This window comes from Anser anser, assembly GCF_964211835.1.
Source record: "Anser anser genome assembly, chromosome: 5".
Classification (NCBI taxonomy): domain Eukaryota; kingdom Metazoa; phylum Chordata; class Aves; order Anseriformes; family Anatidae; genus Anser; species Anser anser.
The window spans coordinates 28,761,948-28,883,843 of NC_139725.1; the positions used below are offsets into that span (position 1 = coordinate 28,761,948).

At 39.0% G+C, this 121,896-nt stretch overlaps 6 protein-coding genes across 41 annotated transcripts in view; 5 read left to right on the top strand and 1 right to left on the bottom strand.

Annotated features, from left to right (window-relative positions):
- The window catches only part of GPHN (gephyrin), a 284,811-nt gene extending 277,959 nt beyond the window's left edge, over window positions 1-6,852 (top strand). For 30 of the 32 annotated variants that reach the window (XM_083837922.1, XM_083837947.1, XM_083837946.1 and 27 more), the window contains 5 exons: window positions 654-727; window positions 1,955-2,019; window positions 3,243-3,346; window positions 4,563-4,659; window positions 5,847-6,852. In XM_083837922.1, the coding sequence (XP_083694048.1) occupies window positions 654-727; window positions 1,955-2,019; window positions 3,243-3,346; window positions 4,563-4,659; window positions 5,847-5,980 (474 nt within the window). In that variant the 3' untranslated portion in view covers window positions 5,981-6,852. Of the gene's footprint in view, window positions 1-653; window positions 728-1,954; window positions 2,020-3,242; window positions 3,347-4,562; window positions 4,660-5,846 lie in introns of those variants that run through there. The other 2 variants (XR_014584952.1, XR_014584953.1) reach the window with 1 other exon arrangement.
- Window positions 6,853-15,592: 8,740 nt separating this feature from the next.
- On the top strand, window positions 15,593-24,677 carry GARIN2 (golgi associated RAB2 interactor family member 2). Of its 3 annotated transcripts, none has more exons than XM_083837961.1 (8): window positions 15,593-16,822; window positions 17,033-17,211; window positions 17,954-18,097; window positions 19,596-19,798; window positions 20,380-20,644; window positions 21,270-21,511; window positions 21,924-21,970; window positions 23,769-24,677. In XM_083837961.1, exons 3-8 carry the CDS (start codon window positions 17,963-17,965, stop codon window positions 23,813-23,815), a joined length of 939 nt encoding a protein of 312 aa, XP_083694087.1. In that variant the 5' UTR covers window positions 15,593-16,822; window positions 17,033-17,211; window positions 17,954-17,962; the 3' UTR covers window positions 23,816-24,677. The 3 variants fall into 3 exon arrangements, with proteins under 3 accessions (XP_083694087.1, XP_083694088.1, XP_083694086.1); XM_083837962.1 differs by having other exon boundaries at window positions 15,593-16,635; XM_083837960.1 differs by having other exon boundaries at window positions 15,594-17,211.
- An 8,695-nt stretch (window positions 24,678-33,372) lies between these two features.
- PALS1 (protein associated with LIN7 1, MAGUK p55 family member) lies at window positions 33,373-84,634 on the top strand. The gene is made up of 14 exons (XM_083838803.1): window positions 33,373-33,502; window positions 58,806-59,316; window positions 63,412-63,620; window positions 70,007-70,084; window positions 70,432-70,578; window positions 71,199-71,360; window positions 73,733-73,810; window positions 74,695-74,878; window positions 76,464-76,535; window positions 76,967-77,038; window positions 77,720-77,887; window positions 78,620-78,822; window positions 80,116-80,226; window positions 81,575-84,634. The coding sequence occupies exons 2-14, from the start codon at window positions 58,950-58,952 to the stop codon at window positions 81,749-81,751; spliced, it is 2,028 nt and encodes a 675-aa protein (XP_083694929.1). The 5' UTR covers window positions 33,373-33,502; window positions 58,806-58,949; the 3' UTR covers window positions 81,752-84,634.
- A 1,993-nt stretch (window positions 84,635-86,627) lies between these two features.
- On the bottom strand, window positions 86,628-95,795 carry ATP6V1D (ATPase H+ transporting V1 subunit D). The gene is made up of 9 exons (XM_083838800.1): window positions 95,635-95,795; window positions 93,573-93,690; window positions 92,340-92,419; window positions 90,897-90,964; window positions 90,156-90,200; window positions 89,575-89,678; window positions 89,072-89,138; window positions 88,036-88,114; window positions 86,628-87,394 (listed from the first exon to the last, which is right to left on the bottom strand). Exons 1-9 carry the CDS (start codon window positions 95,673-95,675, stop codon window positions 87,253-87,255), a joined length of 744 nt encoding a protein of 247 aa, XP_083694926.1. The 5' UTR covers window positions 95,676-95,795; the 3' UTR covers window positions 86,628-87,252.
- EIF2S1 (eukaryotic translation initiation factor 2 subunit alpha) lies at window positions 95,788-106,501 on the top strand. The gene is made up of 8 exons (XM_083838797.1): window positions 95,788-95,934; window positions 97,683-97,924; window positions 98,837-98,916; window positions 99,709-99,860; window positions 102,594-102,700; window positions 104,508-104,605; window positions 105,480-105,623; window positions 105,960-106,501. Exons 2-8 carry the CDS (start codon window positions 97,684-97,686, stop codon window positions 106,083-106,085), a joined length of 948 nt encoding a protein of 315 aa, XP_083694923.1. The 5' UTR covers window positions 95,788-95,934; window position 97,683; the 3' UTR covers window positions 106,086-106,501.
- A 1,656-nt stretch (window positions 106,502-108,157) lies between these two features.
- On the top strand, window positions 108,158-121,446 carry PLEK2 (pleckstrin 2). 3 transcript variants are annotated; one of them, XR_014585256.1, is made up of 10 exons: window positions 108,158-111,569; window positions 114,120-114,284; window positions 115,265-115,446; window positions 116,168-116,259; window positions 116,593-116,780; window positions 117,182-117,283; window positions 118,204-118,287; window positions 118,390-118,451; window positions 119,525-119,603; window positions 120,379-120,516. XR_014585256.1 is itself a non-coding variant. In XM_083838793.1 (10 exons), exons 2-10 carry the CDS (start codon window positions 111,522-111,524, stop codon window positions 120,504-120,506), a joined length of 1,068 nt encoding a protein of 355 aa, XP_083694919.1. In that variant the 5' UTR covers window positions 108,158-110,451; window positions 111,369-111,521; the 3' UTR covers window positions 120,507-121,446. The 3 variants fall into 3 exon arrangements, 2 of the variants coding, with proteins under 2 accessions (XP_083694919.1, XP_083694918.1); XM_083838793.1 differs by lacking the exon at window positions 118,390-118,451 and having other exon boundaries at window positions 108,158-110,451; window positions 111,369-111,569; window positions 120,379-121,446; XM_083838792.1 differs by lacking the exon at window positions 118,390-118,451 and having other exon boundaries at window positions 120,379-121,446.
- Window positions 121,447-121,896: the final 450 nt, after the last annotated feature.

Sequence of the window (121,896 nt, forward strand, 5' to 3'; positions counted from 1 at the left end):
CAGTAAAGACTGAACAAGTAATTCCAATTTTTGTAATAACTGGATCGATTGTGTTTATGCAGAAGTGTTTAACTTGAACTAATGCACAAGCCACCTACAGTTTTTCTTTTCTAAGAAACTTAGGACCGTTAAACCTGAACACTGTGAATTAGACCATGTCCCCAAGAAATTACAATAATTACAGTATCCTGAAAAACTATGATTTCTACAGTCTTGATTTCAAAAGTACTAGGAGATCTCTAACTCTGCCTCTAGATAGCTTCTGTGGCAAAAGTTAAATAGCTTGATGATTTGAAGGCTTAACTTTGAATCGTAAAGGTTGTTTTTTTTCCTATCTTTTACATAAAGAATGTTCTAGTAATAGGTATTTGTGGGGTCCTCTTAAGATTCCGATGCTGCAGCTGACTTTTAAGTAAATATATTAGTATGTCTTTGTGGAGTCAGGTTTGGCACCTAAAATCAGTTTGTTCTTCACCCCTTCTTTTTGAAAATACTTTCTTTCAAATACTGGAAATTCCCCATTGGACCATAGCACTTTCAGGATATAACAAGTCTTTCATCTTCACTTGATATTAATTAATTGCTTTGAACACTTAGATGATATAAGCCACTTTGATGTTACTTAATTGATTTTCTTTTTTTAATTTAAACAGGACTATCTTAAACAGGTGCTGGATATTGATCTGCATGCACAGATTCACTTTGGCAGAGTTTTTATGAAACCAGGGTAAGAAATCTCTTTAATGAGGTAGCATGGATTGAGGCTATATTTGGCCAAATATCAGTGCTATCTAAGTGCTTCAGTAGATTCCAGTTTTCCAAATACATTATAAACCACATGGAAGACACATATGGGAAAAAAGCAAAGTCCATCCTATTCATATTAGTTATCATGTTTATAGGTAAAATTAAACAGAGAGATTACTTTTTATCACTAACAGATATTTCTCAACAACTGCTGCAAATCAGGTGTTTGTGGAGGAACTAACATACTTTAAGCATGTCCATAATCTTCACTGTGATCACAGCTAAGATGCTGACATTTGTATGAAATACCTGGGAAATACAGGGACATTTAAATGCTGTTTTGTTTAACAACCATCTCACTGCACTTCAAAATTTACATAGGTCATACCACTATAAGCAAACAATTTATTGAGAAAGATGAAATGGCAACTAATTTAGAAAGTTTTATCTATTATAGTATGGATTTGGAGGTCTGGCACACAGTTCCTGTTAAAACAAAAACATCAAACACCAAGATCCCCTGGTAAAATATGATACTGATTAGTCCTAGCAGATAGAAAATTAGGCAGTAATGATCAAAGTGTGGCAAATCTTCCAGGTACTGCTGACTAGATGGTAGTTGTTAGCTCAAGATGAAGCCAAGGAACTCAACCTAATCATTGCTCCTATGATGTATCATCTCTAATGTTTGAAAGGATTATATTAACATAAGTATATAGAAAACTTTTAACGAGTCCCTTTTCTTTGCTAGCCACAGTCTTGAATCATCACATTTCTGTCGTATTTATATAACTGTAACAGCCCCAATAACGAGTCACAAAAGTCTGAATTTGTTCATCTGCAGACTATATAGCATTTGCTGCTCTGAAGTACTGCTCCATTGTCAGTAAAGCTCCATTGTCAATACTGCTGTAGACACGGGAGTAAAGGGAACTAATCACTAATCTTACCAAAAAAAATGGAGAGCCATCTATAGAAAGCAAATACAGCTCTGTTACTGTTTAATTTTGGTGTTACTTCTTTGTTATTTGGTTTCGTGCATGAAGACAGAATGTAGATTTTTGTTTATTAATTCAGCTACTTTTTGGTGGTTTGTCACCAGAAGCAAAATCATCATTTGTTTTATTTTCTAAATAGTAAAAATAACAGCATAATAAGGTTCAGTCAAAGTCCAGTGCAGATCATAAATAGCTTTCCTTTTCCGTAGCCTGCCAACAACTTTTGCAACTCTGGATATTGATGGCGTAAGAAAAATAATCTTTGCGCTCCCAGGTAAGATGTTTTGTGGATTACTTTTGTTGCTGTGCACAGCTGACAAGATGTGAAACAATACCATGTCTGGTGTTCCTGCTTCCGTCCTCAGAATGTGCTGGTGTACAGACCTCACAATTTTTTCCATCCAACAATTTCTTTGGGTTTTGTAAATACACTGTGCAGGGGTGTTTTTTTTTTTTCCCATAGCTCCCTTCACCTTCCCAATAGAGATTCTGTGCACGTAAGTCAGTGCATCCACTCTGAAGTACTGAAAGTTAAGACAAGACCTACAGAGGGCCAAGGAACACAACATCACTGTGAAGGTTGTTTTGTCATCCTTGTACTTTGGAACCAAAAGAGGGCAGCATTGCTTCACCTCCTGCGTGCTGGGTTGCCATGGGAAAGTTCAGAATAAATTATTTCTTTGGGAATCTAGCTATAAATCTGTCCTCCTAAGTTAGGAGGAATGTATTTTATTCTTACTGCTCTGGCTTTGCATGGATTTCTGACAACAAGGAATCCTGTTCTTAATAAGCTAGTGGTGTTCAGAACTCTTCAACTTTTTTCTCTCATTTCTCTCTCTTGCTGCAGTACAGGGTTGGGGTTTTTTTGTTTGATTGTTTGTTTTTCCAGGAGAGACATAATGGAGTATCTGTTGTCACATTTTATATTTTATAATTGTCATATAAGGGAGGCCAGATGTGTAAGACAAGTAGTGTTTGACAGAAGTTGGTCAAACACCTCTTTTGTGTGTCAACAGAAACCATGTAAGTCAGTAGAATTCTCCTCAGCAGCTGTACTAAAGCTTTTTGCCATCTGTTAGGTAATAGAAAGATATTTAATATTACCTATTCTTCCGTAGGTCATGGAAACCCTAATCATGAATCAAGCACCAGATCAGCTTGGACCTATGCCTTTGCACAATAAACATTGCCCCTGCCGCATACAAAACTATATGTAAGAAGAAAGGCAGCAGAGGAATAGAAGCAAATGGCAGGGCCTGAGGAACATGGGGCAGTAGTGCTCAGAGCAGGATTTAGCACTACATTAGCCAGAGAGTGTAGCTTTGAGCAGTTTTACTTGCCACATGCTGCTGCAGACTTAAGTGGAAAGTTTCCTGTACATAGCATGAAAAGCTCCTTGGAATCCTTTAGGGTGCAATTGCTATAAAAATAGGAGATTGCCTTCACAGAGTAAGTCAAGAAAAAGGGTGTCACTACCAGCTGTTCTTTGTCCTACAGGCAATCCTGTGTCAGCTGTTGTCACCTGCAATCTCTTCGTTGTTCCTGCACTGAGGAAAATGCAGGGTATCCTGGATCCTCGGCCCACCATTATCAAAGCCAGGGTAAGAAGCTTGTCCTGTATCTAAAAAGTCTCTCAAGTTGTTGAAACACATCTCTTTGAGCTCTGAAAGACTGTCTTGTTTGGGGAATCAGAACACTAGGCTAATTCTGAAAAGTTGAAGGAAGTTCACAGAAAACAGAGGTTCATATTCAGTCCCATAATTCGTAAGAGTGAGATGGCCATGTAATGGAGCAAGATGTACACAGGCAGCCATTTGCCAGTCAGGCAGGAAGGACATTCTGCTGTATAAAAAGTACATTTGTGATGTACCTCTGATAAAAAATGTAGAGTAATCTGGAAATACCAGAGTTAGGTATATTTTGTATTGCCAATAGAAAATGCAAATTTGAAAGCCTTTCTGTTCTTGAATTATTTATATAAGTAATCTACATGATCCCCACTCTAAGTAATGTAAGTCCTTTAAACTATTCGTGCCACTCTTATAAGAAATTTTGGATATAGTAACTCTGTTTAACATAGATTCAAGGCATATTATTATAATGTGTTATTCTACTATTTTTGCTTTAAAGAAGGTATCAGAGAACAGATTACCTTTTATAGTTTTCCTAGTCTTCCTGTCTATGCACAGACATTTCTCTTGCAGGGTATCCCTTGTGTCTCTCTTACATGCTTCCTCAGCAGTCCGTTTTTTCCTTTATCTCATGTCTAAAGTATTGGAAAACAGACAGAAATTTGTAGCATTCCAGTTTTGAGGAACATGATCCTCAAACACAACACTCACTTTTGCATGCCTTTTCCGATACGCTTCAATTAAATTGCATTGTGAGTGATACCTTGTGTGTCTTTTCGTTTCAAGGACTGGTCATTTCCCTTTTGTCAGGGCTAGCAGGTTTTTGAATGTGAATACAAGTTTTAGCTTTACACAATGTAAGCCAGAGACCAGAAGTGATAAAGCTTTTTTCCAGAGAGATAGTATCTTTGAATTCCTGTAAAAGAACAGCTTTGCAATATTTCACTTAATGCTTGCAGACTCCATCATACTCTTTGGTATTATAATATCATAGTTGTATTTCCCTTAAATACTGCAGTCTTTACATCCTACGGCTTTTGATGTTGCACTAGACAGCATGTGGCCTGGAAATGCAAGTTTTTAAAAGACTATTATTAAGGGAAAAGATTGAACAGATTATTCCATTATCTTAGACAGTGATATCTTAATGCATGATATTTTCATCCTTTCTTTGCTGCTTCTACAGTTATCATGTGATGTGAAATTGGACCCCCGCCCAGAATATCATCGGTGCATACTGACTTGGCATCACCAAGAACCACTACCTTGGGCACAGAGTACAGGTTAGTGCCCAGCCACACAGACTGACAGACATACTCACAGGTCCCGTCATTCCTTCATGCATGTTTAAAAACAACCAAGCACATGCACATGTATTTTCATATAACCTTTCTTACACAGACTGACTTGCTCACGTGAACATGCATGTTCAGTCATTTAATTCATTCATGGTAGTGAAATTCAGCCGTGGTATGACTCACCAACTTAAAGTTAAAACCTTTATCAGAATAAGCTGCCTTTATACATACACAAAACATACTTGTATGTTTGCATATATGCGCACATTCCTTTTTGTAAATACTCATCCATGCTCGCTTGTACTCACAGGCACATTACTCTTTGTGCATGTACTAAACAAACACGGCTTGGGGCAGAGTTAGAAACATTTCATATAAAAGATGTGTGATTCTAGCTGAACTGGAGAAGTAGAAGAAACATCAGTGGCAGTATATGTTCTCTTATAGCAGACTAAGACTTTTATTAGTCTTGTTTGCCATCTAGGGATGCTTCTGGATACTCAGCTGCGGTTGAGGTAAATAGTACATTTGAATGCTTTTTCTGTTTTGTTATGTGCCACTTCTTTCCTTATGCAAGGAGACTGTCTGGAATGATTTCTCTGTCAATCCAAATGTTTGAAAACCAATAAATTAATGGGCATGAGTTCCTACTGCATTTTAATTTTTTTGTCACTACAACCAATACTATACTGTTTATCTCCAGGGTATATTGTATAGCTCAGTGTCCTGAAGAAACCCATTCTTTTGAGTTGGTATATTAAAAACATTCTAGACTGTGCTGGTTTTGGTCTCTACAATCTGAACTATATACACAAATAGAAAAATAAAGTAATTTTGATAGAAGTAGAAATTCCAACAGAAAAGCAATTAGCAATTTACTACAACAAGATATGAAGTACAGATAAAGACGTAAGGGGAAAAAATGTGGAAGGCTGGATAGGAAAGTAATCAGCAAGGGAATGAGTGTTTTGAGAACCAGAACGATGGGATGCTGACTATTTCTCTACATAGTTCTCTGTTCCTTTCTACCTTTGAGCAGCTAAATCTCAGCTCTGTGAATAAGTTAGTAACATGAGTATCTGTAAGAACAGCTCTTGTTTCCTGCCTGGTGTGTTGCAGCATTTGAAACTAACTGAAAAACTAATTGAGCTTTTTCTCTGACTCTTCTGTAGGGAATCAGATGAGCAGTCGTCTGATGAGTATGCGCAGTGCCAATGGACTGTTGATGCTACCTCCAAAGACAGAGCAGTATGTGGAGCTTCACAAGGGGGAGGTGGTGGATGTCATGGTCATTGGAAGGCTATGATGTCACCAGCAGGAGCGAAGCTTTGATGCATGTCCACATATCATTGACTGTATCCTGTAATATGCAACGGCACAGCTAGTTTTTCTGATTTGGATAAAAGTTGATCAGTATAGTCAACATCTTGAATTATATTTCAAATGGAATTTAAATAAATACCTTTTAAAAAAATCTTTAAAAAGAAATCTTAATGAAGAAATTTATTCTGATTATATCAAAGCAACTTTTTCCTTTCCTTGCAATTGCTTTGTGTGTTCAATGCTAGTTCTAATAGCGGTAGCTTTTAGTAGACAGCAGTAGGTGCCTGCAGAACTTGTGTTTTTTCTCATCTTTAAGATACAACTACTTATGCTCTTAAAACAAGGCTGTCTGCTTATTTATACTAGCGTAGACAACACTTGGATTTCCCTTATCAGTATGCTTCATAACCGCTTCACAGAGAGCTTCTGCTTGTTCTTTATCTTGTATCTCGTGTTGATGTGCACAGTGCCAAAAGCGGAGTGGCTGCACTGGGAACCCAATGAAGCCCCGAGGTTTCCTCACCTCGCTGCGCGTTCAGGGATCTCTCTTGTCCCGGCAGCCACCCAGCTCAGTACTCTTGGGCAGTAACTGGATACCTTTTATTTCAACAAACAAAAAATTGCTTCCTTAAGTGCTGACAGCCTTTTTAACCAATACATTTAAAAATGTACAGAACTAAAAACTAAAAAAAATCAAAGACTGATCTTGTACAGATATTAGTGTTACCAGCATTCGTGTGGAAATTAAATGAGCAAAGAAATAAAACTAATGTTAAACAACTCTGTACCATAACATTTTCTGTAATGATATTGAAACTTAAATGAATAAAAAAAATCCTCAATCATTATTTAAAATTTCACCTGTTTAGCCTTGTTGTTTGAACAAAAAATAAAAAGTGTTTTAAGAGGGTATTTGGGATGGGGGAAGAGGAGAGGAAGGAAGGGAAATAGTAAACAGAATCTAGAGCCTTCCCTAATGTACAGTATATCACAGGCAAACTGAAAATACAGAGTGAGCTCTCTCAAACTCATCTCCCAGGGGACAAAATGGAAGCAGCATTTGGAGGGTTTTACAATTGGACCAGTCAAAGCTGGAAAATACTTTTTTTTCCTGTTTAAATTGTGTAGCAGTTGCAAACAGCTCTTGTGCTGCTTTGTGTGGAATTTGATAGAGCTTTCAGTTTCTTTTTCTGAGGTTCTCCTTTTGATACTGGGACTGTTCAGCCCTTGCCAGATTTCATGTTTCATCTGTGATTAAAATCATATCAGTGCCATATTGCACCTTGCTTCGTGAAGTTCTTGGGTCAAATGCTGTCCCATCAACTCCATTCACGAAGTCAAAACTTTTGTGTATAGTATTGTTGGAGGACTTAGCCAGGAACAAGGACACAGAAAATTGTGTTTAAGTCCTGACAGCCACAGTGGATCAGAGTTGTAGTTCTACAATAACTGGAGAAGGCATCCCCGAGGCTGGTTTTAAGACCTAACTCTTTGCCTTGCAACAGCCTGAATACTCCCTGCACAGGCCTTTACAAAGGTAGAAAGCGGGTAGGTGGGCATACACCATGGTCAAAGGTACTCCAGGGAATGATCTTTCAGAAAAATATTAATATAACTTGCTGATCATATTTCTTTGTTCTGGACTACATGTCCACACTTGTTGTCTCTCTATATAGCGGCAGGATGGCATCAAGTTAAATTCATGAATGCCTGTATTTACTGTTCCAATATTGTAAACCACAGCAATAGCGGGAGAGGAAAGTTTAACTCATCTCTGAGAAATAATGTACAACATGGCCTATTTTAAGCAAAAGGATTATTACATAGCTCAGGGTTATTACAGGCCAATAGTAGGCAGCATATACAGTGAAAAATCGGAAGTTTATAGAGGACATCAGTAACAATAATATGAGAGATTGTTCATACAATTGGAAATGCTAGAGAAAGATAAAAGAGAGATGTGAGGAAACCTATCTGCAATATCTTGGGTCTGGCTGACATTAAAACCATTACTCAATACAAATGTGGCTGAGAAGAATTGGCAGTATGCTGTGTATGATGCATGGCTCCATTTAAACCATATCTTGGCATCATAACACCCACCATTGTAACAAATAAAGCATTTAGAGGTTAAAACAATCAAGATTTTTTTTTCAAATCACTGCTAATATAAACTGTTTTAGCCACCCTGCTGTGTTTTGTAATGCTCTTTGCCCAGTGTTCAAGGTTTTATGCAAGAAAATGAACTTTGCAGTTTCTGAGAGACACACAGATAGAGCAAAGCCTTCATTAACACTGAAAGCAATAGAAGTATGTTGGAGAGGTAACTCTGGGAGCAGTTTAAATCATTATTACAATTATGTCTCAGTTATCAAGCCTAACATCTAAAGAATTTGGCTTAATTGTTGTAATAAAAATGAATACAAATGTGACAGATAAATTGGAATCACTTTTACTTTTAACATTCCAAAATCGCTGTTGGTCGGCAGCTTCCAAAAAGACATCAAGGACAAAAGGGTCTTCAAATATGTGGGTACTTTGATTCAAGGACTAAGACTTGCAAATGGAAACATTTAAGGAGTATTTTCTCTATTTTTACTTCTCTAGATAAGGCTTTAGCATTGTCAAAGTAGCAACGTATCTTAATGAGAAGCGATGCCAGCAAAGACTGAAGGCTGGTATTCCAACATTTGTAGTTTTCTTCTTTTCACATAATTTTCTTCAGCACCCATACATGGGAATGATCTTGGGTAGAAACATATAGTGGGTCTTCTGAGTCCCATTCATCCAGCTGGGGGAATCCTACAATGACCTACAAATAACTTTTGTGTCCTGGCCAGCTGATAGCAAAACTTTGACTGTACACTTGGATGTGAAACACCATACAAAAAATTGGCTGTATTTGATCAGATAAATAGAAGCATACAGTGGCCTTTTCTAAATACTAATTTCAAGACCTTAATTACAGAAATTACAACATTAATTCTATCTTGATATTAAAATATGCTAGACATGAAATGTCTTTGATCTCTGGGTAGTTATTAGAGAGCTGCATGACTCCAGAGATTACTAATTAACATGGAATCTTTAGCCTTTTTGATTCTGAAGCTGAAGGGTTGCACTTAAAAGATATTACAACATGGGTTATACTTAAGGACAACATAAAACTGGAATAGCTTTGCAATTCTGTCTTTGCCCTCCCCACCCTGCTGCTCTGCGCTGAGTGCTGAAGCTTGTCTCTTTTGACACGTCTCAGTCCAGAAGTGCTACTTGCCTCGTGGCCAGTAAAGATGGTCTCCAGGCCACAGACAGCCTGCACAGAAGTTCCCAGTGAAGTGACTGGATCCACCTTTTCCACCCAGTTCCCTTGGTTCAACATCTGTCACTGTTATAATGGTGCGTGCCTGCCTTGTTGCCTTGGTTTGGCAGCAATGCTAAGGGCCTGCCTGATCTGTGCTTGGGAAAGTTCCTCAGGTTTCCTTCTGCCAGCACTTGCCAGGCAGGAACTACATCTGGGAGCTGAGACTTGACAGTAAGACATCCTATTTTGGAGATCAGGTACCAGACTAAGATGATGCAGCACTTCATTATGTTCTAATACTTAGCTTCTCAAAACCAGCACTGTCACCTGAGCAGTTTGTGAGGTTTTATGTTGGATAAGAAAAATATACACTAACACAAAACAAAAGAAACACCACAGCTGTGTTTTCTTACATCACAACAGCACTGAGATGTTTCCAGGTACCTGTATTTACAGTTCACAAAGAAGATAATCAAAGGGAATGGTCGGATACCAAAAAGCAAGAAGTACTGGTTAGTGCTGATGGCACATTTCTCAGGAAGTGCATAAAGCAGTGAAGTGAATAGGTGGTTTAAAGGTAGAGTCTACATCTTGGATGCTTTTTTTGGCATATTTGCATATACAGCTTTGTGCTTCCCATGACTAGGTGGGACAGCATTAAATGAGGAGTCAGACACCAGTTCAGGCTATGTTATCAAGCAATACATTGGTCTGGCATGTAATAATCCTTATAGTCTTCCTCTTATCTGAAGGGAAAATAAGAATAGGAAAGAAGAGGGTAGATGTTGAAATTTCGTGCACAAAACTTGCCAAAAAAATCTATTTTTTTACTTTGCATGAAATTTGAAACTAGTTTTTAATACCAGACGAGAAGCGTGAAGATTGTCTGTCATTTGTGCTGACACTTTCAAAAAAAATCTGGTATACTTTTATCCCAAATAGATTCAGAAATATATCCCCAAACTAATATTCCTTTTGTGAGGTTATTTTAAGCATTTCCCAACATTCCTGGGCAGAAACTCTGCTTAGGTGCCTTATATCTATGGCAGTCTCTTTGCTGAAGCTAGTTAATTGGTCTTATTCCCATGAAGAAGCTAAAGAAAACTTTAGTACTGCAGGTTAGATGGGCAAGCACATTTCTGGATGTAGTCTAAGAAAGCAGAGACGTTTCTAGGAGAGGGGGATAACAAAGTGGTCAAATTCACAGCCACAAAAAGAAAGTAAAAGAGGTTGTAGCGGGGAGAACCACAGCAGCCGATAGTTAAGGCAGCAATCTGTGTTGAGAAGTGGCAAGGCATAATTTCCCACAGCAGTATTTGGTCAGTATGTTGCAATTAAGCACCGTAACCTCATGATGAAGAACATGATCTCTACTAACTGTAACTACAGAATGGTCTGGCAACCTCTTCACCTTTCCAAAGCCAGCCAGTTTCCACAGAAAAAAAAAACCATAGTATTCGCTGTGCCTTCAACACAGTACTGTCAGCAGCTTCATTTCTGTTTGCTCAAAGTGAAAAAACAACATTGTTGTTTCTTCTGCTTTTATTTATTTATTTATTTATTTATTTATTTTCTCTTGTGGATTCTTCAGCCTTGATCTTTGTTTTCTAGTAAGTATATCCCAGCCTCCACCCAGAAAGGTGAGTCTCTGCGCTGGATTTAGACTGTGTATTGAAATGCAGGCACTTCCTGGATAATTCATGGGGAGAAAAAGCCTGTGGGTTTTGGAAATGTTACAACCTCCTGACGTGCTGCTAGCTGCATGTTTTCTGAAAGGGCTTAGTGACTCACATTCAGCGTTAGAGTAAGACTTGCCCTGTGCATTCATGCCATATTGCACCCAAGCTGACAAAGCTCTTGGAATAAAAAGCTTCAGAGGGCAATGCACAGATGCTCAGTGGCTCTAGCTGTCAGACTGGTCTGGCTGGGATTACTAGTTCATCACAGCACTGCATGGTGACTTTCAGCGTGCTTTATCTCTCTGCAAGAACTTCTGCATTTGCATGGACCCGGCTTGGGTTTAAAAATACAGAGAGCAAACTTAATTCTTGCAGAGGTGATTACAAGCAAACCTGAGAACTGGTTGTGTGCCAGTAACTCTACACAAACATAGTAGAGAAAGTAAATGCACTAGCATGAGCCTGATAACCAGTGACTTGAAACTAGAATTAAAGTAACTTCAAGAAGAGTGTAAGAGGAGAGTTTTCCAGAAGAAAAGTATATAGCTATGCAAAAACTACCTTAAAAACAGCAGCAGAGGAGGACTCCAAAATCCTGATTTACTCTTTTTGTCAGTACGGGATAGTGCCAGATTATAACAATCATATCCTGATGCATTTCTATCTATAAAAAGAAATCATACTTGTCCAAGAGCTAGATGAAATGTGAAAATGTCTTAAAATAGTGGATTGGGCCTAAGAGAAATTGGATCAAGATGAAATAATCTGAACACAAATTATAAATCCAGTGAAGCCACCAACACAAACAATACTGAAGTGTTTCCAGACAGTGGAATAGCAAAAGAACTGTCCCACCCAACTGAGAAGAAAGCATGCAAAGTACCCTTCATCAGTACCTGACTTTCTCCTTGTGGATTTTATTGTGACCTGAGATGGTCTGAAGGGATGCCATTATCAAACACACATCTAAAAGATCAGCAGGGCAAATGAGAGCTAGCACATAAGGATGCAAAGCTTTTCAAGAGCAGCACAGTATTACCAACCGGTCTGACAGGAGCATTTACTAACCAGATGTTTGTCTGTGGTGGCAAAGTGAACGATCACTTCATCATTTTGAAACGTTGTGCTGTTTGGACCACCAAATGGGACCCAACTCTGCAGTGATGTGCAGACCAGGCACTGGGCCAGGAGAAGCCACTCTATAATGTTTGCAAACAACTTTCTACACTGGTAATGGCTGTTTCAAGCAGAGAAGGCAGCTTTTGTGGAACCACTCAAGAAACTGCCAAGAGAGAGGCAACAGAATGCCAGAAATCCCTGTGCTGTGCAGTCTGTGAGATTTCAGGGGGGGGAAAAAAAAGCCTTCCCCCTGAAAAAAAAAAAAAAGTGGTTAATAGCTCATATCTCAGGGAGAGTATAAATTAATGGCAAGCAGATGATACAGCTCCCAAATACTCCTCCAGCACCCACAGTGTTTGCTACAAGAATTCCCACAGTTTAACAGTGTGAAGCATTATCTCCTCTATTCTGTTCTGCATCTGCCGCCTCCTAGTTTCATTTGATGCCTGTTAGTTTTCATGCTGGACCAAGCAACAAGAAGCCACCCTCACATTGCCACCCACAGATTTGTAAACGGCTCTCATCTGGATTAAGAATCCTAATCTACATGTCTGCCCTTTGTGTGTGGTCATGCTCCATCTCAAAGGGCCCATAAATTGGATCATCCCTGCTGCATGTCTTTGCACCCTCTTCAGTTTTACTGTAATCTTTCTGAGACAAGGAGACCAGAACTGCATGCAGTAGTAAAAGGCATAACTGTCTTTTATAACAGCGTAATAATGACTTCTAGTCTCCTCTGTTTCCTAATATTAATTGTTGTTTTTCAGTGCTTCTGACCAATGTGTTTTTATAGCTCTTAAAATTCAGATAACCTTGAAGTCTCACTCTTAATTGGTTGTGGTCAACCCAGAAACAGTAATTTTAGATGACAGTTCAGGAAAATGTTTTCCTCGTATGCATCATTTGACTTTTAGCAGTGTTGAATTTCCTCAGCTGAATTTTCCTCAGCTTTAACACATTTTCACTCAATTTTGAGCAATCTGTCTGCTGTTCTTTGTAGGGGTCTTTGTCTTTAAAAATATATTAAAATATATTAGAAAAGGGATGAATGGTGAACTGACAGAGCCTGTTGACAATACTAAGTTATTTGTAGTATTAAATATCTTCATTAGCTGAAATCTTCTGGATTGTTTCCCCAAGGAACTTCTGTACCCCAAGAAAAAGGCTTTTGAAGGGGGTATGAGGAGGTGGGACAACAGATATTTTAATCCATGTTTGCTATTCTTAATCTTTCACTCTATCAGGGGAGATAGGAGCTCAGGAAAACTTATGGCAACCCTAACATCTTTACAAAAGGACATTCATAAATATCCGTGTTACCCTAGAGTCCATACAAGCAGCTACCATGCTGCTGTTGCACTATGCTGGAGAGCTGCCAGCTGATCTAATAAATCCTACCTAAGGCAATACCACTCTCATCCACAAATAGAAAAGTTGCAGTGAAAAAAAAAAAAAAAAAAGAAAAAAAGAAAAAAAAACGGGGCTTAGTATTTTCCCATAGCTGTCCTGTATTCGGATGAGGTTCCTGGACCAGGCAGGTCCACAGTAAATCCTGGTGGGAAACCTGTTGGGATGTGGCTCTGTGGAGCCCGCTGGCAGGTGAGCGTGCTGTGCCTGGGGGAGATTTGTGCACAGGGACTTGGCGAGACCTGGAGCCAGCTGGTTGTGGCGCACTGTGCCTTTCTGAAAGCATAACCTGCCGGGGCTTTTGGGTCAGCACAACATAGCTGGTCGTCACTAAAGGTGTCAAATAATTAAAATGAATGGCCCGAGAGCTACTAATCCACCAGTCTTTCAAGGGGGAGATGGTCACATGGAGATGCAATACTATTTGAACCCATCCAAATAAAAGATGTTTAGCTGGCACTGTACATCCATGAGTGGCTTTCTGTAATTTTCTGCTGGCCAAATCCAATCAATTTGCCCAATGTGCTATAAAAAAACAGCGACCAAAGCAGAAGACAGGATTTAGTATGCTGTTGGCAGCCTGTGTTGCTAGGGAGCCACGCAGCTGCCTTCTCATTACCTGGTGTTTTTTCTAAGAGGTGGTGTCTAGGGTTAGATTAAAACAAAAATAACAAAAATGTTAGGGTGTGTGTTGAAAAGCACACAGACAAAGGAGAACAGAGAAGATGGCAGGTGGGAGAACCTAAATAACACCGTGCACCAGCTACTCTCAGGTCCATCACAGGAGCCTTCAGCATGTCAAAGGTTCATTTCCGCAAGCCCAGAGGACCACAGGGGCAAAATGGCAAGTGGGAACCCAAATTACGGACAGGAGGGCTGTCACGGGAGAGCCTCAGCCCCTGCCCAAGTGTGAAACCCATCAACTTGAGGCAATGGGAGGGCTCTCACAATCAGTTTTCAGACAATCTGGAGACTACACCTGCACCTAGGGGTGTAGGACATGTTAAAGGAAGCAGGGAAGAACTTTTTAGGATTGCACAAGATTTTTGGTATGTTTAGGGGAGGAACAAGCGGTGGTGAAAAGGGTGGGTGTAGTGGTTTGGGGGAGGAACAAATGTAGGAAAATAGAGGGATAAAGGGATAAAAAAAAGCCAGTCAAGTATAAACAGGCACACCTGTTTGGCCTTGCCCAGTCACCACACTCTGTCATGTCTTATTCAATGTCATTTCTTTTCCTGGGTGAGGAAGAGGTGAGACCATGCCAGGAGCTAGCTACTGCAGGAGCAGGGGAATCCCAGTTGGAGAGACCATGGGGTCTGTGGGACAAGTGAGACCCATTTCAGGGGCATGGGGGAGCTGAGTGAGGGGTCTGTACCAACATGAGTGGGGCTGCATCCTCAGGGCCTCATATGTCCAGCTGCCAGCAACTGAGGAGACCGGGATCCAGGGGTCAGCTACGGGGCAAGCTGGGTGTCTGCGCCCTGCCACTGGAGGAATCAATACCGCACATATGTCTGTATTTCCCAGTACCAGCCTTCATACCGATCAGCTAGAGAGGGGCACTGGGTGAGGCCATTGGCACTGCCTGTGTGTGACTGCTCTATATATACGTGCTGTATATGTGAGTTTGTATTTCACCTGTTGGGAATATATGCGTGGCCTTACTGTTGGTGGAAGCAAGGGGCATGGAGCTGCAGCAGTCTCGCTTCTATCAGGCTAGCAGATTCACTCCACACTCCATTCCCTAAACTATGATACAAAATTTGTCTTGAAAAACTGATGGCAATATCTTTTTTAATAGCCAGTAAACCAATGGCTAAAGAACTGGGAGTGAAAATCCATGTCGACACACTAGAGCAAGGCATGATGCAGTCACCTGAGCTAGCTAGCACTGTGCCAGCACACACACCTGGCACAACAGAGCATCATATGGCAATACTGTCTTAGGTCTAAAAGTGTTGTCATCCTGCATTACAAGAGTTCTCGTAGCTCTGTTGCTTCCTAACACAGTCTTAGCTCAGACTCTCCTTCCTCTGGTATCTTCAAACCACATATGCATAGTCCAAAAAAGTGCCACGTGTACGTGTGTATTTGGAGTAGGTGGGCAAGACTTGAACCTCCCCTGGTTTAGGCAAGAGCTGTGAGCACTTGACTGTGGAATCAGTGGCCTCCAGCTCAGTTGCTCACCTGTGGTGGTGTTTAGAATTACATTTCTATTGTCTAGAGATGGAAAGGCAATTCAGTTTTGGAAAAATGTTTTCTTCTTTTTGTTGTTGATAGAGCAACAATTTATCTTTCTCTGTCCTTGTAAAATCCAGCCAGTAAGGCAAAGCATCATTGTTTTCCACACTGGAGCAGAGCTGTTTTGTATAGCAGAGAGAACAGAAAGCATTTGTGCTGGACACTGCTGTGTCAGTGCATAGTACTACCAGACAGTCAGGAAACTGCCCTGGTGGGTCTTACCTAGGCAAACGGTAGATGTGTACCTACACAAAGGAGGCTGCAAAGACAATTGCACAATAGTTCCTCAAACTGACAGACAGCATAGTTCTCATTTTGCAACATCAATACTGCTTCAACCAGCCTGGTGTTTAATCATGGCCTGAACCCCCTTGTCCAAGCACCAGGCTCAGTTGGAAGCAAAAGTGTTATCACACAGGGTTTAAAAAAAAAAAAAAAAAAAGTAGATAGTGTCATAGGTTGATTGGAACATCTTCTGACTGAACAAAAAGGTTACTCCAGCAAAAGAATGTATATAGAGAAGCTAAAACCTACAAACACCATTTTACATTGGCTCATTAACACTCTGGGCTTGTGCCAGGGCCCTGAGCACACCAACAGGCCTTAATTGCTCTGACCAGCCTCAGCTGGCACCTCCACCCCACACCCCATGCCCATGGGTCTGAGAGCTACACTTAAGCCTTGGCCTGAGCCCCCTAGTCCTTCTCAGAGCTAGGCTATAGCTATCTACAGAGTTAGGCACATCTATCTACAGAGCTGACTCTGGGGTGGACTTCTTTGGGCACCGATTACAGTCCTGTCTCCAGTTCGTCTTCCTCCTGCTGACTGGACTCCTGGGACAGAAGAGATGTGATGTGTGAATGCTCAGCCTGTTCTCTTCGGATCCTGCAGGTTTGGAGGACTGAGCCCTGGCTGTTGAGGGCAATGCCTCTGCTGAGGTTATCATTGGCTCCCAGCTTATCATCATCCCTCATAGAGCAGCCCCAGTCTTGCTGTTCCCTGGCAGCCTGCACTGAGCAGACTATATCCACGCAAAAATCTCTGCAGCTCTCATGTACTCAACTTGTTCATGTTGAAGGTGAATCCACACTACCTGTTACCACTATGCCCTGATTCAACCAAGAAATGGAATTGCCGCCAAGACTAGTGAGAGCCCAAAACAAGTGATGTATTGTGATGCCAGCAGTGATGGAGCTGAGTTCTTCCCATCCAACCTGCCTGCTTATTATGACAAAACTTGCTGGCTCGTGTACAGGCATTCATGTGTCACATCTCTTCGTATCATCAGGCATTGAAGAAACTCAAGAAGGGAAACTGTGTCATCAAGACTGTGCCTGATGCTGCCAATCGTGGGTTTCTAGAGCTGGGAGAATTCTAGCAGGCTCCGCAGAAGGGACTAACACGTGTCTTCTCTTTCCATGGACGTTCTCCTCTAGCTATGTAATGAATTTTCCTAAGTGAAAAAAGGTATGAATGGGAAGTAGAAGTCTACTACTGGATTTTAAAAAGACAGGGGCAGGATATTTCTAGTCTTTTTGGCATTCTGCCACTCACTGAGCAGTCTTGAACAAATCATTTAACTTTTGTATGTACTAGCTATTAGCTTATTATCTGTCCATTAAATATTTGTGAAACATAATTAATGACTAGCCTTGACTTTTTTTTCACCGTGAGTCAATTAATATTATGTTAGTCTCCAGCTTTTGTGTTAAAGTCTGCCTGGTCAGCTGCTGGAGACTTTCTGCTTCACAGCAGCTCCGAAGTCCTGCCATCTTCTTGACTCCGTGAAAACACATATGTGATCCAAGAGGCACAAAGACAGAAGTCACCATCCCAGACTAGTACTGAGAACAGCCCAAGGGTTTCTATCGTTATTTGCAAAGCATGTCACTATACTCATGTTAAAAAAAAAAAAAAAAAAGGAAAACCAAAACAAAACACTTTCTTTTCTTTTTTTTTTTCTTGTTATTGTTTGTTTGTTTAAAAAGAGGATTCCAGAACTGTGAAAAAGCCCTACTAAGTTCCCCTTTGCACTTGAGATTGCATGGTCTTAAAAATGTGTGTGTTGAGGATAAAGGTTCTGCTCTGTAGTAGTATAATGAAAGCTGTCAGAAAATATGTATTTTTTTCATAATCTCAAATTTTTTCAACGTATAAGCATTCTTATATTTTCCTTTTAATGTGTAATTATTTTTGTTTTGTTTTGTAGATAGGCAAAATGAGTACTGAGTTTGATTTTCTGACCATCATTTCAAGTCAGACATCCATCATGGGTGACCTTCAGCGACTTCTTAGCCAAGGAGAATATGCTCCTTTAACGTCTGCTCCCATGTTTGAAAGCAAGTTTGTTCAGGTAAAAAGTCATTCAAATGAAATTAGTTTGCATGCTTAAGATAAAATTGATCAAATAGATTACCTTTTTTTCCTCTCGCGGCTAAAGAGTTATTCATTCATTCATTCCCACCATCCTTATTCTTGTTTAATACACACATGGGTGTTTCCCTCCCCATACAGACTTATTTTGGTCTCACTTTACAGACAATGGTCCAGCAACAGCAATGCTGAAAATTTGAAGAGGGCAAAGAGTGATGTTTTTGCCCTTCTTTGTTAGTCCCTTATGTCTTCCTGTAGCAACAGTTAAGACTATTCACCTATTTTCTGATTCTGTGCTAGTTCATTAAGGTTGTTTAGCCATTAACTTTAGTTCCGCCTAACATAAATGGCAGCTACCCTTCCTCAAGCACCTCCTTCCTTTCAGTACCTGTGTAGGTGATCTCACAACCTTGCCCATCACTTACCCTAAGCACCGGCCAAAGAACCCTGCCTGACTCCAACAACAGTCTAAACACCTACAATATTACATTCACAGTGTGTCTAAAATGTGAATTCTACTTGCATGATGGACCTCAACAGAGATTTTCATAGGATTTTATTACCTCACTGTAATAATTGCAATATCCTTTGCTCTTGCCTTGATTAATTCAATCTTGCATTGTTGATACACATGCAGAATGCTAATTAGCTGCTACTCCCTATTTTCAAGGTACTTGATTGATCTGCTTTATTTATCAAGCCCCATTTACTATCAAGGAGTCTGCTGCCTTAAACATGCAGCCTGAGAAAACAGCTTCAACACTGACTCACTCACATTCAAATGTAAAATTTTTTGCCTTTGATCTTTTTTTTTTACATTCTGTCTCTCACACTGAAGAGAGTTTCTACTAGATATCCACTAAGTACATGCACTGTTGTCCCTCAAACTCCTTCTTAGAACACACTTTTTTCTGCTGCCTACCAAAGCCAAACCCTGACAGCAGTAGATAACGTGATTTGATCATGTTATCTTATCATTTTACTTCCTTGAATTTTCTCATGTATCTTTTTCTGTAATTTCATGTCTTATACAGAAGTTATCTGGGATCTTTTTCCATCCTGTGTTTTTACAGCACCTAGCAGGATCCTGTTTCAGAATGAGGTCTCATTAATATCACAGTAACACTGACAAAGACAATGAATCATCAGGACAGTGCCTCTTCCATCATGTTTACACTAAGTGAAATTAAAGTTAATGGTACTCAGGACTTTTCTTACCTCAGCAGTCAGATACACAATAATGGGGACTACACAAGTACCAGTGATTTCCAGTCCTTCTTTATCCATGTTTAACTTCCTTCCTCTCTTTTCATTCATACGTATTCCTGTTTCATTATTTCACATTCCCCTCTCTCCTCACTACTCCATTACATAAGTTCTAGGACTCCCAGGCCAAAGCACCATGAAATATACTGCTTATATGCTGTCTGAGAGGTCTTGTGACAAATGTCAGTGTTGAACTTGTTGTTATTGTTCAGGTTAACAGAAGAGGGGAGACGATGAATATCCACAAGCAGCCCACCTGCGTCACCATCGGCATCTGTGCTACCAATCCCAGTTCACCGATGCCCAGTGGGATGCTGCTAGCACACACAGTGCATGTATCCCCACAGGAAATTATGACAAATTTCCAGAAATTCTCAGAGCGATCATCCCAATTGGAACAGTTAGCACTTAGCAGGTGAGCGAGCACTAAGCCTTTGAAGAGTAAATAAAAACATGAATGTATTTCTCCTTTCTCTACGGTGTTTTCCTTCTTTTACAAGTCAGATTATTAACAGACCTCACATTTGCACCCTTTCTCCCAGCGCAAACACAGTGAAGTTAGGAGGATCACTGAAGTTGAAGTACACACCTTTAGGCCCCACTCTAGTCATCATTTCAGGCCAATGCTACCACACAGACAGATGATGAATGGCAATACCTAATAAACCTTTTTCTAAATCCATCAAAAGCTGAAAATTGATGGGAAGATTGGAGGTGCAGCATTGTCAGGGAACAAGGCAGTAGAATAAAGGCATTGTAAAGAAGCTGATATCCTTTGCCTCCATTTTGTGCATTTCTGCTCAGCATTTCTTCCATAGTCAGATAGAGCCACTTAAAGAAGAGTGTCTAGATCCACTCTGCAGATTTTTCCTGCTCCAGTCTCTCACTTGCAATCTTACCCTATATTTAGGCTTAACAAACACAGCATCTTCTTTGGGAGGAGTTGTTACTTGTGCTTGATGATGAGTTTCCTTTTTTTTTTTTTTTTCCTTACAGGTTCTTGCCCTTGAAGTTTGTGGAACTCTCTGTCCACAGCACAGACAAGCACCAACTCATGTTAAAATTAGTAAATGGACGTTCCTACTATCTAGAGCTCTGTGCCCCACCAGACCAGCAACACCACCTATTCCAGCACTGGTTGCAGCTCATCTCTCTCCTGAAACCTCTGAAAAATCCTAGCAATACCAACATTAACATAAGGTGCGAGGCTTCTGGCACAAGTCACGAGAAAGCTCCCAGCCCAAACAATGCATCAGAAAATGTGAGTCTTTGGCAAATAGATATCAAACCTTCAAGCTGAACAGTTAGGAAGTATAATCTGTGCCAATATCGTTTACTATTGCTCAAGCCAAAGCTTTTGTGTGCTTTGAGGGATCTACAGTTCTGTTTATCAAAATAGCTGTCTTGTTGTAAATTACCTACAGAATTCAGGGCAAAAATAGTGACAATACTGGGTGCACCATAACTCCGATACAATTTTAAGAATTAATTAATAGCATACTACATATTGTTCAGTGTTTAGTTTTTCCTCACAGTCATTGGTACGTTCTTAAATGGATCTTTGGAGCTGAATTCCACAACCCACTGAAAAAAACGCAGAGAAGGATGGACATGGCACAGCTGAGACCCATGCAGGGACAGATAAATAATGAGCAAAGAAGGCAAGGACATTTTATCCATTCAAAGTACAGAAAGAAAAAATTATTAAAGGAAATGCTACAGTGGACTGCCAGATGAAGGCAGCTATTTGCTGAATATTCAGTGTATAGGGGATTAATGTATAGGAAATTATCACAAAGTTCCAGATGTGCTGATCAGCTCTGTGCAAAGTATTTTTAATGTCTGTTGCTACTGTGCCTGTTAATCTTTCCTTTTTTTTCTTCTAGAGGGGCAACCCACAAGATTTGACTAACCCCAAAACAGAGGAAGAAGTTGTTCCCAAACCAACCACCTCCAACCAAGTTCCCTTCTCAGGTAGCATGGATCCCACAGAAAAGAGCGGAAGGGAAGGGGTAGCAGCCTTTGCCAGCCCCCTGGAAGCAACCAGGCAAGAAACCACCATGCAGTCAAAGAATATAGACCCTCTGGATACAATAAAGATCAAAAGCAAAGAGAAGAGGAAAAGTAGGTAGGTGTGGCTGGGAAATGATTCTGATGTACTTGGTTTCTGCTGCTGAACTTTGCAAAGTAAAATGTGTTGTTTTGTCTTCAGAAAATACATTAGTGCAACACCTTCACAGAGTTACTGGGGATTTTCCTTATGTTTTTAAATAGACTGGAAAGCTGAAGAATACAGGGTGGGGTTTCCAAGTATCCAGACTTTGGCTTCTCAAATGTTCAGGATCTTTCAAAAGTCTGTTCCTGTGTGCCTGCACTTCAAAGCAAGGCTTACTACCTCATTTAGCAATGCATATTTCAAACAGAGTTTAAAATAGCATCTATTTGAAACTGGTACATAATGAGATTGTTAGGATGAGGCTTTTTTTGAGTTTGTTGGCAATAGCATCACGTTTTTTTCCTGACTTTTTTTTTTTTTTTAGGGTAGACAAAACAAAGCCAAAAAAAGAAAAAAAATCACAACCTTCAGGTATGACAATTTTTCCAATATTTACTCACTTCTCCATTACTAGTCCTACTTCACAATAGATGAGAGAAGCTGAAACTTCATGAACTGGGAGCTGTGTTGAACAAATGTTCCTATGCTCATGTTAGCTCAGCACTTGTACAGACATATTTTTAGAAAGTACCTTGTGCTCAGTCCCTGTTCTGATCACACCTCACCTTGCAGGGTTCAGTGTCAGATTTCTTCTAGAAATGCCTTGACACTTGACTTATTTGGCTGATGTTATCTGTGCAATATCACTGCAAAAATCAGATGAAATACAGCATGGTGGAAAGGGTCAGAAAGCTGCATGCCTAGGCATCGCAAAGAGATAGTGTTGGCCCATACTTCCTCTTTTGGTGTACTGTAAGGCTTCCCAAAAGCCCATAGCTGAGCATAAATTTACTTCCAGACAGTGTGTCTGCAGTGTCTTCAACCATGAGGTCTGGTCCCATGTTCCTAGCAAAATGGACACTCTCCACAATGTCATAGGGGATTAGCATTAGCATCCTTTTTTATATCCTGCATTTCTGCACATAGCTCTACAGAACATCCATCTGGGACAAGCAAGCATCTGAAAGGCAGTCTATATTACTGCTCACAGCTCCCTGTATTCAAAGTTCTCTGTTTCTTGTCAGTGATTAAGCACTGTTTCCTATGCCTGCCAAGGCACAACAAAAAATGGAGCCGCTTAGCTTACTGATGCCCCTTACCTTGTGTCTAAACTCATAATCAATCTGCATGTGAGTGAATCACTCTCTTGAACAAAACTTTTTATGGCCTTCCTCTATGTACTTCTCCATTTTACTAAGTCACAAAAGTTTGAATGATCTTTTGTCTAATCAACCTCATTTTTTGTGTGTGAACATGATGCTACCACATACTCCTCTTTGTAGCTGGCTGGTGGGCTGCATGCAATTCCTTGTCCTAGCCAAATGCAATTCCCATTGTTCTCTCTTTTCTTTGAGTTACCGTTTTTGTTTCTTCTCTTGTTTTAACTGTTTCTTTTCCTCAGCCATGCGCATCTTTTCAGCTTTCCCCTCAATTCCTGTTCCTTCTCTCTAGCTCTAATTACCCTTCTCTCACTTTCCAAGTTCTTTTCACCCTGTTCAGTGCCTCTTAAATTGTACCTTTCTCCAAAGATGCGTTCCTCCTCTGTGGAATTGTCTCCCCTCTTTTTCGTTTTCTGGTCATGCATCTCCCAGTCTGCATTCTACTACCTGTTCCTGGATTTGCCCTGTTGAGGCAAAGGCAGAGTCCGGTCTCCCTGAGTTTACCAAGTCCTGCAGACTCTGTTCATTCTCAACCTGCTGATCAGCTTTCAGTAGGGAATGGAAATGATCTTCACGTACCGCCAGGCAGCTGAGAAGTATGCCAATATCATGTCAACTGATACCAGCTATGCACAGACTTTTTACACCTCTCAGGTGTTCTGCAAGGACTAAATATTATTTCTGCTTTGAGGTGAGTAGGTGATAAGTAGTTTGTAGAAATGACTGAAGGAGAACAGCATGGGAGAGACTGGGAAAAGGCCAGTTTGGAATACAGAGCAGAAATTCTAGTAAATCCCATCATTTGTAGACTGAAAAGAGAAGTAGTGAGAAAAGCTGAAAATCAGTTGCCTCTGGTCAGTCTTTCTTCCTTTGTGGTTCTTGGTGTATGTTTATGTTCTCTGTCCTTTTCTCTCGTTTGAGTCCTGTTTCTTTTTCTCTTTCATCTTCTGCTTTCCTGCGCTGTTCTGAGCACATCCTCATTGTGTTTGTTTTTGTTTTTGTTTTTCCAGGAAATAGAAAGAGCGGCATTATGTCAAGTCTTGGCTGCTTCAAGTAATAATTCAGGTGATTTGTCAGTAAGAAGGAATAAATAAAATAAAGCAAAGCATCCTGTATCAGATGCAGTTGGAATAGGGGCAAGATGTGCATATATAAAACAAACAAACAAACAAAAACACTGCTGTAGAGTTCAATTCTCTTCATAATCATTTGCTATTGCAAAACTAACAATAACTAAAACATGAACACTGCATTTCTCTGTATTAATTCACAACTAGCAGCAACAAATGCATTTTGATCATTGACACTGGAATCAGTACAGTAAGTACACTGTACAGTACACTGGAATCTACAATAAGATGTAGATTTTACTGTAACTGAGGCCATTTTTCAAGGAGAAGACTCTGTAATGTGCAGCAGAAGACAAAGAAATAGACACTTGAATTAACAGTAATGCTTGAATATAACTTTTATATAGGATTGGGAAAGCTTCTCATGCAAGCAATTTTCAGAACACTGCAGGGGAACAACTGAGAGACAGCAATACCATGTCACGGCCACAAAATCATATTATCACAATTTTCATTTCTGTGAGCTTCTAGAGGAATGTGAGCAAATCACTTATCCTCTTTGTTCCTCAGCTTCATTTGTAGAATGAGGATAGCCAGACCTCTTTTGAAAATCGCCATGTGATGTACTAATGAGAACCATTATATAAGAATTAGGTATTGCTGTTACTATTATTATCACTTAGACATTATATATATTGCTATCCTTTTGGAATACTGAGCAGCAGCTTTTATAGGTCATACTTGCTGCACTACTAAGCATTTGGCATTATGCCAGATAAATATCTTACTTTCTGTGACTGTATTCACTATAAAGGTAAAGGCAGAGACCTACAGTAATGAACACATCTACGCTGCATTTATGGGGCACTGCCTAGCTCTAATCCATAGTACACAGGACCGCTCCATCAGTCTTGGTATGACAGAAAGGCTGCCACCACCTGAATTACCAGTATTCCTTCAGGCAGTACCCAAGAGTTGATGGGAGGTATCCCACTGAGAGATCAATTTACCTTATTCTAAAAGCTAAGTTAGCAGCCAACATGGCATGAGTTGTTCATATTTAAATTTCTCCTTTCAATTTAGAATGTAGTTGAACTTTTTTTGTCTTAAAAAGTAAAAAAATAGACCTGTTCCAATCTATCCAGCGACCATTCATTCTTTTCTTCCTTCCTCACCTCAGTGATTATCACGCATTTCAGACCTTTCCAGAACTACTCAAAATTCACAGTTGTTAGTACAAGAACTTTTTCTACAATTCTGCAACAATGCAGCTGTCTTCCATCTCTCTGCCCACCACACAAAGAAACATCTGAGGCTTTACATCATTTACCAATTGATGAAATAACAGATAGTGACCAAAACGACAGGTGAATTCCCCTGACTCAGGAATATTTGTGTAATTTACAGCACGTAAACTTTATACGTAATCATAGGTAAGCATGAGAGATGGAAGTAGGCTTTTCTCCAAGTGAGCACAGAGGATATACATAATTCATAGCTTTCACAGAGACAAATGCCAATCTAAAGTTCCTTAAGAATATAAATTAACTGAATACTCTTTGGGGGCAGCCTACGTGTAATCAGATTCCTGCCTAGGATGTCATAAGAAACAAGTAATGGTAAATGCAAATTCTAGTTATCACCAAAAACATGAACAAGGGTGAAATACCAGTCAGTATACTTGGAAATTCCAATGTTATTTTCCATGGTGAAAAAACTTTCTGGATTTTTGTTTAGTGAATGAACAAAGTTGCATTTACTGACAAGGAAGAAACTTTTAGGCAGTCCCTGAGAAAGTCGTTGTACGGCCTATTTTCTGCTTGAGGGATAGTGAGTGTTTGAATGATACATGATTTATGAAGTGCCATTGTCCACTCCATGAACAAACATAAAATACCGCAAGAACAAGGATCAGTAACAGTATCTTCACTATCATACACAGAGAGACTGGCTGCAGATGTTTACTATCAGTGACTTCACACAAGACAAAATTAAAATTGTAGAACACTGGAAAACTCACAATACATATTTTGAATATTTTTAAGTAAAGCATACTGCATTCAGAAGGTCTTTTGCATTAATCAGAAACAATTGTTTTGCTAGCACAGAGGTAATAACTATGACTGATTTCATATCAAGATATACAGAATATACTAGGTAACACAGAATGGAATGCAATAAATTAAAAATTTAACTAGCAATACCTCCCTCATAAGCTAAGTACCATGTCTGGGAAGTGTCACACATTACCTATGATGATAAAGAGAAAATTAGTTTGCTTCCAAACAACCTGCCAATGTGTAAGACCAGCACAGATAACCTATTCCTAAGGGAAAAGTTAAAATCTGCTAAAGCAAAGTGATCAGATGTTCAAGTGCATTTTGAGAAGAGTGCCTTTCAGTTGGGAAACAACATAGAGGTTTTACACTTTCTTGAAATCACAGAGCTAAACTGTTGTGAGTAAATATACTTGCTCCAATTATGTGTATTTAAATGTCATAACAGAAGACAAGCTGATGAGCCAGGATGGAAGAACTGACAAAACACTTCCACAGATACTTAGGTTATGTTGTGGTAAGTGGGACAAAGATGTCCACTAAAGCTTGTGACAGTTGTTCTGAAGTCATTAATGTAGCAACGTGACACTTACTAGAATAATTCCAACTCTTGAGCACTGTGTTTCTCTTCACTGACTGAAGATGTAGATATAGTCCTTCACCTGCAGAAACCAGGGTCAGTCTCAGAACAGTACCTTGTGTTGCCAAAAATAGCCACTTCTACACACAGAGTACCCTAACCTGGGGGTACGTTAGCAAACCTTGAAGAGACACAAAAGACTGCCGCACTATGCAAATGGTACTGTTCAGCCTCAGTTCACTGGAATACAATCTAAAACGCTCTCAGTCAATGCTGAAAAGAATAAGCTACTTCAGACTATTGTGTTTCCCAGACTGCAATGCTGCGAAGAAGGTTGAATTGCTTGCATTGCAAATGCAATAAAAAAAAATACTGTTAATTGCTAGGCCTGGAGGAAAGAAAAATAAATCAGCACAGATGCTTGCTGGGTTACATACCAGAACAGTCTTATACTGAGCTGATTCAGTAGACTGGTATGCAGCATTGGCTTAACAAGCCGATGCAGTCTATCAGCTCCTCTAAAAGAAAAAAAAAAAAAAAAACTGCTGGGAGAAAGACAGTCACTGAAGATCCTGCAAGCCAGCAGAGCTACCAAGCATAATGTGTTTGACTACACTTTTTAGGAAATACTGCAAAGTAGAGTGGTGTTCATGTAATGCATTCCAAAACAGTTTTCAGTTTGAATGAATTTTATTTCCTCTGCAACTTTCTGTCAAGACACAGATTTATGAGAATGGTTTAGCATTTATCCTGTACCTCACAGATTTATCCAAGGATGATGAAGGCTGTCCGTATAGCTCCACATAGTTACGTGGAAATGATTATTCTATTGGTATCAAAACAATGCCTTCCTTAGAGATGACTGTGAAGCTGCTATTGCTTTCTTGGGAATGGTAGTTAAGCATACTGGCTTTGCTTATGGCAACATATGAAAAGTGATTTGGTGTTGTCCCTTATAACCACACATTTTCACACAGTAAGCATCTGAAACGTGCCTCTGTTGCCCAAGAAGCAGCAATGGAAACCTACTGGCATCTTATGTCTGTACAGAAGGCATTATGCTGAGATCAGCATGGGTATTTACAAAGAGACTGGATGCCAGTCCGGAATTTCCTGTGCCATGACACTCCAGATTTATGCATATGATGAAACACATGAAAGATTTTTTTCTGACTGTACACAAGCAATACACCCAGCACCCACCCAGATGCCCATATTCATTTCAAAAGTTATGGAGTCTTGGCTGAGACTGGATTTCTTAATTCCAGGTCATCATGCACTTGAGGGTACAGAAAATTAAGAAACCCAGACTTCAAGAGGAATAACATATTTTGGTTTCAAATCAAGAGCTCTCAGTAAGTGCTGGTTAACTGGCCAGAAATGACCTATACATGTGAGGATTAGAGGGAAGTGATATAAAACTATGCATGCTCGCAAACCTAAACAACTTTAAACTAGAGTAATTTGTTATGTCCACATCAATAGCATTACTTATTACCTGTATTAGTGGGTTTCAAGGTATGCCTCAGAAGTCACTATCTATCATTTCTAGGGTCATACATAGAGCACATTATTTTCTACTAGCATGTTTCTCAAAGAAGAAAATGTCAGCCTCTCTTAATTTTAGTTTCAGAATATTCCCAATAAAACTTACGCAGTTATGCAGATGTTTAGTTTTCAAATAAAATAGTTTTTAAGCATTGCTTTAAATGCTGGGGAACTACAGACATCCTGGCTGGTAGTTAGCTGCTCCAGACGTTGTTTATAATCTGCTGAAAGCAAGCTCAAAAACCAACAGAAAAATCAAACGAAAGTTTTAAGAATAATAATTCTGAAAGTGATTCTTCCTCAGAGAAATTTTCTATATAGACACTCATGTAAAGCTGCAGTACAGAATAGCCACAATTGTTTTTGCATTGGTAATTAAAGTATAATAGAGATGCACAAGCTGAAAACCTACACTAAACACCAGAAACATAGCATACGAGATTATTTCAGTGAAGATTCAGAAAAAGGAAACAGGAAGCAGAATTTTGGTGTTCTTTATGTAAATTTTACAGTATTTTACAGCTGTCTTACTGTACATGTAACTTGCTTTCAGGAGAAAGATTTATTGCATTTCTGGTTTATGCAATATATATGAACAATATACTGTAGTGTCTTACTTTTGACAAATACATAAAGCTTAAGCTTACAATGAAGCATTATCAAACAGGTGGGTCTCATCATTGGTATAATTACTACTAATAAGCTGCTTTTCAGGAAAGATGATTGTACCTGGGGAGAATCTAAAAACCACAAATGTCTTATTTCATTAGGATTTACTACTTAAGCAGTTTCCTTAGGTGGTGGTGTGGTTTAACCCCAGCAGGCAGCTCAGCACCAGAAGGCTGCTCGCTCACTCTCCCTAGGTGAGATGGGGGAGAGAGTCAGAAAGGTAAAAGCACAATGGGCTGAAATAAGTAAGCTTGCTAGGTAAAGCAGAAGCTGCTTGCACAAGCCAAGCAAAACAAGGAATTCCTTCACTACCTCCCATCGGCAGGCAGACGTTCACCCTTCTCCAGAAAAGCAGGGCTCATCACACATTACGGTTTCTTGGGAAGCCAAACACCATCACTCCTAATGCCCCTCCCCGACCCCCACTACTTCTTCCCCCCCAGCTTTTAGTCCTGAGCATATGCCATATGGTACAGAATATCACTTTGGCCAGTCTGGGCCAGCTGTCCTGGCCGTGTCCCCTCCCAGCCTCTTGTGCACCCCCAGATTCCTCACCAGCAGGGCAGCACAAGAAATATAAAAGTTCTTGGTTCTGTGTAAGCACTGCTCTGCAAGAGCGAAACCATCAGTGTGCTATCACCACGATTTTCATTCAAAAACACAAAACACAGCATCATACAAACCTCTATGAAGACAAGTAATTCTATCCCAGCCAAAATGTGGACAGGGGATATGAACTGTTGAAACTTTTGTTGGTTCTTGCTCTATTCTGTCATAGATCTGTGAGTTATCTCATGGGTTTTATTTCTTTACAAATACATTTACATACATTTACGAGTATAAGAAAAGAATCTACACAGAGTAAAATGAGTAGAAATGAAAAATAGCTTTTGTTCTCTATTCACGGATTAAAACAAAGTAATCAAACTGCCAGATAAACCCAGCAAAAAAAGCATGTGCAAGCTGACAGTAAGGCAGGGTAGCACTAAATGATAAATAAAATTCTGTCTTGACTTTGGGCTTTAGGATACATCCAGACTCGAAATGGCAAGTCAGGGAAGACCAGTATGTATTTTGTTGCAAACTGATAATTGTTATAAATGGCATGGCAGGAGACTGTTTTCCAGAGAGTATGTACTTTGGGTCCTTATAGATTTATTCAAGATCATCCCAAAAATGGAGAGTTGCACTGAGGAAGGCACACAGATGACTGAAACAATATCAGAAAGACAGACACGTATAAGAGTAACATATAAACTACTCACAGAAGATCAAGAAGCAGCAAACAGATGTAAAAAGCCAAATGAAGTAATCACTAATTTGAGTATAACCATATAGGGAAAGAGAAAACAGTGGCAAGAAAAGATCATTTTTACTGCCTATTATCTTTCTGGACTAAACATAGTGCCCCAAATTGTTCCATTAACAACCCCACTTCCAGTTTTACTTTGGAGCACCCATCTTCTGGGAATGATTCCTACTTCTGGGCTTAAGACCTGTCATTGAGAGATGAGTAATACTCCCAGAATCAAGACCTCTCTTCTGGAGATTAACCTTTTTCTACAGCTGAGCTTCTGTTGGGTTTATGACCTCATTTGTAAACACTGTGATCTTATTTGGAGTTGTGCAATTTTAGATCTGAAGGATTAAGGGATAGCAGAGGATACTAAAAGCCAGAGAGGAAGATGTTTCAGCCATACAGATGAACAAGAATAACAAGAATGAAAATGTAGTTACTGGATAGAAAGGAAGGAACAGTTCTAGATGCTATCAAGGATTAGAATATGACCATATTTTAACCCTTAGTATTTGTTGTCATTGCTGAAGGAAGGCTGAAATGACACTGAATTGCTGTATTAATTTCAAATTAGCATTTGGACTTTTGTATTTTGCACTCTTCTTTGAAATACTAAATATCAGACACAGCAAGCCCTACAGGTGGACTAGTTCTTTCTGATGGTTGGTTCTTGTGTCCTACTTAGGGTTAAAGCAGTCACCAGATTTGTAGTCAGGAGACATCATATTGCTATAAATCAAACTGGAAAGACTGTTGCTAGAGATCATCTTTTCCCCTGCAAGTCAGGGACAACATGCAGGGAAAGTCTGAGCAGGAAGCAGCTTTCATTCATATTCAGTTAGAGATGACATTTAAATGTGATCAGCCACAATACTGTCAATATCTGAAGGCCAGGGGAAAACCCCTGTGAAGTTCTCGGAGACAGGAAAAAAAAAGAGCCTATTTAAATTGATGCCAGACATGAAATTAGAGAGCTAAAAATAAGAGAAGACAATTTCTCAAAACCTTGCAAGAATAAAAGATCAAGAATGAAAGGGTGCTCAAGATAATAAAAACAGCAGAAAGGTTAAGAAAGAGGATGGAATATAGACTCTGACATCAGACAGGCAAGAATTCTTTAGGGATTGCATAAAAAATTATTTTGGCAGATAAACGGGGATGACAACAGCTTGGAAAGGATCCAAGATGAAGTTGGAAGAGAAAGTACATCTGTTGTAGAATAGATGCTCAGTGAGTTTAGCGATAAAGAGTTTAGAGATAAAGGGGAGGAGAGTAATGGGGCAGACAGATGGGGATTAGCTCTCCTCCAGCCTTCACCGACAATAAGCACTGTGGCCGCTGTGGGTCTTCTGACAGAGCATTCCTTTTTGCATCAGTAAAACATAAATTCAGTTACGCAGCGACATAAAAGGGAATTTTTATCTAATCCTTCTGTGATTTTTCATTCCCCCTCCAGAGGGCAATGGTTTCAAAGAAAACATTTTGTCCTGTGTTTGGATGATGTCACAGATTGTCAGAAGCATTTTCCCCCCCAACTGATTACAATCAGCCAGATTTAGACTGATCAGCGGTTATATCAGCATCTTGTTGGCCAACGTGTAAAATTCAGTTCACTGAAGGTAAATATATTCTTTATTTAAAAAAAAAAAAAAAAGTTTGTGGAATGAATGAATGCATCAACCTTAGAAAGAAGATTCTTCTTCAACAATAAGTTAAGTTGTCTAAATACATTGGTTCTGTAGCTCCGAGAATGCTTTAATGATCCCATAACCACTGATAATAAAATGACACATCTAAAATCAAGGTGTTCTAAGATCCAAACTCACAAAATGTCTCACTTGCATATTTCTTTTTTGTTCATTCCTGCTTAATCATTGAAAACTTTGAAGAAGAGATGGAATGGCTTGTTTATAGTTGTATAGTACTTTGGTAAGTAATTTTCTAACTTCCTTTAAGAGCTGTCTTAGTAGATCCTCATATGAAAGATTAGTCAGGTAACACGAAACAAATTACAAAAATTTTGATTTCCCAAATCAGTCAACCATTGTCCTTCCTCATCCTCCCATATGCCTTCTCTCTCTGCACCCATTGTTTCTAATTTGAATATTTTGTTAAATTTAAATGTTGATTTTCTCACAGCAATTTTTGTGTGTTCAGCATCCAACAAACAGCACCCACAAAGCAAAATGAACCAGCAAACCTGTCCATTTAAATTGCTAACAGAATGATTTAAAAGACAGAGGTTATCTGAATGTTTACAAATACTGCTGCTGATCCTGTGCTCTGTTGTGAAACATTTTCAGGTATGACAACTTCATAGCCTGACGGAATATTTTAATCTGTTGGATAAAATTATCCAAGCACACCTAATTCAAGCATCTTATGAATGGATTTGCCAGCTGAGCAAAGGCTAATATTAGGGTTTGTGAAAGCCAGAGGGAGGAGATTGGTTACCAAAGAAACACACAGATCCTTAAGCAGATCTATCCAAGAGATATCCCAAGCTCAGCCTTAACCTGGTCTGGCAACCCATTCTGGCAAAAGATGAAAATTTCAGCTACACGTACAAGAAAACAAAGGAGGGAAAGAGGAACTCTAAAGCTAGTGTGAATGCTTCTTTGCTTTATGACAAATTGCACAACATACTGAAGAAAACTCCCTTACCTTGGTATAAACACTGGCTGTAGGGCAACATGCAAACTATGAGACGGCCTGGGAGAGGAAGGAGAAATGTCAGCTGAGGGAAGCTGTACTCAGGATTTTGTTTTTGGTTTTGTTTTCTGTTCATCTCAACTTTGGATGTAGAAAAGACATTAACCTAGCGATCAGTTTGGACGACAACAGGGAACAGCAAGCTGCTGAATCTACGTATTTTTGCAGTTATTGTATCTTCTGTGCAAGTACCGTATTTTGGGAAAGTCTTTTCTGCTTCTCAGGTCTTTTGCCAAAGAAGTTTGTAAAAAAAAAAAAAAAAAAAAAGTTCATCTGAACTTCCACCATTGTCACAGGCAAGTGAAAGGAAATGCCCTTGGTGCCTGTGAGGCACTGCCACCAGGTCCCCGCTGGTGTTATTTCCATGCACGTAACCCTGCCACCCACTGCTACCAAATACCCCACAGTTCTTCCATCTGTCAGCGGTCACGCAGCGAACTGCCGGCGAGGTGCGGTTACATGCCACATGTCGCGACAGACACGAGGGCAGCCGGGCTACCAATCACGACATGGCGCCCACCCCGAAGCGGCCGTTGGCAGCGACCGTTGGGAGCGGCCCCGCCACGCGCGGCCGGCAGGGGGCGCGCGCCCGCGGGCGGCCCCGCCCCGCCCCCGCTGTCCCTTCGGGGGCCGCCCCGCGCCTGCGCGCCGCGGCCGGGCGGGGCGGGGCCGGGGCTGGCGGCCGGCGCTGGGAGCGGGCGGGGCCGGGCCGGGCTTCGGCGGCGGCGGCTGCGCGGCGCTGGGGGGGGGCCGCGGTGGCGGCCGGGCGGCTCGGCGGGGAGCGGGGCGGCGGAGGCCGGCAGCACGCACGGTGAGCGCGGCGGCGGAGCGCGGCCCGGCCCTGCCTGCCCGGGTGCCCCGCAGCGGCCCGGCCCGGGCTGCCCGGTTGTCCCCCCCCCCCGCCGGGCCGGGCGAGGGGAGGCCCCGCGGTCGCAGGGAAGCCCGGTGGTGGTGGTGGCGGCGGCGGTGGTGGTGGTGGCGGTGGGAGCGGCTGGCAGGGTGTGCTGTAATCCGCCGGGGTCGGGGAGCCTGCCCCGGGAGCAGTCGGGGGAGCCAGGCTGAGGGGGGTGGGTCTGGTACCGGGGGCAACAAAGGCACGGTGCCCTGCGGCTCGGGGGGGCTGCCTGCGCCGGAAAACGAACTACGAAGTGTGCGAGTACCACTACACCTCCTGCGTGAGCGGCGGTGTGCGGCTGCCTGCAGGCGAACTTTGCCGGGGCGGCTGGTGCCGTGCCTTCTCGGGGGCTGCTGCCTCGGTGCGCGGCGTCCGTGCTTTGAGGGACCCGGCCTTCTGCTGGGGGGCTGGGGGGCTGTGCCTGGATCCCCCAAAAGAGCACATCTTTGAGTTGTCTTAAACTCTGCACCCATCTAAGCCTGCGAGCTTTCCTTTTTAATCTGCCCTCGGAATTTCCACAAACGCTATATCTTTTTTTTATTATTATTATTCTTACAATCATCTTAGAGCTGTTACTAAAAAAATGTAAATGTCCAACGCTTTAGAGTCTGGCTCTCTTTTATGCAGACATTAACTGTTTTCCAACGCGCTGGGATCCAAAACACCCTCTGTGTTTTATGCCTTAAAAGGTTAACTAATGGTTGGCGTGGTGCACGGTTTAACAAGGCACCCAGTGCTGAATTTTCAGCGCTTTGGGAAACAGCTATCTCGAGTGGTACATTTAATTGCCGTTACTGTTAATGCGGTAACGCAGAGCTCAGTGTTAGTACGTGGTCATGTAACTCTTCTCAAAGTAATGCTTGCAGACCTTACATCCTTCCAGTGCTCAAGGTATGGAATAGCTGTGGACCGGAATTTTTGCTGGATAGATTAAGGCGATGGTAAAGATGATAGTTTTACTTAAATGTTGTTAACATTTCTTTCAAGAGATCTGAACTGACTTTGTAATGTAAATCGAAATATTCCTTCACGAGCCTGATTTGGCTTCCTCAGGAATTTGCAGGAGTTCCTGGGGCCATTGAGGGGTGTCGGGTGTCTTTCATTACCACAACAATGCGAGGTACAGGCACTAAAAACGCAGCGTGGAGCTTGGCATCCCTACCGAGGGTTATGGACACAGCAGGCTTAATGTAGGCTGAGGTTCATATATATCTGTATGGTTTTCACGTAAATAATTGCATTTTCATAACACTTCATATGGTGCTTTTTAATTAAAATCTCTTGGCATAGGTTGAAATGGCAGTCTTAAAAATCCTACGGCATTCTTAGATGTAAATTCTGTTAGGATGTTTTCTCAAAGACCGAGCCTTAGCATCAAATACTGACAGTTGTAACTACCTGTTTCAGGTACTCATTTTTCCTAGTTTGCCCTTTTGATTAACTGCATTCTTTTACAATATTAGGCTGTAGGAATTCTGAAGGCTAAGCTCAGTCTACTACTTCGTAAATAACAGGATCCGTATTTGTATGTTTCAGGTTCTTAAATGGTCTGGCAACTGGCTTATATTCTATTCTTTTTAAGTACTCGATGCTGTGGGTAGTCTTGCAGAAAGGCCTGATGTTACGGTATTTGGAACAGTAATTACTGCTTTGGTCATTCATCAGAAAGCCTCAAGACTTCTTGTAAATATTAATTAAATACTGTTGTATTGTTTTCCTTTTATTAATGGGCAGAGAGGCATTTATGTATTTGAAAAGGTTTGCTGGTATGTCTGTGATAGCGTAAACTGTTTCCTAGTGAGTTTTTCTGGTATAAAACTGGATATGCTGGCAAAATGTTTCCTCTAGTGTAATTATCTGGTTCAGAGCTTTCTTCAGCAGTTGTGACAGAAGTATTTTATGTATGCATCCTCCTTCCTGCACTCCCAACATAGCTATATGATAAAATGTTTTCAGTGTAGCTCACCGTAAAATGTGAAGGAAAACTCCAAGCAAAAAGAGGAAAATTAACTAGATAAGTAGTTTATATACCAGGCTATTTGAAAATTAGTTTTGATTTTCCTTAAATGGAAGTGATAAGCTATGTGTATCTATTGGTAAAGAGTTGTTTCAAGCTGCAAGGGTGTCTAATTGCCCACTAATGCATAGCTGTGTGGGAAGAAAAAAATGCTGTGACTCTAAAAGTTTGCATCAGTTTAATTAGAAAGCAAAGAGATACTATTAGTAATGCAGAACTGTACAAGGAATGCCTCTGTGCTTTGAAGCAGGAAACACAAAAAGGCCTGATCTTGCACACTTTTTTTTTTTTTTTCAGAAAAAGGATGTGATATTGCCTTTTGTAACAGATAGGTTTGAGCGCATGGCCAGTGTGTTGAGATTTGTGTTCAAATACCTCTACTGTATGGGGGATCTTAAAACCCCCGTCTGTTAGTTCCCAAGGGAATGCCCTGACTGCCAGGCCACTGGGTGCTTTGCTGTGAGATGCTGCCAGGTGCCAGCCGGTTTCATTCCCAGGCAGTAATACTTGGGAAGGGAGCGAGCCCAGGGGCGGGCTGGCAGGAAGCGTGATTGGGTACAGACTGGTGGCTTGAACCCACGTCTCCTGCTTTGCAGACCCGGTGATGAACAATGAAAAGGTGTATTTCCTAGCATGACGTTAAATTCTGGGGAATTGTTTCTAAGCTTTCTCTTTGGGAGTATTCCTGGCTGACTTTGGCAGTTCCTCCCAGTGTTGAGTCTGACATTCAAACAGCATCTCCAGTGTGCCCTTTCTGTTGTAGAGGGGAGCTGGGTGGCTTATCTGTGGGCTAAGTCTCGTAGGAGGCATGGCATTTAGATTCTCTTGTGGATCAGATTCTATGTTCTTATAAGATGCTAAATAAATAGATACAAAAATGTAATTATTTCAACATATGTGTAATTACTATCTGTTACATAAAGATCAACTCTATGCCTTGTGTTTCCTGAATTGATTTGCCTATTGCATCATGATTCTGTTCTGGTAGGCCATAATTGGCTTAAGAAAAATGCTGAGTAGGGAATAGTTAATGTGATTTTATGCTAACGATTTTAGTAGTTGATTTTAGTTCAATTCAATTCTTTCATATTTTGAATTTCTTCTCTAGGATTAGAGAAGAGGCTTGACAATTGGCACATGTGACAGTGCAGCTTGTGGTTGATAATCATACACTTTAGTATTCTGGATTTGCTACGCTTTATCGGCATAGAAAATGAACTCGCTCAGAATTCTAAAGAGGAGAGGCATTTGATGGAAATTCTGGGGGAAATAAAGTTATTTTTTTCAGAAAAATAAGGTAAACTATAAATTTCATCCTTGGCTTCCACTGCAGGATTCATCTTCTGGGGAAGCTGTGGAAAGGTCATACTGGATTATTTGGCCATAAGAGGTGATTCAAAGATTCTCAAAAGTTTTGGGGAGATAAAGTAGTTTAGAACCAGAACTGATTTCTGATAAGGATGTGTTAAAAGTGATAAAAGTATGTGATTCTTTACAAAAGGTATTAAGGGTACTCAAATATTGTATAGTCAGAGCGCATGTTAGCATCTACAATATGTAGCTGTGTATTTGCATCAACTGTTGCATGAAAAGTCAGTGTGAATTGCCTGATTTCCAGTGTCGAGTTGTTCAGTGGTATCTTCATGCTCTCTGAAGTGTTGAATGTAGCAAACCTACAAACCTCCAATAATCAGGAAGTGCCAGTACAACTTCAGCAACTGCTCTTTGACCTGGCAATGGCTGTTGGGAGGCCAATGTATGCATTCCTATTCTGTTTCCAAATGTAATGGTGTGTTTTAAAGTCAGAAAGGAGAGGCTGGAAAAGAAGTATTCATTTAGCACCAGCAGTGTTGAGTTGCCTAGCTGTGGAGTTCTGATTACAAATGCATGTGATCAAAGGGTGGGGCAATGTATACCACTGCCTAAGAGTCACTTCTCCTTTCAGTAGTATATTATAAATACTGCCAGTGATACATGTATGAGCTATTCTTAGCAGTATGTTGGCATATGAGTGATTTGCACTTTATGAGGTGTATAGGAAGGAGTAACGAAGTGTAAAGTTTGTCGTGTTCAAGGCTGAAAGGGAGGTAAAATGTAACTGGTATGTTGCCTTGGTAAAAACACCATTAAGAAAAAGGGCTTCCCTTGATGTTTCCCATCACCTGTCTGTTTCCCAATAGCTAAATTTTGATCTCTGAGTGACAGAGAGATCAGTCAAGTCAGCTCTCATCCAGCTATTCAAGTGTAAAAACCAAGTGTTTGAACTGGGACGATCTTCACAGTCAAGGATAATGAAGGTGGTACGCCTCGGTAACTGCTTCTCTATTTGTCAGTTATTTAGGAGCTGGTCTTTGAGGCAGAGGAGAAATCTAGGGAAGGAAGCATCTTTTTCTTCATGGCAGTTGTGGTATTCAGTTGCTAAATTTTTCAATACAGCAGGTATGACAATTTTTCTGTAGAATGTGATACCTCTGCAGTTAAAGCTAAGGCTTGCCCTTGATGTCAGATCATGCAGTGTCCTGATGGAGAACTTGTGGTCACCTGTGGTGTTATCATCTTCAATCAAATTGGCCCTGATTTGTCTGTTAATGAAGCTGGAGATAGACTTAGCATGGATTAATGCAGTGCACCTTGGCTAAGAAAATTAAAGCTGCTTTTGTAAGAAAAAAGTGTTACTGCAAGTAATACTTGCAGTATTTATATATATTTATATATGTATTTACTTGCAAGTAGACACGCAAGATAACTGCAAGTCTTACATTAGCTAGGAGAACACGTGTATATCTTTGTTTTCAGAGAGCAAGTCTTTCTACCCCAATGCCTGAGAAGGTATGTGATGTCAGCGGACAATCTTATTCCCGTGTTAGTGGGAGAATATAGTATATAGTATTAGCGGACATCACGTGCTTTCCGCAGTCTGTAGGATCAAGCAGTGATGGAACTGCTTAGCGTCACTGTGCAATGGCATTTACATTTTGTTTAAGTACTGTTGGTAACTCCCCAATGTGGGGAATTGAGTGGAAATTGAACTAGATATGTGTATTTAAAGGTGGTGATTGTTGTTGCAGGATAATTAAACGTAATGCAAGCTTGTACCATTTCATTTTTTTCCAGTAGTCAAGATGTGTTCTATATTAGTAACCTAATTACTTACAGGGAGGAATTAGCACAGTCTCTTAGAGTAAATGAGGTAAAAGCTGATCAGCTTGGCATTGTCTTCTTTGTTGGGCTGGGTAAATGACTTATGAGCCCCGTAGTGTTCGGGTTTTGACCAATGGAATAGTTTGTTTCATGTCTTGAATTGTTTAAGAGCTATAAACAGCACTAAAAATCTGTTTGAAACAAAGTCCTTACCAGCTGAGTGGTCTTTTCCTCCTGAACTATCACCTTGATTCTTGTGGGTTTTAAAAAGGTTGTGTGTGCTGAGATCATCTCTCAAGGCTTTATTGTCATCAGTCGGGTCCTGACAAAGCAGATTGCTTCAAGCCGTTATGACAACTACTAGCTAGGATGCTGAAGAGGCCAATTACTTCAGTGGAAAGAGGAGGAAAGTGGCAATCTGATGTTTCTAGAGAGTTTGATAAACACTTTTTACCTTTTTTAGCTTTCTTAAATTTCTTCTTTCTTCTTTGGCCTATCAAGCAAGATGAAAAGATTAAGGACTGAAAGTGTATCCCAAAGAAAGTTAGGAACGCAAAAAGTAAATGGCATTTGTCCTTCCTCCCAAACGAAAAAATCCTGAGGATGGTTTTAAGATAACAGAATAGGTGAAAGCTATTGAAGACTGGTTATTTTGACGTATTTTGTAGGTTACTACTTTCTTTAAGTTTTTGCCAATTTTCAATTAAGGAGAGGTCAAAATGAAGTGCAACTGAGAGCTCTTTCTTCTTGGCTGAAAAAGCGAACTCTGCATCTGTTTATATGATGTTCTGAAGTGGCAGTTATTTTGGCTTATTGCTTATGAAGAAATCTGGTGTTTACACTTCCTACTTTGATATCGATGTCTTGTTTAGAGTAGTAACCCTATTGCTGTTAGGGAGTAGTCATTTGATCCATATTGAATGCTCATGATATATTGCTTTTCCTTAGCTCTTTCCCGTTTCTTGTGGACTTGTATTTTTGCCGCTGCTGTTTTTGACAGCTTTTCTGGTTTTCATTTTCTTGCGCTCTGTAATTCTGCAGACCTTCAAACATGAGTCTTTCTGAGAGCTGAGTCTAAATAGGCAAGACAGACAATATTGACAAGGAAACAAAGGGTTCTCTGTTGAATCACTGCATTCCTACGCTCTGATAAGTCTTATGACCTTTTGCTTTCTCTTTCCCATTGACTTGTTGCCTTGCGTCTTAAGGCTGGATTGGCCCGTAAAACCGTAGCTATATTTAGCATTTCATTCTGCAGTGCTGTCTATGTTATTTAGATCTTCTGATGCTTGTATTCTCTTACCTGCCTCTACAGCTTTGATACGTTCAATGTTACCCCTTTTATTTCTGTGGAAAATTGCAAGAACAAAATTAAACGGGAATATTGCTTTTTTTTATGGGACATAATGAGTAGTATCTAGCAGTATGGGAAGCAGAGTAGTTCAGTGTCAGGAGCTCAAGAAATATTTTTTAGCAAGTGTGTGGTGGGATGCTGTCTGTGAAGAGTAATAAAATTGGGACTCCTAGCTTCTGTAGAACTGGTGAGAAAGGTTTCTTTAACCATAGAGTCTCTTTGCTGTTCTTTGTGTAGTGTGAGTGACATCCAGAAAGCCAACAAAATGCTAAATGTATCAGGAAGGGCATAAAGATGACAGAAAACATAATATTGCAGCTGTGCAGAAACCTTGCTGTCTTCACTCTGGTGTATGGTTTAGGCTTTTGCATTTAAGGAACTACATAGCAGAAGTAAAAGGTAGAAGAGAGCAGTAAAAGCATTCAAGGGATGGAGCCTTACAAGAGGAGACTACAAAGACGGGAAATCCTCAGTTTGAAGAGGAGAAGGCTGGAAGGGGAATGTGATGAAGATTTTAGAAAACGAGCATAGAGCCTGTGAATCTTCCAAATACAGCATGCCATTGATCAAAACTCTAAGTCTGAAGCAGATATAAGAAGCTGGTACTGAACGTGCTGGGTTGTGAATGGCTTTTATTGCTAGAGGAGTATTGGGAAGGAACTCATCAGCATGTTTAAAAAGGGGTTATACAGATTCCTGGAGAGCAGATCCGCTGATGGATATGTTTAATGGCTCACAATTGAATAGGCAGGAGTGTAGCATGATGTCCTTAATCAACAATTGTGGATGGACAAGTTGTCCCTTAACAGCATGCGTGGTTGCCTCTGTCAGACACGGAGTTGGTCTGACCAGTAGGGCTTTTCTTAGAGTATGCTAAACAGCCAGAAACCCAGTTTTATACCTTATAGACCAAGTTTCAGTAAAAATATGGCAGATTATCCCAAACAGATGCTGTACTGCACTGGGCTACAAGTGTGTAACAAGCTGGGGTTTGGGGTTTTGTTTCCTTTTAAGTGAAGGGGGGAATAAAAGAACTGGAAAATCACAGCAAGGGAGAATCGGAATGACTGAAGATCCCAATCTGTCTAGTAAGGCATTCGAGGTTTCCCCTGTGAACTCCTGTCTATCAAAATGTTGTATTTTGGTCTTATTTGGGATTCTGTGCTGATTGCTTAGTTTTGATCAACGGACAATATGCAAAGCTAGGTTATTAATGCATTTTCACAATGCTGATCTTGGAATTTATATTATGTACTTGTCTGTAAAAGCAAAAAATTTTATAAGCCGAAAAAACACCGTTAAAGGTGTGTGGGAAGGGTCAGTATGCAGAAGTGAGCAGTTAGGCCTAATTATTATGTGTATGCTCTTTTTGAAGCTTCGAATGTGCTTAATGGCTGATCAGTGGCAATTCTTAATTTATAAACACTATATGAATTGAAGTTTTTTTTGTGTTTAATCGTAACAAAGTACTAGGGCAATAACTTAATGATACAAATTTCAAGAATTGTATTTAACTGGTTGTATACAAACTGAAAAAAAATAATAAAAAAAGATTAACAACTTGAGTTGCAAACTGGCATTTGCGTACTTCTTCCCCATGGCCACTTTTAGACTTCTGTTGGTGAGAACTTCGTACAGTTCTCCTTCTGTCAATATTTTTGAAGTCTTTTCTGTACAAATATTTAATGAATGCAGCTGCATACCTAAGTGACTGAGTAGTAAGTGTAGACTAGTTTTTTGTTCCCTCTTAAGTGCACACTTGTCAAATCTTAGAAGGTTATTTAACACTGTTCTTTTGGTATTATGTGCGTTAGAGCTGTTTATGATGTCTGTAGTTAGGACTTAATGTGATAATTAAAATTCCATGCAAGACTTCAGTTCTTGATTTCTTAGAGCTAATTTGAAGTTTGATATTCAGCCTTTAAAGTACATAATATGACTAATCAGTGCCGGTTCAACTTAATAACTAATTGCTTAACAGTTTACATGTTACTTTTCCTCACTTTTTGGTATTTATTTTCTTGAATGACTTTGTGACAAATGGCACATCTGATTCTAGTTACTTTACAAGCAATTTAGCTTACAGCTATAGCTCTGGGAAATCTTGCCATATTTGGTGGTTTGTCTTTTTTCTTCTTTTACCTTTTCATGTTCAGCTCCTCTGCTGTATTTCGGCCCTTGCAGAAATGGCAAAAGTGCTTGCCGCCTCAGTTGTTGAAGCTCATAGTGTAATGTCTGAGGGAGAGGACCCAAACAAAGATGCCGGTCTTAGTACTGAAGTGGCTGAGGTGGTGTCAGCACGCACTCCCTTCTGCCAGCTCTGCTTTTGGGATCAGTGACTTCTGACAGGAGCAGAGTCTACAGCTGAGGATAGTAACTTAATCTGCTACAACAAGATTTGCTAGAGCTTGTCTATCAACATCTTTAAGCTTGCTGTTCCTTCAGCTCAGCCTATTATGCAGCATTATTTTCTTCTTTATTTGAAAAAAAAATAATGCAAGGAAAAATAATAATTTGCATTATTTTATGATTCTTTGCAACAAGTTCCACATCTAACTTCAAACCTGTACTTTGAGAAACCGATAAACAATCGAGCATTTTACTGCTGACCGTTACACTCTTCCAGGTATTAGGGATTAGTATATCATAATATTACTGTATATCATAAAACTGTAAGAATACAGTAATATTATATTTCTGAAAAATTTTATTCAGCAGGTAAAATTTGTTCTGGCTTTGTTTTCCATATATGTAGTGTACCATCATCCAGAAATGCATTTCATTAGTTAGCTATATACGACCCCTGTGTGTGCAGAACCAAAAGCAAAATAGAGACATCAGTTTAAAAACGAACAAAAAACTTATAACTGAAAGTAAGGCTCTGAAATATTATGTATGGGTGCTATTTGAGTGGATGCTTAAAGTTTAGAGGAACAAGAAGGATGCAGAAACATGTTTATGTGTTTAGTTGGTTAAAGCTTAGTTTACTAATAAATACCCTTTATTTGTATTCAAAATTCCAGAAGTGGTCTTCAAAGAATGTAAGTGCATACTTAAAATGATTAGGGTTGAGTTCAAATGATTACAAGGTATTCATAAATCTCACTGATTGACCTCACCTAGTAGATTCGGATTTCAGTACTTAAATTGTTAATGTTTTCTTCTTAAACTCAGCATGTTTTTAAACTCTTGAATGTTGACTGGAAATGATTATATCTTTTTAATGATGTAGAATTTTATAAATATAGAATCAAGAACAGAAAGGTTATGAATGCTGATTATATTCAGTGTTACACTCTAGAGAAATCTGAGTAAATGTTTCTTCTAATGTAAAATGTCAGCTGGTTTCATGTTGAAAATACATCCCAAGTAGATAAGTATATCACAACTGACTGATCAGTTGGAAAAGTGAATATGAATCTTTTGTTTCAAGCTCAAAACTTCTGAAAGTAGTAAATGAAATCTGGCCACCTGTATCCCAAGCCGTGAGATACCTGAACATTCCTAGTTTTGATTTATTATGCTCTCTCTGGAGAAAAAAAAAGATGTTGCTACTGCAGGTGTTGTAGGCTTTGTAGTAGTGGAGCAAAACTTCACTCTGCTTGCATTGCTGAGAGGATTTGCAGTCTCTGGGAGCCAGAGGAATACAATTCCTCCCAAACTCTTTCTTTAAATCAAGTGGAATAAAGCCATTTTATTTAACAGAATGTCCCTATTGAACAGATATGTCAGAAGGACTAAATGGTTGATTTGATCCCAAAAGTTGCAAATTTCTGCAGCTTTAAAAGCAAAGGCCATAGACATGACTTGGAAAACTTAAAGGCATTATTGTAGGTGTTGGGGTTCCTGGGTGATTTGTCTGTTTCCACTAAGAATCGCTAATGGCTGCTGTTTTGGATTATTTTCAAATGGATTTAAGGTATGACTTGACCTAAATTGCATTGTAGCAATTCAATTTCAAGTGGCAAAGCAAAACTATGGACAACAGGTAATCTATATCCAAAAATTAGTTGGCTCTTAAGTTTCTGATGGTAAGAAGCAATGATAAAATTCAGAAGCTCTGTCGAAACTCGGAGAAAATCAGATATACTTGCTGCAATTTGCCTGACTAACATGGTTGATTTGGCACTAAAGGTTAAACCCAGTGACCAGACTTGCCAGTTGATTGCTCTGAGTAATTGGCATGTGAACAGTGTTGCAGCTTTTGTTCAGGAGGCCAGTATTTTTCTGACACTATTTGAAAGAGTGGCTGAAGTTTTATGTGCTCAGGTTCCAAGTAAAATGCTAGAGTCTCTGTGATGTTCTGGGATTGTTCAAGAAAGTATCTGCAGGTTTTTTTTAAGTTGGGGGGTTGTTTTTCTTCTAAAGAAAAAATCTCAGTAATCAAATGCTTCATTAGGGCAAGAACTTCTCAGTGTAAAATTAGAAAGCATAATCTTGGAACCTTCCTTTTTTTTCCTTCTGTCGTCGCATAGAATGCACGTAACAAGTGCTCAGAGGGGTGGTGGAGAAGAAAATGATGTGCAGAGCAGCTAAAGGAGAACCTCTGTCTGTGAGGCATGAGAACAGTCATCAGAGGAGCTTCTTTCAAGTAAGGTGTCAGCACTGTTCGGAGTACCTGCTGTGCTAACCTGTCGGGCTGACTAGAAAATGAATACTGCATCATATCTCCACTACTCTTGATTTCTAGGTTCAGCTGAACTTTAAAGCGCAAAGACTTGCATTTCCAAAATTTATTTTATGGGCTTAAAGGTGACATTTCAATTCTGAGACAAAATTCTGCATTAGTAGTATTTTTAGTCTGCCCAGCTTTACCTGAAAGACCATATTAGATGGCTTCACAGTTACACAGTATAGTATCTACAGGAACAACAGTTGCGTATGCTAGTGAGTGGAAGAATTTCAGGCAGGTGTCTGGACAACAGCCTGCAACCTGGACCAGACCCTGCAGAACCCTCTGGTATGCACTGGAGTTGGAGAGAGCATCCTGTTGTAAGAGCACTGTTATTTCTCTTTACTTGTGATTAAAATGCAGGTGTCTGAGGTAAGAAGTCATCAAGAACGTGGAGAGCCTGGTTGGCACAGAACAGAGAGAAGTTATATTCAGCGTGGTTTATTATTTCACTGCCAGTTGTGCTGGAGCCAGGCACTTGAGTGTCACTTGATTTTTATTTTTTATTTTTTTTATTTTTATTTTACATTTATTTTATATATTTTTTATTTTTTTATTTTTATTTTTTGCTTTTTATTTTTTGCCTCTGTCCTGTCCTCTGACATTGTATCTGCAGGCTTTGCCATTATGCAAAGTATCCCCATCCATTCCTGCTTATTGGGAATGTTGATTGTACAATGCTTTTATTGCAGATTTACAATGTATTTCGTTGCAGCCATTATACTGAGGTGGTACTTTGAAACCTATGTTAGAAAACTTTTCTTAATTGACTTGCAGTCACGTCAGACCTCTTGATTACACTCACCCGTTTCTCTGGCGGTTCTTTTTATTTATTAGTTGAAAAAATTTGTTGAGATAATCTGAGGTCCTGACACTTCTCCTTGAGCTGGGAAATGAAGAGAGTCAGCAGCATCTCCATAACAGTTGTGTTTAGATACTGTAGCTGTATGATGGGTTGACTAAAATTATTTCCTTGTATTTAGATCCATTCTAAATCCATTCTCCATTTTTTGCAAATATTTGAGTCCTTTTATACATTGTCCTCAGTGTAAAATCTTGAAGTCATGTCTTCAGTAAGCAAACCATTTTTTATTCTAACTCTTCTTGAATAGCCCGTTGTTCTTTAAATTAAAAGTGAATGGTTTAACTTCTGCAGGCTGTTCCTTATCTGTACATACCTTTTGTGTACTTCCTTACTTTGTTTGATGTGCAAACAGAATCACACAATCACAGACTGGCTGAGGTTGGAAGGGGCCTCTGGAGGTCATCTGGTCCAACCCCCTGCTCAAGCACCTTGGTGTGTCCTGACTAATTTACAGTGCTGATCTTCAGATGCTTTTGGCTCTTTTAAAGAAAATGAGCAAAAACTGTTCTAGGTGAAGTGGTGCGTTGTTTTGTTTGCATAAAGAAAGCTGAAACTTCCCATCTTCTGTAAATTAAGTTTGCTATCCTAGGAGAGAGTAGTCTAATCTCCTTTTTAATAGAAAGGATCTAGTATTTTTCTCATAATGTTATGTAAAACAGCTGGAAAAATACCTCTTATTATAAATATAAATTACAAATATAGTAACACTAATAAAACTACAAATAAAAAGTAAATAAAAATAACACTAATAACACTAATTTAAAATAGATGTTAAGAAAATACTGCTCAAACAGTAGCATTATTTGCATCAGATGACATTAGTGGATTGCATTCTAATACATTTTATGACTCTCATATTTACCAGAGCACAAAAGCTCCAATGTGTAAGTGGGACACTAAATTTCTAATCCTAGTCTTAATTCCACAATTTCATGGTTAGGATCTGGATGAATTTTCTCAACTGAAATCTCTTCTGCTAACCAGACTGTTTTTTAGGGCAACTGCAATGAGACCTGAGTAGACTGGTGTGCTGTTCTTACAGCTGTGGCACTTCACAGTGATATTAGAAGTTTCATCTGCAAACTTGGTTGCTTTTTTCTGTTGCTTACAAGGCAGATGCGTCAAACTAGATTGTTTTCAATTTCTACTTATATTTTCAGTTTATTTTTCATCATTTCTTTTACCCGAATAGAGACAATACTCTTTTCTTTCTATATCCCTGTCATACAGAGGATACAGAATTTTTCTCTATCAGTGGATCACAGCTCTTATTATTTACTGTTACCATTTGGCTGACCTCTTTGATCTGAAAAACTGTGTAATGACAGCGGCAGCTTCCTGAGGGGCATATAGAGATGATGATACTGGCACTGAGCCGTGCAACCACTTAGTGATCTTGCCGTCTCAGTTTTGTCATCTTAACCTTATTCATTGACAGTGGATTCTGCTTTTAATACAGGCAGGAAATTTCAGGTAATTGAGCTTTGTTATTCTTGTGATTATTGCTTCAACGAAAAATTACTCAAGTTTCTCCAGTTGGGAGCTTCTCTCCATATCACGCAGATCTAGACTCTTCCCTTTTTCCTCCCCTGGATTTTCATTTCTTTGGATTTTCTCATAGAAGAACAAGATCTGTCCCATTCAGCATTCATACCGTGAGTAACTTCTAGCAGTGGTCTGTGGAAGCAACAAGTGAAGTCTTGACACATGGTTTTGCAACAGGGCAAGAATGCCAGGGTTTGGGGCAAAAGTGCTGACAGTTTTTCAAGTTGTCCTGTCTGCATCGTTGTTCCAGACATAATGGTGAATGCCAATATTTGCAGCATATTTTAGTAAATTATTTTGTATGGGGTAGCTTCGTAATTGTAATACTGTTTTCCTGAATGCTTCAGTGTCACGAGTGTCATTAATGCAGTGAGTACATGAGACTGGTATTAGATTACTGATTTTTCTTTGCCTTTAGTGGAAATCATCTATCTATGCGGTCTCTGCATGAGAGGGCAGCATACCGGATCATCACAAATGCCTTGAGTGTTGTGGTGTTTTTTTATTCAGAGGATTAGTATAAAACTAAAACTTTAAAACCTGTTAAACACTAATTTACTGAAGGCTTTATTCTTTAACCCAAAGCAGAACTGCCAAATATGCAGCTTACATTCTTAGATAAGCTTAGCTATGGGAAATTTGGCTCTAAGGTATTGATTTAAATAGCACTTTATATTCAGTTGGATGGCGTCAGTGTGTTCTTATGAAGCTCAAACTTCCAAAGGAATCAATACTATGAAACTAAAACTAAATAGCAATTAGTGAAGTTACTGCTGCCTAAAGTGGCTATAGATGACAGTTTTATGTTTGTCAGCAGGATTATTTTGGGACACTGAGTTCTTACTGTCTGATTCAGAAGTATCTGATGACTGAGTTTAAAATATTGGAGCAATAGAATGTGTGTTTTTGTTTGTTTTAAGAGATTTATCAGCTACGTTGGTGTAATGCATATAACCATGCTTGCATCACTGGTATGTAGAGCTTGTACAAACTTAACCTTTAAGTATTTAAGGGTTTAGGTGTATGATTGATTCTTCTAAGCATTGCTCAATAACTTCTTTGAATGTGGTCTTATTGTTCAGTGCCCTTTTGTATAACACCTGTATGATTTACTTCATTGAGTGGCAAAATGCAAGGATACCCTGTATTAGTTGAAGCTGTTCCTCTTCTCTTCCGTTTTCCCATTATGAAATGTCTGAATTGCTGATATCTAACATCCACACTAAGAGGAAAACTTTTTCTGTTATGGAAAAATTTTATTATCTTGCATCCACTAAATTTTGATTTAACTTAGTTTTTATGCACATTTACTTCAGGTAGAGGTGATGTTCAAATATCTTACTAGTTTTCTATTCCTATGTTGAGAAATTTGTTTCAGGTGTTATAACAGTAAAAAATGTGCGTGAAAGGTAAGGTGGGGCAAATCAGTGAATTTTGAACTTGTTCAGAAAACTTTGAAGACTGGCTGTTCCTGAATTTTGATTTCCATCTTCTCATGCTGTTAAAATATACTTCACTGGGTGATCGTTATTGAAGTGGATATCAGCATGTAATAAAAGTTTATGGAGCTAGTTTTAATTGTCAGACACTAAAATGTATCAAAGTTCTAATGATTCGGCAAACTCTATACTTTTTGAATGAATAGTTGTGCACTAGTTAATATAAGCAAGTGTAAAATATAGATTAGCATATCTTTCACTGTTTATCCACTTTACTGGTGCACATGGATGTACTGGATAGAGGCCACCAAGATGATGGACAAGAGCACCTAGTCTGTGAGGAAAGGCTGAGAGAGCTGGGACCATTTAGCGTGACAAAGAGGAGGCTCAAGGGGGTTCTTATCAATTCTTATCAATAAATACCTGAGGGAAGGATGCAAAGAAGACTGAGTCAGGCTCTCTTTGGTGGTGTTCCGTGCCAGGAAGAGTCCGTGGGTACAAACTGGAACAGAGGAGTTTCTGTCTGAACGTCAGGAATCACTTCCATGTTGTGTGGGTGATGGAGCACTGACACAAGTTGCCCAGAGGTTGTGGAGTCACCCTGCTTGGAGATCTTCAAAAGCCACCTGGGCATGGTCCTTGGCAACCTGCTCTAGTTGTCCCAGCTTGAGCAGGGGATGGAACCAGCTGACCTCCAGAGGTCCCTTCCAAACTCAGTCATTCTGTGAAACTTCTCAAGACGATTGAGAATTTTGTGTGTTAGAAGCACAAGTTAGTAGTGTTTTCCCGTGACTTGTATAGCGAAGTTTAATACCCTAGTTCAAGAGACCAAGCGATGACATGGCTTTCTAGGCAGGATTGTTGTACCTCTACATGTGAAATAAGTTTGCCTCTTCACACAGAAGGAAGTCTTGCATTCCTGTGACTTCTTCAGTTTTCTAATGTTTAATAATGTCTACATTAACAAGTTTTCAGAAACTGAATTTATTTTTCTTAATTTAGCAAAAAAGTTGGACAGAGCTCTGCAGCCTCAGTGCTTATTATGTTTGTGTGTTCAATTTGTAGAAGTGCGTGTGTTCCCATCAGGGTTTTATCTTAATTTGTGTAATTGATTGCTAAAATTAGTCCCAAGAGTCCACTTACATTTAACAGGAGAGAGAAAAACTGTTTTTATAAGGTATAAAAGGCTTCAATTGTTATGTTTTTATAGCCTTTGTGTAGCTTTCTTGTGCATTTTTATTATGAAGTCTAGCAATGTAGGTTATTTACAAAGAATCTCTTTTCACACCTTGTGGTGAAATCTCACACTTTTTGTAAAGTGTTTTTCTACAAGTCTTCCTTAAGATCTATGAACGTACGGAGATGTTCACTTTTCATTAAGACCTTCTTTAACAATCCTTTCAAGACATAGGTGTTCAATTTACCATTTTTGTTTGGGAGTAAACATGCTTCAAGATAAATACATGTTTTTCAGCCCTTTACACCTACTGTGTTTGGAAATTTGTCTCAGGTTATGCCATTTAAGAGAGACTAACATTCTTTCACCATCCTTTTTACATCAGAAAGAAGTGCCAGTTATTGTAGATGTGGGGTGTTTTTTGTCATTTTTTTTCTTTAGTAGAATGAAAAACACTTTCCAAATCAGTTGTTGATGAGGTTAGGGGGGATGTGGATGAATTCACAGAACATGATTCTGCGAGATGATGTTCATTAGACTTGGCTCCCTGGTGCCAGAGGCAGGTGTTTCTGCTGGTCCATATCCTCACCTCCCTGGTGTCAGCCGCTTGCTCCTGCCACTTTGCTGTCGCCTTTCAGGTCACTGTGAGCAGTTTTAGTTTAGCATGACACTTCAACCAAAAACTAAACAGGAAAAAAAATACATTGTAAGGTTCTTCAGTATTGGTGAATTAAGGTGACTTGAGTTTGACAAGCTTCAAAGCTATCAAAGTGTATTGGCTGTACAACCCAAAAGAGGTGAGGGTTAAGGAAGCAATCAAGAGAGAGGATTATGAGACAGCAGTCTTTGGCAGAAGCAAACTCAGCTTAGCGGGCCAAGGAACCATGCTGACAGTCAGTTTTTCTTTTCGTGGTACTTGTCATAAATTCATTAACTATGAGATCTGTGTTTGGAGGGATCCAAAATTAGGGCACGCTTGAAAGCCTAGTCAGGTTTGTTCTGTGCTAGCAGTCGGGGAGTTAAAGCTGTACACAAACATATTCATGTAATTTCCTTAAATTACAGAAATAGTCTGTAAATGTTCAGTAACATGACTGACATAGGGCAAAGAAACAACAAAACTTTGCAACTTCTGAATGGTTGTTTCCGTCTGCAAAATTCTGAGTTCTGACTTTGCTACTTGTCTTCTCAGGAGGGAGAAACATTCCAGCAGATTTCATGGATACAAATTCACAGGAACATAATCCTTCTATGCAAACTGCAATTGTGACCACATATTTCTTTGGGGATATATTTGCCGTAGCTACCTAAGGCATTTATCCTGTTAGGGCATGGTTTCTTTTTTTTCTGTAAGGGCTTTTTGTCTAACTGTTCATCTCAGCATAATAATAATATTGAAATTTTGTCATAGTAAAACTGACATCCACTGCGTGGCTGATATGCTTACAGTGTCCTCCAGGAAAAGCAAGTACAGATGATGTTAGAGAAGACCTTAGGGGACTGTGATGATGAAGTGAAAGTCCTTCAGAAGAAAACTTCCAAAATTCATGCAGCAAATTGTTTGAGACTTGCTCAGTGTAATTGTCACCATAATCTCAGATGAATTTAGGAATGAAAAATTTGTGACATCAGAGACCTGAGTATCTAATATAGCTTATATGACTTTTTCTATAAATAACTAGAGAAGAGCTCAAATGAGATCTGGTTTGTTCTGGGGGTGTGGTGAATAAGTAACTGTGATGTCTATAAAGTGCAAAGATCATCAACTGTAGTTTTTGTGTCTTCTGTATTTCAGAATTTCAATATTTAGAAGTTTCAACTCATTTTTTTGGACAGAAAAAAATGTCAGAAGATCTTTATTCCCCGCCCCTGATAACTACAAATAACATAGTGATGGAACTAACCAGGTTAAAGCATTAAGGACAGTAATTCAACAGGAAAAAAAAGAAATCACTTAGCTCCTACCCATTCACCTGATATTAGGGGTGGGGATGGGTGTTGAAGAGAGCTTAAGGAGGAAGGCTAGCACGTCTTTGCATAACGTTGGGAGATCTTACAAAGCTTGATAACGTGAAGTTGAAAGACAGTCTTGGTCCCTATATCTAGCCATTTTGAAGACTGTTGAATTAGCTAGCGTTTCAGAATTTGGGGATGAAAACCTGTGAGGAATGTCTGTCTTCCCCTTTTCTCTATATGATGTTTCTAAACATGTTTGTCAGATTCACCAGGTATTAGAATAATAAAACAGAAGTAAGGAAGAATTTTTTCCTTCTCTGGAATAAGTAATATTGTAGAATATTGTAGAAGTTCCTTCTCTGGTAAGTAATAGCTTTAGAGCAACTTGCTGTGGATAATTAAAATAATGCCATTTTGTATTACATGTTGGATGAAAAGTAAAATCATGGAACATTGTCTTGAATTTAATCTGGAATTAGTATAGTTTGGGTTCCATTTCATCTCTGCAGTGAAAGTATCCTTTGCATATTAGTACTCATGAGCATTTACCATGAATGCTGTTTTACATAGTGAAGCAGTGAAAAGCATTGGCATTAAAAATAAAATGCTTAAAAAACATGGGGATTAAAGTGAAACCAGGACCTGAGTCCAAGCCAAAAAAGGTACAATTTAAAGGGGATGGGGTGGGGGTGTGTGTGGAATCTTTTTAGAGAATAAAAATAGCAGCAATATTTTTAATTCACAGAGAATTAAAGTTTAAGACAAGGACAGGCATGTTTACTTTTAAGACAATGAAGTCTGAAGCCTTAACTGTCTGTGAATAGGTGATAAGAAATGACTGTCTTGTTATCATGCTTCTGGCTGTCCTGTGAGATCTGTTAACATCCCTTGGAATTCTAGGAATTTCTTTACTCTTCATTTGTTATGCTTTTAGGTTCCTAAACATTTGGAATGAATGTTCAATTAAGATAAATCATTTTTCTTTCACTGTTTATCTTCTTTTCATTGCAGCCCATAGACATGAGTGTTGTCCACTTTCATCTTTATATAAAATAAATGTTCATTGCGGAGTGGGGTAGACAGATGGTGTAAAAGACTTGATTAGAGTATTCAAATATGTGCATAGTTGTAGCTTATCAATCTAAGCTGTAGTGGGATGCTGGAGTAGTAAATTATGAACTGTTTTGGGGGTAAGTGGATGTCAGACTATTTAATAAGCTATAACTTTGTTTCTGAGGGCTACTTTTTGAAACTGAATGTGTTTCTTTTTTCACTTTTCTTAATTGTCGTAGAGACTGCCCTCTGCTGTACTCTTCAGCTAAAGGAGCGTTAGAGTAAGCTCTAAGGGTAGCTGCTGGTAAGTGAGCAAAAAGTGTTAAACTATGTTAGAGCTTTATTAATGACACAGGATAGCAAAACATAACCAAAGGTCAAATAGGATATTTCTGAACTTAAAAATATCCTTAAGTGACCATGGCAGAGGTCCGTATCTAGTGAATTCGGGAAATAAGATTCCTGAAGCCTACTCTCATTTCTTTCTGCTGTCATACCCTCCCCTAATACATCTGTGTTAGTATACATCCCAACTGAAACATTATTCCTCCAAATGTCTATTTTTCATTTGGTCTAAAAAGCTGAAATTAAACAATGCTGATGTGCATTGCAAATGCTAGTGTATATTTAAATCAAAGGGAATCGTGTGACAGGTAAGGTGTTCGTTAGTGTTATCAACAACTGTTTTTTATTTCAGTCAACTTTGGAAGCACTTTAATTTTTTGTAACTGAGACCAAAGCAGTTATACCACAGTAAAAAGTCCAATTTGTTAAGACTAAACCCTCTTGGATGGTGGTTCTGCTTGACCTGTGCTATCACTTTTAACAGATTGAAGTGTCTCGCTATTGAGATTCTAATCGAGGAAAATTGTTGCTAATAGAGCATGCAACGTGTGTTTTTCACTGAGACATCAGTATGAATTTAAATAAGATTTGTGTTCTCCCTCCTCATATCTTCATTTCGTATCTTCATAATTCGTATGAATTCTGTATTTTCTTTTATGAAAATTGGCCTGTTCAATTTCTTAAAATTTAGATCATGCTTATTCTGAGGGGCTTTGATTTCTTTAGACCTAACAGAGCTAAAATATATTATTAAAATTAATCTATGTGGTGCATCTTGCATCTGTCTTCACTTGATTACACTCACCTGAGTCGCTAAGGCTTGTGAGCATTCTCTGATGGTCGACAGGAACAGCACAGACAGCTGAAGTGCTGTTCTTCAGAGGTTTTACTGGTGTCGGTACTGCTGTGTACTGAGAGGTTTTAGCCATCTGCTGACCAAGCTCGACGCGACTCACAAAAAGTGCTTTTTCACCTCTGGGTTTGAGTAATCCTCTCGATTCCAGCCAGAGCTGGGCGAGCAGCTGCCCCTGCCTCAAAATGGCAGGAGCAGGGGCCGAGCGCAGTGAGGAGCGGCACTGCAGAGCTCACGTAGGATGCGAGTCCTGCAGCTCTTTGCAGGAGCTGGGTGGGAGCAGACAAAGCTCTCGCCATGGGAACGAGCAGTCCTGCTCCGGAGAATGGCAGAGGAATGCCGAGCTGGTGGTGTGCATGAGGAGCTGCAGCTGCTGCCGGGGGGGCAAACATCACGGCCCTGTGCCGCGCTGACCGGCCGCTCTTGTGGGCGTTTGGCACTGAAGAGGGCTTCTTTGATTAATGGTAATAATCACATATCTTGAATGTGATACCAAAATAATACAGTAATGTGCTCACGATTCCCCTTGTTTATATGGCAAGCAATTTATGTATACTGCTTATGAAACTGAATCTAAGCATCTGAAACTTCACCATTTTCTTCACGCTTTCATGTTGTGAGCTGACAGTCTGATTCCTCTTGTGCAAATGTAACTAAGCAGTAACAATCAAAATTGCTTTCCTTTTGAGGGCTTAGCCCTTTTTGCTGTTGATCCACATACCTTGCACCTTGAAGTGAGCATGGAATGTTAAAACCTTTCGGCATGTCTGATAGCCCTTTGAAATACACGCGTTGAGCTGAGTTACTCTGCTTGACGGGTTTTCTAATGAACCCTGGACTGAAGTGATTAGAAGTAAGAGTCAGCTGGATATTGAAGGAAACGTTTTCTTCCAATACCAAGACTACAGTACAACATCTGTTTAGAGGAAATGATGTAAAATGTTGTAGACTTAAGAAAATAATCATAGCAGAAGTCAGTCTTGAATATATTGCAAAATTAGTGTAAGAGAGTTTATTTTTCATATCACAGGATTTTTGAAAATTAAGAAAAACAGTATCAAGCTTTCCTAGGGTTTGCAGCTTTTACTTGCTTTTGAAACACATCCAGCTGCTTAAGTTTGTATCAGGTATTCCAGATACTATTAAGCTTCATATGAGATCTGCAAAGTATTTTCTACTATAAACTCCGATTTTGAATTCTTGTCAATTAGGTTATTTTATGCTTTACAAAATGATTTGTGCTGTTTTCCTTTATGTAACTGGGTTCCAGGACTCTTAATCATGAAATACTGTTGAGGAAACAGATGATGCTTGCGAGATGATGCATTGGAAGTTTCTGTAATTATTCATCTTAAGACCTGATGCAATGCTTATTGGTTAGAGTAATTTTTTCTTCTGTTCCTGGTGTCTGCCTCAAGCTGATTCTTGTTTTTAACCTCAGCTATACCACGCCTTAATTTGAGGAATAAGCAAACGTTTTACCAGTGTCATGTTTTACATTTTAAATTCCTTAGGATTGCTGTAGAGAGAAACTTCAGAGTTAATCTGAAGATTTTTTCCTTGTGCTTATTTAATTTGTTGCAATTGGGTGGTAGCATTTTTCCAAAATTGTTGGTGATGAGGATTTGTGATATGTGAAGCACTCCTCAGAAAGCAGAAAGAACAGTGGACTTAGATTTGGAGGGGGTTGCCCGTTATCACAATTCCTTTGATTAAAGGAAGTTATTCCAGCATTCCAGACATGCAGCATCCCTCTGCTTTTACCAACTAGATATTTTTAGGGGCTAGGGTTTGGGGGAGTTGGTTTGGTATTTTGGTAATGTTAAATCTTAGCTTGCCTGACAAGTGAGGTTTCATATCTCTTGTATTACCTGGCTGTGATTACTTGGCCTGTACTGCTTATTGCTTGCTTAAGAGACGTCCAATTTTCTGGGATATCAAAATTATTTTCTACTTAAAGTGCTCCTGAAACTCCTAGTGTTTGGTGTCTGTTTCCTGAATATGGCTGTTAGTGTGACTGCAGTGGAACTCTAGCTTTCCCTAACTTGTTTCTTTCTTAACTGACTTAACTCAGATCTTATATACTGAAAGTGAGTAGCAGTTATTACAATTCCTTATGTCTGTTACTCTTTTAGGAATTTGTATGCCCTTGGCATCTTGCATAGAGTTTATGCTGAAAATGTAAGCAACGTTACTAATGTTTGCCTAATACTGGTATTTGCCTATTACTAATGTTTACCTTAGATTGTTTTTGTTTCTCTGGTCTTCAGTGTTCATTGCTATGCAAAAGGGGTTTAAATTTTTTATTCTATATATATACAGATGCATAAGTTTTGGTTGTGCCCTTTCTCTGATTTAACCTCAAAACCTACTCTATTTTTATGTAGCTAATTATTTTAAATTTGATGGAGGAAATGTACCTAATCTTACCTTCAACATTTTTGATCAGTTTTTAAATATTGGCCAGTAACTTTATTTTGTGATGTGTAGATTCTTTAGTGTGACATTACTTAGCTTGCACACTAAGTGTTATGATGGTATCTTTAAAGTTGTGTTTTACTTCTTGCATATTCTTAGATAAAGTTTTGACTTCCTTGGTGCTCAGTAAATGAGTATTATTCATTCCCTCAAATTGTTTTGACACCTGTTAGTCATCATGTGTGGACTGAGGAATGTAAGTTTTTTTGTCAGCTTGTCAGAGTTGAAAATAGATGAATGTAACTTTCAAAGGGCTCAGTCTTCAGCCAAGTTGCAGCTAGTACTGTGTGTGTGAAATAGAATTTGAATTATCTTCCACTCACAGCTCTACTCTTTGCAATTTCATGTTACTCAGGGAGACTTTGTTTTTGGAAATGGGCAGTTGTGTACAATGACATTGCCTTTGTCGAAAGGGAAATCGGGCATTCTGAGGGTCGTTTTACTAAATTCTTATCTTCCTCTCTCTGAATTTCAGAGACCCCATTTTGCCACAGTGCTCTTCCTGAATACAAGCTTTTGACTCCATTTTTCAAAAAGCTGTTTGCTTAGAGAAAGTTTTACAGGTGCTACTTGACTGTGCAATACTTGCAGTACTAGCCTCAATACTGTGTAGCTTTTGATGGGCTTTTCTTGGTGGTTGCTTGATTTTTGTTTTATTTTGCACATCAGTGCAGGGTAGTTAAGCATCTTTAGAAGGCAAAAAAAGATTTGTCACTACCTAGAAATGCTTTCAGATTTACTGGTTGAATATTCGAGAATAACTGGTTGTAGTGGTTAGGCAAGAAACAAGTGAAGAAAATTTTGCTGTTGCTGTATGTGGCTGTATACTACTAATGAAAATAGAAAACTGTACATTCTTAGAATTGCAAGCTGGCAGAAACTTGTGTAGGAGTGTCTGTTGCTGCTCCTCCAAAGCTGTACTATTGCTATTTAATTTTCAACTTAATTACAACATAACCAGCCTTCCTGTCCTCCTCCAGACACAAACATTTGGTCTGACTTTTTTTTTCTTGTCTTGGTGCTTGCAGTGTTTTTGTGTAATACAACTTTGAGATGCTTTGCAGTATTTAGGTATGCATTGGAAAGGGTTGCCCGGGGAGGTGGTGGACTTACTGTCCCTGGGGATGTTTAAGGAAAGGTTGGACGTGATGCTTAGGGACATGGTTTAGTGGGTGACACTGGTGGTAGGGGGATGGTTGGACCAGATAACCTTGGAGGTCTTTTCCAACCTTAATGATTCTATGATTTCTTTTGACTCAGTAAATAATAGATAGCAAAAGAAACCTGATAAAAAGGAATTTAAAAACTCAAGCACAATTGCTAGTTGTAACTCTGTACAACTATTTATTAATTTTATTACCTTTTAATTTGATATATTGAGGTTGATATATCCATGTCTTTGTGACAGAGAAAGCAGAAAGAAAAAGGCCATGTGGTGTAAGACACAGCTATACATTGTATTTAAGAGCTGAGGTGTTATATTTAAGAGTTAAGTGGCTGCATTTACCAGAAGACTTACGTTCTTTAGCCTGAATCAACAGGAATGATAAACCGTATCAGGATGGAAGGCTGGATTTGGAGTATAGTGGAATGTCACTACTTGCCTGTGGAAATTACTGTATACTGTCAAATATACATGTGTTTGCATGTGTGAAGATTTCTACTCTTGTATTTAATACTTTCCGCTTTAGTGCATTATCTACAGGAAGTATTAAGAGTAGCTGCTCACGTGAACTTATCCTAAGACTTTATGGCTACTTGGAATTGTGTAAGTGCAGCTCCAGACTGCTTTAGATAGTATCTTTTGGAAGAACTCCGTGCCAGACCTGTCTTCTGAAACCTGGGAATCTGTGTTTACATAAAAATACCTCAATTTTTGAGCAATACACTCCAATATTTTTACGTGTTTATTGAACTTCTTGTAAGCATGTTGTCTCTAACAAGTTATTCGTGTTTAGTGTTTGTAAGATCATAGGCATAGATTGTGTGGGAATTTTTAGGAGTGAAAGGATAAGTTAAAATTGAGAACTTTCGGAAACTGCTAATTTGCAATTGTGTATGTTAAATGCAAAAAAATATAATGCTTTGACATGGATTTATAAGGAACTTTAGCATTAGTTTTAACAGTGCTCTTTCTAATATCAGCACATGAAAATTACTAAAATGATTGAATCAGATTTGTGAGGGTTCTGTAGTTCTTAAGCACTATGTAAATGTGGAGGGAAAGTTCCATTGTTCTTATGTCTGGAGCCTTGAAAAACTGTCTTAGGTGTTTTGTTATTAATACAGTTACTGACTAACTTCCTTTGAATGTCTTTCGTTAGATTTTCATCCTGGATTCTTCTTCAACTGCCTTGCGATGGAAGGGAAATATTACTGAAGTTATAATGGATTTTACACAGCATCACAACAAAAACTGGCCTAATAGCATTTCTGTTTGAAGAGAATAGGCATAACTACGCATAATCATGACAACTTCTCATATGAATGGACACATCACAGAAGATTCTGACAGTGAAACAAAAAATGTGGATCTTGCATCTCCTGAGGAACCTCAGAAGCACCGAGAAATGGCTGTTGATTGCCCGGGGGACTTGGGCTCCAGGATGATGCCCATGCGGCGGAGCGCTCAGCTTGAGCGAATCCGTCAGCAGCAGGAGGACATGAGGCGCAGACGGGAAGAAGAGGGAAAGAAACAAGAACTGGACCTTACTGCTTCTATGAGGCTTAAGAAATTAGCACAAATTCCTCCTAAAACTGGAATAGACAATCCAATATTTGACACAGAAGAAGGGATTGTTTTGGAGAGTCCTCATTATACTGTGAAGACACTAGGTAGGTAAAATGCAATGAATGGGGTAATGGAGAAAATATTTAATTGAATATTAATGTTCTTCTAGGTGACTTAAAACACGGTTTAGCTAATTCTTGCTACTTGGATTCCAAGTCTTCTGGTCCTTCAGACTTAAGGTTTTTCGTCATTTGGCCATCAGGGTATGTTCTCCAGCAAGGGGCTTTTCAAAACCGATCCATTTGGGGGGCATTTAAACAAACTGTAGAGTACTAATGGGTTCCCTTGGATGTCTCCATCATCTTAGGGTGGGGAAAACTGTGCAACTGCCACCGAATTTCACTATGTTTGATGAAGGACAGACCAGAATAAGCAATGAATAAACATGTTGTTTCATACAATAAAATGTTTCATACTTTGTTTGATTTTACTGAATTTCTGAACTATACTGCTTCTGATTCTTCTCATATTTCCACATTTGCTGTCCAAGTGAGCCTGAGTAGTCACTTGACAAATCTCTAACCTTTGTTAACAGAACCCCAAATAAAAATTGTCAGGTGCTAATGAATTACAAAGATGTTAAACTACTGTTATTGATTCATGTTTAAAAAAATGGATTTTAGCTTAGCTTTATTGTTAATCCATAACATCTGCACAAAATGTAGTGGTTTAAATAACAGCATTGACCCAATTGTCTGTGGTTTTAGTTTTGAAAATGTTTCATAAGTACTAATGTCTAATTTGGTATATCTTTGCCAAGCCTTTAATCTTTTCATCTTAAAAAAAAAAAAAAAAAGATTTTGTTTATAAAGACAAAATGGGACACTTAATTAAAACAATTTCAAAGGGCATGTTTGTTATCAAAACAAGATGTGATTTAGACAGCTGACCTAGTGGAAATACACTTCTGAACATCTAGAATGTGTGCACTTAAGTATTCAACTGGCTTGTTCACAGCAATGTAATTCTCTTAGATGCAGAAAATATTTTGTTCACTACTGTTTATTCTGCTAATTTAGTTAAATGAGTAACTGATGCTTCAAGTAAGTAAACCTTTTGTAACTACAATGAAAACTTTTTTGGAGGGGAGAACCTGCTCATTTTTTTATGCATTTGGCAAAGATTGCTTATAAATTGTTTTATAAATATAAACAAACTTTTAGAAATCGTTTTGGATAAAACAGTTTTCTTAGTCCTGCGATTCAACTAGATATGGAACGTTAGAGAGCTAGCACTAGCGTATCAGGTACTCTAAAGAGATCTATACAGAACTTAAGAATTAAGGTATTGGTAGTAATATATGATAAAGCCAACTTAATATCACTAAGTTTGTTCATTACTTTTTGTTTGAAGTGATAAACACAGCTATTTTCGTTTGCTCTTTTTCTAATCTAATGTGTTAAGCAGTGACCACGGGTCCTCCCCTGCAGTTGCGTATTTTTTCTCCGGCAGTCTTTTGATTAATAAGTATATTGCACAGTGCTCCATCGCATTCCAGCCATTTCATAGTCCACTGGAAAAAAAGACTGCAATGTTTCTTGCAAAAGAAGACTTTAGAAAAAAACAGTGGATTGTTAATTGGTCTGCGATTTAAAATGGACTCGTTCTGCAAAAGAACCTTGACTTGTCTGTGAGTAAATGCAGATGTTAGTCATTTACTGAACTTCTTTCTTCTAGACAACTCTTTCAGTAGCAAATGTCTAGAGAATGGAGTCTTGTTACCTGGCGTTTATTTAAAACAAAAACAAAACTACAAAAAAAAATGTATAATTTAGAATTCATAAACAGGGACCTAGGAAGAGTTAGGCGTGAGTAAAGCCAGATTTTCATGGGTTTTTGCATATGTTTTTACAATTAAACAAATTACTTAGGAAGTGATTTCTAGCTTAGCGGTAATAATTTCATTTTATGCATTTCAATCATTTTTTGTGATTCTTCTTGAATTATCTTGATGGGGGGCAGGGGTATTTGCTGTTCCTTGAAGGATCATCATTTGATATAGGGCTTTTACATCCAGCACAGATGAAGATTCAGTGTGGAGGGGAATTAGACGGGGAGGAGAGTACTCTGGTAGATTTGTAAGAAAGGGTGAGATAGAAGGCACCAGCAAAGTGCTGAAGAGGAGAATATGTAGAGGTATCTAGGAAGGGGCATTTTCTTATTACAGCTATACAGTAGATATCCATCATTCTACATTGATTTATATCTTATATGGAGTATGTATTACAGATCAGTGTGCATGTGTATTACCAACCTGTGTGCATATATGTCTGAGGATTCAAGCACATGCATACATAAGGGAAGTAGAGAATTCACAAATAATTGAATAAAATCATTTATGTGCATAAGGGGTGTTATAGAGAAGTTAGGTTCTCTAATGCCTCACTTCTTTGAACCTAGTAACAGTAACAACAGAATTTTGATGTGTGTTTAACTGAATAGGTATTAGTAGGAGCTTTATGTGCAACAACATCTGTTTTCCACTACACTTCTTTTTTTAAGGCTTGGAAATAATATACTTCCTCAGTCTCAGATAAACCGTTTGCTGAGATGCTTTGGTAGTTTTGCGTACTCTGCTAGGCAAGAAATGTGCCAGCATACCACATCCTATTTAGCAAATATTCTTGCCATCTAAATGTTCTTTAGTCTTCAAGTGGCTTTTCCCTGTGTGATGGGCAGTATATTTTGTATACAGTTCCCTAGTGAGAGGCTGGCCTTCTTAATTACTGTTCTGAGCTATACTGGATTTCACCTGTGGAATATCCTGCCCAGCCTGTATCTGAGCTTTCAGCGCAGCTTTTGTACTGCTCTTTGTTTCCTTGGTTGCTATAGGAAGAAGCCTATGACCTTTGGTGGGTAAGATATTTTTAACATGTGTGGAATGGTTTTGGGGTGTGTTTTTTTAATTGTCCTGCAGACAGTAAAATACTCTATTGGGAGTGTTTGTTTCCTTTCATTGTACAGAAGACTGACTTAACAAACTCAAAATTGAAAACATTTATTTAGGTATGCTATGCCTGAAATTAAAAACATTACACTTGGTTGATACGCATGTTTTACAAGGTTTTACAGATTTCATGTGCCCCTTGATCAGCCATTTTAAACTTGCACTCAAAGTTTAGCTTGAGTCTTGTGTTCAGTGTACTGATGAGTCTGAGGTTAAAAATAGGTAAAGGAAACGCCTTGGTAGAGTATTCATGTTAGTGATCCAAGTCTACTGTGATTTTTTTAAAAAAAAAAAGCAACCTAGCTAGTGTCCTGATAACATTCCTATTTTAATGTTATTTAATTAGCTCAGAATGAATAAATGAATATTGTGAAAACAAAAACAATTTTCAAGCTGGTTTTTTGTTACTAGTAAGGGAGGTTCACCTCAGTATCAGCTGATAGTTTTAGAATTTGGGATTTTCTTTGCTGTTGAGAAAGTTTGATTTTTTTACATAATTTGCGAGAAAGCATACATTATTTTCATACGCACAACACCCACTATATTTTGGTTTGCTGGAGGATGCGAATGATACAGACTTATAGTGCAAAAGACTTTCATGATTTTGATCATAGATTTTTTTTTTCCCTTTTTATTTTTCATACCTTGTTATTTTAAGCTGGTAAGACCAAGCATAACTTTATGCTTATAAATTGTTTATTTATTGTTTATTTATTTAATTGTATTAAGTAGTTTACTTATCAATCACTCATTTTATAAGTAAGCAATATATAATTTACATATACACACATGGGATGGTCTATTGAAATAACTCTTAGTACACAGTGAATCAAGATTAGTTCAGCAAAACAGTTGTTTTCATATTGCAGAATAGTCCCTCTTTCACATTTAGTTATACATGAGCTGCAGTTATTGGATCTTTTACATATCAGTGACTTCAGAGAATTTTTTAATATGGAATTAAAATTTAAACCATATATCAGCTTGTTTATATCTTATAGTGACTTGTGGTCCTTGTTTTGATTCTGATATGTTCTGCAAATAAACATCAGAGTGAACAATAGATAATATACGTTGTTGCTGATTTAAAATACTGAACAGCAAAACATTTTTGATAAAAATCTTAATACAAACATTACAACATTATCAGTCTGTTAACTTGTAACTTATTTTTATTTTATTTCCTACCTAGAAGTGGAAGAACTGTTAACTTCTCTTAAGCATATCCAGCACATTCTGGTAGACCCTCAGAGCCAAGAGGATATCTCTCTCATTTTACAGCTTGTTCAAAATACTGATTTTCAGAATGCATTTAAGATACACAATGCAGTTACAGTGCATATGAACAAAGCCAGCCCTCCATATCCTCTCATCTCCAATGCACAAGAACTAGCACAAGAGGTATGTACAGTATGCATCTCTGTGATACATATGTGAAACCTATAATCATAGCTGTTGTTGAAATATGTTCTTGGCAAGCTTGTCTGGGTTACTGAATGTTAAATATAAAATGGTTATAATAGTCACTGATTGCTATATCCAGTTTTTCTACATTTCCAAACAGTAACTAGAAAAATATTTTAGGGATAAGAACTCCCTTTTTTAGCATGGGTAGATAGATATGCAACAGAAAAGGTATTGCTTAAACATAGAAAAGAGAGCAATTATGAAAATGTAACTTTTTGCATTCATTATTCTTTATTCCAAGCATTCAGAAATTGAATTACAGTTCTGTTATTGTGACTTTCCTCCAAGTTGAGCCATGGTAAAGAGGCATCTCTGAAAATATGACTGTATGGGAAACAAGCATTCTGTTTTAAAGGGAGCAACAGATACCTTCATACTTAATTCCTATGTTTTGGTGGCTGCTGTGCTAGTCAGATTACATTTAATTTTGTCTGACAGATGACAAATCTTTTATAAGACCTGATATGTTTTTTAGAAATCATTGAAGTATACTTTTAGAAATTTAAGGTTTTTAACTTCAGTCTTTTTAGTGAGATCTTAACCATTTGAAATACTTTGAATACAGTTTCAGCCAACTGTTTTCTTTGAGTTTTATTCAGTTGAATACTGGTGATCAATACATGTATACGATAGCTTTATTATCAGTAGAAGTAATTTATGGAAAATTCATCAGATACGAAGTTGCTGAGAACAGAATGAGTTTTCACACAGGGCTGGATGTGACTAGACCCTCTGAGAGCGTGGCTGCTGGTTCACATTACCTCTATGCTCCATGGCCTGCTGCCTGATGGTATTGCAGGGCAGCGAGGCCGCACCTTGTGTGGACATACCTTTATTAACTTGAAGCTGGCTAGTATGAACGCACCACAGTATGAGTGCGGTGTAACAAGGTTGTATTCAGCAAAGCCAGATCCAGCGGCTGGGTAAATGCACCCAGTCAACCAAACTCACCTGCTGAAACCTGGCTCATGTGAGCCAGTATATAAGCATTTTCCAGTTGCTCAAAGGCTCCTCACTTCAATTTCAGCGTGGCAGTAACATGATTTTCCTAGTATCTGGTTTTCTTTGTCCAATTAGAAGCAAATTTTTCAACATCTCTTTACGCTGTCCTTTTTCTAGTTCTTAATCTTGCAAATAAAGAAAACGTAGCAAGCTTGGAGTTCTTTTGCAGAAGAAATTGCTAATTCTTGAGGGATGTCACTTAAATGGTCTCTAAAGGCACAGTGTGCTGATTAATTTGCAGCTCTGGATTTTCCTGTTTAGGTTTGTCAGTAAGATTGCACCAAAACCAAGTGGGAGTATTTTACCTATGAGCTTGCCTCTGGCTTATTAGTCTGCCTCTAGGCTGCTACAAGATGCTCACTAGGCTTCTTCAGTGTCTGCGAACCTGAAGGAACCTTTTAAGTTAACTTCCATTTGTAAACTACTTCCCCAAACACACACTTTATCCAGACCTAGTTTGTGTTTTTACTCAGATGCACGTCAGTTTTTGAATCTCCACTTATATATATGAAGTTACAGATTTATCTCTTAGGAAATCTGGTTGGGTCATCATCCCATTGCCACCCCCCAGTGGATATGAAGGTGCTTAATGGATGTTTCCAAGAAGAGTCAATGCTTTCCAACTCTAAATTACTCTTGCAAGCCACGATCTTCTGTTGACTAGCAAAGCTTTATTAGTGTAGGAAAACTATAGGTCTGTTTTCAAACTTTCATATTCTTCCCTGCTATCTTCTCTATCCCTCACTTTCTTAACACATTCCTCTGTTTTTTCAGGTAGTTTCATAAATCCTAAGATCAGAAGATAGTGCAAAGCCAACTCTGTTTGTCTTAGCAGTAATACAAAAAGAAATTTAAGCATAAAGAAAATATTTAATCCAATGAATTCTGTCATCACCCGGAAGAATATTACATGAAAGGCAAACATATTCCTGCTCTCATTTTGATATTTCATCTCCCATCCCTGTCTTGCTCCAGCCTTGAAATTCCTGAAGAGGCAATATATTGCATATGTCTGTTCCCATTTTCTGATGTAATTTAGATTCAGCTTCTTGCATATTTAAGTGACTTATATTTTGCAATATGTTAAGTAGGATCCTGAAGTGATTAAGCTGGAAATTCAGGACAAATATTTCTGTGACTAACAAAAGTGTCTCAAGAGGAAGACCTTAAGGCCTCCATTCGCATTATTCTGTATTTTCTAGTCTTGTCTGAACAGAAGAGACAGACTCATTTTTCAGATCTCTTACTCCTTTTGGAAAGGCCTCTTTTATGGCCTGTGAAGGTCTCTGTTAACAAGGAAGATTATTTCTGCTTCAGAAAAGGTTATTCTCCACCTCCCATCCCAATCAAAGTCAAAGTCTCTGGCTTGCGTGCCCAGTTTTTTGCTTGTAGTGTGGCTTGTTTGTGCCTTTACCCCTAAACACAAGCATGGGAAGCTCCCCCGGAAAGCAGTTTTCATCTTTCTAGAGCTTTGCCTACTTCAGGGCGTTTTTAAAGACACTTGCAAAAGCCTGAACAACAAGATACTGATAACATCTGACAATACAAGACATTACAAGAAAGAAAAATAGCATATACATGCATAACATTATGTTAATGTGCATATTTTAGAGTACAGGTCATCAGTGACAGTACACAACCCTGAAACAGTTTTGTAGCGCATGTCCCAGTTTAAAGCTACAAACATCTATTTTGTTGGAGGCTTTATGGTGTGGAAGAGAACCTGTTCTAGAGTTCATGCATCTGCAGCCCTAACACAAAAAGTTCGCAACACAACTTCATATTGCAACAGAAATTTTCTTCCTCCCTTAAAAGAAAAAAAGGTAAAGATTCATATTAAACAAATTTCCAAAGGTGGAGTTTGGGGGACATTTTCATTTGCCACACTGAACTTTGATTCAAAAATCTGTTTTCATTTACTCTTTAAATGATTATTTGCTTTTATAAAACAATGTGTGTGAACATGTTGTGAAAACTTTTTAGCTTTCAGTTTTTTTGTTAACCATTAGCAATACATTAGAGGGGAATGGTGCACTTTTGTTTTCTCATCTTCTGTAGGGAATTCTTAAAGTTACTAGTATACTTCTACTTAAGTTTTCTAACTGATTCTGGTAATCAGGCACGAACAACTCAAGATTTTTCTTTACTCTTTATTTTCAAGAAACTTTTATTGAATTTAAAAGGTGGAATGGAGCATTTAGGCTTAAGGAATTTATTTTAGAGAGCTAATCTCTGTAAATGTGTAGTCTGCCTCTTAAAAATAGCCATTAAATATCAAGTGTAATTAAGTTGATTTTTAATCCATTTAAACTTGACCAAAATGGGGGCAAGGATTATGGGAATATGATTTGAATCTTGACCTTGTAAGAATATTTGATTTGGCATTCAAGAGAGTGTGTAATTTGTGGCTTGTAACACCGCATATCAGATACCTTGAAGGCGTTCTTGCTATTAAATATACTTAATAGAGTCGATTTATATAAGCTATATTTTTAAATACTTAATACTATTCACTTCAGCAAGTGTAGCTAATTAAAATAGATCAGTACTTCTCAGAGGATGCACTGAAAGCTTGTAACTTTTGGTATTAATGCATTAGTGTATGGATGGTACATACATAGCTGCTGACAGTCCTGCATGTTAGAGGTAACTGCAACATGGTTTTGCAGGTGTGGTTATATTCTAAATGGTCAATATCACTCCAGTGTGCCTCCAAATTGCGGCTTTTGTAATGAAACCACTTTAATAGCTTTTTTCTTTTTTAGGGCTGCTTGAGCTGAAGTTAAAGTAATTAACAATAAAAACAAGACCGAATAGTTAAGAAGTTAAGAAAATACTGTTATTGCCATGTGTTTAATGGATTGCTTATGCTATCTGTAGGGTCACTTCTAGAAAGTCAGCACAGATTCATACTTCTTCATCTGATAAAACATGGGATTTTTTTTATCATGAATAACAAAGCAATACTGGTGTAGTAAGTGTTGTACATATCTGACTGAAAATTTCCTAGTGCTTCAACGTTGACATTAAATTATTACATAATAAATTTATCTTTCTATTAGAAAAGGGGGGAGGTAAGGAAGGAGGAGCTATTGGAGTATTTGAATAATGTAATTATTCAAAGCAAAAGTTCAGTTGGTTGGGCTAAGTTGCAAGGCATGTCAAAATAAAGACGGATGGGAGATGTTCTTCCTGGCATTTTGTTCATAAAAATCCTGCTTTTTCTGGTTTTGTCTGGAAAACTGCAGTAGGAAGATAACAGGAGGGGGGAGCTAAACATATAAATGCCTTACTGTAATTGTTTGTTTGCCCTTATTTCAAGGACATTTCATCTGTGCATCATGTTGCAACTAGGAAAATGTTACCCTAAATAATGTATATTTTTGGTAGCTCTTACACAAAATATTTTATTTCTTGTACAAATTCACGAAGACTTACAAATTCACTTTTGAGAAATGTCATATTACAGACATATGTAGTACATCTTTTCCTCTGGCATCTGGCCACACATTCAGAATGTTGTCTTGCTTGCAGGACTTAAATTTCTTTCTGAAAGGGTTTTTCTAGTTTTTAAAAACAAACAAACAAAAAAACCTCAAAGATTGGATAAGTAAGGCTTTAAAACTTCTTCTAGCTTTTCAAAGACAAGAGATGAAAGACCATTGAATGTTAGAGACCTTAAAGAAATCTCTGAGAAATTGTCTTGTGTAAAAGAGTCTCTTCTTTCAACAGAGAGGAAAAGTTTCTGATTCCATTAGTGAAATATATGACATCCCAAAATTCAGACTAAGCTTCCTGGCAGCTGCAGAGATATAATTGAGGTCAGGTCTATATGCAGCTGAATTCTTTCTTTTCTCTAGAATTTTGAAGAGACTAGTTGTAGGGTTTTTTTCCCAAAAAAAAAAAAGGGGGGGGTGGGGGAGGGGCTGCAAAAAAAAAAAAAGACAAGAAGTCTGATTTCTTGTTTGACTTTTCTAAGTTATACTAGGTTTGTTTACCATAAGGCGTATTCTAGAGATGTCAGAAGGAAAGCTGCTGGAGGCTGTGCCAGGTTTATTGCTAAGCTGAGGAACTTGTTCCAGATGGTGGTGTTTTGTTGGCAACGTGAAGATCTTGCTCCATGGAACGATTCATTTAGTTGCTGTTGCTAGACTTTGAAAGTTGTCTTTACTGTTTTCAGTTCCATTATCTGGTAGCATCCACGAGAGTTGTTAGCATTTCTGCAGGTAATTGCTCACAGAATAAAGGCTCTTTAGACATTGTTAGTTCAAAAAAAGTTTAGTTATTTTCACTTTGTAAATTGTGTTTTCTGAATTATATTACTTTTTTTCATTCTTAAGAGTAAAAAGCTCTTGGGGAAAAGAATGTTTTCCACCTCACAGAAAGTTGCTGTTATGATATTTGTAATCTGCTCTTGATGCCTCCAGATTTGTTAGTGCTTCTGGACTGGCGTGTTTTTGATGCAGACTAAAAGCCTGAAGATAATGGCTATGGAAAGTATCTTCTTCAGCCTTGCCTTCAGATACAGGGAATGTCCCTGCGCTTGGCTTTCTCTTGAAGCATACAGGGAGGGATTCCTTGCCAGAAATGATGGCAAGGCCTCTTGAACTGAATGAGAATGCGAACCTTTTTTGGCAACAAAAGCTGCTTGAGCAAAAACAGTCCTTGTGTTAATGTGCATTATGTTATTTCCCTGGCAAAAATCACTCAAGAAACCTGGTTTATTGGGATTTATTGGTATTTTAAGTTTTGACTCTTACGCTTTCTGAGGCAGGGGCTCCGGTAAGTGTTGCAAAACCTGTTTTGGAATAAAACCTGTTTTGGAATCTTCGGTCTTGCTGCTACTCAAAATATTGGGCAGAAATAAACCATCTGCTTTTAAGGAAAAGGAAGTGTAGTCACGTTAGTGAGAAATTAGTCCATTTTAAAAGACCTAGCATATTCACATAGTAGAATTCATGGTGGCTGATTGTACTATTAGGTTCCTTTCTGGAATTTAACTTTTTTTGTGTACGTCTTCTGTGGTAGCTGAGCTCATTGTTAGTTTCTATTGACAAATCTGTGTCATGTACTGGATACCAGCTTACGTTCAATAGATAATTACCGAAGCAAGACGTGCTGGAGTAGTCCTGTGGTCTCGTCATGTTTTTCTAACGTGTAACAGACTAGGCTTAGTGAGTCAGTGTAACAATTATGTGCACATATTTTACTTGTAGTAAAACAAATAATTGCAACTATTTTTTTTGCTTGAGTTAGAGGAGGGAGGATTGATAAATCACTGGGTAGAGTAAGAGCTTTACTACTTGATTTCTTTTTAGGTACAGAGTGTTTTGAAACCCAGTCACCACAAGGATGGGCAGGAGCTTAATGCTTTGCTGAATGCCCCTCACATGCAGGTAAGACAAAATGGGGCGTCTAATCTGTAGGATGTATTTCCTGATGCTGGTTTGAGCATCAGCACCAATGTCTGGGTTTTTTTTAGGAAGGAGATGCCATAAGTATAGTCACAACGTTGTGTTCGAAATAGTCATTGTAGTGTTTTCCAGATTAAAAGGAACATTTTGCCAAGTGTATAGCAGTAGGCACTACATAGCTGTGTTAAATCTTTCATTACTTTAGTCAGTTTGCGATATTCTGTAATTACAAAGACTTTTCAAATTGTGTAATTTTGATGATTTTTTGCTATTTTGTATACATACAAAATGTGAAATTTTCTCTAACAAATAGTTTTCTTTAACACTAGGCACTTCTACTGGCTCATGATAAGGTTGCAGAACAAGAAATGCAACCAGAGGCTGTGACAGATGAAAAAATTTATGAGAATGTTGGCACATATGGAGGGGAGACGGTTAAAATAGTTCGTATTGAGAAAGCGCGAGATATTCCATTGGTAAGTGTTGGTACTCACTCAATTACATGTAAAGCAGGTAAGCTTTTATGTCCTTCACAAATTGCTATGAAAGTTTGAAAACTGGGATGTGGAAGTTATGTTTAGCTTCTAACTCTCATCATCCACCACCCACCTTAATGAGAAATGGTCACAGATGATAAACTCGTGTGCATTTTTTTTATAGCGGTAGACATGTTACAATTTAGAGTCTAGACAGCTTCTGTCAACCTGAATTTCGACTTTGACAGAAGTCACTATCCCAGGCTTTGTTTCAGGAGAGCTAATATCCTTGAGCCAGCTATGGAAGGTTGTTTTTGATGCATTTTTTAGGCAAACCTCATCTTCTGTGTTGTATCTTTCAAATAAGTGTTTGGTTTCCCTAGGAAAGCTTTTAAAATGATTATGAATCTTATGCTGTAGAGCAGTTCAGTTCTTTAATCAGTGCCACTTAAAGAAATGAATGTTTTTTTTCTAAACTCAAGCATTGGTTATATGCATCCAAGCTGTTAATTGCATTCTCTTTCAGTCTAAAATGTTCTTCCACTGGCTTGAAATACATACAATAGATGGCTTTGAGTTTCATATTTTTAATAAATACAGAATTTGTTACTACTACACAGGGTGCTACTGTTCGTAATGAAATGGATTCTGTCATCATCAGTCGAATAGTCAAAGGAGGTGCTGCAGAGAAGAGTGGGCTGTTACATGAAGGGGATGAAGTTTTGGAGATTAATGGCATTGAGATTCGTGGAAAAGATGTTAATGAAGTTTTTGATTTACTGGTGAGTTGGACACTTACTGTTTTCTTGTTTTCACTTCTTGAGCAAAAAGTACTCATAAGACTGAAGCCTGTTGGGTCTGCTTGTCATTTGCATTTTCATATTTAATATTAGAGGTATTTTCATTCTGGTGGCTAGTGTTCACATGTAAAAGGCTATTTCAAGCTTTCTTTCTCATGGTATGTGTGATATTACTGACTATGATGGCAGTCAAATGCAAAAATGAATGTGAAAGATGTGAAAAGAGTCAAATGTGAGTCAAGCTGTCATCTTTAGACTTGCTTTTAATGACGTCTAAGAACTTTGCTTACGTATGAAAAGCCATGATTTTTTCCATCTTCATCTCTGGCTTAGTCCACAATTAATATATGTGCCTGCATGACTGTGGTCGTGTCAGGCTGAGATGGAGTTCATCTTCATAGCAGATGTATGGTGTTGTGGGTTTAGACTGTAACACCAATGTTTCAGCTGTTGCTGAATAGTGCTTGCCTACTCTGTCCCCACTCATGAGTATGCTTGGGATGAGCAAGAGGTTGGGAGGGGACACAGTTGGGACAGATGTCCTGAATTGACCAGAATGGTATTTCATACTATGTAATGTCATGCTCAGCAAAAAAAATGGGCAGTGAGTGATTACCTCTGCATCACTTTTTTTAACATTCACTTATTAAACTGTTCTTATCTCAACCCAAGAGGTTTTTCTTGATTTTAGTCTCCTGATTCTCTCCCCAGTGTGCCTTGGGGAGGGGAGGGAGTAAGCAGTTGGCGGAGGGGGGCTCATACTTACTGGCCAGGCTTAACCAACCACAAATTGTTTCACATGGGACTTTCACATGACCAGACTTCTTACTCCTTTCCTCCTGATAAAAACTTTGTCTAGTGGTTTACCAAGATAGGTATTTTTCTGTTTGTTACGCATTTAACATTCATGACAAAGCTATACATCAGTTCAAAAGCTGCAATGCAAAATAGGCAGAAAATCCATCAGAATCTAGTAAATGTAGAAACATTCTCTCTAAGGACCTGCAAGGTAGGATGCTAACAACTGGGAATTATACGTATTTCCTTTTGTCCAATACTGCTCTCATGCTCTTCCGTGTCATCTGCTATTGATCCAGATCCGAGATTGGACAATGTTTTGAATGTGCTTAACAGATAATTCAACTCTGGCAGTTCAGTTCTCTGCAGAGATCTTGTTCTGCACTTGAACAGGTCCTGCAAATGAGAGTTCCAGAATAAAACTTAAAGCCATAAAACGTAAGAGCAATTGGTTAAAAAAATAAAATCTTAGCTTAAGAAACTAATTTTTAAGCTTTATAATTATTTGTTGTCTTTTTTATTTTGTAATGCAAAGTTGAAGTTTCAAAAAGCTTCGTTCCCCAAGTTGTACATAACAAGCACAGGAGAAGGAAATTACTTTCCTTCTAATTCTTGCCTCACCCCTTGCAACTAAAATGGTAATGAACTGGTGCATGACTTCAGTAAAGACTATTCATGCTATCGCTGGGAAATTCTGCACATTCCTCAAGCTGTGCATACTGACTAAAAATGGTGGATTTCCCTTTCCTGAAGCCTAATCATGTTATGCTCAGTTATGTTTACTTTATTTAAGCCCTAGGTCTGAATATTTTGTGATATATGTATACGCTTTAGTTTTATGAACGTCAATCATTGTGGTTCATGGAATGATGTATAGAAAGTGAGACACATAGACCTCTTCAGGGGTTGGCACTTGCATTTTATCTGGATGTTCATTACTTGTGCAAAATCACTCTGAGAACAACAGTATGCAAACTACTAAGAGTTCTTTAAAGACAGGATGTATTAAATTCTACTTTCTTTGTAGATACTGGCTATATCAATATTAGATACTTTACAGAAGCAGGAGTTGAGTGTGCTAATTAAATTTTTAAAAAGTGTTCTGTATCCTTTGGTAATTTTAACAACATAAAAGCGTAGTGGTAATGTTTAGATTTGAAAATGCTGTTCCATTTAAGCAATCTTAGGATCATCTTCTACATATTTTTTTCCTGACAGCTTAGATAATGTTTTCAAATAGAACAAGAGAATATAATTCTTGGTAATCCATTTCTCTCAAGTCTTTGAGTGTTACAGGTGTTCCATTTCAAATAAAAATATTTTATGCATGAACTGGAACTCCAGGCTTTTTAAATCTGAATTGGCTTTCTAGTCTGTTGCTTAGTCACTGCATCTTTATCTGTACTGTATTTTTAAAATCAGAGATAAATGATGTGCTTTCAGGAACTGCTGTTTTTTGAATTTTTGAAACATTTCCTAAAATGCTATTTATTAAAATTCTTAAATCTTAAGGCAGATTTTCATACTGTATGTTAAGAATCTATTTTTCATCTCAGGCTGACATGCATGGCACTCTGACCTTCGTATTGATTCCCAGTCAACAGAGCAAGCCACCTCCTGCGAAGGAGACAGTTGTAAGTAGTTTTACGTAAGTTCTTGACCTTGATACATACCCTGTTTTTCCAGTAGTCCTAAGAAAGTTGTTCTGTAGGTCATTTACATTGTAGGAAAAAAAAAACACAGTTGTTTTAATTGTTTAATCATTACCAGACTAACGCCTGAATTAACTATTGAAAATTGACAGTGATAAGCTGAAGCATACAGTGTATTTTTAACTCTGTTTTTAAAATAGTAAGAAATTATAAAAGTGGCACCACTTATGCTTCTGAAATTCTATTTGGAAGTTCTTAGTTTCTCTCTGTATCAATTGGATACTCTAATTTTGTAATTTTTACTGTAATTTGCAAGTATCTTTTGGGAGAAACAAATAGTATACTGGGAACTTTGCTCAATATCTTTTTCTCTGACATACTTTTCTTAAGATAGCTTCAACAGTTGGAAGAAAGAAGGCATGGATTTCTATCAAAGCCAAAAAAACCACTTTGGTGGCAAAGTAAAGTATTTTTAAAGTAAAACTTCATCTAAAACACAGAAAATGGTTTTTAATCTCTGTGTTTGTTATTTAAAAACAAGTCGGAATATCTGTGATTCTTTTAGAGTGCAAAGGCCATAAATTGGTAGTTCATTTTTTTTACCCCTAACGTGGCGAAGAAGTTTTGTAGACTTTAGAATTAACAAGATTTAAGTTCACGCTTTCATCTCTAAACTATCACAGCTGTCTTTTCCATTGCTAACATAGATTCCATTCCAGTATCTCGTATATGCACCAGATAAAATGTCCATTCTAAAGGATTTTGGAGTTTTTATATATCAGGCCTCCACTGCAATCACAGAAAATGGGGATGTAACTTTTCAGAAGTCACAGATTTTTCTTGTTTTTACATTTGATCTTCCACAGATACATGTGAAAGCACATTTTGACTATGATCCTTCTGATGACCCTTACGTCCCCTGCCGAGAGTTAGGCCTGTCTTTTCAAAAAGGAGATATACTCCATGTGATCAGCCAAGAAGATCCAAACTGGTGGCAGGCTTACAGAGATGGAGATGAAGATAACCAACCACTGGCAGGCCTTATTCCTGGTAAATTAAGCTCTAGAAAAGCCTTGACAGGCTGTTCCCATAGCTGTAGGGGACAATATTCTGGTTTTCAAAGACTCATATACCCTAAAATATCCACTTCCTTAAACATCTGTGACTTTGAACTTTTTGCAGCAGAGCCCACTGTTGGTTATGTAATATTTAAAAGATTGACCTTTTAGAAGTATCTCTGTGTATAGATGTTAAACATAGAGTAAAACCACCACTTCCACTGCAGTTCATCTTTCCTTATTCTTTCACCCTGGGGACTCTGTGGATGCAGAGTTCCCTCTGCTGGCTACAGCAGAAAACTTAGACTTCAACCTGCTCATTAACTCTGGAGATGAGAGCAGCTGTTAGGTTTCTCATTATTTCAAGCTTGAAAAATAAATGTTTTCACTTAGCAAAGAGCTTCAGTTACTTGCAACAGTTATGCTTCTTTTCTAACTGCCGGAGGCCTTTGAATAATTGAGGTTTCAGAAATTGAAGTCATCATATTTCAATACAAAAATTATATGTGCTGCTAGTCCATTACAGATGTGCTGATCTGTTAAACAGTGAACAAAAAACTTTTCAAATTCCATTGGGTAGCCCTGTTATTTTATGATGTTCGAGTGAGATGACAGGAACACTGATTTTAAATATAGCCTAATGTTTTTCAAGCTGAAATTCAAAAAAAAAAAATCTAGTATAAATAGAACACACATAACAACAACAACAAAAATTAGAAAACTATATCATCATAGTGGGGAAATGTAGTCTTTCTTGTTTTTTCAATTCTCAGGCAAAACTATCCAGAATTGTACAAGTGGTCTGCACCTCTTCCTTGATGCATGTGTTTTGGCAGCAATAAATGGGTTTCTCAGCAACTTTAACCTCCATAAGTCTCTGGGAATTCTTTTGAAAGGGTCAATCCTATCTAAAATCCAGAGAAATTTTGGACGCTGTGGGAGGGAAATCAGCTTGTTCCTTAGTTCCCACTCGCTACTAACATAGCATTGTTGCATTCCTGAAGGAAGTGATAGACAAGCTATATGAAAATTCTGAGAAAATACACAAATGCATTTGATGATAATACTAGGTATGTAGCTTGACAGCAAACATGGGCTTTAAAAATAATGCTTATTAAAAAAGCACCTCATGAATGCTACAAAACATGCTCAAAAAAAACCCCTGAAATTTTACTGTAAAAGTCACCTGAAATGGGTAATGCCATCAAGACAACAGACACATTTGCATAAATATGAGGAGAATCACTTCCAAATGCTGTCGGTTTTAAAGGGTGTTTATAATGTACATGTTCCATGCAGATTTATTGTGGTCTTGATTTTGATTCAGCTTGACTTTTTTTCTTTTTAAGATTCATTCTATTAGGGTAAGATAATTTTACATCTGTGAAAAGCATAATTTCCCCATTGGGTTTCTCTTTTATATGACATACTTCACTAGAAGCGTCAGGGATATAAAAGCTTAGGAAAAAGTAAAATGAGGAAGTCATTAGAAGAATGTATGGAAATATATACACACAGCTATACATGGAAATGTTTTTCAAATGTTAACTGCTTTTATCTTTTTTAAATGCTTTAAGGAAAAAGTTTTCAGCAACAAAGAGAAGCAATGAAGCAAACTATAGAAGAAGACAAGGAGCCAGAAAAATCAGGTTAGACACATGCTTTCCAAGGGGGGGGGGGAAATCTAAGTAATAGCGGTGCTAATTACTATTACCTGGAACCTTGTCAGTGTAGAGTTACAGAAAATTCTCCTTTTTTATAATACAGAAGTAGTGATTCTTTGAAATACTTGATGTAAATGAAAGCCTAAATTTAGTGATACAAATCTCATTATTTTATCATAATTATGGGCAATGTAATTAGGTTAACGTGGAAGAATTTGGAATGCCTCTTTTCTTAAATAATTGTATTTACCAAGTCTCAGTTGAAGTCCTTGCTATGCAGCATTTGCTTCATATGCCCTACTGTTGTAATGAATCGAAAAACATTGTGTTTTCAAAACTGCAGATCCGGATAGTGGGTGGGATGGGAAGCTTTTTACTGCATGGGTGTGTGATTGTGATGATTTTATTTTGGTTAGGAAAACTCTGGTGTGCAAAGAAAAACAAAAAGAAACGGAAAAAGGTTTTATACAATGCAAATAAAAATGATGGTAAGTAACCTCTTTTATACAGCGTGCATTTAAAAGCAACTATAGAAGATTCTACAAATAGCCTTGTAAAAAGAATGCTTAAATCCAGGCAGTTAGAAATACTGCCTGATGGTGTTCTGTGTGGTAGCAGTAATATGGTTTGTAATAGCATTTAGTGAAAGATACAAAAGAGGTGGTGGGATTAGTAGAGTCATTTAGTGTCTTTAGAAAAGATGAGATAAAACAGCTTTTTAGGCATGGAAGCACTCATAATCTTACAATGGTGAGCCACTTTATTATGGTTTTGTAATATGTCACTATGTATAGTGAAGTTTAGTAAATGGAAACTTTGTCCAGAGTGAGTTGTGTAGGCTACTTATACTATATTTTTATAAAAGTACTTTGGGATTGGGATGATGATTTTTGTTGTTGGGCATAGTGTTATTCTTGTACCAGAAACTTGTTTCTTGGCAAGAAAGCTGTTTACTTAGTTTATATGACTGCTTATGTCATTAGGAAGTGGAAACACCCTTTCTTTCCCCAGAAGGGGAAAAAGAATGACTTGGTTTACTGGACCAGTCATAATCTTCCGGGTTTTATAGGGGAGCTTCCTGAAATTTTGTACGGCATGACAGGTGCTACATGCAACTAGCAATAAGAGATAATTAAATGCTGTCACTTTTGTTTTGTTTTTCTGTCAAGATTATGATAACGAAGAAATTTTGACCTATGAGGAAATGTCACTGTATCATCAACCAGCAAATAGGAAACGGCCTATTGTTTTGATCGGTCCTCAGAACTGTGGTCAAAATGAATTGCGGCAGAGACTTATGAATAATGAAGTGGACCGCTTTGCCTCTGCAGTTCCCCGTAAGTTTGATGGGCAGATATGATTGCTTATTCTAAACGCTGTCTATAGTCAAATCTTGGGATAAGAATTGTAATTAGGAGTTTGGGGTTTTTGAGTCAGCTCTTGAATAAAGGACAAGTTATGTCATGTGTGGCAAAAAGTGGCTTTGGAAAGTCAATGCAAATCCAATGTCTCAATGTAATGCTTCTATAACACTATGACACATGCATATATTTCAGTTTGGATAAAGTTGGAATGAGTTACGGAAGTTTGACAGATGCGCCAGTTTCTTTTTTAAAGAACTTTTGAACTAGCCATCCTGCTTAATTTTAAATTTAGGTGTCCTCAGTGTCTTTCCAAGCTACTTATATTCTACTGAATTTTTTATCTTTAATGTCTTCTGTACCTGAAATTAGGTTTATAAACAGCTTAACATTATAATGTGTTATAAACAACCAACAGTTCTTTCCATGTCCAGAATGCTGCCACACAGGTGAAATGATGCCTTACATAATTGACTGTTTATTTCCTAGATGAATATAAGAAGACATCTAAATGTATGTTCAGCCTTTGACAGTTTAATCTCTCCAGGGATATTTATTACATAAAATAAAATACCTGTATTTCTTGGATGTTTCAAATGCCTTCTTTGCTTGATAGTAATACTTCTTCTAACAGAAATATTGATTTCTCCCCTTCAGTTCTACAGGTATATAACTGTCTCAGTTTATTTTTTGTTACTTTTGTTGTAGATACCACTCGGAGCAGGCGGGAGACTGAAGTAGCTGGCAGAGATTACCATTTCATTTCCCGACAAGCATTTGAGAATGACATAGCTGCAGGGAAGTTTATTGAATATGGAGAATTTGAAAAGAACCTCTATGGTACCAGCATAGACTCAGTGCGGCAAGTAATCAACTCTGGCAAGATATGCCTTTTAAATCTTCATACCCAGGTATAGCAAAAGCTGTTGTCTGTTGTGCTTTAATTCTAGAAGCTACTATGAAAATCTAAAAGCTATAGTAGGTTTGTGTAGCCTTAGTCTGTTCAAGGTCTATTTCCATGTTTATTCCAAGTTTTTTTCAGTGATGTTTAGTTGACTCTATTTAGTGTGCTGTGTATATTTTCAAACAAGGAACAAGAAGGTTACATTCATAACATCTTCTGTACCTGTGCTGAAGTTAAAAGGGACCTTGGTTTCTAGATATTTCTCACCAAATATCTCAATTGAAAAATTAACTAAGATAAGATTTGTCTCTAACTGTTGCAATTACTCTGGGAGCTCTGAGGTTTTTGAAGACAAAGTTGTTTGTGATTATATTTGGAAACAGCATTTGGGGAATGTGTTTATGCAGTCCTATAGGAGGCAGGGTTAAAGTACATCAAAACAACAAAATTGAACAGCTCTTTAATTATGACCTTTTGATTATAGAGAAAGAAGAGACAAACTATGCATGCAGACCTCAACTTTGAAATTTAGGCAAATGTAGGAGGCAAAGTCACGGAACACAGCTGATCTGCTATGACATACTATATACATGTGGTCTGCTGTTGTTTCAAGTGCTGTAAGAGATTCCCTAGAACTTAAACATGTCAATAAAGTCTGGTAGTATGGATGCTAGAGTAAGCCATCATCAGTTGGGACTGCGATGCTTTGCTAGAATCGCTCATGGGTATCACAAAGTACGTAATAAGTTGAAAATTTTTAATACTTTGAAAATTGACTTGGTTTAATTCTGTGGTTGCAAAATCTATCTCAGAGATAGTAGCTTGTCCCAAGACAGACAGAAGGAAGCTTTTGGAAAACTTAAACTACAGTCAGGTTCTTCTTATTTTCTGTCTCTTGATACACATGTAGCCTGCAAAAGGTATGCTAAGGATGTAGTGTATTTAGTGTCCTGTATTTTAATCTTCAAAACAGGAAAGGATAAACTGAAATTTTCTTGATTGGTATTTAAAGGTTCTTCTCTCAATTAAAAGCTTATACCATTCCCTAGCATTGTAAGGAAACTTGCTTCAATTTAGGTGACTTTTTGCTTTTTCCTACTGAAAGATGTTCCTTCAGTTGAAGTTAGTCTTGAACAAAAGTAAATGTTTGGGTTCCATAAAGTTTTTTTTAAAAAAAAAAAAGTTGTAATACCAATTTTATAGCCCATGGTGACTAAACTCTGAGTGGTAGTAATAATAGCGTTATGGTCAATTGTGCAGAAATTGGTTAGCTGTTCAATAATTAATCCTTTTTCTGCAGTCATTGAAGACACTACGGAATTCTGACTTGAAGCCATACATAATATTTGTTGCACCACCTTCACAAGAGAGATTACGTGCTTTATTGGCCAAAGAAGGGAAAAACCCAAAGGTAATGCATCTAACACCTCTTCCGAAACCTTTATTTTATTTACAGATCTGGATTGTTTTTGGTAAGCAAATTAATACACTCTTTCTTTGGATTTGGGAGATGGTACTGATGATACATGGGGAGTGGTACAGTTAGAGATCTGTTTGCTGCAGGTCAGTAAGCAGACCGTACTCAGAGGGGCACACGGTGCTTTCCTTAACTGAATGTGAGAGGTATGGGGCAAGAGGATGCATTGGTAGTTCAGTTGTCCTGGGTCACAGTGCAGGTCCCTGCATTTGGGTACAAAAATGTGACTCTTTATTTCAAAACTATAGAAATCCAGGTCTGTCTTCAAGTAAATCTTGGAGGAACTCTAAAGAGCTTTTTTTTTTCCTTTCGGAATTTATCTGGCCTTGGAAAAGTACTTACTTGAAAATGTATTACAAAACTTTTTAGATAAAATAATTTTTACGTTTGATCTTGTAGGCTTACTTTTGAAGTTTTAGAGTTTTCCAAGATCTCAGCTTAACCAGTTCAGGTGATTTTGTTAAATGAGAAGTTAGTTCTGCAGAGTGGAATTACAAACCGCAAATGTATCCAAGATGTCTGAAAGCTCTGAAAAGGTCCTTATTGGTTTAAGGGATACAAAGTGCATATTGCTATGATAATGCAGAATGTTAATCTTCAGCCTTCTAACTGGAATCTACCTTACAGTGGGGAGTGGGGAGTACTTTTCCACCCACACAGTGTTAATTTAGCATAATGTAGCTCAGACTGAGGAAGAACAGTTCTCACAGCATAACTGCATCTACTCATAAGGACTCCTGATACAGCTGTTGATCAGAAATTGCTTCTTACTCTGTTCTAAGCTGTGTTTTGCCCTCCTTACATGATGCAAGGGTGATGCATGTATTGTATGGATGTAAAATCTAAAAGGGCATTAAAGTCAAAGTCTTAAAACAGGGATTTTTTTTTTCCAGGATTAAAAATAATTGTATTCTCTACATGGATAAGTTTCCTTATTCTCTCTGCAATCTTCAGTCTTTCCTAGAAGGATGATAGGCATAGCGACCTAATTTTTTGAGCCTCAGTCAGATGCATGTCATAAAAGGAACAGTGCTTTGTGTTCCTCATTTACTGCAGTCTGGGACAGTTGTACTGGAGTGCCACTTGTGGCCAGCCAGAAATCGTTGTCTTGAGTGCCCTTGGCTTTAAAATATGTCATGGTTCATTGTAGTCATAAACTTAGCTATAAGTAGCTGATGATGCCGTGAAAATTTATGTAGAAAACCTGAGTTGTTATATTTACCTACTCTTGCTATGGGGGGAGGTGTACACACATACAATAACTCCCTGTTTTTGATTGCAGCCAGAAGAGCTGAGAGAAATCATAGAGAAGACGAGGGAGATGGAACAAAACAATGGTCACTATTTCGACACAGCAATTGTGAATTCTGATCTTGACAAGGCATATCAAGAGTTACTTCGGTTAATAAACAAACTTGACACAGAGCCCCAGTGGGTACCCTCTACCTGGCTACGATGAGAGAGAATCATTCCAAGGGACAAATGGATTTCAATCTAGTGATCATTCTAAGGGGATCGTATGTAGGTCTGCTCAGTTCTAGTAAAGTGTGTGAGCTCTGTAGACCTCAGTGGCTGCATCCTTTGCAAGTGGAATAGTTTATTATTGAAAAAAAATGTACTAATCAGCTTGAGCTGATTTAACTGCTCTAAAGATTGTCCAAATGTTCTTTCTCTGTGGTCTAGAAATGGAGACCTTGTCAGTACTAAGCTTTAGATAGATTTTTCTAGCAACAACTTTTATATAAAAATCCACATTTTTCTACCTAGTCACTCTTAGGAAATCAAAGATTTTAAGTGTGTATGTGTGTGTATGTGTATATACAGTCCATGTTGTCACATAGTTATAAATATGAATGTTATTTAACACTTAACTTAATGACTTTGTGGGACATGATGGTAGTTTGAGTGTAATTCTACAGATCCTTGGGCGGAGAAATAATATACACATAAAAAAATTTAATATTAATGACAAATCTCTACTTTTCAAAAAATTGAAAAACAAAGATGCCACTGGTGTGGAGCTGCCCTTTGAGGCTTGAATTTATATTTTAATTCTAAAAAACATTCCACTTACTAAATAGCACTGTAATTGGAAAATGTGTATAATGTAAATATTTCGATCCTTGTATCTTTTTAGTCAGACTTTTAAAATCAGATTTGACTGCACATTAATTTTAGGTCCAATCAAAGATGAATATTATATTGATCTTTTAGATTTGATATTTTTATGGAATTTTCTTTAAAACATCAGCTGATTGGAGCCACTCTTCTCCACAGATCTCTACAGATATTTAGAAAGCTAGAGGTTATATTTTTATGAAAAATATATAGTTATAAAACACTGCTTGGAAGTCAACTTAAGTTCTCATGTTTTATAACAGAATACTGGCTAAAACAGACTGATGTGCTGAACATTGGAAGATAAGTGGGTATTTTAATCTCTGCAAATGGTTTATGGTATGGCTGTTGGTCTAATGGATAACTAACTGGAATTAAAATAGCCGAATGTAGCTATTGCGTTATAAACAAGCATTGTAATTCACTAGCCTACATGCTGTCCTGCATTTGCTCAGTACTGCAGTAAAAGTATGCGTGAAACACTGGTAACTGAAGTCAGAAGAATAGAATGCAAGAAAGGGGAATATTCGTAATTGTTAGAACAAAATCTTGAAACAAGTGAACAAAAAGGCAAGGTCTGTCCGTATCCTAGTGTGTTTGGCGAAGCAAATGAGAATATCTCTTCATCCTCAAATTCTGAGCTGTGAAGGCTTAACTACAAAGGCTACGCATCTGCAGTAGGGCTGTTCTGTTGCTGAAGCTGACTGAGTAGTAGTGTCTCGGCTGTTTTGGTTTTGGGTAGCACAAAGAACCCTGAATGTGAATATCTCTTAATTTTAGCCATAGTGTTTCTGAATTCTTACAGGTAAAACACTGGAGTTAATGTCAACATGTAGTTCGCTCCTGTCTATTGCTGAAGGATTAAAAAGTAGTTGATTTTTTCCATACTGTCTTGCATACATTCTTTCTTCAAGTTTCAATGGAACAAACTCATACCCATAGTTGAATAGAGAACTTCAAGTATACAGGAAATATAAAGAAATTTTCAGATAACTTTCCTAGTTACTGAGTTAACATTGCGCATTGAAAAATTAAAGTATAGAGTGCATTCCTGTCTTGTTAGGAAGCATTTGCAGGTTTAATATTTAGGGCTGAGAAGCAATAAACAGTTAATGAGGCTAAGTAATGACCCTTCAGAAAAAGTTCAAATCTTTAATATCTTCAGTTTGCTGTTAGAAATAGTATTATAATGTTCTAGCTGTTGGTTTAAGGGCTAGATGTTCACGATAATAGCTTTTTGCCTCACATTGCAGGCACATTCTCAGTTTAATAAATCGTTTGAAAACAACACCATTCAGGTATATTGGATAGACAGGTTTTCCATAGATGACAAAATATTGTATCAATTCTACCCTTTTTAAAGAAAGATGATTGTAGAAGTATTAGGCTTTTTGGTATTGACTGTTTCATAGTTGGACAAGAAGATGGAAAGCAGTAAAATGTATTCTTTAAGGGTAACCTAGCTCAGCTACATAAGTACTGTCCAAATTCCTGCAGTCACAATCCACTCAAGACAGTTGCTGAACCCCCTTATGTATTCAGTGTTTATAGCCAGTGTCTTTCAAAGTAAATCATACTGTTAATGTATTTGATGTTCTTCTCCCTGGTTTTTCTGAAATGGTGTACAGAGGCTGTTTTTATACCAACAAGTTTTTGAATGTAGACTTAAGTAACGTTGAAGTTCAGCTCTACTCTCTTAATTCCCAAGGCACGCAGTACTTGCTGATACCCGTATAAAGAGGTGCTATGGTAGCTATAACCACTGAGCAATGTACCTGGCGGTCCATCTGCCACCAGTTTGGACCTGGAACTACCTTGTGTAAGAAATGATTCTGCCTTTTTTTAATGAAGAGTGTGTGTTAATTCCCTTGAGAGTAAAAGAGAATATGCAAACTTCACTGGTGAAACACTTTATCACAAGCTTTGTAGTGAGCTGTGTCAGACTGAAATGAAGGTATCTGCATTTTTACCAGTCCAGATTTAATTAAAAATAAACGTTAGCTGAATTGCATAAATTTTTGAATGTAATTATATGTGACTTTTTAAAATACGCGGTGGGGGTTTAATGCCTTAATTAAGGTAACTTTACTGAGACCTGTGGTTAGCCCCACATTGTACTTTTATATGTGTATCTGCACTCTGTATTTTGAGACATCATGAACTGCACACTAATGTAAATATGTAAAATATTTCTAGATTTAAAATAAATCACTGTACAATTTTACTACTTCTAGTGGATCTTGGAAGTCCTCTTCCTGCTGTTTTGCTGGATGTGTATGAAAAATACAGTGACCCATCAGTGCCCTAGATGATGTTCTCCTTACTTCTCCCACTGGATACATGGTGTCAGAAAGGAACAGACTGCAGAGAGAAACTGTAGCCCTGAGAAGACTGCAATCTCACTATAGCTTTCTTACTGATGCTGCCTAATCTTCTTAATTTAGTTTAATCCTTGTATTTCTTTGGGGGGAAAAAAAAAAATCTTTTCAGCTTAATTCCGAGACTTTATGAAGTTAACATAGTAAGTTTTAGCTGTCCATCAGCTGTCCTGATGTGATCTATTTTCAGAGGGACAAGCCTGTCGTCTTATTTGACAGCCATAGAATTTTATATGTCAGATGTCAGTGAGTTCCAGACTTACAAAAATCTTTTGGTTGTTGTTTTTTGAATTCATTTGTACTTTATACTATTTTAAAACTATCTTCAATTGAATTCTACTCCAGCTAAGATAATAAACTGCCATATGATAAATTCCCATCTGCAGAAGAGGAAGGAATGATGCTATTACAAAGGATAGTCCAACAAGGTGCAAAAAAACAGCTGTTCAAACAGCAAGTACAGCCATCTCCGTGAATCTTAATCTCTGGTAGCCTAAATGAAAATCCTTCCTAGGTTGACTAAATAGTCATTTCATAGAATCATAGAATGTTTTAGGTTGGAAGGAATGCTTAAGGGTCAGTCAGTTCCAACCCCCCTGCCATGGGTAGGACACCTCCCACCAGACCAGGTTGCCCAAAGCCCCATCCAGCCTGGCCTTGAACACCTCCAGGGATGGGGAACCCACAGCTTCTCTGGGCAAACTGCTCCAGAGCCTCACCACCCTGTGAGTAAAGAATTTCCTCATATCTAGTCTAAATCTACCCTTTTGTAGTTTGAAGCCGTTGCCCCTGGTCATATGACTACACTCCCCAGCGGAGAGTCGCTCTTCAGCTTTCTTGTAGGCCCCCTTTAGGTACTGGAAGGCCTGGATTTTAGCCAGCACAGTACAAACAAAATAATTCTTAAGGATGACTCCACTTCTTTCCTTTGAGGCATTAAACGTCTGTTAGATAAGGATCCTCTTTTCTATCACTACAATAAGAACATGTGAATACATTCCTTCCTGTACTTAGCTAAAGCAGGACACAGGGAACAAAGTGGGTGGGGTCGTTGGTCTTTTTTGTTTGTTTTCTTTTTTGTTTGTTCTTAACCAGTTGAATGATGCTGCTCCTGTTGAGGAAGGTATCTGACAGAACACAGGTGGGCTAGGAGGTAAGAAGGTTTGATGGGAGTTCAACACAAAAGCAAGGGGCTCTCTCTTTCAAGCTGGACCAACCTGTATCTTAGGCTAAAGTATGGATTCATTTAGCTGTGCTGCTTTCAGCTTCTAAAGAGGAAAGAAATGGCCTTTTGCTTCATAAAATTGTAAAATGACTCTTTAAAAGGTGCTAATAGAAATATTTTTTCTTGCATTTCCCCTGCATCTGCTGTTAAGTGCTGGATCATGTTTAAAACAAGATGCTTACATTGAAGAGTTTATTACTAACAGAATAAATCTATGCCATGGTGCCCACTGCATATGCCAGCTTATTCACCTCTTTCCTAAATTCCTCTAATCACCCTAGAATGCAAAAAAAAAAAAGCACAAGAATGGACTACTGTACATTCAACCCTGCTTGCCTGCCTACTTGTGATGAAGATTTAAAGCAACATGGAGCTGGATAGCTTAAAAGAGCTTCTATGCGTTTGTGGCAAGAGGATATGACCTCTCCTTGGCTGTTTTATCTAAAGACGTAAAGGGTAAGTGAATTTGGACATAGGATAAAAGGAGATGTGCCCAGTGCACATTATAAACTGGGGGGGTGTGGGATGAAGAGAGGGCTATCTCGCAATCAGCATGACAGTTTCTAAGCTTTTAAGACCATCATCTTCTTGCAGCAGGAGACAGGCACCAGATATTTAACATTTAGAACTTTTACTTGTTTCTAGCACAGAATACACAAATTGGCAGAACCTCTAATTAAAACCACAGATGTTTTAGGCCAGTGGTAACAATCATGCAACAGAAATAAATCATAAAGACTGTGGATTTCATCAACAGGTTAGAAAACTAGAGTTGCGTTTACTTAAATTGTACCAACACCTGTTTTAAGCAACTTTCAAGTTAATTCACATTTCAGCAGTAAAGAACAGTGCATGTATCTCTCTCCCTAAATAACATTTTCCTCTGCCTGCAGTGGTAAGAGGAACGATTAAAAGGGAATCAGATTAGGCAAATCCAGAGCCACCGTGCAAAACAGGTATGGACAGTCATTCCTATTAAATGAAGAAACAGATTGAGCACATAACAGAAGGCTTTCCTGATATAAAGCACCTTACTGATCTCTCATTTTCCTCCTATGCTACAGTCAAGTTCCCAGATTTCTAATCTCCCAGGAGAAATCCACAACCCGGTCAACTCAAGACTTAAACACCAACTGAGAAGCCACTTAAGTATGATTGAGGCAACATGTCCCAAATTATACTGCAACTGGGCCTTCTGTATTCTGGGTCCCCTGCTCCAAATATAACAACTGCACCAGGTTACTCAAAGAGAAGGTCTTCATCCTTCTCTTCTGCTAAGAGATTAGCTGGTTCACGTTCCCCACCAGCAGCCCTTCGCAGCTCCCGTTCTTTCTCAGATTTTTCTTTCAGTACTTTTTTCTTTTCCTGGATCTTCTTTAACCTGTGAGGAGAAATTTGGTTTATCTGTGAAAGTGATGTGATGTTTTCATAAAACAGGCTAGCAGCAAAGATGTCGTACAAGTTGGCTGTGATAAAGCTGCCTGGAAAAGTTCACCAGGAAATGAAAGTCCTGTAATAAGTGACAAAATGCTCTTTTTGCAAGCTGCTACCCTTCAAAAATATTCATCTCTACAGATTAACTCACTTTTTCACCCGAACTCTAAATGACATTTTTTACCTTAAGTACTGCATTATACCACTACTCTGCTTTTCTCGAATGAAGGCAACTTAGCTTTAATTCATTTCAGGTTTGACACCTTTGCTTCACGTAGTGCAGAACACCAGCCTCTGTGACAGAGGTGTCCTTAAAGCAGAGCACCTCAGTGTACTGTATTCCATCGTTCCTGCTGGAGACATAGCTGAAGACAGCTATGTACAGCCCAGTGGTAGGGATTCATCTGTAACTCTGAAACCAGCAATTGCAGGTCTACAAGTGCCCAGCTCTGGAAATTCAATGTGCGTTAATAACCAGGTCATACTTAACAGCGTTCACTGCCAGATTTGGCAGTTCTCCTAAGTCCTCTCTGAGGAATGGTCTATTTGAGAAAAAGAGACCAGTCTGGTCTTGTTTTAGATAATTACCTGTAAAATTCCTCTCGTTCTCTTTCATCCAGTTCTGTGATGATATAGGAAAGAGTGCGCTCAATCCTGGGAATAATCACTAAAGAAATATAAACAAGGAAGTTGTTGGACTGCTGCTATATTACTCAGGAAGTTGTCATAATACAGTGCACAGATGGTTATTTAAAGTAAACCTAGTAATTCTTTTGGCCAAGGGGAATTGTCTTTCATGGAAGATCACGCTATTTCATTAGACAAATATACAAAATTGTTTTCTTCAGTAAGTCCAGGACTAAACTAGGACTCCAAACATCATGGAATCTCTGATAACACATTCTTCTGAAAGATATGTAATGGAATTGAAAACACGGATTCTTGACTTTTTAATAAGGTCTTTTTTTCCCCACTGAACAGGTTAAAAAATAATCCTTCAAAAGATGGGCGAGATTAGAAGTAAAGCTATATTCATCCATCACATTCTTTCAGAAAATTTTGTTCGATATAGGACTTACACAAAGAATTATGATTTCAGTTGGAAAAAGCCATCAAGGAAACAAATGCTCAAATATACTATCACAAGGGAAGATACAAGACATCAAAAAAAGCTTAAACATACCGAGCGATTCTGAAAGCCATGTGCCAGAACCACTTTTCCAAAGGAGAAATCTGATAGCAATGCTGCCAAATTCATTTGGAAGGCCACAAAAGAAAACTTTTCTACAGTCAAATTTGCTAAGGGATAAGCTGCAGATAAGGCCTGCAAGTTTGAAGTAGATCTATGGAAAAATATACTGAAAGGGATAGTTTCGAATCATCTGCTGAAGTAAGTTATTGCATACGTGCAAAATTCCAGCTATCAGCAACTCAGAATGGAACTGGGCTTTTCATTTTTGTTATTTGCAATGTGCTTCGTTGTAATGCTCTCTCAAACATTCTTGAACTGGTTTGAAATCCTACTAATGAAATCAGTCAAAAGAAGAGTAGCTTCCAGGACCCAGCTCCCCATCTTGCATGGAGACACAAAAGCGTTATGCATCCCAAACAGAAAAACACTCACCATGTTCAATTGCATTCACACGTCTGTTTGTTATTTTGATGGCTTCATCCAAAGTAATAAAGGATGTCTGTGGAACAGGAATAAATAATTAACACATAACAAGACAAACTAGGCATTTCAATGTATTGTACACACAAAAACAAACAGCACTTGTAAGCCAAAGCTGCTCACTTGATGGAAGCAGAATTGTTTCTGCTGATGTTTGTGCTCTTACTACCACCAGATCACATCTGAGCACTGCACATCAGCAGTTTCAAATACCAACTACACCCCATAGCAACTCCCCAAAGTTTATAGCATTGTAGAGTTCTATGAAGTGGTAGTATAACTGTGTTTTATAGCTGAAAAAGGTTTGCAACTTTGTAGAGCACTGGGACAAAAGGTATATATTACAGCTGAAATTACTCAGCTACAACCACTGAGACTATGTTACTTTTAATTTCAGAACACGGAGAAACCAAAGGCTCCTCCCCACTCCCCAGCCATTTTTTTCTCCCATCAACCTGTAAGGAGGCCAGTTCCACAAGCAGCTCCACAGCCTTTGCATAGTTTCTCTTCAGCTTAGCCAGCTGTTCTCCACCCCTGGCCAAGCCAGTCAGCTCATAGCCTGAAAAAAATAAAACGTGAAATTTGTTGCTAATGCTACCATGGTGCTTTCTTTCTAGATAAAAATTAGTACTTTATGAACTACGGGGATACAGACAGCTCAGAAAGTGATAAGCTAAAGTCTTTGCCCATTAACAAATCAATTGTTGTAATGGTTTGTGTTACTACAGATCATTGCTGTGCATGTCTACAATAAGATCTACCAGTCTCAAAAAACTGGTAAACAAGCCTTCTCCTAGTTTGAAAAATTCAACAATTTAGAAAATTAAAATCCACTATGACCCCTTAATAATCTCTCCGTATTAGAGGAACGGGACAAAGCAAAAATAGCTTTGTAAACAGCAAAAGACAGAGGAAATACATACTCCTATGCCTGTGATGTAAACTGACTTATCAGCAAAGTATGACAAGTATTTTTCTACTAGCACAGAATAGCTACAAGTACATGTAAGATAGAAAGCACTTGTTTTGTACTTACTGTCCCCTCCTTCCTGATAGTGCTCAAAAACTGGCAAGGTTACACCTGGCAAAAGTGAGCAAGTATGTGTGTAAGAGACATAAGGTTCTATATATTTTTTTTTAATTACAACTCATTTTTACCCCATTTGCTTCTAGTAAATTCCATAAGCTCAGAAGCTTTGCTTCCAAAATCTCCCCATATAGCTTGGAAAGATTTAATCATGCTGATTCTTCCACTTTAATATGGAACTTCGAAATTATATTGAGATCATGGAGATCTAGACACATGAAAAATTCAGAGAAGTATTCCATTGTATTCAGTATTCAATTTTATTATGTTACCACTTAGCAATATATTCCCCATGCTTAAGGAATATTTTCAGCATTCAATCTTGATTATTCTTTCCTGTTTTCTTCATAGACAATTACTGATATTTAATTTCTTAAAATTTATTTAATTCTGATACTTAATTTCCTGGTTTTCTGATTTACTTTCAGTAACGGAAATTATGCATTATTTGAAGATCTAGAAATTGGACTACAGTTTATGTACACTTGTTTCATCTTATGAAATGATGGTAAATGACTAAACATAAATATCTTCTGTATCTGAAAAATCTTAGTAAGTTAGAAACGTTCCTTCCGTGACATTAATAAGAGAAATAAGAGGAGATGGTGTTTGGAAACACTCCTGCATATTTCAGTCACCTCCCGTGATTCCCTGGAAAGTCGAAATACCCATAGTCTAGAGAAGAATCACCTGCTACATTGTCCTTCTTAGCTCTGATCTTGACTTGAGCTTTGTTCACATTTTGGATCACAGTGGTACTGTGAGGAAGAAAACATACATCTTAATCACGAGCACTGAAGTGGTTCATTAATTCATCATTATAGGCAACGTGAAGTAGTTATCAAATAGCTGTAATGATTTGGAAATTATTTTTAGTTCAGTACTCTGCGCAGTTAATTGCACAGTCTTCAAAGCTAACACAGAAGCTTTCAAAGAAACAGTTTTCCAGCAATGTCTGGAAATGTAAAAGAAACAGACTCTGAAATGGAACTCTGGAAATGTTTTAGACTAAGTATACAAAGCATATCTAAAAACTAGCCAGTTATCTGGCAAATGACTTTAAAATATTTCAGTAACGTTGAGTCTAATCAACCTGTGCAATTCTCTTCCTACTAAAAGCAAAGGAATTTCAAGGCTTTAATGTAGACCAAGGCCACAACACTCTGTTTTTATGAGTTCATATTTATTTGTTCTTTCAGAACAGTAAATGAGTTTGTTTACCCACTAGCTCTTACTGTGTTAACGAACTTAAGCTTGTACAATTCATCTTGAAGGATTCCAAAGTGTCTTCCAATAACAGGTCACTGTAGCCAACTCTTCCACTGAAGTACAATTTACTTTCAGGGTGGAATCTAACTATTGTTTATACCTAAATACTGCCTGGCTAAGGCAGGAAGTAGCACCACATCCACATGAGAGTAAAAAGGCTTTCATGGATGCTGTGCACCTCCAGCAGCACACAGGTTACTACTGCATCCGATCGCTTAGCTATTCCCCATTAATTGGCGGTGCCATCAGCTGAATCATTAACACTATAAGAGCTACATTTGGATGAAGTACACAAACAGCCTAGTTAGAATTGTAATTTATTAAAATGCAATTAAAAATAACCCACTGGAGGAAAAAGCTCTGTCTCCCCTCTCACAGCCCTCACTAGTCCTAGTGAGGCAAGAGGTCGTGAGACACGATGCTGAAACACTGAGGAGAATCTCCAAATGACTCACTAGGAAACAATAACACATATTGGATCCTGTCCTCAGGTCCACAACAAAAATCAAAATAATACATAATCCAACACTCTGACATACAGTCTTGTATACCTATGTTTTAGCTTCCAAGCTGCAAAAAACAACTTCTCAAATCAAGGGTCTGTGCATAATTTGTATGTAAATTCTGTTAATTTTTCAGCTTTGTTTTTTATACATTTTCATCACACAAGTTCTCTCTCTCCTGCAGTGATGTTTTTCACCTTTATTTAATGGAATTCAGTTCAGCCTGTCCTACCTTGCCCACTGCCTTTTTTTCTTTTAAAAAGTGTGTTTAAGAATTTTACTTATTTCCAGAAGAGAAATCAACAATTTGTTGATCACACTTTCCCAGGGGTAGGATACCCATGAGATCAGTAATCCTCACCTGAAATCTCCTGCTGTAAACTTTGCCTCAGCAAGTGAAAAGGCAGCTTCTCTCATCACCTCACCCATCAGCAACTTAGTCTGTTAAAAAAAAGAGGCAGCAAATACAAGGTATATTACTCTTTTTCCAGGATGAATAACTAACAGCATAAAGAAAACAATGAGAAATTTAAGAGAGTAAAAAGGAGAAAATCTGATATCTCTGTCTCACTCTCAAACTGCAAATTGCAAATTATAATTCCCAGGTGTCTGGTTTAAAAAGAAATACTTCAGCTGTTTCACTCACCCAGTGTAAGAACTCAAAGAAACTGCAAAAGACTCGTCTGTCTCAATAATCATAAAATTCTACTACATGGGGGTTAAATTGCAACAATAAAGTGTCTCGGTAGGAAATCACTTTTCCTTCATATTGTACTGGATACTATGAGACGTCTGAAGTTGTTTTTCAGCATACAGGTGTCTGTAACTTTGTGAAGCTGCTCTCTCCTCCTACTCCATTCTTTCTCATTTTTACACATTTCAAGGCCTTGCAGCTAAAAACCACGCTATTGAGAAGCAAGAGCCTTTGTGTCTTAGTCAGTCTGTAGGCAACTAGACACAGAGTGCCAAGAGCTTGTCTACAGCAAGGTAACAAAACACTACTGCTAACCATAGACATCGTAGCAGTTCCAGCAAAAACAGTACAACTAAAACCTGTCTAGTATGGTAGGAGAGAACAAGCCATATTAGGCTCTGCTGAATATCTTGGATTTGTCAGTCATGTTACAAAGAAAGAAGCAGGACTTGATGTTTCTTCATAAAGGAACAAGGTCCATCTGGACAAAATTTCTTGTCTCTGCTTCCTAGTGTGCCTAGTCATGCCAAAAACATTATAGATCTGCAGCATCCTCTCAGGCCAGATAAAGCAACGGAAGTAGCCCTACAGAACATGTTAGATCCACTCATAATGTATTTAGCACCGTCAGAGCAAATTTTCTGTAACCCAGAAGAGATGGTAGGGAACCACAGCCGAGGACTGGTTGGAAAGAGGTGAAGGATATTAACTTTCTGCACCACTGCAGCCAGGAAAACATAGTTCTGCTCACCTGTCCTCAGAAGCCTCACTTACAAAGAACGGGTTATCTACAATGTTGTCCTACATTCTAGCCTATCTAATGAAGTTAGTAGAATGGGAATGCACAACTGACAAACTGATTTCAAATAAAGAGAGACAAAAAAAATCTAATTTACCTACCTCAATAATTTTCTTAAGGATCTGCCTGAATCGAAGTGTCAAAGCATCAGATTTTTTCTTCAAGAGGTTACGACCTGTTTGGGCTCCTTTCAAACGAGCCTTCATGATGGTCTGAGCCCTGTTAAACAAAGGAAGAAATAAAAATGTCCTGCATCATCCAAAGGGATTAGGAAAAAAATTACACATGATTTTCTGACGTGGACATGACAGAAAGTATGAAGCAATGAAGAAACATCAACGTGGCAAAACAGCAGAGACAATTCAGGATAGAATTTTATTTATTCATTTATTTATTTCCAGTAGCAAACTTCCAGGTTTCTGGTGCAGAATTGGGAACTGAAAAAGGATCCAAACTTTGCTTCCCTCTCTGCTGTCACATATATTTTAATTTGACGAATCTTTTGAACTAAAATTGCAGTAGCTATACTACAAAATCCACTGTGCTAACTGAAGCTACTGCTTTGTATACATAGTAAGTGTGCACAAAGAATGACATTCATGTCTGTAAAGAGAAGCCTATACGCTTCCTCTCTGACCTTGGAAAACGTAAGTATAATGAAGATTCTGCCCGTGCAGTGGACACAGTTACTTCCTCACTCTACCGACATGTTATAAGAACAGCTTCATTAATGCCTACAAGATTGTTATAACCGAGAAGCACATATACTTTATGAATGTTCATGATAAAAAGACAAAGAACAACAAGGCACCTTAATTTCCACAACAAGCAGGTCACTGTTACCACCTTGAGCTACCTTCTCACTCTGTTCCCTACCTGATCGAGACTGGCTCACTTTCTAGTTCAAGCAAGATTTCACAGGCTCTGTGAGTGCACTAAACAAAGTCCTGTTTACTTTCAAGGAGACCAAGCAGCTTCTGTGAGTGATCATATCCCGCCCAGAAGAGGGTCATACCACCAAAAGAGAACAAAGCCAAAAACCTTGTAAAATTCAGTTCCATCAGTTAATAAAAAAATTGTTCTAGAAGAAGGCCATCTTTACTTTTAACATCCTAACTCACGTTCCTATCAAAATATCTGCCACATTATTACTCTATTACCTCATTTGAAACAGGGCTTGTAAATATTAAATCTTTGTACATCGCTACCTCCTTGCCACGATCTGTCAGCCCACAAAAACAGATACCTTTCAGAAGTGGTTGAGATGCCTCCTCCTCAGACATGTAAATGGCATGGCAAGAGCAGTATCGAAGAGCAGGCGACCAGGTGACTTAGTACATGCAGTCATTTATTTCTGAACTGAGGTTCGAAACAGAACCTTTACCATGTAATATATTAATATTTCCATATAAGCTGTTGTTACGTATGGCCTGAGCTCATTCATGAGGGAATAGTTATTATTTTACGTTTGAGGTTTTCTATCCTGCAAGACATCTTCCTATAAAGATCATATCCAGTCATCAGCCTAATTTTATGCAGGAAGATTTGAAACAGCCTTTCACCCCAAGGCAAAGTCTTTCTGTCCTGGAGAGTCCTGAAGAGGAGCAGCACTATGAAAACTGCATTTTTAATACTTTATCAATTTTAAATGTTTGCATTCATTCAGATGTTGGCTGCTTTCTTAAGCCTGGTCAGGGGACATCTGACTGCATGACGAACGGTTTGCTGTCACAACCTGGAAAATTACTTGACTGTCCACTCACTGCACTTCCTTTTTTTAAAAAAAATTCTTTATGGCCAACCTCTTATACAACATCAGTTAAACAGTGAAGGGAAGGTATGGTTTGATTGTGCATTTTTGCTTATATTCATGTTCTATTTTTAAATCCTGCCTTGCCTAATGGTACGACTGTAAACCCCCCCACACCACCACCCTGGAAGCTGCTTATGCCGTGGCTCTGGATGCCGCGGCAGCCCTCAGATGGCTGACGGCTAATTTTGAGCCGCCGGAGAAGAGAAACCAGAGGGGAGGGGATCCAGCCGCGGCCCCACAGCGCGTTTCACCCCAAAACACGGAGGGAGGGAGGGCGGCCCTGCCGGGGGCTCGGCCCGGGCGCTCCCCCCGGCGCTGCCCACCCGCCCCGGGCCCGCCGGGCCACTCACATCCGCGACGGGAAGATCTCGATGCGGTCCTTGCCCGACATGGTGGCGGCGGCGGCGGCGAGCGGGGGCCGCTCCGCCTCTCACCGCCGCGGCCGTCCCGTGACGCGGCCGCGGGCCGAGGGCGGGCGCTGCCGCTGCGGGCGGCGCCGGCGGCCGCCTGCGGGGGCGCTGCAGCGAGGGGCGGCCGCGGCTCCCCGCCCGGCGCCGGGGCGGGCCGGCGGCTGCGCGCTGTGCGGCGGGGCCGGGTGCACGCTGAGGCAGGAGCAGCGAGCGCGGAGAGGGAGCCTCGGCCGCCGGCAGGTAGCGGCCCGGGGCGGGCGCCGCGGCGTCGGGAGGGAGCTCGGCTCCGAGCGGGGCTGGGGATGGGCCCGGCCGGTGCTTGGGCGCAGGCCGGGCGGGAGGGAGGGAGGGAGGGAGCGGCGCCGCCCCGCAGCTGCGGCCCGGCAGCCCGTGGGCCTCGTGGGGCCGGGGGTGGGCTCCTGCCGGGGCCCCGACCGTCCCGTGGCGCCGCGGCCGGGCTGGGCGTAGCTCCGGAGGCCGGCCCCGCGGGAGGCCGGCGTGGCAAGTTCCCTCTGGGGAGGGGAGCGGCGGGGCCCGGCGTGCGGAGCCGTGCCTGCCCTTCCTGCTCCCCGTGCTGGGGTGGCCTGGCGGTCTGTGCGGCCGGCCTCACGGCTGGGGGTTCGCTGGAATTGCGCTGAGTGGCCTAGAAATGTCGCCTGTAACAGTTGTGGTTTTAATCTTGGAGCTGTTTGTTTCAGCTTCAGATTGTATGAAATTGTATGTCTTCATAATTGTTTGTTTCTAGTAGTTCGTATTAGTAGTGTATCTACTAGTTTGTAGCCCTTTTCTGAAAGGTAAAAATGAAAACGAGGGCAGACACGGCCTTCTGAATTGTGTGGCCATGTGTAGTAGCACTTGGTGTTACCATCATGTTCTCTTTGTAGAGCCTCATATAGCTAGAAAGCACTAGTGCTGCTGTGAAGATCAGGAGCACCGCTTTGAAATGGCGATTAAACTGAAGGAGCAGTGCATTTGACTCAGTTTTGTAGGCTCCTGCTTCTAAAATGTTCTTAAACTTGTGCACGAAGCTGACGAAAGGCCTGGGCCCAGCCTCACCATTAGTGGTGAGTACGTGGATCGCTGTCAGCATCAGGAGAGGGAGGCAGTTTGAGCGTTCCATCGTGTCACCACGTGATTACTAAACATGAACCTGGTACCTTTTTTGATTCTATGACAAAGAAATTCTGTTTATATATATATATATATATGTTTATATATTTCATCCTGGCTACCTATATGTTAGGCTTTTTTTAAGTCATTTTTAGGGGTCTGTTTTCTGTTTAGTGCTTCACTCACGTCAGGCTCGTTCCATCTTCTGGTTGTTGCCTTTGCTTCCTTTCAGTGCCGACAGGTGGCCCCTGGAGCAGTTCTTGCAGCACTATTCCAACCATCCTGTGCTGAGTTCAGAAAATTATCTTCTGGAATCTGGAGTCTTCCTTCTCAGTAGTAGTAGAGAAGCGTCACTCTACCTCTTACTTCCTCAGCCTTTCACATGCTGTCTATAGCTGTGCATACAAATACCTTTGTTGGCAGTGCAAGCTTCTCTTCTGTGTCCTTCTGTTGTTGAAATCTGGTTTCTGACTTAAAACTTTACGTGGCCTTATGAATTTAGATGACTGTGAAGAGTGCAGTGCCTTCTTTTCACCACTTGAGGCCTCTTCTGTGTGGTGCACTATGTACGGATAGCATGACAGTTGAAGCAGACAATAAAGTTGGGGTAGCAAGCTTTCTCTTCTTCCATGCAAAAAGTGAACATCATAAAAAATGTGGCAATTTTGAAGTATTAATCAATCTGTTGCTTATTATCTGTTAAAACCTAACCATACATTGCACAAGCCTTATCCTAATTAGCAGTTTCTAGTATCAGTGTTTCTCTCTATCCTCACCAGTCCCTACTGCGTTTTACCGTGCTTGTAGGAGACTTCAGCGATGTACTGTGAAATAAGTCGTCCTTGTTTCTTTTTCCTTGTTTTCTGTTCAAATTCCAGAATGCCAGTACTAAGCTGTAGATTCTACCAGCATAAATTTCCAGAGGTGGAAGATGTAGTGATGGTCAATGTTCGGTCCATCGCTGAAATGGGGGCTTACGTCAGCCTGCTGGAGTACAACAACATTGAAGGCATGATCCTCCTCAGCGAGCTGTCCAGAAGACGTATTCGTTCCATAAACAAACTCATCCGCATTGGAAGGAACGAATGTGTTGTGGTCATAAGAGTTGACAAAGAGAAAGGTATTGGGGATATTATGGGATATATCAAGATTGAAGTCATAACAAGAAATGCAGATTAACTGGGAAGCCTAGCCATTCATAGATTTTGCCAGGGGTTCTTTATTTTAGATACTTAAGCAAAATAAACCATCATCCTGCCATCTGATGTTTACAATCATTTTTCCCTTTGGTAATCAGGTTAATGAAGGTTAATCACATCAGTAAAGACTTGCTAAAATGGGTCCTCACCAGCTGACTGTTGGTCAACAAACCATAGGGAAGTGGATTTTTTTGGTATCTATGCAGATTTTTTAGGTCCTGACTGAAGAGAGGGGTCATCTGACATAGTGGTGAAAATTTAATGCTCACATTCCATCCTGTGCCTTAAGTCCTGAACCTTGGCTGTCAAATAGATCACATATATGTAATTATCGTATCACGTACTTCCGATAGAAGGTTACAAGTAGAGATTGTGCAGACTTAAGCTTTGTTTTCTCCCATCTTCTGAACAATTGAATCTTTGACTTTAGAGGGTTTTTCAATATATTTTTCTGTTTAGGACGTGTTTTTCAATAATACTGTTCATGCAAAATCTGTATTCATGTATAAAGAAATAATGAAAATGAGCACCAAGCACATCTGATAGGAACCTGTTTATATGGTATTTCTCAAGTAAAATGTTTTTCTAGAATAATTCTAAAACTACAGTTAACTTTGAGATTAAATAATGAATAGCAGAATAACAAAAAGCAAAATACAATCACAATTTGATCAAATTCATTAAGCTTTAGTTTTGTTACTTTCTTTAGCAACTGATAGTGAAGACAAGGGGCAAATCTTGAGCCAGATTTTTGCTTGTTATGCTTTTCTCTTGAAGCAGTTAGACTTAGTTTGCACGGTGCCTGACACTTTGAAAATTATTTTCCCTGGTAGGTTATATTGACTTGTCAAAACGAAGAGTTTCTCCAGAGGAGGCAATCAAATGTGAAGACAAATTCACAAAATCAAAGACTGTAAGTTGCTTTGCTTTATTCAGGCACTGTGTTGTGCTGTCTTCTTTTCTGAGCAAACAAAGTGTGCAGACATAAGATAATATGAAAAATAAAGTATTATTCTCATCTATTAGGCATATTTTGATTCTCATTTACCTTTACAAATGTATCAGTTTGTGAGCGCTCTGGTAAGCTGCTTATTAGTTAATGAATACATCAAGTAAGATGTCAGTTGAAAATTTGTGATGCAAAGGGTGATATTCAAAGAATCAGAAATCCAAAAGCATATGCAGGTTTAACACTGGGCAAATTTTATTGGAAAGGAGTAAAGATAATTTAAGGCATCAGATCCCACCCTTACTACTGTGTGGCCTGAAGTTTCTGAGTAAAACACCATTAACTATTACCTTGATTCTAACTTTTTTTATATGTGTACAAGTTTACTGCTTGTTTAACAACTTGTTAATACTTTTCATATCAGTTTCCATGAGAGAATGATTTTGTCTTTATAACTGCACGATAGAGGTTTAGGTTAATAAAATGTTTTTGATATTTTGTAAACCCCTAGATCTCAGTATGTAATTTATTGTTAAGTATAGGGAAAGATTGTTTTCAATCTCATACAGTGTTTAGAATCGAATCTATTGGTTCTGGGCTTTAATCTATCTGCAGGACATGATTTTATGCTGCGCAAACTGAGAGTAAGAACCAGTCATTACCTCGCAGGGTGAGACTGGATAAGTGTGAGAGGATGGCTGTTTTGTTTTGGTTTTGATTTTATTTTATTTTTTTAACACCCCATTTATGTTCCAGGTTTACAGCATTCTTCGCCATGTTGCTGAGGTCTTGGAGTACACTAAGGATGAGCAGCTTGAGAGTCTGTTCCAGAGAACTGCCTGGGTATTTGATGACAAGTACAAAAGACCTGGATATGGTGCTTATGATGCATTCAAGCATGCAGTCTCGTAAGAACATCTTTTCTCTTTCTATGGGTTTATTTCATAATTGCAAAGAAGTATTTTCTGAAATATGTCCACCTTTTTTTTAAGAGTCAGTATGTAGACTAGAATGTAGTGGTTAAGTTAACCTAGTGCGTCTTGACATCAGCCTTCCAGTTGTTAATTATACGTTTCTCTCTCACTACTTTTCTTCAAGTTCCCAGTGCTCTTGAGAAAGAAGACTCAGAGTTGATTTGTCTTTACCCACCTTTGAATATGCCATTCTGCGTATGTCAGTTTTTTAAAAGTAGTAACTGAATTTGTTGTGGAGAAATACTGAGGAACTCAGTGAATATTTTTAAGAGAAACTTGAATACAAACACTGAGGAGATTTATATTGCTGCAGCTGAGCCTGTGGTGTTACTAATAGAAGCAGCACTAATCTTGGCTTCTGTGTCAGAATTTACCTATTCTTAGTCCAAAGCAGATATTTTCACTCATATCTAGCTCTGTGTCTGAAGAAATTCCAACTCATAGCTGACGCTCACTCTTCCACTGCCACAGGCATTATTTTTTTTTTTAATACAGCAAGCTGGCTTGTTACTTTTCTACACTTTCAATCTTGAAGAATGGAAATGGGATGATGAGTTTAGAAATGGAATTATGAAAAGAAAGAGTTAGAAGTTGTGAATCTTATGGAGCATGCACCAAGATGGATTGTTCGTAGGTTTTTATGAGGTCTGGCATTTCAGTTGGCTTTCAGAATTAATTAAGCTATTTGGTTCCCATTTAAATTTACTATCATGAAATTGGCAATTCACAAATAGATTTCTGAATAAGCATTTCCAATTTTACTCTTGTAAATGAACTTCCATTTAATGCTAGTTGACAGTGATAAGATTCTAGAAAATTGTATTGATTTTAAGAAGCAGGGCACTTGGCAGTATTTTTGATTGATCAGCTCAAAACTGTTTTTGTGGTTTTGAGAAGAGACAACTTGTTCTGTCTTCATATAAACTGAATGTGTTCATAGAGTAACAATGCCTTTCTAATGATTGCAAGTTTACTGGTGAAGGACCAATCTGGACACGTTGCTGCAGGAGAATTTCTGGGTCATCCTGTAACTGATGAATGTTTTAACACCTGTATGCCAGAAAACCAATTACACTGACTGTTTAAGACTCTCTCAAATTCAGAAACTTAAAAAAAACTAAAAATTCCTGAACACATTTGGTGTGCTGCTGCTCTTCTGTTACACAGGTTGGAGCATAAATTTCTGAAGCTCTCTTTTCAAAACATCTTTCCATCAGTAATACCTTAAGATTTCCAGTAGGTTGTATTTTTTTTCCTGTTTTGCACCTACATAAAGCTTTGATGTGGAACGGAAGAGTGTGGATACTGCTGCCTTTCTACCTTTGCTGAAATGCTAACTGGCAGCCTAGTGTGCCCCTTAAGAGCTTGACTTGGTATTTCTTTCTGAGTGCTGAGAATGAATGTTTTGGGGTGTCGTACAGCAGGTACCTATCATAAAATTTTAAAGTAGATTTACACTTTAATTATTAAAAACTCAATGTCTGGGAGCTATTTGTTGAATGCCTACTGAAGGTCATGCAAGTAACTGGACGATTTAACAGAATAGATTGTAAAGGAAGAAACAGAATTTGTGAGTCTAATAAATCATGTCTGCCTTATGGGTTCATATTTTTCAATGTGTAAAAAAGATCAGTTTCTGGCTTCTGTTCAGTTACGTTTGGCTTTTCTGCTATCTACGATCAGTATATAAAATCATGAAAGATGACATTTTATTAATAGTGGAGACCAGTCTCCAACATTGCCTTTGTTCTGGAGGGCGTTTTGGTTCACGTTTGCCAGCTAGTAATGTTTTATAGGCAGTCTGGTATTGCCCTTCAGAGACCTGTCCTGTTTCTGAAGAATGTAATCACAGCATTGCTTCTCTTAGGCAACAAAATAGGAATGTTCAGAAAATTTTGATCAGGCAAGACTGAAAAAAGAAAAAAAAAAAAAAAAGGCAGCTATAGGGCTAATAGGAGTGATTTCTGTGAAGAGCTCTTTGTTTTCTGTTTCAGTGGTATTTTCAGTAAAACTAATACCATAATAAAGAGAAATGATTGCCTGTGATCTAAAAACTACCCTTTCTTTAGCCAAGACCGTAGCCAGCAGTTAAGTATGTCTGTAATCCAGTTACTTTTAAAAAAGCTTGAAAGAATGATGTGGAATTAGTATGGGTTACTTTGTAGAAAGACAGAAATCTTCCCTTCATATGAAATGCTAGAGTATCTCCAAAACCTCAGATTCATTGTGAATTTTCTTTCATACAATACAGGTTTATCTTCATATTGGAGGAAAGATAAATGCCAAGCAACTAGATATATTTCTCACTCTATATATAATTTACAAATGAAACTGGGCAGAAATCATTCCTATTTTTTGTGTGGTTAGTTGGCTTCTCAGAAAAAAAGGAAAAAGGGGAAAAATGAGTTGAATTAAGACTTTTTCCTCCAGGAACAGACTGAGTAAACTATTTATTTGCTTAGTTGTTAAGTGCTTCCATTAGAAAATACTCTGTAAATAGATGTATTTTCTTCCAGTGTTTCAATGGACTCTTAAGAAATTTGCCTGTTTTCTTTGCCTAGTAGAGCTTTATGATTTTGCTAAGAATATTGAAATAATACCAGAAGTTGATGCTGTGTCATATCCCACTTCAGTGTAAGTTCTGTACCGTTTCTTTGCTTGGCTCAGAGACCCAGCAATCCTGGATAGCCTGGATCTGACAGAGGAAGAGAGGCGTGTATTGATCGACAATATTAACAGGCGTCTGACACCACAAGCAGTCAAAATCCGAGCTGGTAAGTTCTCTCCAGATGTTCATTGAATAGACTTGACAAGTCGAGTGTATCTTGTAAACTATAAACTCATTTAAAACTAGTGGTTTGTGGTGCTGATGTTTGACTGAAACTGCTGTTCCAGAGCTAAGACATATTAGTGCATGCAGAATGCCTGTATGGGTCCTATCTCAAAGTCCAAGGTGGCTTGGCTTTCCCACCCCCCAGCTGCAGGTTCCTTGGGACACAAGTTACTTGTCCTGATATATAATGCAGTCTGTCACATTGCACTGGCATACGATGAATTTAAATGTTTTATAGGTATTACTGAATCCACAATATCCGTATTATTGAAAGTGTTAAATTCTTTGGTTCTCTAACAGGATGATTGATCACTGTCAGCATGGCTGGGTCATATGTCCTCTCCTTGTCCATGAGCAAGTGAGAATAATTATGACTTTGCTGTGGGTGTATTTCTAGCTGATTGTTTGCAAACCTCTCAGACAGATGTATTAGCATATGTCTAATGTATTCATGAAGTTTATGAGCTGGTTTGTCTCGTACTAGCTCAGTTAGTGGTCAGAAAAAGCACATGACTCTGGTCTTCTTAGGAAGACTCACTAGAAAATTGTAAAGCTGGTTGTACAGGTAACTGAACAGCCTAAAAGCACGCTTGCCATTAAACAGATAGTCAATGATCAGAGTTGCATTTTTAACACCATTCAGAAATTGCCTTTGCTCTGCAAGGGTATATTGAAGAGCATTAGCCCTTCTTGATTGCAGTGAAGGGAAGAAAAGATGAGCAATATCCACATGACGGTGAAGTTCAGATGAGAATGCAGAAAGTAAGATCATGAAAAATTCTTCTACCTATTGCTTTAGATAGCCAGGAGTTAACATAAACTTCAAATATGTAAGTGGGATTTGATTGCCATGAAGAAGGAGGTTGCTAACATGCATAATGCGTGATCACTTTTGAAAATAACGTGCCCTCGAAGGACGTGTTCTCTTACTTCATTCATCTTGCTGTTTTGTTCTGATGGTCTAAGTTATTTTTAGTTTTTTCTTCAAGCATAGAAATATTCTAGTGGCTTGTAGTCTCATCCTGAGACTGGCTGTGGAGTGCTTTTTTGTAAGTATGATTGTGATAGCTGGGAATAGCAAATTATTGAGAGTCACCTGGGAGTGAGGTTAACTTCTCCGTATAACATAAACTCTTGCACCATTGCTACATAGGTAAACAAATCTTTGTCTTTAGACTAACTAGGATATTACAGATATGAACAGCATAAGCTTATGCCTTTGTTTCCCAACATTTAGAAAAAGCTATGGCTAGCGCTCATTATAACTATAATTTAATATAATTTATTTTAAAAAGATAATCCCTGTGCTCCTAAGGTGGTGCCTTTCTTGTAGTTGTTGACAGAATTCTGTGAATTTGTGGCTGTGCACTTTATCAAGTTTCAATTTTCCTGATAGGTCTTTCATTTTATTTGGTATTCCTTTTATATCTCAGTCTCTCGTTGTGAAATGCATCATCATTCCTGTTGAATTTATTGGGCAGTGAACGCAGATATATGGTTTCATATCTTGGATTTTCAAAGCACAATGTAAAATGTTATACAACTAAAGAATTTATAAAGACTTCTACCTCAGTTTACAAGCCAAGAAATGGAAATGTTTCCTCAGTTTTGGAAGATGCTGAGGATCTCATTGTGAATAAACATTGGTTGCTAAAAGGTTTTTAATAAAGCTTAACTAAAAAAATCTTTAAGCATTCTACAACTTTTGATAACTTTAAAGTTTTATTATTTGTATTCATCTGTCTTAGATATTGAAGTTGCCTGTTATGGTTATGAAGGCATAGATGCAGTAAAGGAGGCTTTGAGAGCAGGCTTGAATTGTTCCACAGAGACCATGCCCATTAAAGTAAGTATTTGTCTTAATTATGAAATCAATAGCAAAGTTTTCTGATGTCCTCGATAACAATACCTTTCAGTTGTCACAGTTGCATAGGTGAGGCTGAGGAAACATGTAGGAACCATGTATGTGCTTTCTGGTTCTCCTGTCTAGCACATGTACGGGACACTTCCCTGCAACTATGTGGTCCCAGTTAGTTGTTCCTGTGACTGTGCTGTGGCTTTCCAAGTTCAAGAAGCTGTATTTGTTCTCTTCAATTAATTAATGTTCAGTATTTGCATACTAAATACTTGCTGTTCCTTTATACAGCCTTATACAGGTAGAGCAAAAATTTTTATTTTCAGAGATAAGACTGTGTAAGAAAAGGAATATTTTGTCCACACATGTTTGAGTGTTGGTAGAAAGCTTACTACACCCAGGTCTAAATTTTCTGCCCCAACCACTTAAGGATATTGAATGCATTACTGAATAAGTGTTTTCAGAAAACTGGAAAGTACTTCCTTCTTTGAAATAGTTTCTTAGAATGTTTTCTTTTAACAAAGAAAAAGTTCACTCGTCCAGTCATCTTAAAAAAAAAAAATCTATTGGTTGTTGCAGTCTTTTAATTGTTTGAAAAATTGTGATAGGCTGCTTTACTTACCTGCAAGATGGGTATTCTCTCCGCTTAACAATATTTGTCTGTAAGAGTATGCTACATAAAAATAATTGGTTTTGATACCAGAAATTAGACAGCCTATGTGCTTTCTTGTTTGTTGTTTCATTCCATGTTATTTGTACTTCTAGAAATAACTTTTCTAATAGAAAAATATTTCTTTTTTTGTTACTGAGTATAGGTTTTTCGTTATTTTTTTGGTTTTGTTTTTTCTTCCCTGCAATGTGATAGATTAATCTGATAGCCCCTCCTCGATATGTGATGACTACCACAACCCTGGAGAGAACTGAAGGACTCTCTGTTCTGAATCAAGCCATGGCTGTCATTAAAGAAAAAATTGAGGAGAAGAGAGGAGTCTTTAATGTGCAGATGGAGGTGAGAACACTTTGCATTCTGAAATGTAACTGATTTATTTTTTCCTCACAACATTTTATAAACAGAGCAAGATCAGTAGTGCTAAGAGACATCTTAGCAAAAGATATTAAGAAACTGAAAAAAAGGCATAATTTTTCTGTATTCCTTAAATAAATAGATGGCCAAAAATTCTTATTTTCCTAGGTCTTACTGCATCACTAGTGGATTGATTTTGATGTCTTTCTCCTTAGGATCAGAGCCACCAACCATGACTTTATTTTCATATTTATTTGTAGACTGAAGAGGGTGTTTTTTAGTGATTGTTCATCAAGTGTTGTGGTTTGTTTTTTTTTTCAGCCTAAGGTGGTTACTGATACAGATGAAACTGAGCTTGCAAGACAGTTGGAAAGACTGGAGAGGGAAAATGCTGAAGTGGATGGCGATGACGATGCTGAGGAAATGGAAGCCAAAACTGAAGACTAAATATTCTGGAATTATTTAGAAGACAGAGCATATGAAAAATTAGAGACCCCGTTGCAAACTCTGGACTAAATGTTTCCAGTATTGAAAGCTTCAAATGCAAATACTTGAAGTGTGTTACTGTTTTAAAAAGACCAATACATGGAAGCCTCTCCTAAGTAACATTTGATGCAGCAATTTACACAAATAGAATCCTTCAAAAGGAAGGTGTCTAGTCATATTCAAGTCTCACATCTCATGAATAGAGGGAGGCTTCAGCCCCATGCTTACCATTTTCATACGTAACAATTCCAAATTTGCGATTACAGCTCAGTGCATCTGATAGTGATGTTTTCTGGGAGTACCAAAACCAAACAGGTTGAACAGTTCTATACAGAATGTATTTGACCAAATATTCAATAAATTTCTGAGCTACATAACTCCAAGCTTTTTTGATCTTCTGTCACATTGCTTAAATTGGTATGAATAAAACCTGGAAGAGTATGATCAGTCAGTAGCTCCCCTTTAACAATGAAAAGGGCTTTCTTTTGTTGTTTTAAATCAATGCAAGAATGAGTGGAACAATGTTTTTCTTAGAAATATGTTGATGCAAATTTATTTAAAAGAGTATCTCCTCTGTTTTTTTTTTCTGTATTTAGGGATGCAGAACTTGTAAGTTGTGAACGTAGCTTTGAATATAGCTTGTTACAATTTCAATAAATATAGTTGAAAAATTACGTATAGTTACTTTGCTCCTATATGTGAATATAGCAGGAGCTTTAATTTAATTTATTCATTCTTCAAAATAGACATTGCTGTCTTCCAAGCTCACTGTTGCTTGACCTTCAGTTCTGCCTACCCTAGATCTAGTTTGCATTGGACTGAGTTATTCACTCTATAAACAACCAGTTTATCTTCTGTGAAGAGGAGAAACAAGATCTGCTTTCCATGTTGCAGTGAAAAAGTCCTGTTTGTCCTTGTCTGTGGGAATTGGGGAAGTTATATTTTAAGTAACCTTTCCAAATAACTGAATTTTTAAATGGATTTATCTTTTTCATAGTCATATCATATATTGCCTATGTCTTTTTTTAATATTTTGTGCTGCTAGAGGGAAAAAATGGATGAAAAATGAGTCTTTGCAGTTTATGTAGGAATTCTTAATGTTGCCGTAGTAGAAACAATGTCATTGCTACAAGGTGTTGCTAGAAAAGGCATTCACAAACTGTATATTGAAATACATGCTTGATTATCAGAAAAGTTCACGTGCCCAACTTTTACTATGCAAAGCCAAAAAGGTAACTTCCAGTCTTTGCAGAATGTTGGAAAATACTTGAGTATGTCATCGCAAAGTGTCTTTTGTGGTTACTTGATCAAATTACTTTCTTCTTAGAAGTTACATATGACAGCCTTGTCAGGGTTTGAAGCTGTATTCTCTCTTTGATAATTTTGGTTTCATTTTTATGAACAACTCCTCCTTTTTTGCCAATTCACTAAAATAGTGAATTGACCCGCATTCAACATGATATGTGGGCACTCTGACAAAAGTAGAAAGTTTTAAAAACTAAAACATGTCTCTGTAATCCATATGCCAAAATAATGCTGTAAAGTAAGGCAAGGAAAATGAGCCGGTCTTGCTCTTTACGTAAGAGTGTTACCAGGGGATTACAATTAATGTTGCCTCTAAAAGCTGCCTTGGTGTGTTAATAGGGGAGCATCATTTCTGTCAGTAACTGGATGTTTCTCATGTGTTGCAGTAGCTGGAAGAAGGAGCTCTGAGATGGCTGCTTGCAAGGACTGCTAGCCTGTGAACTGTGAGTTAAGGGTCCTTAGCACAAACTGAGCTGATACCTTCTGTTGCAACCAGTCTGGTGTGCTTGGAACTGTTTGCTTACAAAGCATTTTAATACATGTAGTAAGTTTTGTGTGAACAGCTTTGTGGAGTCCGTAAGAGGCAGTGGAACTGGCATGTTGTTCTCTGTAGCCAAATCTGTACTTCAGTATTTAATTTCTCATAAATCTTTGATCCAGGGAATACAGTTAAACAGCTGTTTTCAAACATTGCCACCTTTCTGCAGTTAACTTTAAAATGCTCTTAAATCAGAATACTCTTAAATGTTTGTCTTTAACTTTTATCTAGAAATGTTTCATCAGTTTTTATTTTGATGTGGTTTGTTTTCATCTTATTTCATCCCTAATCCCCTAAAGGAACTACGGGTTTAATGGCGTCCTACACTGGAGGGCAAGGTCCTAACATTTAAAGAAGCTGTTTTGGAAAAGCTGAGCATATGTAATCCCCCATGTGATGCTGTTCACATTATAATATTAATGGAAATTGTAGAGCATCCAATGGGGATTGTCCTTTGGGCAGGTTCTCCTAATCAGGGATTGTTAGCTTCGTGGGGGACTAAACTGGAGGCATCAGTAATGAAACAACACAGTCTGCGTTTCCAGTTAACCCTGAGTCTGTGGTCCTGAAGTCTACAGATAGCTATTCTTAACCATGCTAATGCGAATTCTGTAATGTATAAAGTCTTTTGGGGTCACTTTTAATGGAAAAAATTGTCAGTTGCTCAGCTGTACTTTTTTGTTAAAATACTGTGCTGGCATTTAGAAAACACCCTGTTAAAATGGATCTGATGAAACAGTCCTCCTCAGTGGTTTTCAAGTCCCACCAAAGACTTAGTTTTCTAGAGCTCTTTAGCTTTATATGGTTTGAAGCACATCCTTTTCTACCGAAAGACTTGAATGCCAGAACTTGCCTTCCCAGCACATGCCTGAATATGACAGCCCAAATCTGCTGACTCATTTGACAGTATATGACCCTTTTCCTACGAAGCCAAGAAATCTGCTTTTACTTAGCCTCAGAGAGCAACATATGGGCAGTTTGTTAGCCTTGAATAACCTCTGTAGAATAGGGGGGTGGATACGTGTGCATTACAAAAATCCCAAGTATTGAAAAAATGCTTGGAAGCATTGAAGAAATTAAAAAAAATATATCTGTATTTAAAAAAAAAAAGACAAACCTGATACAAAACCTGTTGTTTAATGACCAGCTAGGGAAACTTTTGCTTCAAAATTCACCAGCAGTTTGACAATAAATTTTTTCATTGCTAGTAGTAATTTTGCCAAGAAACTTCTGTAGTGTTGTGGGTGGTCTGCATGCTGGAAAAAAAAAAAAAAAGCTCACTTGCTCAGATCTTCGACCAGGGCTGGTTATTGTGTAATTTTGAGATCACTGTCTGAGCGAGAGCCCCCTGCAAGCTTCTGCCTGTCTTCGCTAGCATGGAATTACCTGACCCACCTTGTTACGGATTGCCTGCAGTAACAAGCCAAGCAACGTGAAGTCAAACCTCAAGTACGGTGCAGTGGAACACTATTCCTGGAGCTGGTTGTATAAAGTGTGCCGGTGTAGGAAACAAATGTGGTGTTAATGTATCTTGTCTACTTAGACTCAAGGTTTTTTTCTTTGATTCAGTATTGGTCATGTCCTTGTGTGCCTCCTTTTGTGACTTGTTCGTATGTTATTACCTGAAGTTTAACAGTGGTGGGGGCAGTGCAGGTTTGTAGCACATAGTACCCTACCAGCTACTAAGAGGAAAATTAACTCTGTCCTAACTGAAACCAGGACAAGGGCCAAGTTTAATTCTGATGTACGGGGCGTTCAGTAACCTAAACTTTTTCTTTCTGATGACTTCCTCAGTTTTGTTCCCAAGATTCTGCTTCTGTACATACTTTTATTTGTATATACATTTATGCATATACACGGAGACAGATCATTCTTAAAAAAAAAAAAAGTAAAAATGTTTCTTTCTACTTTCAGGTCACAAAAAAATAAATATTTTTCTTTATGAAAATTTATATTGCTATATTTGAGAACACTACATACCTGTAAGGAAAACTAATCCTCTAGGTGTCCTGTTAAGCTTACTGAACTCAGTTTAAACAGCCTGAAGAACCAGCTAACTGTGAACTGATTTACACGACTGGTTGTCATGGGACTGCCTTCTTTTTCCAAAGTAGCGAAGGGAGTATAGCAGGAGCTATGCACTTCATGTGGGTTGGCTGCTTTTGAAACCTCAGCTAGCATATTCTCTGTTTATACAAGAATGGATTTAAAAAAAATGTAAAAAACCAAAACAAAACAAAACAAAAAAAAAAACCAGTCTTCAGTTACCCACTATATTTCTCATGATCTATGCAGAGTTGTTGTCTGGGTAGTCTCCAGCATGTTGTCATGTTTGAATACCTTCTTTGATATCTCACTCTTCCTCCCTCCTCATTAGAAATTAGAAAAATAATATAAAGATAAGGTAATGATTTGCTTGTTCCTTTTCCTCAGTACAGGAAAGTATGACCAGTAATCTGATCCAGTATGCAAAGACTAAGATACGTGAGTCAACTTGTCTTACCTAAGAACTCTGGACTCTTTTTTTGTGGGTGCATAGCAACAAGTGCTTTTGTTATTTGTTTTACTGTACGTCATTTTTCTTATCACAGTCTGCAGCTTTATCCACATATATCACCTTAAATTGGCTGCAAGTCATGGAATGCTAACAATACAGCAAAGACTCTACACAGCAGCTCTGTCTGAAATACTGTTACTAACACTGACTTACTTCTTCAAGACCTATCAAATAGATTTATCATGGCTGAGGTTTTCAAAAATGAAAAAAAAAACCTCAAGCTCATATTCAGGCACAGAAAAGGCACTGTTTCAGAAGCTCTCAGGACTTTCAAGAGGTCCCTGCACTGGGCTTATTTATCAAACCGCTTTTCTAAAAACCCAAGTAGTTGCTTACGTAGAGATTTAGGATATTCAGTTGAAGTAGGCATATCTGGGAATCTTGGTTTACATGTCCAAGGATCACTGAAAGTAGAGTGGGCTTTGGGAGACATTTGGGCTTCTTTGGTAAAATAAATTTCTATCAAAAGCAATTATTTTAAGGTTTGTAAAATTCTCATTGTAATTATAATATTCAGTATGTTACACTCGAGGTGTTCTGATCTGTAGAACCCCTAGAAGATATGCTTATTAGATGAGAAATTTTATGCCATAGAGTGGACTTCTCTGAAATTGAGATAGTTTTATAACTCTGCTTCTCCCTCCCATGCAGTTCCTGTGTGTCACCTCTTTTGTCACCATGAAGCTGTTGCTTACCTTGGCTTACTCACTCAAGGGTGTTTTTTTTTACTATACCAAATTCTATGAAATCCCTTTGAGATCCTTTTTAGACTTCCCTTTGTTTTCCTCCCTGGAGGGCAGGTAATGTATCAGAGCCAGCTCAATGTTTAACTAATGTCTCACAGAGCGGGAGAAAAAAGGGAAGGGAGAGTACGTCACTCAGGAGGAGGGTCGCGGAGAAAAATGAGCTTGCCTGAACTCCTCACGTGCAGAGAGACAGACTGCCAGGGATCAGGTTCTTCTCAGCGGGAGCTCATCTCTCCTGGCGGCTGGCCGTGATGCAGGAGGCAGCTGGAGTCCTGAAGGAGGGCTTCCTCGTCAAACGGGTAGGTGCTGCGGCAGCGCCGCGAGGGCTCCTGCGCGCGATGCTCTCCAAAGGTGGAAACGGCCCCTGAGAAGGGACCCGATGGAGCCAGGGCTCTTGGCGAGGCGGCATGTCGAGTGCAGGGGTCGAGGAGCTCCTCCAGGTACCTACAGGCTCCCGTGGAGGAAGCTGCAGGAGCTGCAGGCCTTACCTGCCCTCCATCCAGTTCCCCGTGTTGGCGTTTGCCCAGGGGAAAGTGAGCGAGCTATCAGTGTCGCTCCCTCGGTTATCGGAAAGCCGGTACGTCTGCACCTAGGGCACACCTCTGCAAAGAGCACATAAAAGTAATAATACCTGGTGAAAGGCTACGTGGCACCAGGGAAAGTGGCCACAGGAGGATGGGCAGAGGGGAGATGTTTGGAAAGTCTCTCAAGACAGTTTGTGCCTTCTTAAGCAGATGGCTGAGCAGGGTTTGTGAGAGGATGGAGAACAGATTTTCTTTTTTAAGAGCGTGAGAGCAATATGAATATGGAAATGTCTCTGATACAACTTTTCTTGCACACCCCAGAAGCTTCACTGTAAGAAATTTTCAGCTGAAGCATGGAGAAATCAACTGAGACACAGCATGACAGCTTTCAGCCTTTCCCAACATTTCTCCTCATGGGATCGAATCAGTTAGTAGAGGGCAATGGTGCAGGGGGCATGAGCAGCTTTCCGTACCAAGTCCGTCTCAGTGACTAATATGGTCTTTGATTGTGCACTTGAAGTGCAATTCAAAGGTTTGCTCAAAGCTTTGCCACGCCTTGGGAAATGCTTTCCTACAGTACCTGTCTGCTTCTGGTGCTACTGTGATGGTAATTCTTGTCAGGAGCTCTCCTGGCAGGGCTCACGGCTGCGGCTGCGGGGCATGGGAAGTCCGAGCTGTGCCCTGCTGCCCCTTCCATGGAGAGGGCAGAGCAGCCCCAACTCCTGCTCTGTGCTCTGGGCTGTGGTCATGTTTTGTGTCTCTTGTGTGACTACCGAATTAGAGAGGGGAAGCCGAGGCGCCGTGTCTGAGAGGAACGGGTGTCATCAGCGTGCTGAGCTGTAACTGCTGGCTGGCTGTGCGACATCACTGAGATGTGCAGTTTGATAGAAAGGAGACCAGAAAGAAGATGAATAAAGGACACTGAGGGAGGAGGGGATCCAGAGGAAAAAAAAAAAGTAAAGGGATGGGATCAGGTAAAGGAAATGGATTTCTTAAGAAGACCAGATGCAAGGATAAAGTATAAATCCATTATAGATGACTGAGTTATGTATTATAATGTATAAGTACAATGTGTGACAGGTAAAATTGAAGGGAAAAAAAGGTAATGTCACATCCTAAAAAAAGGAAATCTCTGAGAAGGAAAGAAAAGAACCATAGGAAAGGAGAAGTGGACAAGGGGATGTACATCAGGTGAAAAAGTGGGGAAGGTGAAGGGAAGGAAAGAGCAAAACCAAACTAGATTAACTGTGTTGGGTATAGGCTAGCAGACATTAGAACTAACATGCCCTGGATTTTAGAGACTCATTACCCCACTTCTGTGGAAATTGCTGGTTTTCCCCTTTACTCATAGCAAGTTAATGAGCTTTGATTCCTGCCACGACTGGACCTTGCATGTTCCTTCCTCCTAGCCGTGCCCACCTCTCCCAGGTGTCAGAGCTGCCTGTGCCCGGGCTTTGCCTGCAGGCTGTGATGCTCCGTCGTCGTCTGCAGGAACGCAAGGCAGCTCCCCGCACCACGAGGTGGGACCTGACCCCGTAGGACAGGACCGAGCCTGTCGGTACCAGCCCTCTCTCAGCTTGCTCTCCCATGCAGCTGGGCGAAAGACAGCCGGGGGCTGTTTATGGAGGGGAAAGAAGAGGTATTTTATTTCGTATAACCCAGGATGTACCTGACAGCAGCAGTTGCTCAGTCTTTTGCCATTAAAGAGAGTATTTGCAAAAAACAGTAGCACAGAGAGTGTTTTAGCCCAGGGAGTTGGAGGTAGGCAGGATAGAAATAAAGCACCATCTGGCAGCATGGGGGGATGTAAAGAAAAGCCAAGTCACACAGCAAAGCACTCTCTGGACCACTTGGCACCTACAGCCACGACCAAAATGACAATGAACAAAACAGATGAACACCCAAGGGCACTGAAGAAAAAGTGTTTGTCTCCAAGAGCTGCCAACCACGCTGACGCACTCACCGATTTCAGATTTAGCCCTGTTCCTGCCTGCTGCTGTCAGCAGGCGGGCACGCACCCAAATGACGGCTCTTTGAGATAATTCTTGTGAGCTTTTGCAAGAAACAATTCTTACCAGCAAAAATGTTCTTTCTGCTGGAGAAAGAGCAAAGCACCTTTCTGTTCTTGCTCCCTGTTTTTACACTGGTGGAACTGTGTTATTTCATTGCTAAAGATGTGTATTTCAGGGAGAGCAAGACTGACGATGACTTCTCATGTTTCTTTTCATATGGTTCCCTATTGGCTTATAGTATTTACATGAAAACAAAAAAGAAAACACCCATTTTTCAATGCTTGTATTAATATGTGCATTTCTTCCCCTCTAGGGACATATCGTTCATAACTGGAAAGTAAGATGGTTCGTTCTGCTTCAGGATAAGCTCCTGTACTATAAACTTGAAGGAGGCAAGAAGGAGTCTTCTCCAAAGGGTAGGATCCTCTTGGATGGCTGCACTATTACTTGTCCATGCTTGGAATATGAGAACAGACCGGTAAGACTAGAAAAATGTATCCCTTCTCACTGACGCTCGCTTTCTAATTTCTCTCTTGTGTTTTCCTCTCCCCCCTGATTTCTTTGATTGCTGTAACTACATCACTGGGGCATGCGTTTCCAGAAGCAGGCTTCACTAAAAGCGAAACTGCCATTTGCAATGTAACCAGGACTAGCAGTTAACTGCCTCGTTGTGTCTTTGTCATTCTCTGTGCCCAAATCTAAGGTGCAGTCACTAACAGAAAGAAAAGAAAAAAGGAAAAAAAAGCCTCACAGACATAGAAGAATAAATGCAAATGCATCATCCCAACAATATGTGGGGAGAGGACATGAGCAACTCAATTAAACCTGAGAATGATGGGGAAAAAAGACAGCTTATCATCTATGGTAGAGGCTGTAAACACTGTCTATATTCACACAGGGCTCTCAGGCAGACAGGTCAGACTCCCTTTTCCTTTCCCAGTGGGTCTTCACTGCTGTGGAGTTTCCAGCAATACGGCTTTGGAAAGGAAAGTGTCTCCTGGGCTTTTCCACTCACCCGTGGGCAGCGGTTACGCAGACTTCCCCTTAGAAGAGCCAGAAGGGAAATGACTCTGTAAATTGCTGACTATTTCGGTACGTCTCATGGAAGAATGAGCCTAGTGAGAGTTTGTAGTTGATAAGCAAGAGATGTGGATGTGAAAACTCCACAGTCAGCAGCACGCTCCTATTTCATCCCATTTCTGGGCAGTGTGCTCTCTTTCAAGAATTACAAGCTCCACGTATACAAACTGTGCTTGTAACCAAAAAGCCAGGGATCTAAGGAAAAAAAAATATCCCCAAAAACTGAACTGTATCCAGCGTCCTTCAGGCGAGTATTACCCAGGAGGGATACCATATCACACTGATTTCTGTGACTTGGGCTAGCGGTGAAAGAAAGCAAAATGCGAGTGGAGGGCAAGAGCTAAATGTTATTACTGCTTTGCACTTCTCTCTCCACAGCTACTCATCAAACTAAGGACGAAAACCAACACAGACTATTTCCTTGAATGTTGCTCCAGAGAGGAGCGAGATTCTTGGGCTTTGGACATCACTGGAGCCATTCACGCTGGTCACCCAGTGCAGGTACAAGAGCTTCACAGAATGAAGAACTCTTTCAAACTGTTGGAGAATATCAGCCTCCAGTAAGTGCTTATAGTTTCACCTTCCACTGTCGCTGTAGTCTGCAAAGTACCTGAGCTGCTGGATGGGGAGGGTCAAGGGAAGCTTCTCTCTGCACAGATCTGCTCCTTCATGGCCAGGAGCCTCTATACTGGCTGCTCTGTCCTGGATTTGCACACACTCTTGTCAGGGCACAGGAATGCATTTTTTTCCTGACCCTCATTTTTGGGTGTATAGGGGCTCTGCACAGGCATGCCACTGCTGGCTTGAAGGCAGCTAGTCAGCTGCAGAGATATTCTGACTGAGGAGATGCATTACCTTGCAAGTTGTAAGGTCACGAAAAGACCGAGAGATGACTTTGTGCATGCCATGTTGGTGAGCTTTCAAAGCTGACAGCCAGAATCCAGGCTAGGATTTTCAGGGTGCATCTTGTTAAATGAGAACTTCTATTAAGAAATAGGAAAACGACATGCATTTGATTTGTGTTGAGATGGTTAAAGGAGTCTGACTGTAGCCCAATTTGAAATGCTTTAAAATGAAAGATACTTTATGAGGTGTCTTTTTTAGTGTTGCGCGTTGGGAGAATAAAGTTTTCCTACAACAAACTCAGGACTAAACCGATCTAGATTGTTTTCAAGCTTTATGCTGGTAATCATTAGGACATCCTGGGCACTGACAGAAGCACATGACAGTTTCTGCTTGACTTTCTATTAAAGTAACATTATCCTGTGTATTCTTTTACAGCCACATAGTGGATAAAATGCGTGACAGCAGTACTGGAATTAAGCTGACCCGCAACTTGGAGCAAGGCAACAGATACAAAGAGACCTTCACAGGTATGCCTGCTGCAGACAAAGGACTTCCTCACATATGCCATGCCACATTGCGGGGACAAGGGAGACACTGTACTGATTTGATGGTGGGATCAGTTATGGCCCACTGGAAAGTACTGGTGCAGCTGAATTCTCCAACACCTTTCTCTCTTGCTCTGTGGATAGATGGAAGCATACATAGGACCCCACTCTTTCAGTCAACCTTGCACTTCACTGGCAGCCTTTGTGATGGTGCCAAAGTGTTTCGTCAAAGGAAGGCCTGTTATGGCAGGAGACATTAGTCTCACCTTGGAAGAGCAGGTTGCCTTGGTCTGAGAGCTGCCTTTCTCCCTGCAGGCTCTGCCCTGGTGGACTGGCTCATCTCCAATAGCTTTGCTGTGTCGCGGTTTGAGGCCGTCACCTTGGCTTCCATGTTGATGGAGGAGAACTTCACCAAGCCCGTGGGAGCCCGCAGCATTGAGGCCATGCGCTACAGCGACCTCTCTGAGCAGTTCCTCGACGACTCCACCGCACTGTACATGTTTGTAAGTGGTGTGGCTGCCAGCAGAGGCAGCTCCTCTGCCCATGGTCAGGCATTTGATTTGAGGCAGTGGTAAAGGGGGACACACACAGCACGCACCCAAAGGCAAAATATGTAAGCTGTGAAAACAAGCACAAAAGGGGCTGCTCTGGGCTTTCAATAGTGTTTGTACTTGTACTTTTGCTGGGGAAAAAAATCTACAAGGATATGGAAGGATCTACAAGTAAGGTAATTTGGCATTAAAAAGGTTGCAGCCCTTGGCACTGGTGTGTCTGCATTTAACAGAGGCCATACAGAATTCACTTGGGGAAAAAAAGCACTAAAAACAGCTCAAGGAAAATAAAATGCAGAACTTTGTCCTTAAGATTAAAAATAAAAGTGGAGCCATCTTTTCTGTGTTTGCAGGCTGAGAGCAGTAAGAAAATGCTCAGCTCCAAGGAAGAGCTACAATTTAACATCTCTGAATTAAGTGGCATGATTGTGAAGCAAGGATTCTTAGTGAAACAGGTAAATACAATCTTTGACCCTTCACTGTGAGGCAAGAAAAATGACAGCTCTTACAGCTGCAAGGAGAATGAATGAGAGTTACACAAGCATGGCTGGGGAGTTGTGTCCAGCAGACTTAAATTGCCCATCAACACGGTTATCAGAGATCATGAAGTGAAGAGTGTCTAGCTATAAGGATGTGAGCTATGGAACCTGCTGCTCTGGCAGGATTCATTGGATATTCTGTATATATTACGTGTGTACTGAAAGGTATAAAATAATACTGAAAACAAAAGTCCCACACATACTCCACCAGAGTTGTTGTATTCACACCAAGTAGATCCACTGTCCTTCTGATCACACCTATCCCATCGGGATTGTGCAAGCAGCTATGATATTCTGCTGGCCACAGCGAAATTTCAAGGCTGGGAAGATTGGCTTTTGCATGAAGTGGACGTTAATTTGTGGACAGTCACTCATGCACACGCAGATGCTCTGCTGGGGGTGAGTCCTGTTTTCTTCAAGTGTAATTACCTGTCAGTGGTAATTGCTTATGGGATCCCAACTCTTAGTCTGCGAGACTTAGTTTTAGACCCTTCCCACAAGCAAGATGAGGATCAGTCACATTGGTTCACAGCATAACACATCCACCTGCAGAAGGAAACCTGCCTGCCTTGCACGATCACATTTTTATTCTGGATTTTTGTATGAGGAACCATGATTTTTCAGTACAAGAAAGGAGAGACTAAGAAATTATCAACCTATGAAGAAGGATGTTAGGCAGAAAATCATGGGAGTTATTAAGATGTCAGATTTTTTTTCTCTGTTGGCTGCAAAACTTCTATTTTCAGTACTTATTTAGGCCTTCCATAGGGCCTGGAGGAAAATGACCATTGCAGGAGGTATTTACTGGTGGTAACATTAATTCTTCCATTTTCCAGGGACACAAGAGGAAAAACTGGAAGGTGAGGAAATTTGTTTTGAGAGCTGATCCTGCTTTCTTGCACTACTATGACCCCACTAAGGTATGTGAGTGTGGAGTTGGTACCCTCAGAAATCCTCTTCCAGACCTAAATATTATAATGAAAATACAACACAGTCATGCTGTAAATGTTTCTCTCTCCCAGATCTCCTGGATTCTTCTGTTGATGTCCTGGGAAATAAGACCTCTCTGGCCTTACTCTAGGAGGTTGTCCTTGTATGATTTTCTATCCCTGTGTCCCCTGCCTATCTTTTCCCCACTGAGATTCCCTTTCCTTAGCTGTGGGGAAGCAGTTTAGGGGTTCCTCTTTTGCTTGTACCCACACAGTCTGGGACCATGATCCTGCAGGGATTCTTCCTGGGCTGTGGTCTTGCTGGGCTGACATCCCAACATTTGACAGCGATTCTGCTATTAGGAGTTCCTATGTTCTTTTTACAATGCTGAATAGGGTCTTCTTGATCCCAAAATATTTACAGGAGTTTCTGGCACTCAGATTTAAACGTGCTCAAGGAATAGTAAGAGTTTGTCGTCATGGATATAACCATCGCAATGAGAGTGAGCCAGAAGGGCATGTGAATCCATCAGCCCCCGATGCACGGGGTTAATGCAAAGCCCAAGAGGCCACTAAGATGAATATGTTATAGCATTGTTTCATGTAATTTTTAAAGAAAACTCAAACAGCATAACAGTGAAAAGAACTTATGAGCCTGGTTCATGTTTTGTTGCCTGTTTCTTTGTGTGGGTTTGGTTTTTTTGTTTGTTTGTGGGGTCTTTTTTGGTTTGGGGTTTGGGCTTGGGTTTTTGTTGTTGGGATTTTTGTTTTGTTTTGCATTGCAACTTGCCCTTGTAATGCTATAAACTCAAACTTTAGAGTCTGGAGTTCAGACACAAGAGCCAGCCTACTCGTGAAAATGGTCAGATTTTTTCCATACAGGCTCAGTGAATAGTTGCAAGCTAAAAACTTGCAGAAGTGTGTGTGTATATGCATATATTTAATATGGGTTGTTAAAACTGTACATAAGTTTGAAATGTGATTGTTAGCCTACCTTTTGTGCTTTTAATTGGTCTCCACCATTTCCAGATACATCAAAGAAACATCTGAGGCACAAACAGAATAGTAATACATTTAATTACATGTTCTGACTTCTGTGACTTGGATGTTTTATATCCAGAAAGACTGGCATTACTTCTCCACCTTCATAAAAATAATTGGGGTAGCCTGGGAAATGATTCCAATTATGATATTTTGCAGCTAAGCCTCATTTCCCTTTTCTTTGCAGGAAGAAAACAAGCCAGTAGGTGGATTTTCTCTTCGTGGCTGTCTTGTCTCAGCTCTGGAGGACAATGGAGTCCCAGCAGGTAAAGTATGAGCCTCTAGACTTTGCTACTGAGGTACCTATGCTATAACAACACAGTCTTTGGGAGTGGGTTTGTGTTTATGGCTGGCTGTACGAATATGTGGGTTAGCTTTTCTTCTCCCTTGCAAGTGAGGGAAGGTATGTCATCAGACATTCCCATACGGATGGGCTGTCCCATAAGGGGATATTTTTGGAGTTACTTCTGGATATCCTGAGTTTTCCTTTTTTTTTTATGGACTACTCTTAGTCAGGTGACCCCTCAGAAAGTCTCAAGATACAGATTAATATTCCGGAGTTAACAGCCAAAGAGGAAATGCCTTTTTGGATGTTGTTGAACTCAAAGTCTTGAGGCACCCCTAATGCTGTTCCTTATTCATGTGTCCTCTCCACATGTGTGTACTCTCATCTGGATCTGCTAGAATCCAGATGTAGGGGAGACCTAAAGACAGCAGTATAAAAACCAGTTCTGCTAGAGAATATGCTTAGCTTAAGCATTTGTCTAGAACCTCAAACTCACAGATAAGTGTTTCTGCTATTAAAGCAGTTTATTTTATTATAGTAAGCACAATGTGTGGATCGCAAATAGGGAACATCTTTCTAATGAACAACACAGCTCCTTACTAACAGGAACCTAGAGATGGGCAGGAACAAATCTAATCAACTGCACAAACTGGTGGAGAGCTCATCTCTCCAATGTGCAACTCCAGTAAGATCCTACCCACCGCAAAGCAGTTCTCTATGCACTTTCCTGATCTGTCACATTTTTCTCTCTGCAGGAGTGAAAGGCAATGTACAAGGCAACCTTTTCAAAATCATCACCAAAAATGACATTCATTATTATATCCAGGCCAGCTCCAAGGCAGAGCGAACACAATGGATTGAGGCAATCAAACCACTGACATGAGTAAGGTGGACTCAGTGGTAAAAGAAAAGTCACACTTGTGACCAAGGTTCCTGCTCCCTTTGTCTGGCTTTTTTTTTTTTTTTACTTTGGCATTTTATTTTTGTTATTTGTATTTCCATAACACCTACCAAATTCCTGACAGACCAGAATTCTAGGCGCTTAGGAGTCACACAGATCTGGAATAATTCTCCACCAGGAATTTACCGTCTAACCAAGAGACAAAGGACAACAGGTGGATACAGACAAATGATGTTTTACAAGGAAACAATGAGATGTACTATTCCAAGATGGAAGAAAAAAGAATCTCTTGTACAAGTATTCAGTCTATATCTGACAGATCCAGGTTGTGCTTTATTCTAAAGCAGAAATGTCTTGCTCCTTTCCCCTTTATAAAGGGGCTTATGAACTTAATTATTTCACGTGGATTGAATCAAGGTGTGTGAACAACGTCACAGTCTGAAAGGTCCTGGTGTCTGAGACTGCCTGATACACTGTGAAAGAATCTTGTGCTAAGTCACAATTACGTGCCAGGATAATTGCTACTGGAAAATAGACTGGGGGTCTCTGTCCATCCGTCTGCTCTACCGTTTGGCTCTCTGTTATGCCAGAAAAGACCAAAGGACTCTCATCTCCAGTACATCCATTATTCTTGTGCTGTTAATGACCCATCGTATTACACGATCCCGAGTATCAGATCAGTGGCAGTTATTCTAGACAATGGCTGGTGCTGACTATAGCGGAAAAAATCACTCAGCCCTAAAAGCAAGACTTCCTTGTGTTTATCACCGTGAATCCATTTATGTGGAGCACCGTGTGGACTGAGAACTCTAATAGCAATTCTCATTATTGCTTTTTTTTTTTTACCTTAAGCCATTAAATTTTCAATTATGTGTCTAGCAAGCTTGACTCTGATATCATTAAACATACGTTAAAAAAAATTTCAATGCATTTGAATCTCCTGTGCTCTTCAGACATGATTTTTCTCAGAGTATATGATCATAATGGTTTCATACACCTTAAACTTAGAATAATATGAGAAGTGAGACATTGTCCACAGAGCCAGAGTAGAATGGAATGTATGAGATGACTAAAACATCTGATCAGCCTCCTAATGTTCTATTTTTACAAAATTCTTCTGTTGTCTGAGTACCTGTATCTGACAGACTCTGCAGTCTCCAAAACCACTCTGAAGACAGCATGCTCTTTATCTTCCATAAAGTCACAGAGAAATTTGATATCCCTCTATCCACAGAACCATCTCTTCACAGATTTTTTGCCTTCTGAGTTATGTAGTTAAAAAAAAAAATCTCATATCAAGAGACTTTTCACTTCTTCCTGTGATATTACCAAGCAATCAAAACTGAGCCAAAGCCAGCAGCTATGGTATTAT

Bases quoted from the DNA above. Each gene is read 5' to 3' on its own strand.
- GARIN2 (XM_083837961.1), top strand. From the start codon at position 17,963: ATGAGTACTGAGTTTGATTTTCTGACCATCATTTCAAGTCAGACATCC. The intron at 19,799-20,379 runs GTGAGCGAGCAC...TTTTCCTTACAG, and splicing joins GAACAGTTAGCACTTAGCAG to GTTCTTGCCCTTGAAGTTTG. The intron at 21,512-21,923 runs GTAGGTGTGGCT...TTTTTTTTTTAG, and splicing joins AAAGAGAAGAGGAAAAGTAG to GGTAGACAAAACAAAGCCAA.
- PALS1 (XM_083838803.1), top strand. From the start codon at position 58,950: ATGACAACTTCTCATATGAATGGACACATCACAGAAGATTCTGACAGT. The intron at 77,888-78,619 runs GTAAGTTTGATG...CTTTTGTTGTAG, and splicing joins CTTTGCCTCTGCAGTTCCCC to ATACCACTCGGAGCAGGCGG. The intron at 78,823-80,115 runs GTATAGCAAAAG...CTTTTTCTGCAG, and splicing joins TTTTAAATCTTCATACCCAG to TCATTGAAGACACTACGGAA.
- ATP6V1D (XM_083838800.1), bottom strand. From the start codon at position 95,675: ATGTCGGGCAAGGACCGCATCGAGATCTTCCCGTCGCGGAT. The intron at 93,691-95,634 runs GTGAGTGGCCCG...TTTGTTTAACAG, and splicing joins GAGATCTTCCCGTCGCGGAT to GGCTCAGACCATCATGAAGG. The intron at 90,965-92,339 runs GTGAGGATTACT...TCTTCCTCACAG, and splicing joins TTTACAGCAGGAGATTTCAG to TACCACTGTGATCCAAAATG.
- EIF2S1 (XM_083838797.1), top strand. From the start codon at position 97,684: ATGCCAGTACTAAGCTGTAGATTCTACCAGCATAAATTTCCAGAGGTG. The intron at 97,925-98,836 runs GTATTGGGGATA...TTTCCCTGGTAG, and splicing joins AAGAGTTGACAAAGAGAAAG to GTTATATTGACTTGTCAAAA. The intron at 104,606-105,479 runs GTAAGTATTTGT...GCAATGTGATAG, and splicing joins CAGAGACCATGCCCATTAAA to ATTAATCTGATAGCCCCTCC.
- PLEK2 (XM_083838792.1), top strand. From the start codon at position 111,522: ATGCAGGAGGCAGCTGGAGTCCTGAAGGAGGGCTTCCTCGTCAAACGG. The intron at 116,260-116,592 runs GTATGCCTGCTG...TTCTCCCTGCAG, and splicing joins ATACAAAGAGACCTTCACAG to GCTCTGCCCTGGTGGACTGG. The intron at 117,284-118,203 runs GTAAATACAATC...TCCATTTTCCAG, and splicing joins AAGGATTCTTAGTGAAACAG to GGACACAAGAGGAAAAACTG.